This window comes from Neodiprion virginianus, chromosome 3, assembly GCF_021901495.1.
Source record: "Neodiprion virginianus isolate iyNeoVirg1 chromosome 3, iyNeoVirg1.1, whole genome shotgun sequence".
In the NCBI taxonomy this organism is placed as follows: Eukaryota; Metazoa; Arthropoda; class Insecta; order Hymenoptera; family Diprionidae; genus Neodiprion; species Neodiprion virginianus.
In genome coordinates, this window is record NC_060879.1 from 23571115 (window position 1) to 23697429 (window position 126315).

Sequence of the window (126315 nt, forward strand, 5' to 3'; positions counted from 1 at the left end):
ACCATCACCGGTGCGGTGAACAACCTTCGATTTTTAAAAACTTTCTCCGAAGGTTTCTTCGCGGGATCAAGAGGACTCGGGGCCTGACGAACGTTTGTTGCGGCTGTTGGGTCAGCCAAAATCAACTTGGCAAAGGATCGAAAGATCACGACTCAATTATTGATAGCGATTAGCTGAATGAATTTCAGGTCCGCGGGAAACCTAGCGGCTGGATCAAAGTTTTGTGACGACAGCGGTCCGTTTGAATGATATTTTCACCGTAATCCCTTCGCGTCTGATTGTGGGAACATCGCTCGACGCTGGGTCCTTGCTCCTGGAGCCGTAGTCGAGGATACGAAAAAATCACACGTTGTTGCAGCCTATTGTTCTGTTACACGTCTTCATATTTATGTTCTCTGGTTTTTATACCGGTTTTGAAAAAACTGACTCCTCAACGGCATTGAGAACACGGTAATAGTCAGCTGTCAGGCCCTCCGAAGGTTCATCGGCATCGCATTTTTACGACGGATCACATTACCGTATATATAACGATGCGTGTGTAAATCATCCTCCCTCGAAGGCAGGTAGGCCGTTCTGTCCTTCTCTTCCCTTTCCCACCCTACTGCTGCCCTTTTTCCATTCTTTTTCATATAAATTAGACTCTATATCGTAACGTGCCGGTGGTTTTACGGACTCTGAAGCTTTATTCCCGCGTTGCACAGACTAGATGAAAACATAATTATCTCTGTAACGCATCCGCACGTCTGTCGATACACATTTACGGAACCGTTCCACCGCAGCATACCGGGAACATTACGCACCTATTCCACACTCCTATAGGTCCAATTTCAGTGCCCTGCTTCCATGTCACGTTGTCTATTTTCAACCAGCTCCTTTGATTACCCAGAGTTTCCACCCCTCTGACCTTCTTTGCTCAAGCGTCTCTCATCCGAAATATGTGATACAAACGCAAACGCGGGTAATCCTGCTCCTGCTATCATCAGACGTTGGTGTTTTCTTATACCTCCGGTATCAAACGGCGAATGGTCGACTCGGAGGCGCGTTATAGATCGTCGGACTAGCCACCATTCACAGGTCGAAGGGTGGAGGGTGCGGGGATTTGGTGCGGGTTCGGTGAGGCCCCGGTCCGCATTATACTTTACGACGGCGTCCCTTGGCCGCCCTCCGTGTCCCTCCGGGTCCCGAGACCCTCGGAGGGTCGAGAGAGAGGCGAAAGCCTCTTTCGCCCCCCTTTGTCGTCGCACGCATCTCGATGGTCCGGATCGAGGCTAACCCGAGTCCACTCGGCGCCTTTCCCGCACCCAGGCCCAAATCGACCCAGCTACAGCCTGACGGAAATCCTCTCGAGCTCTTACTCGAGTTTCTCGAGGCTACGATACCTTGGCCGTAACGTTCGTAGACTTTATGCACTATCTGATGGTTTGAGATCACACAAGAGTGTCATGAATCGTTTTGAGGTACGGCTAAAGGGGGCTGGAGTACGGACGGATAGCCGGAACTGCGAAAGGACATCCCACAAGTACCTAGTCATTGGACTGGTCCAATAATTCGCATTATTCAATAGTCGATTCAAACTTTGATTATTATGGCACTTCGCTGGGGATGATGTGACACTGCAACGGACTCTTTTTTTTGTCATTCCCAGGTCAGCACACCAGTCTTCTGAAAAATTAAAAAGGTACAATCGCACTTAATGTTCGAATCATTCACGATGCAACCAGCGAATGCAACCTGAATGCCGAGCTTCAGTGCCCTTGAAACAGTACGTTTTGTACTTCAAAACGAATGAAGTACTTTCAACATGTTTCATGCGCTGTATTCCAATCATTTTTTTTTATCATTAGTCTATATAATTAGGTCTGACATCGCAGTTACACCGGAGTTGAAACGGTAACGGAGCATTTTCTTTTCAAGTCATTTAGTCTAATTATCTCGTTAGCGTAATCTGATAAAGTGTCTTTGTAGCACTATTTCTATTTGATATCTAGGTTGAATCGATACCTATTCTACATTTGTATCGATTGGTTGTACCGGTGACAAGAATTCGTTTCCAAACTAGATGAAACGTGGACCTGGTTTCTTTACGCAAGTCGAAAACTTCTCGCCCTGACAAAGAACCTTCCGCTTCCACCCCCTTCGTTACGTCTTCGACTCCACTTCAACCGCTGACTTGCTTCTGCGTCTTCAATTCGTAAGGGACGTCAGTTTCATATCGCGGTTTGCGTTTGTTCGATCGTTCGCAAGCTCGGCGGTGGTTCAGAGCCGTCAGTAGCTGCACCCCTCCTATCTTTCGGAGAGAGTTTCTTCCCGCAAAGCCGTCTCCGGCTTCTGCCTCTGCCTCTGCCTTTGGCTCTGCCTCTACTTCTACCTCCGCCGCTGCTACTGCCTTTGCCTCTGCCTCTGCCTCTGCCTCTGGTACCGGAGGTAGAAAGTACCTTGAACCCCTCGTGTCTCACTCCACCTCCCGCAAGTCCGACTACTACCTCGCTCACCCTCGGGGAGTCGTCTCTCTGTTCCGTAGGTGAGTAAGGTGGGTGAGTGGGTGAGTGGGTGAGCCGGCGGATGGAGGACCGAGGATGGGTGGACGCCTACCTCCGTCAACTCTCCCCCTTGCCCTTCCCTCTCCTTTCCCGCCGCTGTCTTCCCGCAGCAACGTAGCACCGCTCCTCGTCCCTTTGTATAGCAAAACCTAACTTCCACGCTCGAGTCTCAGGCTTGAGTCTAGCTTGAGGCAACCGAGAGCGGGAGATTCGACGCTACTCGATAAAATGACGTGCGCTCCCGTTTAGGATACCCAGAAGTAGATGCTCGCTCTTTGAGCCAGATGAACGGGCGAGGCAGCGATCGCAGGGATCGACGCCCGGCGTCGCGCGGAGCGTATGATGACGGCCTATAATTAATTGGTTTCATTAACGCGAGGCTTTCATTCCCTCGTTACGCCGGCTGCCCACGTGGAGTGGGTCGCATCCGCCCCTATGGGACCCGTCGAAACCCGCAGCGGTGTCTGGATTTTGTCTTCCTTATCCGTTCGATCCCCTCTATACCCTACGGTTCGCCTTTGCACCTTTGCAGGGGTGCGCCGCCCCCCGATAAATGGATTCACGACAGCGTGCAGGAAACAAGTTCCCGCAGAGCCTCGTCGAAACGCCGCCGCGCCGCGGAGGTTTGCTGGTTTTCGCTTTTTCTCAGGTGAACCTGGCGCGGACTTAGCCACGCTATGTCAGCCCCGTTAACGGGAAAAAGGGGGAGGACGGAAAGAATGAGAAGTGCTTTCGAGTCAGGCACGTCCCGATGTGACGCCACGCCCGTGCGTGCCATGGGTGTCATTTATGCGGAACAACGGGGTTCCTACCGCCGGTAAACCGGCACGTGTCGATCCCGGTTCCTGAGAACTAGGTCGTTCTTATCCGATTTTCCGCCCCTTCTTGCCCCCCCCCCCCCCCCGCCCCCTCTTTCGCCGGCTATTCGATTTTCTGTCTTGCATGAAAAAATCAAAGGTTGCAGGGTGCTCTTCCTCTACGATAATTATCTTCTTGTGTTATTAATTTTTCCGAAGGAATCGATTTCGAGGGGAAAGAAAAACCGGTTCAATAAGCTGCGTAGAGTTTTATACGAGACAACCGAAGAACACCTGAAGAACTAATTTTTACTCTTAGTTAAACCGCATGTATCATTTCAATTTTTCGTTACCCATTTTTTTTTTTTTTTTACTAAACAATGTGGAATTTACTAAACCTGTGTCCCAATTCACAGTACGACAAACTGTGAAAAACATTCCGAAAACACATTCGTTCATCGTATCAATTCGTATGCTCCATTTTCGCCATTTAAAACTCTACCATTTCAGAGTCAGTTTCCATAATGCCATATTCCAACAAACCTCAGGATACTTATTCTTGTAAAAATTAGTTTGATGTGTACGAGCAATACATATTAGAACTTCCACGAAAAAAATGCACGATCGACAACCGGTCGTTACTTCGGATGCCGCACTGTGCCGATCCCGGATCGCGGAAAAGGGAGGCTTGAGCACCTCTGGGCTCACCATCTCGGCCGAGAGGCACCACCACCGTGTACCGTGGCACCGTGTGGCTCAGCAGGGATTGTTGGGGCACGGGAGCTGCACGAAAATGGGGTGAGGTGAGAGCGAGAGGCTTCCTGGGGTGGCGTTGGCGGTGGCGGTTGCGAGGCAGGTGTATATCTATACCTCGGACGGGGACTCTCACCCTTGTGGAGCGAGTCCCGCAAGGCCACAGCAGGCAAAATGGCCGCCCTCGCGAGGGGCGAGCTATGCCATCGCGCCATCCTGTCCGTGTCCGTCCGTCCGCGTTGCGGAGGGTTGCGAAGGGCGTTCGATGCCCGAGCACTCCGAACCGGTACCCCGCCATCAGAGAAACTCGCCCGGCCTCCCACACTCGATACGGAGGAACGATACGGAGGTGAAATGCCTCCCGTGGTATCCCGGACTCCACAATGCCCTCCGCAGCAGGCCACGAATTAGGCGAGTATTGTCAGTCTACAAACCGACGCTAATATCACCGTCGTCGGCCACGCGTCCGCAACGACCGCGGAGCACAGGTGACACTGCCTATGCTTGTCGGGACGCCGCGCCGGTTGTATTCGTGTCGTTTGACTAATTAAACCTGGGGCAACGTCAATGGGTGAGGAATTTTACTTCGAATTGGCAGAAAGTTCGCAATTGACGGTAACTATATTCGCCTGGGATATGGCGGTGACCGTCAACGAGCCTGAAGACGAAACTGCGATGATCATGTATTCGCCAATATGATACGTCTTCGAACACATCGAAATCGAGACAAAGTCGAAGCAATAACTAGATATCGCATAGAACTTGCCATAGTGAATGTAATACGATAAACGAAATTGGGCAGTTATCAAAATTTCAGAATTTAGCTTTTGACTATTTTTCAATTACGATAAATCAATTTACAGTCAACAGTGTACTAGCTGTAAATTGACAACTTAGCGGGCGTTTGCTAAGGTTTAGTCTGTCAAATGAATTAAATCATATACCATAAACCTTGACAGCACTAAAAACCATAGAGATTGTATATATGGAGCGAATACGACCGAGTTGTCACGATCCCAATTGAATTGAAAATGAGGATGACATATTCTGTCTCAACTTTCCAGCACACTTCTGATAGGATTGAGAGAGAATGTGATATATTATATATTTGTCTCAACTTTTCAGCGTAAAACGCAATTTAATACAGCAACTGAACGAGCTTGTAAGCTTCTATGCCAAAAAGCATCGATTTAGTTTATCTTCGATCGTGTAAGAATCATATGCACATGACTACCACAATGGAATTGCTCTATCGGTGATGATTATAAATTGAATTTCCCCTCCAATTTCGACGTATCGATGAAGCTAGCATTTCAAGATATTCATGGGCTTTCCAATCATTAAGATTCTATGGTCAGTGCCAGGCAGGTATATCGACCACGTACGAGTTGAGACGAATATATTAAAAGTTATGTGGTCCAGGTAAGTGAAACTGAGTCCTCCGCTAGATATGTGAAATGGCACGCATTCCGGGTGCAGTGAAACGTGTTGCAGCTGGGGATGATTTGCTGTGCCAAGTTAGTCTAGTCGGACTTTATATGCTCGTAGTTAAATGAACGTACAATTTATAGACTTTGCAGGGTGAAGTAAGTGCGATTAATTGGGATCTGCTCCAATTATCGATTGGCAAATCTAGTTTTGTACCTATTATAGAACGCCTCGACGAAGATCAATCGTGTGGATTAATTGGTCCGTGGTCGAGTGCAGGGGAATTAATTCACTTTCTGATGTTATTCTAATCACGTAAAAACTTGGAATTCAATTTTTAGATTTCCAAGGAGGTGCTGAATTGTTACAAAGTTCCAAACTGTGTACATCGAACAATGAACCGTCGATCCCCGGTACACATTCGAGTTGATTGACACTGGGCAGGAGCCCGGATTATCGGCTAACAGATATTGACCATCCCAGACCATAAAATCTTCATTACACGCCAGTGCCCTAATAAAATCATCTTCGCGCTAATTCATCAACCCTCGACTCGATTTGGTCCAATTCGATTGAAGACCCCACCTCTGGCTGGGTTGCACTTTGCCACCCGAGGGTGATGAAGAGTCGCCGTGAGTCGTTGACTGAAACAATCGAGGATCGTAAACCCATAAACTCGGCCTCTCCCTCCTTCATTACTCGGTTTGTTCCCGGTGCTTCGATTCTCTGCAGTCAGAGATGTTGCGCGTAAAGTACATATGTATGCATGTCTGGGATTCTCGGTGCATGGGCAAACGTTTCCCGGGACCGAACACCACGCGTAACGCGTACCCGAAATGAGGGTGGCCTGAATAAGCCCCTGGAGACTGAGGGGTTAACAACGCGGTTAAATTTGAAGTAGTTCCTGGTTTTGATGTAGGTGTCAAAAAGCCCTGGCAGTCGTAGTGCGGCTTCTCCCTCGCTCGTGTAACCCTGGGACATCTTACACCTCACTTTTTACCTGCAGGACGGGTTATACGGATGTCTAATTACCACGTCAATTACACTTTTTCTGTGCTCGTCGACTCGTCGAATCGTCTGTGAACAATTATTACGTTGATCGCTTAGGCGTGCGAAATGAGTATGCCTACCTACAATGCACATTTGCGCTCATTGTCAGCGAAATTTGGATATTGATAAATTGAGACGCGATGAGAAACGAGTTTGTATGCTTTAATTGGGGGAATGGGTGGACGGAAAAGGTGGACAATTGGTGGGATACGTAAGAGCTTTCAAAATGATTATCAATGGAATCTTTCACGATATTTCATTTGAATAAACGAATGTTCAAGCTTAATTTACTTTTCTCAACTCTGCATTATTTTTTTCGTGAAAATATAATTATTCAACTGTCCTTTTCCGTTGACCCCGTTCGATTTCATTAGTTTGCTGAAAGATTGGAATTTTTTGAAAAACGAAAAATTTAATTTTCCCTGGACATTTTTGCTATTGAAATTCTTTGTAAATAGATAATTAAGTAAACTATTGGATCTTCGAACTAGACGCCCAGAAGAACATGCATGAATTTTTTTCGAATTTTTGAAGTACTTAAAAAATGAGGGTAAATCGCGAAATGATCCCATGCGACAGCCAACGTATACTGAAAACTATGTAACAGGGTAAGGGGTTAATTTATTAAGATAACCCGCGTACGAAGGTTACAATTCAAGATACAGTCAGTTTTTCCAACAAGCCTCTTACCTACAGGTGTGCATAACTATCTGAAACTCTGTAAAATCAGGATTCGAAGCCTGTCGGTAAGTTCTTTCAATGTAGCCTAATTAGGGAAAGAAAAAATACGGACATTCAAATGTAGGATTAAAGTGATCCGCCAACATTATTCACATGTCGCGTGCAGTCCATCTTGTTTCGTAATCCTAACGGGGAGAGGTGAACCTTTTGTCTCTAGGTAAGAAAAGGTATTGTCTTGTGTATCCGACAATTCGTCCGAGTCGAATCAATTAGATTCTGTATTCCACGATAAGTACAGGTTCAGTCATTCTCAGCATTACAGGTCGAACAAAGCAGTGTAATTACGCACTGTTATTATTCAAGTATTTACCCGGGTTAATATAAACGCAGGGATGACATAATTTATCGTATTTTGCGTTACCGAGAATTGTGAGTCAATAAAATTCGCTGTCGGGTAGGAAATTTATTTGCGACACGTTATGCAAATCGATTGTTTCAACGCGTCGTTCTAACGGCACGACACACACGAAAACACTGGAACGATCGTTTGCGGATGTTTCGGTCACGTTCACTTCGCCGGGTGTCGTCACGGGGCCCATAACCAAATGATGCGGAAACCGATATGTGAATTAGGGTTCGGTATCTGGGGGCTGCTTATTGCTGGATTTATGGCACGCACTGTTCAGCCCTTCGATCCAAAGGGCACGCGCTCAAACATCGGAATAGAATTAATCGAATAATAGAAAATTAAGCAGACCACACCCGGTGTTTATCCAATACCCGAATAAACCCAGGATTTTTATTTGCTTTCACTTTACACTCCGTCAAGAGCATTATATATGCCTAATTAACTATTGAAAAAATGGGGACAAAAGCCTCGGTCGGTATTATAAAATTAGTGTAATGATTTCAAAGAATTCAGGAAGCTTGTATGAATTTTATCAAAGTTCCGAATTACTGCGTGCTGGCTTTCACGGAGAAATGGCTTTTCTGATTGCAACACAAGTTTCGAACACAATTTCCCTTCAAATACGATTCCCGTGCGAAACCTCGACAATAAATTTTTGTAATTGAGAATAATAACAAAAAAAAAAATCATTTTTAGTTTGCTATTACCGCATTTTTGCTCTAAAACAAATTTTCAGAAAACTGCACCTCACCTATATCAACGTGTGAAAATTATACTGTACGACATCGTAGAGTCAAAGCGCTGCACATGGCGCAATTTCTACCGAGGTGGATATCCGTCGTATTGAAATAACGCCTTCTTTACGTGAGGAACTGATACTGCAGCAGCATCTTTCAGAAAGAAATTCAGGATATTGATACGAGGTATCCAGTGAACAAGGTTTTGAAAAGACTCATGGACCACCTTCGTTGAACGATGGATTTTCCAATCATATTTCGTGATTTCACCTGCCTTAACCAAGTAATCACTCAGGAAATCTGACAATTATGGTAAACGAGTTGTTCCTATCGACTCCATTCGGTAAATTTCGAAAATGCTTCCTCCGCATGTATGCATATGAAATCTGAAGGTACGCAATGTAAGGTATCTGCTAACGTAACGAAAATTTCATTTTAAATGTCTGGAAACCCCCGAAAAGCACAATTTACGAACGAGAGGCTTGACTATTCGCTTTTTCCGCCTCAAGTATCACCCTCGCGTCCCGATGCCTCATATTTGCACAGCGCGCGTAAAATGCCCGAGGAAGAATACTCAAGCCGACGTCGGAGGTGAAAATGTAGGTAACATTTTCATTCACCTCTCCGTCAGACGAGACTGGAGCAAGTCTCGGAGTAATTCAAATTTCCGGTAAAGTATGCCTCGCCCACGTGCCGCGCTTGGTCACATTGGCTGTCGGACTAGTCGTCGGCTGTCTGTGAGTAGAGAGGGTCCGATTACAGGGTGTGTGTCTGAAGTCTTGGGTATCGACACAGGCGATACAACCTGCGTCGTGACCAAGACCGCAAAATCGAAACGTAACCACACGGAGACGCGATACTACCCAAGGATCGTCTACGGAGTCCTGACGCGCTGCAGTGTGCGATCCGCATTCTGTCACCGAGGCGGATTCTCTCTTCTCGCTTCTCTCTGGATGTAGGTAAAGCTTTTTCGCTCCATCCTCACGGTGAGCTTTCGACCTTTACGACCGAAGCGGCGCACCTATAACATGGCGACGCATAAGTGAGAATCAAACCTCACTGTCCTTTCAGCCTTTCAGGACGTTGCTGCTGTATTCTCTGCAAGTTCAAGATGGTAGGAAAGACTGTGACTATTGATCTGAGGTGTGGGAATTAACGACTGTCAACAAGCTTGAAGTTTAAGCCACATCGATTACTCTGTGACCACGAATCTCCTCGAAAACGTCGAGATCAGGACAAAGTCATGACAATATTTAGATATCATATGATGGAACTCGCCATAGCGAATGCAACAGGATGAAGAATATCTGGTAATCATCGAAACTTCGAAGTTTAGCTTGGATATATTTTTTTTTTTCACGTCGCAAGTCAATTTCTCAACAACTAATAAACCGTTTATTGTAAATCAACGACCTAGCGTGCATTCGTCAAGGTCTGACTGACAGGTAGTCTCCGCTATTGGCTTCGAGGACGCCTCTTTTGGTCAGTCCTCGAACAGTTGACTTCATTCTGCTGCCGGCAATAAATCAAATACGAGTCGGTTGTGTGCTACTTGGGTGATTTCCGAAGGACTGTAAAACGGCTATCTGCGAGGATCGAGACGGAAGTCGCTGGCGGTCTGCCGACTCGAGATACAGAACTGGTTCGTCGTCACGAATCCGCACGCGCCCCCCTCGGACCCTTCCTGTTCTCTCTGACCCCCCCGGAGCTAAGTACCGTTAAGTACCCGATTATCTTCGTCCGCAGTCTGGCGTGACTCGCCGCTTATTTTTTCTCTCTCGTTTTTTTCATTCTTCTTTTTAGATTATTCCGTAAAACTTTTACGACTGTCTCAAGAATCGACCCAAACTCCCCGCGTTGAAGGGCTCGTTTTGTTGGCTGCCCTTTCCGCCGTTTTCGATAATGGTCCGATGAACTACCGCGTACACTTTTCCTTGATAAGACTCGAAGCTGGTTCGAGCTTTTCTATCTCGATTAGGTAAATGGACCTTGTCTATCAGAAGTGGTATGTTTTTCCATGGAAGTGAATATATTTTACTAGGCAGCGAAAATACGCGCAGCATGCTCGAGTGTGGCTGTAATTACGGTGGATGTGGGAAGTGACTTTTTCGATTCTCTGGAGATAACGAATAGCTTGGTTTCGTCGCTACTGATTTTACGGTGACCACTCCCTTGAAAATGGTTTTTTCTTCAGCCGTAAAAGTTCCTGAGTTTCTGAAACTAACGCAATGGAATTCGGAAGCCTAACACCGCATGTGCGGTTTGAATAGCGCGGCATTCTCTCCTTGCTGCGTTCTCATATTTTACTGTTTCGCGGAGAATTTACGCTTCACATCGGGCATTTTATTTCTCGTCCGCGGCCTTGGGGGTGAAATTCGTAGCGGTTGAACGAGTGTTCAAACAACGTCCACTGTAAAAGTCTTCAATATAATTGTTTAGTTTCACCTCACCAACGTTCGTTTTTTCCCAAAATGACATGTTTCTGTATAACACCAACCAGTATCGACAGCGGACTGCCTTACCAAGCCCACGGAGAGCGTAATAACCACTTAAATCTATTGTAGAACACGTGAAAATCATCCTTAACTCTGTACGTTCACTCCGGAGCTGGTGATATCAAACCCGTCACATCGATTGAAATTAAAATGACGAATCCTGAATGATAAGCGAGAAATTTTGTTCAAGCGACGGTTGTTTCTATCCTTTACTACGAGCTTCCCATCCTCCTGGCATAGGCATACCTAGCAACTGCGGAGTCGCCAGTGAGTCTGGACCCTAACAAGAAACTACCCCCGACTACCATCGGCACCACCACCAACACCATCGGCACTCGGAGTACCACCACAGACCCACGACTGGGAGGTTATACACCAACGTCAAGGAGGACGATGGGCACCACTACCATCGCGACCAAGACGGCGTCGACCACCCCTCTGGGCCTCTGCGTTGTTACGTTACTTCGTTCGTTTGGGGTTAGAGATGGGGAGGTAGCCCGAGAAGACGCCGAGGGACGACTCGGAGGGGTGGAAGTCCAGGGAGACTGCCACGATAGCATCGGCTAAGAGATGAGTGCTGGATACCGAAGAAAGTATAGAAGCCACGCGAGGAGCGGTAGGAAATGTTGGAAACGTGGGAAGAGGAGGAGGAGGAGGAGGGAGGGAGGATGCGGGTGCCGCGGCAATAAACCGATATTGTAGAAGCCGCCGTGGCCTCGGTAATTAATAGATCAACGAGATACTGCGAAATTGTCGAATTGGACAGCTGGAATAACGTATGAATATGGGAGTCTCTGACGCAGGGTATCGTCTGTCTGCGATCGCGTATAACACGTATGTTCCTTAGGTGGTTCTTAACTCTTCTCAAATGAAATGCCTATAAATGTCTAATATTTCGTAGTGGAATTGTTACGTTTTGGCCCGAGGCAACCGTTCAACTTCCGCTACTGTGCGTACATATGTCCCGGGGATATGAGGTGGCGGGCTCCTAAGTGCCATAGATACCACAGTGTGCTCGTCTTCAAATCCGCGAGACCGAGTCAAGTGCCAAATAATTTTCGATCGTTCCGAGTTACGAGGGCGCCGAGGCCAAGTCTAGGTGGAGTTGAGGTGAGAAGAAAGAACGATAATTTCGAGCCAAGAATTGCTGGGACGAAACGACACTCGGATCAGGTATATCAAACCCTGTACTTATTCGTACTTACAGTATGAAACATTACGAAGCTCCTACTCTCGACGACAAAACGACAGACTTTGGCTCTCGTGAATCAGGCACCGCGTTCTTTATGGATTCTTTTCGTGAATAAACGTTACGCAGTGATTATATTTTTATTCACGAGGTATCGTTACTTTCTACAAGACGGATCGGCATTCGTCTCTGATGTTGAATAGTACATTTTTACGGCAATGCATGATTGACATTTGATAATGCAAATATTCACAGCAAAAAATGGATAACTATCTGATCGTAGATCCGTAGTAGGATTTCTTTGGAATCGCGAAGTACTGAGCATAATGAATCACTAATGAACATTCGTGCACGTCCAAATAATATTCTGATTCCACCTTGCGGTTACCACACTTTATTGGGTCGCTCAATAAAGAGTGTTCTCGATTCTTTTTCACGCCAATGAGTCAAAAAATACAGCTTGGCGGAAAACTAGATACAAGAATTTGGCTTTGTGGCCTAACTAGTTTAAAAATAAAGAAAGAGGGTTTTGGAACTTTCCAACCACGACAAGCGTAGCAATTCTTAAAGTACCGATGATCGTTTCAACAACATAGGAAAGTGGAAAAGCAGTCCAGTCCTTGGACTCGAACGACGCCACGTGTCGTGACGATCGCTTGCTCCTGGAGTCCTGTAGTTGCGTTTTACAAGGCTCGAGTCCTCGCCAAGGTCTTTGAAGTAAGAAAACGCGTAGACTCAGCCTCCTTTTCCAGCCACCCCGTGATGTTTCACCCTTAACGCTTCACGCTACGATTTTACGTATTTACATAATACCTACCGACCCAGTACATACACGAAAAATAATACATAAACCAGTCGCCAGAAAAGGGTTGAAAGTCTATTCAGTCTCCTTTTATCCCCTCTAGTGCAGTATTACTGCCACAGGCTGAGCGTGGCGGCTACAATTGTATGAAAGTACCTAAGCCGATGTGCTGTCAATCCCTCGCTTAATACTGACATGCAATGACAGTGTGCCGACTCAAATCTCATGACGAATTTTCCTGACTCTTCCTGGACTCACACCACGATAATTGTCGGCTTTCCGATCTTTGACCACGATCTATATACATTATACTTGTATACAAAAAATGTGAAATGTCTAGAAAATTCGCAAAATATTGCTACTCGCTGTGCTTTATGTTGCAATTATTGCGAGTTTTATTTGGTGCTCATCCACACATTTTCATGCTTTTTTGCAATATTTTTCGGGTCCAAGTCAATACCCAGATCTGTAAAAAACCTTCACGTACACCTGGCTTTCCTAGAATTAGCAGATCTAAAGCTATCGCGACAGTTTACGATTTATATTATACCGATGCCTGTCCAAATACTCTGGATAGCTTCCGCAGGTGGAGCTTACTCGCAGAAATATTCAGAATCGAGCGGATCGCATTGCAGGGATTCGATACTCATATCATTCTCGCTTTCGTCCAGAGGCGATCTCTCGCCCCCCCCCCCCATCCCTAACCCCCTCCCCCCGCGAACCAACCCCCCTCACCTCCATAGGTGGTCCCCACGGAGGATGTTGGCAGTGTCCTCTTTTCGGGTCCGTAGCTTTACCCTCGTTTCATCCCGACCCGACCCGACCCGGGCTGTCGTCCCTCCCCCACTCCCCCACCTCTCCTCCCGCTGCTCTCCTCTCCTCTCCACCCATCCTCTAGCCTTTGCCGTTCGCTCCGGTCTCCGCTCTCCGGTCTCTTAGGTTGGGTTTTTGCCACCCCGCGGTCCTCCCCCCGATTCTCCCTCGCGCAGGAAACCACCCACACCATCTTGGTTCCTTTCGGCCCGAAATCTCCTGCCCCGGCATCCCCTTGGATCGCTCGAGGCAAAAAAACCTGCTGGCGCTCGCGGCGAGGGGTAAAAGCAGCCGGGGAACCCCCGGACGGTCGTGGCGTGGAGAAAGAGCGAGAGCGAGAGAGAGACAGAGAGGGCGAGGGAGGGGAGGAGAGAGAGAGAGAGAGATATCGAGACGAGGCGGAGTTGGCGGGGGCGGATAGAGGGATATTTTTCAACGTTTCAGCCAAGGCTTTCCGCGCTTCGCGTTGCCGTATTAAAAGCCACCCCCCCACGCCCCGGATCCCGCTGCAGGGTAACCCGGTCGCTCGTCTTCTATCCCCCGCGGATTCACGAACCACCGGCAGTCTCGGTCGATCTCGGTTCTTCGACACAGAAATGAACTTCCGACGACCTTGAGGGCCGGGTGGAACTTCAATCGAGAGACCGAGAGGAGCCGGGGAGAAGAGGACGCTGTCCTGCGGTAGGGCGAAAAATCCCTTCGAGCCATTCAGTTCGAAAATTCGTCAGCGTGACCTGGCCGGAGCAAAGCCGTTTCCTGACCTCCGTCCAGCGGAGCGGTTTCGAAGATATTGCAAACATGTTTATTCGCGGAGTGTTTCGCTCGGCATTAGCCACACGTCACCGAGCATCCGCCTGTGGATCTGAGAAGTGGGGCTCCAGCCGAGGAGGATGAAGGGGAGCGAGGAGCCCGAAGAACTTCTCCTTGCCACTTTCCGCCGCTATTGTGATTTATGTGAGCGTTGAGGACCCGGTGCCGGTGGAGCGGCGTCGAAGGGACGAGGGCTTCCCTTCCCCGCCAGTCCGTGGGTTTGGATGTAGATACGGGTTTAGACCCTGGAATATCCTAAGCAACGGAAGCAGCGGTAGCACCAGCGCCTGCCTGCCGACCTGGGATCATCTTCAACGAGATTACAAAGGATCAACAACTTCGTCCTCCGAATCCCGAATATGCTGCAGGGGAGATCCTGGAGGAAAGCCTCTTCAGCCCGTGACCGAATAGTAGGTTGAAAACCTCCTTCACCCATGGCTACCTAGATTTTCAGAATCACGTCGTTACGCGATGTGGAGCGTATCTTTGGTACCGTTGAACGAGCTCTCGCTTGATTCCGGGACAACTCGCACAGGGAAGGCTTGCAATTGGACAGCTCGATTTCGGCAATAAAAATTTTACACACTCTCGGGCTGAAGTAAAGACTCCTGCGTCTTGGAACTAAGAAATTGTCGAACATACCTTCTGAAAAACGTTCTATTTTCGGGGAATTTTGTCATAGCATGATGGTCGTGTTTTCGTTTCTTTTATTTTCAACTATCCCATATTTTTCAAATATTTCGTATCCAACCTTAACTACATAAGAAGCTGAAACATGACTCTGTAAAAACTACAATTCTTGACCTACAGACTGAGAAATTTTTATTTTTTAATAAAATTGCTTAAACAGAAAAAGCAGAATTATTTCTAAATTAGTTTTTTTCTCTCCTACGAACGCCCATTCGATAAAATGCCGAAAAGCGGCCCTGAAAAGTGTCAAAATGTTTCTATCGAACTTCAAGTTCTCCTAGCTAGTTACAATCGTATTCACTTTACCGTAGCAGAATCAGAAAAGCGAAAATGAGGATGCTGATATGCGTGACGAGGAGGCGCAGTGCTGACCGTTGTCATCAGTTCTTGAAACTTGTTAGCGTTACACTTCCATTGTTGCCTGGGCGAGCCTCGGGGGCAGACGCGGTAATTAGTTTCGAAACGTTAGGAGTAACTTACTATAGACTTCAGAGAGGAGGTGGAAGGCCCCTCCGAGTGGTGCAGGGAGAAATATTTGTGAAAGCCGCACGGTTTTCGGTGATTCTTGGAGGGAGGGGGGCAGAAAAGGAAGTAAAATAAGCAGATAAGATCTCTTGTTTAAAGTTCGAAATTCGAAATGAAAATGCAAGTCCGGGTTTGCTGTACGAAGTGAGACGGAAGACCAAAAGAGATAGTCGCTGTGAGTTGTTTGAATTCGGAGAAGGAAGCGAGGAGAAGCTGCGAGGGAGACGGAAACCGAAAGAGCGCGAGAGGGAGAGAGAGAGAGAGCGAGCGAGAGAGAACGAAAGAGGGGGTGGGAGAGAGGGGGGGGGGGGGGGGGGGGATAGCGGCGGTAGGGTGCGGAAAGCATTAAATTAGGAACAGCTTAGCTCCTCGTCGGCCCTGTTACTTAGAATGTCTTTAGTCAACAAATTTATACACCTACTTGGGTCTGGCGGTTCTTCCATTCGCCACGTACCTCTTGTTAAAGCCAACCGATGGCTACCGTTTTGTACATGCGATCCGCTTGTTGCTTATTGAAGTATGCGTGCAGAGGCGTGAAAATTCGGGAGTTATCAACACCGTAAAAATACTATTGGTATTCATAGAATCGTTCGCAATGTAAGCGGTAAAAATTTGAAAATGATGCCTCATGATATCACCGTGATTTTAAACGTTTTGAATTTTGCCTCATATCGTACTTGATTCGTCTGATTTAATTCAACGTATTACCTTGTTGTACAAACATACCCGAGTTTAAATACTTTCGGGGCTGTAATAACGGCCTGTTTTAAGAGGATGCTATAGTCATTCTTTACCGAGCGTGTTAAACGTCACTTATTTTGATTATCGTCAAAGGCTGCCCGTCACAGACGTAAAAATGTCATAATCAGTGCAGTTCCACATGCAATTCCGAATTGTCAGTTATTGCAAAAATACATTTTCCAGCCTTATTCTCGCATGGAACAAAAACGTTTTTGAACAGTTATTGTAGGCATCGGAATTTTCGCAACAGTGATGCGTGAGCATTGGTAATAACTGACAACCGCATCCTCTAAATTTTCTCGACTCACTTCGAGACCTGATTGTCCTTGACTAGAATTGCAACATTTTGCTAGCCGAATTCGGAAACGTTAATGTAAGCCCGGCTCGAAAAAAGAAGCCCCATAAATTTCTCAATACGTATAGAGGAACTCCGGATGATATCCCAGACTGCAAATTATCATCTCACAAACGAAAATATCCTTTACAAATTATACTAGCCCCCATTACAGGCCGGAAAAATTTGCTTTCAATAATATTAAATTGATACTCGATTAGGGCCTGATCAGCGAATTGCAGAATTTCTTATTGCGGAAGTGACAACTAATCTCAACCAGAACTTTATAACATTATGGGTTTAACCAACGTATCATTTCCGAAAAAAGACACGGAATACGAGGCGCGCTGAGGGGAGCGTAAACTAACAATAAGCGGAGGCCGGGGTATCAAGAGTCCATTCATTTCTCATGTAAAAGTGATTGACTGCAGGCACGCCAACACTGCTTGAGATTAATTGCCTGAGTTCATCTTTTTCCTTTTTATATGCTCGCCACCCGGCGCCGTTCGCGTTCGTCAGGTGGTGTAATTAAACGGTTTAATTAGGTCCAACCTCCAGGCGGAATCGATCGATCGACTCCTTGCTTATCTCGGTCCACCTCGGCCTTTTGTAAATATAGGTGTTGCGCACATTAGAGCTGGATCTCAAGGGGAACGGTGACGATTCCGGCGCCGCAACGATCCTTGCGAGTTACTCCGCGCCGGTGAATAAATTTGTAACAAAAAAATAAAAATAAATAAATAAAAATAAATAAATAAAAAAATAGAAGCAAAAAAAAAAAACAATAAAAGGAAAACCTCAATCGCGCTGGTTCGGCGTGTTTCAACCTTGGGACTTACTCGACAACCCGAAATTCTCAAACTGCGCACAATGCGTGATTTAGCGGTGTTGTTCGTCACGCACATCTTGCTCAAATAAGCAGAAGGCTCGATTTAGCCGCGCTGCTGGAACACACCCAAGTATGCAGCGGACAGGAACGCGGCCGCTCGTCTGCAGCCCAGGTAACCGCAAGTATCTCCTCCTCTTCCTCCTCCTCCTCGTCCTCCTCTACCGCCCCCTTCCCCGTCCCTCCGCCGCCTCTTTCTTCTTCTGCACTCAGCCGACGCACGTGTGTGTTCCAGGAGGGTCAGGAGCAGGGTGATATACTCGCAATCTTTTATTCTCGGACCCCGTCGCCCCCCTTTACAGGTTGGAGCAAACGAAGGTGAAAGAGAACGCTGAACCCGATATTTTCCTCCGAGGTTCCACTAATTGGACAACGATGTGGGCTCAACCACGTCGTTCGCAATTCTGTGACGATGCGGCGTATATGCATGGAGGAGTTACTCTACGTATATCGCCACGCTTGCGCAATTGACCGCTGCACATTGCAGCAAACTTTGAGGAGGTGGCAGCCCCCCTTGTGTGTGAAGTTTAGTGGTTTAATTTAGTTGGTAATATCTTCATTCGGCGAAGCTGCTTTTTTGCATAGACCTTTCGCAAACTTCAAAGTACAATTTTTCCCGATCATCGTAATGTTTTCGTCATCGGATTTGGCTGAATAAGATTATTTTCTATTAGCGAATTATCACTTTTTATGGGGGTTTTTTTTTCAACAGTTGTGAGTATAATCTGTTGATCAATTTCTTACACGGAAAACTACGTCAGATTTTTTTTGGATTTTTTTATAAACAAAATTTCTGTTAGTTTTGTTCGGTATTGTCAAATGAGATGCGAGTTGTTGTTGAAACGAAAATGTGAAAGCAAAGTCACACGCAAAGTATGACAGGGTTGAACAAAACTCCGATGTGTTATGACACCAAAAATCCATGTTACTAGAAAGTGACAAATTTTCAATCGAGGTGGTCTACAATAATTTAAGACACTTGGTTTTTCTAGGATAGCAATGGAAAATTTACTTTCCTGAAAAAACTAGGTGTGCAAAGATTAATGAATTTTGAGCCAGCTTGTTTAAAAGGTAGCTGTAAGAAAATTTTTATAACTCCCAATGTATTTTTTGTGGATGAACTTCTACGACTGGGTCACAATGATCGAGTTTCGAATTTGATTTACATACAAACGAGTTTCCTAAGTGTCTCAAAACACCAACATCAATCTCTTATGTATTACATTATACATATAAATATACATACATACTGATGTACTAAAATTAGTTAACAGGAATTAGATCTTCTTCAAAGGGGTGAAATTTCTCGTTGAGGCTAGAATATTTATCGGAAATTCTGTATTCTTCTGTCCTAAATTAGCGCCACAGGTCTAAATCGAAATTTATTTTTCATACAGCAGAAACGAGAAAAACAGAGGAAAAGTGTAGTCGTATGCTCGTGCAATGCTAATAGCTTGTTGATAAAGGAGCCCGATATGATTTCGGGCCTCGTTCCACATACACACCTACTTTCTGCGATCATAAACCATAATTACAACGACACTATTGACGTGGTTTGTACCGGAAATTGGACGTAAAATGATTTGACCTCTGCTCCATTCTCGCCTTTTATTTCCGAAAATAAAAATTCAGGAAATGCATAAGCATAGAAAAACGGATCATTCGGAACGTGATTGAAAGTTACTTGCAACGTTGGGAGAGTTTTGAACCTTGAAAGTTTCTCGGAACGCATTGTTCTGCAACAATTTTTGAGACAGTCAAGGTTTACTTTACAGGAACAACCATGCGCGTTCAAGTGAATTTGAATAGCCGTCCGTAAATGGCGATGTTTCAAATTCAGGTCCACCGTCTTACACCCTCAGCCCCAACGCAGCACGATGATTCCGGTGAATTTATCGGTCGGATAAAGTTTCCCGTCACGCTGGAACACCCCAGCAGGCTTTCCTCTGTCTCTATACCTGTATCGGCTGGTATACGCGCTACAGGAGGATGTTTTCCAGATTTAAAAATACGCGCTCGGTACCGACAACGGACCGCGGCGCACCGGCGGCAACAGCTTCTTGCCAGCGGCAAGAGATAGATTTATGTTTTATGCGTCGCAGGTCCGAAAGGTGGATAAGAGGCAAACACCTCGCCCGCGCCGGCAAGCCGCGAGAACAGGGCCTTGCGGTTGGCGTAGTTCCGCGCGTTCCGCATCATCCAAAAGGAAGAAACTCATTAGAAACGGGTGCGGGCATCCGGCCTAACCGTGGTCGGAAAAAGGCTCCGCAGGCTGCATCCTAAGACTAGGAACCGTCCGTCCGTCCACTGGGAATCAGGCTGAGCCTTTGTCACCGTTATCCAGACGTCGTCGAACCGCGTCAAGACGACCCATGACCCGCAGCTCGTTGTCGGAGGAACCTGCAGACCCAGCCGAGACCGTTTCACCCGGCAACGGCGCCGCCAGCCCCCATGGTTCTTTTAATATCCAACATCCAGCATCCAGGAGCCGACCGCGTCCAGAGAACCTTAGGAGCAACAGCGCAGGATACATCCAGCATCCGTAAGCCGCGAAGGTCTCGCATCTCTCCTTCACCTCGGTAATGTGGGTCCCCCACCTCTCTTCGCAAGATGAGTCGGGTTCATCCCCCCCCACCCCCCCCCCCCCCCACCCCCCCCCTTATCCTTCTCCTTTCCCAGTTTTTGCTCCTGCCGGCCAATACCCCGTCGTCCCGTCGACCCCCTTAGCCCGAAGATACTATTTCACCCAGCTGCCGCGAACCGCACCGCGGAGACATTTTTCTCTATTCGCGATAACCTTGCCGAACGAAAGGATATATATCTATATATATATGTGCGTGTATACACGTATGTATATTGTATATATACACATATATATATATACACAGCCAGGGCGGAGTCGTGTGTCAGAATCTGACCGTGACCGTGCAGGCCAAGATTTGTCCGGGTACCGAGAGAAGTATGTATAGTAAAAATAACTATATCGTAAACTATACTGGAAGTTTAGTAAGATTTGGTGACAACCTGGTCTAATGTGGTGGACCAAATGTATCGATAATAAATATATACCTTTGCGCTGCATGCAAAGGACGCAAAATCTACCGTAGAAAATGATTCGTTTCAACTGTATACGGTGCTCAAAACTGCAGCACTAGTACACGTTACTCTTATCGTCCGATCAGTCGTGAAGTCACGATATTTTCACCTTTGGGTGAAAAATTAATCTGTTTGTTATGGTTATAACGTTGATACGATATTTTGTAATGGAATGAGTTGTATTGTTGCACGATTATAGACACGCAGCATCCGAAATCATTCTTACAGTCTGCGCAACGCTTCATCGAGTATCATTTGGAACAGTGCTATGATTTGCATTTAAAATGTCTAACGGAGACAAAGATAGCCTTTTGTAAAAAGCGTCCATTTCTCTTTGACCTTTATTGATATTATCGTCCATCACGACGGTGAGAAACAATTGCAGTTAATACTAATTACCATTCCCTCTGATACCACGACGTCCATGTTATACAGTCATAATTATTGTACATGCTCGTGACGATTTGGTTTGGGATCAATTGACTGCACTATTTACACGTTAATACAGTTTTACCAAGTGTTATTTACGTCCAGTATAAGCGCAATCCACTACATTGAGTATATTCCGAAGATGTCCCAACAGTGTTCGGTCAAGTCGGATGAGGATACGTGAATTCGGTTGAAAAAATAGCAAAGTCAACCGTGTCAACGTCTAACCCACGGATTCTCATTCTTGATTAATTCGAAAACTTTGCCTACGTGCAGTCTCTTAGTCATAACCATGAATTAAAACGGTTCAGGAGAATCATTTTGAGTGCCCTTGCACAGTTCTCCTGTATCCACGAAGAAACCATCACGGCACAACTTTTGACAAGTTGAAAACTGACTACTCAACTTTTTTGAGAAAAAAGCACGAAGCAACCTTGCGTGTAGATCATTCTGCGGATAGCTCGAGGTTTAAGTACGGAGTATACAGTTTGTACACGACATTCGGTCAAGTCGCACCTTTCGCAGGAGTTCTTGGGTAATTGAAAATTCTCATTCATTCTAATAAATGGTAAATCAGCAGCTAGCGATATAAAATCCATCATGTTCAAAGGTATGGGAATTTATTTTTGATACGTCGTCACATTCTGCGACGCAGGGCGCGACTAAACTGAATAAACAAACTGTGTAGAGAAAAATGGAAAACAAAGACGGAGTCTTCCGGACGTTTTAGCTCATAGGAGAACGGGTTGGACGAAGAAGTATCCAATATTGAGAAGGCAGGCGTCGCAGGTCGAGGCTACGCCTGGAAAATCTACACCCTAACCCGAAACTGGCGTAGGACGGCTCGACGCATACGGGCAGACGTTATCGCTCCGGCGTCGGTTCGCCCCTCGGAGGAATACTAATACGAAATAAAATACAATTTGTCAACAGCAACGCGTTGACTGGAAGCCCCTGTGCCCCCGAAACGCCCGGGGCAAATCCTGCAGGGTCGGGTGGCTGTAGCATGGCAGGAGCTCTCTCCCTTCGAAATAATTAAACGACGGTCCCGACTCGGCGGCCGGACTCCTCCCTGCACATGCATACATTATACACGCGTATATGGATTCGGTAAAAGGAAGAAGAGAAAAAAAGAACCGCAGAAGAAGAAGAAGAAAAAGAAGAAAAAGGTCCGAAACGAAAAAAAAAAGAAACGCCACTGACGCGAGCCTGAGACTGGATTACCGTGTGGAAAGAGGAGGGGGAGTCGGAGAGGAACGTTAAGAGGGGATCCGGAATAGAGAGAAGGCGAAAGTGTTCCCGAACGAAGAAGTTTGAGTTATAGCCTGACACGGTCGAAGGTTCGTTGCCGTTGAGATTCGAGTCCCGTTCCCCCCCTTCCCGTCTTGCGGGGGAGGATGGCATGGCGGGTACGAGCCGCAGATATGGAAAGGCTTTCAAAGACGTGCCTGTATGCAGTTGGCGGCTCCTTGAGGCTGAAACACCGCTAAATATACAGGACTGGAATGCGCGCGTAACAAAATATCTGTGTCACGGTCATTCGCAATGGCGCAGCCAATCTGGGATACGCACTTGAGTACCTAACGAACCGACCGAGACGCGAAGCGACGCGACGCGATGCTCGGCCACCTTCAATCCCGCCAATTGCCCATATCTCTTGGTACGAAAGCTTCGCCATGTAGGCTCGGCGCTCCGAATTTAACCCAAATCTTTGCTATTATGCCGACAACTCAATGGCCGCTTGGGTAAGGATTGTACTTTGAGGTTCGTTGATTTCACCCTTTTGTTGCGACTCTTTCTTCATCCCTTCGATTCGGGTCGCAGGCGTAAAAGCATATTTGAGGTAAATGTCATACTTGCAGACGAATTATGAACTACTGTAGTGAAGACGATTACCATTTTTTTTTTTTTACAATTTTGTACGAGTCACTTTCTACATCGTACCGTGAGAATGGAGCTAGCCAATAAGGTAGCGAAGTCTGCCAATCGAAATTTTGTGAAATACCTCGAACACCCGGTATTTTTATCTAATTATAAGAATAAAAGTGAACTACATTTTTCTATTTCCAAAAAGTTTAATGCGTTTGGCTGCTAATTGTGGCAGCTAGCTTCAGCTTCATCATCATCGTATCTGCGTTACGAAATATTTCATTTTGTTATCGTTACTACAGGGAATCAGAGTCAATAGGGTACCCTAATAATGACTGTACATTATTCGTTATAGGATTATAATAAAACATTTATGACCATTTGGTCTGATTACATAGTCGTCAAACTAGTTGACCATGCTTTTCCAGTTAAACAAGGTCTTGAGAGTATCGCTATAACCGTAAAAGACTGTGGTATGTGAGTGACGACCATAATTGTAAAGGAGTAACATATTTACCTGTAACACTGCACAATCCAAAAGTACAAGCATCGACAATGAAATGTTCGATTTGGAAACCTCTTAACGTATATTTGAAATAACGTATCATTGTTCGTGGGTGTAAGCATGTATAGGAAAAATTTATCGAAAGGCACCAATTGTGCGATGATTCGATCACCACATGACAGATTTCCTCTCCTGATAACGGGGCACTCGCTTTTATGATGCACAGCTTCTAGAGGCTGATCGTGCGTGCGTCTTATATTTTACACGTTTTGCCTTTTTCGCCGTGGTTCGGCCCTTCGAAATCGTATCCTGACCAATTAGCAAGCTCAAAACTCGGTGGGTATGTTCAAATGCGAGAAATATGAAATACCGCGTTTCAGCGAAATGACATAGATGTGTGGAACAAACGTCGACCGGCAATGAAATATCCAGGCTTTTACCCATTTACTATATCATTCGTAAACCAAAATATATGACATGGCTTCCGCAAACTCCTGACATTCCAGAAAATATGTTCCACTGATCCATCAAAATTGCAAAAGTAGATCATTGTCGCGTTCGCAGCGAGAAGGTAAAGTTACAAGTGACGTACTTACTTAACGTAATCACCAGGTTACTCAATGATTAGAAATTAGCATGATAAAAATCGACCAATTTCTAAAGTGACAGTCGCGTCCCTAAACTCCAAAAGCATCCGTACACATATTCGGCAGTAATTGTCAGGTGCTAATTTCGTCCGTCGATATAGTTTTGTATCGGGTGCAGCCGCTACTAATTGTAGAGCCGGTAGTCTCGGGTCAAAAGTTCAACGGCTGGTTGATCATCGGCCACGGAATGTAGATATCTATCGTTTCAAATTTCTGTGCCGCATGCAGTACGTCCCGGTTACCTTCTCGTTAAGCATTTAAGAACCGCGTCCGGTCATGTGAACCGACTAATGAAGCACGTCTCGACGAATTTGCGTGCGCACCAAAGTGATTCGCGCATATGTTATACCCACCTACATTAGTTTGTCCCACCGCAGGGTGAGCCAAAAGTTGAAATATGCTTTGATTTCTATCTATATAATCTCACTACTCGGGCTTATCGCACTGTCGAATCAAGCGTACGTATGAAAATTTGAAGTTTAAAACCGTGCTCATTGTCAGCTTCGCTCAGTCATAATCTTACGAGTTCACTGTGTATATACTCTTGTTGATAACCATTAAGTCGCTTAATATCGAGTTTCAATCGTATTTCCCTCTCACTAATTGTTACAATACGAGTGTCCACAATGGTTGGACAAAGGTAGCGGAACTCGACCCATCTCAAAGCACGTGAGCGACGGCTCCGCAAGCGACAAAAATCCGTAATGAATTTAAAGCCGTACCCCTCCGTCCCCTAATCTCCGCTTCACCTATCGACAACACGCCTCTCCTCTTTCAAAACGGTCTCTATCTGCATATGTTGTCTTGCCGTAGTCTCGGGGCGCGGAGGGTCTCGATAATAATATCTCCCTCCCCCCGTCCGCCCCCGCCTTTCCTTGCTGCAACGCCACCGCCGCCGCTCTGGTCTCGACGAGGAGGAACCGTCAACGAAAGACGCGGAGGTGAGGGCGTAGGATTCGGGGTGACGTCACTGGGCTTACGGCTGGGTCACGTAGATGAGGTCGCTGCAGGGACGTATACCTATATCGGCGCTGCGGGTGGCGCGGAGCTGGGGGCGGAGGGGGAGGTGGGGGACGTTGACGAGCCCGGAGAACACCGCCGGGTGCAGGAGCGACGGTGAGGCTGACGCTGACGTTGACGGTTACGCCGTCGGAGTGGCGGGGTCGCGGTACAGGTGGAGCTCGGCGGATGTATAAATTGTTGCGCCTATTTTAGGACACCGAAATCGTTCCGTGCTTCGATCGAGAGAGCGAGCTAGTTCGGAGAACTGAGCTCTGGAGAGCTGGCAGAGGTAGAAGTTTGCCTTGCTTGATAATAAAGGAAAAAGAATATTGAAATATCAAGGTGCGGATATTCCGGACCTCCGGAGTGGGAGCTCTGAATTCTTCGAGGGACGGACACTCTCGATCCGACACATGTTAAACCTGTGTTCCCTAATTTACAAGCTGGTCGGATTGTTGTCAAGTGCGACATTTGCCTGCGGCGATTGTCAAACTATCGTGTGGTAATATCAATTCACTGTAATAGGTACCGCGCTACCGATGTGTGGTTATCGTTTCGTTGGTTCGGTATGCAGGGGTATGAAAAGTACCAATGATTAATTTCCGTTCATTTCTCAATTGAACAAGGTTTTTCTTATATTAGTTTTGGCAGTTCCCTTAACGATTCCATTTCTTTATACGTTGAATCACCGATGAAGAGAAGATTTGCGAATTAGTTTCTAAGATGGAGTAAGGACATTCTGTTCTGAATACATATCTGTAACACGTGAATAGGATTTATAAGGAGTACAGAAATCGTACGCCTATTATTTTAAACCTACAAGCTGATACAACAAATATTCATCAAACGTCACGCGCTTATACGTATTAAATAGGTGAACCGATTTTACCACGTCGGAACCGTGGCCAGCTTCGATCGCTGTTGAATTTCGTTTTGATAAGACAATTTAGTATCGAGAAAAACAAAAATTGACGTGTTACATTTGTCGTGGGGTATGTTTTAGTAATTAGTTCGACATTTGAATGGATGTATACTTACAGTGTCGGAAACAATTTGACTAAAGCAGTAAACAAGTTTGGCCAAAAATTATGCGGTGATGGTAAATGGTGCTTCTTTTCTATGTACGGAAATCGATGCCATGCCGCTTCGCCACTGGTCAAGCATAATTTGATCCATCCTATCTTCTTATGTGATTGATAAAATGAAAAGTGAACTTAAAAATAAAAATCGAGAATCAGGATGCGCGATTCTATAAGTGATTTCAAATCCGTTGTTCAACGTTCTAGAAAGCAGCTTACTGCTCAAATTAAGTTTGGTAATTCCTGAAAAAACTGAACGCTGAATCGATTGACAGAGCTGGTCAATTCGGACTGGTACGGTGTGTACGCCGATCGTATAAAAGTGGCATAAGAGTGTTTTTTTTTTCTTCTTCTTTTCGCGCTATCGAGATAAAATGGGCGGAAAAACGTGAGACAACTGCAGACCAGTCAGCCGACTCTCGTTCAGGGCAAAAAAAGCCCACATTTCACAACAGTGAACAAAACGACCTACACTTTCATGCAGGGTTGGTGTTATCAGCACTAATTGCCGAAGCACGTTTCCCCACGTTGGCCAGAGGGAATCGTGTTCGGTGCTACCTAAGAACGAGCACCGGAAGTACCGTGTTTATTTTCTTCCCTTCTCGAAGCGACCCGCGGGATTTCGGGTTAACAATCAGTGGTACACATCAACCCTTCGAGACTACGAATATAAAGGCGTTATTTTCATCGTCAAATTCCGCACGAACGCCGCGATCATGCACGCATCGGTGAGTTCTCTTATCGACAAGCGACTCCTTTCTCTGTCCGTTTGACCCGCGCGTTGACACCTCGGTCTACGAATAACGGCGTCGTATCGACTCGCGTCGACGCGAAACTGGTCCCGAAATAACGCCACCGGTTCGGACCACATGTGCTCGCCAGGTATATCCTGCGAGCATTTCGTGTTAGCCCGAATCAGCCGCACGTTCGAGACCAACGCACGTGCAGAAGTGCGAGGCTGTGCTCAGTTCGGATCTCCGCTGGTGAGAGGTGGAGGTATAGGAATTAGGAAACTGATACACCTACGTATGTATGTTGTATATATAGTTATAGGGTCTGGAGGAAAAAACTTGCCAATTTTAACATCTTACGAACGTCCCGCCGAAGGCCTACTCAGACATATTTATGGCCGTTCACGCCTCTTCCGTTAAGTAACATGTCGATGAGGAGTCGCGTATTCGAACAGATGTGTGGAAATTTAATTAGGGATATTACACCTATAACTTCGCATCGCAGTAAGCGTCAGGTTATTATAAGTTCATCAAACAACGATAAAAATAAAACTGATTCTGAAATTGGAATAATCGACACGGATCAAAGGGACTGTTCGTCAATTACCTGAGGTTTTATGGGGCAGCAGCTGGGTGGACGATTTTTTTGTAAACTTCCGAGGTTGTCTTCAAAATCGATCGTTACTACCAGACTCTGACTATTTTACACGTCGCGCGGAGGAAAGATACGACCAACCCTGGGAAGTTTGGATTACAATTTTAAGTTGAAATTTTGAAAATAATACCAAGAAACGGGGTAATCCGCTTTCGAAGCAAAATTTACAATAACGATATCTAACATCGACGGACAATGGCGAACCACGGTTTAATTAGCGGCGGGAGAGAACTCGATTTTAATATCACCCAGTCTTTGTCTCCCCAGTTTTGTTACACGGCGCGGGCGGACGTTTCGACGTCGGCGTCGCGACGCAGTTGTGTACCAGCGCCACGTGTCCGCAACGTCGTCGGGGCGGAGGTGCTCCGCGGTTATTTCGGTGATTGGTTTTATCGCGTTGGCAACAGTATGTGACCTGAGCCTAGCTCCGTCGGGAGAGGAATGGGGGGAGAGGGGAAGGGTGTCTTTCCGTACCGCACTGTCCGTTTTGATAGCCGTGCGCCCGGACTCCCGTTACACGTACCTATAATAACTAGATAACTGCAAGCCTTGTCATGTTCACTGAAAAGCTATCCCATACAGGTTTTCGGTCGCCGGTTCAGGAGCTTGTAACAGTTTACACGGCGAGCAAAAGGGCAAAGTGTAGAGTCCCAATTGTCAGTTAAACACTGTGTCAATTGTCCTGTCGGAGAAAGGATATCGAAGCCAATGGTTGGTTGAATGTCTCTGGAGTAGTGAGTTCAGACGACGGGCTGCCGGAATTTAATGTAATTGTCCGCTATGTTTGGTACGCAGAACCTAGTCGGTCTTACAAAGTAGTACAAGCTCAGCGCTGGTATATATATATCAAAGAATGATTGATAATTCAAAAGTCCGATCAAAGTGATGTCCGTACTGACTTTGAATTGATTTTATAATCTTTTTTCACTCCCGATTATTCTATTTCAAACGTATGTCAGTTGTCGCGTATTTCACGAAGCGTCTTCTATTCTTCTATTGATTAGAAGACGACGCATTGTCGAGCTAATTGTTTTCCGGATCATTAAACGACCGAAACGTCAATTAGCTACCGCGAGTCCGATATAAGGCACCGAACCTCGAAGTCAAAGGTCTGAACTTCTCGTATCTATACCGTCTTACAGAGGGATGAAAGAGAATAACGTATGCCGGTTCATCGATTAAAATTTGCGAAATATCACGGAAAGCGAACTATCGTACATACGTCGACCAAGATTAGCAGGTTCGCCAGCCGGAGCTTCGTGAAAATTACCCCTCCTAGCCCACGAGTCGAATTAACCAAACTTTGGCTGGTAAAGTTTTCTAATCCCGATACAGCCGAGGCGTTGTCGGAGGCTCCTCGGAAAGTCGGCCGCTCAAAGGCGAGGCTTAAAGACCGAAAGACCGGTATAAGACGACGAGGTCCGGACACGTGGCCGAACGTTTAATCGCGAGATTAGTGATTGCGCACGGTACACAGGCGGGATACTCATTAGCAGTCGTTACGCCAGGATCCGATTCCCTCAGCGGACGGCTCCGGTCGCCTACACAAAGTGCGTCTCTGTCCGTATCTGCCTCGAACCTGCCGCCCCTCGTCGCCCCCGGAGGGAGTTCTGCCGGTTTAAAACTCGGCCGCTGTTTCTTGCCCGATACAATCTCGGCCTGACCTGACCCAACGACTCCGTCGTCTTATTCCGCGGCTGCCGGCTAAGCGCTCCTCGGCGGTGACTCCCGACGCGTTTTGCGGGTCACTCGACGGCGGGAAGTGCGTCGGAGGCGGAACGCCGAGGAGGCGGCAACGTGGCCACCATGTGTGGGGCCGAGGCGAGGCCAGTTTCTTTCTCGGCTTAGCCTCGTCGGCGCATCCTCCGGGCCGCGTAGATCGGCACGTAGAACGGCTTCGGCGACACCGCCGCGTTTCGCGGCACAAGCCGCGAGGGACTCGAAACTTTTCCTCCGGGCACCGCTGCGCGCCTAATTTTTACGCTGGAAACTTTTGCCGCGGCGCTGATCGGCTCGGTTCGCTCTAGAGCGTGACGGAGCGAAATGCGGCCGGGAGGTAGGACGTCCTCTCCTCGTCGACTCGACCTTCGTGTGCAGACTTCGACCGGGGTGTGGCGGCAACGGCCGCCTGGGAAAACCGACCGCCGACTGTCACGCAAACCTCTTGGTCTTTATTTTATTTTCAAACGAGTGCTTTCGGCCAGCCACGCAAACTTTCGAAATTCGAGGGTTATTAACAAATCCTGTGAAGTATACTTAAGCGCGACGAAATAGTCACCCGCAGATTTCCTTACGCAGAATCGCAAATAATCTCTTCCATATCGCACAAAGAAATATCGTACAAGCCCAGACGTGCGAAAATCTGAGCCTTGCTCTTCAGGGTTTTGCGCCGTATTTATATTCAACGCGCAGGTTGAAGGAAAGTCGAGAAGAGTTTCGGTTCTGATCGTTTCTCATCTAATTCTCACTTTTTTTTCCATTTACTTATGGTTTCGAGTATGCTCGGGAAGTTTTCGAATAGGACGTGTTCTTAACGATCCTTATTCGTCTTCCTTCCTTCTTTCCGATCCTATGACTTGTCAAGTTTCGAACCGCAATGAAAATGCTAAGAGATATTGGGTTTGATAACTGTTTTACGACCTAGCGAAGAATTGAGGAGTTACTTGTTGCTCGGGAAAACCATCTACCGCAATACTCTGCTCGGCGAGTATCATAATTTAGTCGTTTCCTCGTCGTATAAATCGGATATGCGTGTCTTTGTCTAGACACATCGTTATCGTTGACGGAGATCAGGACCCCGAAATAGGTATATTGTTCCACCGAGCGAGAAATCCAACAGCAACCACCTCGTGATCAGTTTTATAGACCATCAATCATCCGGGCCGGAACCGGGCAGTTTGCAGTCATTTTCTGTTCACCCTGCCTCTTTATATCGATTTGTTATGACACATTTTTCACAAAATCTTCTCAATTCCCTTGAATTGAGATTGTAGAAATAGGTAGCTAGTATTTACTCGTCAGATCGTTTCATCGAGGCGAAATTTTCACAAAAGTAGAAGCGATACCTACAGGTGGGTTGTTAGTTAATTGAGTGGATTTGTTACGGCGAAGAGTGCAAGTTGTTGCTCAACGATTTCCTCGACTCCGAATTACCGTACAAAAATGCTACGTTGATCTGTGAGCGAATTTCACATCTTCCCTAAACGTGAGTACACATCGAACTACATCTTTTAACAGCAATAGGAGAGTTTCGAATATGTGACGAAAGTTGGCATTGTTCATTAATAGAGATTTTCGTTATGAATACATGATCTCACCGCTGACGAAAAGGTTGATCATCGGAAGATTTAAAATCTGAACACACTCCGTTGAAAATCGACCGTTGGAGTGCAATAGATCAAGGAACGATCCCGTTAACCAAATAAAAAACGCATTGATCAAACAAACAGGTTTTACTCAAACGTCCATTCACCAATCAAGCAATTCATATATTCCGTTCTTACGAAGCTGCAAAAAATCGTACAGAACGCAAAACGACAGTTTGTCGATCTATACGTTACACCGTGTTGGCACAAATCAGCAATAATCGCTACAAAGCACACCATTCGTACACAACATCTTCCAATGTACGACATACGCGAAAGCTCCTCATCAAAACCACGGCCAAAATCATCGACTCGTCGAATCATTCGAGTTCTATAATCACGTAGTAAGTGTACGAATTACACAATTGGCGAAGCGCCAGAGGAGAACAGAGTGATTACAATGCTTGGTAAGAAGCGTTATAAGTCTGGTCTTGTTCCCCGCTGCGCTTATTCCGGTAGACCCAAGCGATCGCCGTCTCACCCATCACAAAGCTCCTCCGAACCTCGAAATGGAGGATCCTCCGGAGTACGCGAAAGTCGGGGTGGTGTAGGTCTACCATGACCACAGTTAGCAGCCCAACTGACTCACACACGTTCCGTCACGCGATACGGTGTCCTACGTGCAAAGACTAGCGCCACAAGTGTGCGTGCGCGCGCTTCTAGATATATGCGAGACACAGAGCAGGGGCTGCGCCCACAGTGGGCTACGGGGTTTTCTCTTTCGCCTCTTTTTTCTCTCTTTTTATTAATTTTTCTTTTTTTTTTTTCTTTTTTTTTCGTCTTCTTCTTCTTCTTCTCCTTCCTACTCCCTCTTCGTCTTCGACCTCTCTGCCGCCTGAACCGAGGGAACGACCGAGGGGGAGAGAACTGTCGGCTCGGTCGAGCCGAGCTCTTTTGCCGAAGACTCAGGGAACGGCCGAAGGAGCGTCAAGGGGGAATGGGCGGATAGAGAGAGAGAGCGGCGGGGGGTGGGGAGGAGGAAGGATTCATAGGGGTACCGGGCACCCGGTATATAGTGGCCCTCTTGGCGAGAGGAAGGGTCAGAAGAGGTGAGGGATGGCAAGGGGAAGAGGGGGAGGAGGAATGACGTGACCCGAGACCCAAGGCTGAAGCCACGGGCATCTAACCTCCTTCTCCTCCTCCTCCTCCTCCTCCCGGGCGTATAACTGTCTGCCATCAGTGAAGGAGCTGCTCGCTCTGTCCGCGACGCCGTTCGGTCTAGGCTCTGGTCGAACTTTTCGAATATTCGAAAAGAGTTATCGTGCCGCGGTTTGAATTATCCGAATTTTTTAGAGCTTTGAGGTCAATCGAGATCTAGATTGACATTGCAGTGGATACGTGATTGGAGAAAAGGCGTTCAATGCGAGGACGATTATTCTACTTATATGATTTGAGAAAGGAATTTTACGGCGGTATTTCTTTCCTGTGAGATCTTTTCTGTTGAAATGTTTCACTTTAATGCAGAGTAGTTGGATTGTCTAAATTCTTTGAAACTCAGAAACAATTGAATAGAAAATTATATCTGGTTACTTTCCTCAATTACAAAATTTCCAAATTACAAAATTTTTTGCTCTTTGCTTCTAAGTTCCCTCGTCAAGAAAATCATACATCGAATCAGTTATTAAATTTCGAGTGAAAAATCTAGAATCGTTGTATCCTTGCCGTATTTTTCATTCTGCGAAATGGCCAAACTGTCGTTCAACTCTCCTGGACACTGCAATCATTTTGACTAGCCTTCAAATGTAATACTCGCATATTGTGTACGATTAGTTGTGTAATGACTCAACGGTAGTTGACATACATTTTTAACCGTAGACCAAGAATTACGACATCCGCATCATTTTCTCGAAAAAAACAGTTTCCACAGGATGATCGCTACTCGGATTGAAGGGCCGAAGGCGTGGACGCGGCGTTGTGGCACGCTTTGATAATTTGTAGCCAAGTTGTAAGTGGTCGGGATTGTTACCCGAAATAACGCATCCCCTCTATCCCTCATACCTACAAACACAGTGCTCAGAATGCTTTTTCCGTTTTTCGCTGTTTCGTTTCACGTCTTACGCGCAGCCATTTTCAATAGCTGGATGGACGGATGGATGGATAAATGGTTGGATGAACAGATAAATATAGACAGACGAATAGATGAATAGCGAGATAGATAAATAAATGTATAGATGGATGGACGGATAGACAGATCAATCTTCGACAGATAGACGAATAAGTGGATAGATGGACACGTAGTTAAATAGATATGTATAGATAGATCTCACAAGACAACTATTAAGGCCTTCAGATCATGGGTTCCGCTGAACCTCTTAAGGGATGTTTTTTTTGGCTGAAAATATGGAGATCTTGATGTGCAACAGTTTCGTCTAACGGGCCATCGCTGAATGTGCAATAAATTAGGTTCGTAGTCACTTCACGTTTGAGTTCAGGAGATCCTATAGTTCGAACATTATCAGAAAACACTGAAAGTTTATATCTGTGGATGTTATGGGTTTTCACTCATGAAACTGCTAACTATTTAATAAATTTTAAGCAGAGTAAAGACTGTTCTGTTAAATCAAACTACGTACCACAGACTTCATATTTCAGGCCAAGGAAGAGACCCCAAGAATTTGAGAAGATTCCTTGATCTCTTTGTTAGTCTAAACTCATTTTAATCGTAATTCGAGTAGCACTGTGCGGATGACGTTTCAATCGCTTATCGTCAGGTTATTCCGTCAAGCCTCTCTTTTTATCAAACGATAGTACTATTTGATTTCGAACTGACGGAACAGTGGTAAAAGAGAGGAACTCTCATGCGTCATACTGTCGGTAAGATCGTTGGAACCGGACTTACGCAGGGCGACGCGTACGAATGATCTGCAATTACTCGAAGCATCGACGATTCGCGGAGGTTTAATGCCGGCGATTTTTTCCATGCTTCTGATTACGGACCTCGAACAACCGCGGCGATCATCCGTTATCATCGCTGAGGCCGAGTCGAGCGGAGCCCGAGCCTTGCGCAATTTCGCGAGTCCTTGAACGCTTGGCTACACTCTTCTCAACGACGGCTGTCCTCTCCGCCTTTCTCGGGAAAAAATTCATCGAGAATTTCAACGGCGCCGCGGTTCTCCGATCTTTTACGAAATTCTGGTCCAGGCGCTGCGAGCGGGGCGAGAGGCCTCCTGATTATTTCGAGTTTTATTATACAGTAAACGGTGAATTCTATCGATACGTTAAGTTGTCGTTCATCGACAGACGTTACGTAAGCCTGCGTCAAAATCACGCCGATCTTTGACTACATGTACATATGTCCGGCACAGAACCGGACATGTTCCCGTACCCTGTTTTGGGTGAATTTCAATCACTGAAAGAATAAACGACGTGTCATTGTACAAACTTACGTACTGAAAAAATGAGCGAAATTCGATTATTTAATCGAAGTGCATCGAGAATTTGAATCGAGTGACCGATGGCGGATTCTAGAATGGCGCGGTACTAAACGAACCGTGGATCGCGAAAAACGACTTTCGGAATGTTCAAATTGCACACAAGCAAGTGCACCTAGTGCACTTTTTCCATACGGTGAATAACGCTTAATTGAAAATTAAAAAGTGAACATGTTTAATTGAAAATTTATTGCTTTAAATTTCAGTTTCACTACGACACGCAGCTTCTCCACCCCCTTGTGTCCCTTTCCTAATTGTGCGGCAATACTCGACCGGCGCATCGCAGTATTCAATGTCAGATAATTAAAAGACATATACATGTAGCGAACAGAAGTGGATGAATTATACGATGCAGGAAATCCAGAAGAAGCATCGGTAGATGTTGGAAGGAATCAGCTCGACGTTACAACGCGTGGCGCAACTACTCTTTCTCTCTTCTTCTCGACCGTTACATTCCAAATTTTGAGTATCTGTTCCGGAGATCTGAAGAGTCGGTCGGTTCCGCTCCTCCATTACTTACCCGTTTAGCATACAGCACCGCGCGGTAATCGACGCTATCCGCATGCATCTGTCTATCCGATCAACCGATCCATCTTTCCATCCACCTTGACTGGACCTCCGTACCTACGCAGCTCAGCGACTCTTACGCAATGCAACCGGCCGGTCCATCCGCGCACAGAGAGCAGCCTCCGCACAGAAATGCACACAATTGAAGGAGACTCGACCTCACGAAGAGGGTTTCTCGGTTCCACCTTGTTCCACGGTTAGAAACGACCGCATCGGGAGAGCCTCCTGCCTCCTTACCTCCTTTCCGAGACCCGACAAGGCAAGGCAAGGATGTGCCCAAGGATGTGTGCGCGTCCGCCACACACACGTACGCGGATTCAGAAATGTCTCCGCACACCCGTTACACGCTCCACGTGCGTTCAACGTGTAACGCGTCTGTGTGTTTGCGTGTGTGCGCGTGTGTGTGTAGGTGGTTCTCTCCTATACCCGTCATAATATCACAGTGCTTCGCCAGGCTTGGGTAACCCTCCTCTCTCCTATCCTAAGCAGGCCTAACTCCTCACACCCATCGCGGCCCCCACAGCCGGCGGCGGGAGCGGCGGCGACGCCGGCGACGTCGACGGTAGGACGGGTGTGTTGGCGCCCCTCGGCTCTCGCTCATTCCCTCTCCCTCTCCCTCCCTCTCTATCTCTATCTCGCCGCTGTCCCACTCTCCCCAGAGGCCCCCGGCCCGTTGCGCCGCTCCTACGCCCCCTTCCCCCTTTCCGCCCCCACCTCCTACCACCCCCTCGTCCTCGCCGTCATACCGGCGGCCCCTCGTAGTGTTCTGACGGTGACAGACCCTACCTTACCGCCGCCGCCGTCGCCTCCGCCTCCAACGCCGCGGGGGTCCGATGGGGGAGAGTGACGCTCGGCCTGAGGGAATGGGAAGGGGGAAACGCGGTGGCGGCGGCAGGGGGGGAGGGGAGGGACCGCGGTGCGGCAGGAGAACTAAAGGGGGCGAGTGGTGAGGAGAGGAGCGAAGCGCGGAGAGGAGAGGAGAGGAGAGGAGAGTAACAGGGAGGGGGATTCTCGTCGTCGCGTCGCCAGCCGACAGTTTGCCGCGAGCGCTCTGAACGTGAGGACGTTCTGCGACGCTCCCGAGAGACACGTACATACATATATATATATACACGTATATGTATAGATATACATATACATATATACACACGAAAAGAGAGAAGAGAGAGAGAGAGAGAGATATACAAAGAAGATAGAGAAACTACGACACATCGACGAGTACGAGAAATACGAGAGCATCGTTGTATTACATTCGAAAAACATACCCTTGTGAATTGTCGGTTACTTCTTGTTTGTGGTTTTTTTTTTTTCTTTGGTTGTTACTTGCGAACATCTTTCGTTATCGCATCCTCGTGTCTGTACGAACGTAAATATACACACGGACACTCGATCGTACACGTATACAGATATATGCGAAGAGACGCAGAAGGTGTACGGAACAGAGGATTTTGACCGATTGCAGAGCGCTGCTTCGCGAAATATTACGCGTACAATCGGCGATATTAATTTATAGTGCTGATCGGTTTTTAATATTTTTCACCTTTGAAAAGTGTCGATTGAAATATATTATTACCGTGAAGGTGTGCTTGTTTGACTTTGAAACTGAAGAACAAAGTGAGTCGCGTTTCGATTGATACGTAATTACGACCGTTCACGTGGACGAAACGCGAGGATGACGCGTGCGACCGAATTCAGGGTGCAAGGCTTCTGAGACTACGAATGCAAGTGCTGGAGGAGTATTTTCTTATCGAGATAAACGTACGTTAAGTACTTTGTATGTATATTGTATATAATTGTGTTGATTACATTTTAAAAGTGACGAGACGGTGATACGTTGAAGAAAATTGAACAAAAAAAAACAAACTATGACAAATTGAAAGATATTTTGTTTGACGGTTGTTTGTTCGTTGTGATAATCGAGAAATAATATAACCGCGTAACTTGATGGATGCGGAAAAAAAGTGCGGGAGGTAAAATCGCATCGAATCGCCGATTAAATTTTTCAACTTTTTTTTCTAATCAAACTTTGTCGAAAGTGAAAAACAATTCGAAGGAATAATTCGATGATAATAACAGCAGCGACGGATATTCGGAGTCAAGAAAAGGAAGCCCCTCAATTTTAAAAAACCGAGCTCACGTCGCGGGCTCAAAAACTGGCGCAACAATTGTGTGAGGCACGCCGGTTTAAAACCATGTGCTAAGACGGCTGACGTTTGTTTTGCTCCTGACACGAGAGAGACGGACGTACAGAGAGGAAGAGAGAGAGAGAGAGAGAGACAGAGAGGGAGATATATATATATATATATATACAGAAAGAGAGGAACGGGGAGATCAACAAAAAGAGAAAGAGAAAAAGAGGGAGAGAGAGAGAGAGAGAAGCGAGGCACGCGAAGCCGCGATTGGCTCTGAGCTAGAATTACGCGCAGCACGGTTTATCAAATTATAACGATTTGAAAAATGTCCGCGAAACGGAAGGCGACAGCTATAATGCAGCATCATAAGGTAAGAAAAACTTGCATTCCTACATTTTATCCCTATTTATATATATCGTTTTCTCGTCACGTCGATGCAGTAATTCCCAATTATCGCAAATGGCAGTCTTTTGGGATTTACTTGCAATTTTCGAAGTGAATATTTCTACGAAAAAACGTGATCGTCGAAAAAGTAGATGGAAATTCGTAATTTTCAAATGTTTCAACCCAACGTTATTTGTCTTCTGTGAGATGATTAATTTCACTTTCATTGGATGGTATTATTCGATCATTACAAAGTTTCGATTCAATCACGCTTGATCAAAGGCTCGGATTTTCACTTCCCCCGATTTCTGATTATATGAAAAGAAAGGAATGCACAGATCGGTGCAATATTCAGTCTTACATTCGTCATTTCCTGCTCTTGGATACCTCGCAAAGTTTCATTTACTCTTCAAGATCTTACTATCACAGGTTGCGATAAATCTTGATCGATCGAAGCTCTGGTTGAATATTACTTGTGTACACATATGCACTTATTATACACGGAGTGAAAATATACCGTCAATTTAAGGCTGCAAGAGCGCCCCGTCTGCAATACGAATGTAAACTTTTGACTCGTGATTTTTGATCTGACGTTGCTTTATATACCAGCCAGATACAGTAGCAGTTAACGGATTTACGTACATACGTGACATACGTAAAACGTATGATTAAACGCAGTTCGGAATGAACGAGTTTCGAAACTTCAGTTTAAATATCAGGATCCATCGTAGGATCGTCCGGATGCAAATATAAGCCTTTGACACGCGTACGTCTCGGCAATGTGACAAACTCGGGTGTTTTTCTAATACGTAAACGATGCGTGCACTTTTTTAATAATTTATACATACTTATATACGTATATATATACATGTGTGTACATATACGCATATTACGTGCACCTGCCGAGTCGGACGGCTGCCGGTGCAGGCGAACCTTTTAATCTTCCAGGCAAACAAACAGCTGACTTTAAAGCGTGCGGTTTGCGTGTGGTGGGGAAAGAATCGCGTTCCACGGATCGAAGGGGCAGAGAAAGGAGTGGAATATAAAGAGAGCGCGAGGAAGGGAGGGAGGGACACTCACGCGACGAAGATAATCGTCGCCGGTTTATTTCAAAAATTGAAAAGTTTTTGGGATTTTTAACAAGAAGAAAGAACGGAAAATAGGTGGATACCTGTAGAATAAAGAAACTGGGAACGAATATCGCGTATACATGTAACGTAACATTTTACATGTATTATAAATATAGGTACATAATTTTTGCAAGGATGAATGAGGAAAAAAAAAGTCCGAAGCTATCTGTTTCATGCAATCCAAGTAACTTCCTTTGACTCTTGTAATTATTTTATTTATGTACGAGGCTTGGAATCTTATGTAAAGTTACTCGTAATCAGTTTGATTCGAATATCGTTCGAGGAAAAATAATAACATCGCGATGCATCGTTACGCGTCATTGAGATTGGCAATAATTATCTACAATGGTTTTCAAAAAGAACTACTGATACTACGAATGAAATGAATATTTTTAGATAGAAAACACGAAAAAAAATAAATGAATAAAAATCTCAAATGCGCACACATCCGATACTGGACTTTTTAAAACTCATCGTTAATTTGACAATTCATTGCAATTACCTTACAAGAAATTTCCCTACCGTCTATATTGTCGGAAATTTATATTTATTTTGAAGTTGTTATCTGCGGTTTGAATCTCTGTACGGATTTGTATCCAATTTTTCATACTGGCAATAATTATTCACAGATTCGTTAGCATCGGATCTAGTTGTAAGGTGAAAGGTAAAGCTGCTCTACGATCGGTTGTTCGACATATATGATCTATGTGATGTCATCGGGTGGCTCAGACTCTCCGCCTTCGATAATGAGTTTGGAAAATTTACTTATTTACTCAGTCGCAACCATTTATACACACTATCGTAAACATGCTGCGTATCCCACAAGGCACTTCCCCACTGATTAAAGCGATTTTCAGTGACTTTTCAATAAATTACAACTACTTTTCTTTCTTTCTTCAACGTTTATCACATGTCCATAATTATCAGTGATCAGAAGTGATTTACAATTCTTCCAATTTCGGTCATCCCGATTGATTTCTCGTTACTACCAAGAACATTCCAGTTATCGTCAATTTCTTCTCGATTTACAATTTCTTTTAAAGCTGTTGAAATTTATGACTTCCTCGAGTGAATCGTCCCTCGAATTTGAAAATTTTTCGTCTTCCTCCTTTCTCTTCGCACGTTTTTATCGCTCGATCCAGCGGCAGCCGTCAGATAAGGAGAGAAAGAAATGGACCCAACTATCCGTCTGTCGGCCGGTCATTCGTTGGTGCAGTTCCTGCTGTAAAATTTAGGGGACGGTTACCTGATTTTTCTATTTATACAAACCGGCCCGATTCTACCACGTTAATCCTGACTGCAGAGTAGGCGTCGTAGCAGGCCAACAATTCTCGGATGGCTGTCTCCCAAGACTGTTCAATCATCGCCGAAGTGTCGAAGGTGCGAACTCTTTGAACCATTGTCCGATTTAGCACGCGCACTCTACAGCGTTTATTATTTCTTCGTTTTTTCGAAACTTTATCACTTGTCACGCAGCGAAATGACGACGGAAGTAATTGGGTACAATGTTTTTGGGTTAGGTAAATATTCTGAATATTAGGAAAACCGAAACGAGCAAATAATTAATGTAACGTACGATAAAGTGATTTATTAGTCTGTTTTACGGACTGATAAAAAAAATAGTCCATAGAACAGACCGATCGCTGAAATCTGACGCTATGAAACATGCAACGAGGCTGAAGTTAGTAACGTTAACTTTCAAGGATTTGGCTTTTAGCAATATGAATACGTTTTGTTTATCATGGTTCATCAAACTTCAGACGATCCTAAAGGTGCGAAGTACCAAAAAAATTACCAGTCCCAAAAAACACGGAGCTCCAACTCTTACACCGCTGTTTCACTGTAACGCAAACTATAGAAAATATCAGAGCAAGTCCTCAGACCGCGTTAGAAGAACGTGGGAAAAAAATCGACTTATCGTCTTTAAGATTGTAACGAACTGTATGAGTGTATAACAATAGTCAGAGTGTGAGGAAAATTAATTAGACGACTGCGAAGCTGGCAGTGCTTTGTCGACTCACAGCTGTTCCGGTCAAGATTAATCGTCTCAGCTCGCGTTTCTTCCGTTCGTACGTGTCATCCGGTCAACGTGCACTTATAGGACATTCCGTGCCGGCTGGATGCCTTATACCTCCGATCCTTTCTTCGGGGTGGCCGTTCAAGTGGTTGGAATTTTCCGGTAAACTTGGAAATTACGGGAAATTTTTAAATAACGAATAAAGCAGGGACGTTTTAGGAAATTTTAGTTACTTAGGAGAGGCGAAGAATGTTCTGAGAGTTTTTGTAAAGTCTTAAGAGAGACGTATACGCTGATGCATGCTGGTCTAATCAAACTGAATACTATGATTTTTTTTAAATAGGGAGAAAATATTTGAATCTTCGTTTTGGAATATCTGGTAAATTATAACAGGAATATTGAATAAAAATTGATATTCACGTCTATAAAACGAAACTTTTTTCGCAAAAAATCAATCCATCCTTATAGTTTACATTTAATTTCAGGTTACGATTACAATCAATTCAATACTCAATACTTCAGATTCTTATAAACGCTGTAGATTCTTAACAGATTTGAGAATAAATTGAGTAATATTTTCAAAAAACTTCCGAAATTGACTTCGACATTGGGTAATTTAAAAGATTGATCATTTTTGCCCACAGCACAATTCGCCGTATGGTTGTGCATTGGTACGTCAATAAAATACTTACATGCAGCAAAAATACATCTACACCGTAATAAATTCGCTTTTCACCGCGATTTTTTTTTTCATGCCTATTCATCTCTCCACCTTCGGCTACCTACGTATGAAATTTGTAAATTTGTTTAATCCGTTCTCGTTGCAGACCGAGTTAGAAAAAATAATTTACGAGTATCCCGCTCTCCGTATGCATACATGTACATATGACCGTGTTGTATACAACGGATCTGACGTTAATTACATTCTTACGAGTATTAAATCGTCCCGATAACGGTCCCCGGATCTCCACTTCTCTCTCTTCCTCTCCGCGCCTCCGTGTCGAAAGCTCGCGTTAGATTTGAATCGATCTAATCGGATTCGAACCGCGAAAGTTGATGCCGAAGTTGAGGTAGGTCTGGGTTAGAGTTTATACGTGCTCCGTTCGGCCCCCTGCCCTCGTTCATCGCGGCTGCGTCTCTCGATCTCCCTTTCTCTCTCTCTCTCTCCCTCTCTCTCGCTCTTTCGCATCGACGTTTGTCCGTCCTTTTCCACCTTTCGCACCGTGCTTGCGCTCCCGCGAACTCTGTCAACAGGTTACATTTTTCCCTGCATCCTTTGCTCCTTCGTTCTCGTCTCATTTTTCTTCCTCCTCGTCTTTATTCGTACACCTGATTTACGGGGGGGATTCAACGGTCGGAATTTAAACTATACTATATCAACGAATTATTCGTAGGGTTAACCCTAGAACGGTAACGGCGGGGTGAAAAAACAACTCACGCAAATTTAAATTTTCCGCTGCAAGAGGACAGCTTACGTTTTCGCGTTTCGCTTCGTAATTTTTTACGACTTTTTTTGAACTTGTGCAAAAAGTTTTTCGACCCGCGTGATTCTTTATTAAAAAAACGAAAAAAATTTTGCATTCGCTGTACGCAATATCGTTAACCGAGTTTTTCATCGAGCTTGGATCGATCAAAAATGCACTCCAGTTCGACTCGTAACTGTATCTTTCATGATTTTTGTCACGTTTTTTTTTTTCCCAATCAGGTGGCGTAAAATTACTAATCTACAGCGTGTTCTTATTTGAAAAATTGCAAAACGACAGTTGTCTTCAATTTTTATTGTTACGTTACTATTACGATCAACTGCAAAAATCACTCGCGTGTGTCAAAGTGTCGCAATACAAAAATTTTCACCAAGCCTATAATACAACTTGTACAATGCTAAACAAAATGAAAGTGTTCCAAAGTTTACAAACGCACACACAAACACACACACACACACACCCAATATCTACCAAAAAACCAGTCATTCGGCTCGCAGTTCCCAAACGAGTTCGCGATAAAACGAGGGTGGCTTTGTGAGGAATACAAACCAACGCACGTTAAAGAGGGGGTGGGGGAGGGGCAAGGCGATGCGACGAGGTCTGGGGTGGACAGCGTCGAGGGTTCGGGAACACCACCCTAGCCCACAACGACCGACCGTTTTCCTGGACTAAACTAAGGCCTAGTATGGATTTCCCATAAGGCCGCAGGTATACTCCTCTGTCTGAAACTACGGGGTGTAATGGCCGATCCGCGTGCGCCGGATGACCAGTCGCTACTGCTAAGGTTTGTACCTGAACCAGGCTCGGGAATATATGTATACGATATGTAGTTATATAGGTGTATGTACCTAATACGTGACGCATCTGAACGCTACCGTGTACTATACACAGTTCTGACTATCTTTTGTGCGCGCGTATTAAAGTGGAAAATTGACCGTGGAGAGAGAGATGATGTACGTTGAAAAAAAGAGCTGAAAAGTGATTCTTTTTTTAATGTATGTTGAAAAAAAAATCAATTTTTCAGCTCTTTTTTCCAATTGTAATTGGCGATGCGTTGGTGTGGAGCGTGGAATATATTGGGAACTATAGCGCTCGAAATCTGAGCATCAGCTGACTTGGACTGTATAATTGTTTACGTGCAAATTTACAAATTTCTCGCAATGAAAGTGTCATTTTATATTTTTGATATGACAAAATAAAAAAAATGAATTCTTATAAAAATACACTTGTCTACATTTGTTTATGTAAAGCGTTACCTACTCACGCTAATTCATGTTTTCACCGCTAGGTTTTCACCGATCACTTATCGAAGTATGCATTGTAACGCGTAGGATAATAGAAATCATCGAAATCTCAAAATCGATCTTTTGTATCGATTTTCCAAACTTCGATTTTCAAGAGAATCGATTTCCATAGGCTGGAAACGATTCTTTGACTTGCTTCCGAGTTGCGGGTTTCGGGTTCTGAGACAACAACGCAATGAAAAATTTTATTATACCGAGGTGCGTGAAAATATTCAAGCGCGAGAACGCCCAACTTAAATCGGCCAAAATTTGCGACAAGACCAAGACTATTATAATTTTAGATTTAACATTTGCACCTTACATACTTAATGACGATAATCCGAAAAATCATTGTACTACTGATTGTGAGAAAGACTCGAGATAGAAAACAATGTTGCAGGGTGATTTCGCAAAGTGGATTCGATGAATTCAATTAAAAGAAAACCAAATTCACATGTCTGTTAGATCACCGAGATAAATAAACGTTATTAGTTTATGTGGACGGCATTTACCTCACACATGTGTTATTTCGCTCTATCCATACATAATAGTTATTATTGGATTAAATAGATGATCCAGGGCGCTGGGAAATCGCGCATCAGTTCCCTGCGATAACATCGCGTTATCACCTGTTGCGATGATAAAAGACATTATTGGAAGACGATACCTTCGTCGAAGCTATGTATCATAGTTTTAAACTTCATTAAGACTCGTATTTCCCTGCAGTGTGTAATATACAATGTATGGATGTATGTCCCTCATTTACTTTCGCCTGACTAATTTTTCTTCCACGTTATCTCGACGACGACGATTCTGTTGTTATTCGCGTTGACAAAAAAAAAAAAAAAATCATTTACGAGACAGTAATTATTATTCATGAAATAAATATAACACGATTCAACGATTGTAAATAATTACACGTATTACCGAATATACTGGAAAATGTATGATTGAAAGAAATATCAGCTGATTAAAGGAATTCGAAGGCATAGATCAAATGATTTACACAATTCCATGTAATTGGTGAAAAGTAGCTTAAATGAAATTGATGAAAAATCGTCCGGAGGAATTAGTCAAATCAAAAAGTGAAATGAATCGGTGAAAAAAATATTGGCGCGTAAGTAGCGTGAAACGGGTTGCTTTGGAGCCGGTCTTCCTCCCGCGCATTAGATTTATCTATATCGTGACTGTATCTAGACAGGCGTGTGTGCGTTTGTATGCCAAAAAGGAGGCGTATGTGCGGCTATCTGGCATCGTCATTACGGGACGAATGGACGGATGGACGGACGGACATGCGAGAGGAACAACGGATACGGACGAAACGAACGAAGGCTGCTGCAACCGATGATTCAGGGAGACATCCGTGTCAAGGTAGAACACGAGAGGCAGCGATCCACGAGGCTTGATCCTTTTGTCGCTGTGGAACGTGCATTCCACCTTTCTGTCGACACGGCATCAACGCCAGAGGCACTCGGGATTTTTTTCATTTTCTTGAGATTTATTTCTAGAAATTAATTTTGCTCGTTTTTGGAGTTTCTTCAGAGATGGAGTCACAAGTGACCTGCATACGTATAGGATAGAGGAAAGAAGGATTTATGAAAAGTCTGTATTGAAACAACATGATTTTTCGCAATTTTATACGGGATGGCTTGAAATTCGGTAGATCGTTGTGAAACGAAACTTATTCTTATGGATTTTATGAAAATTCAATACCTTGTTAAGTCATAGTCATCATAGAATTGAGAGCACTTGAATTGATTTTTTTTTTTTTTGTAGATAAAGTACAAGAAAATGCAAGCGATGATGACTTAAAATTCCTTCTCGTTCAAACTCACCTAGGGAAACAAACGTTGCATTCGAAGTTAAAGTCTTGAACCCTGCGATGTTGTGGGTATGAAACTTTTATCTCCGATCGCACATGGAATAGTGCGCATGAATACTGTGGAAAGAGTCGGATAGAAAAACAATTCCAAGGGGATACCAAATACTTAACTAGCAAGCATAATTACGCTTCGCATTTCTGGCAATGCGACGTGTCACTTTAGTGGAGAGCACAAAGTTCATGGATTTATTATCTTTCACGTTTACCTCGAGTGTCTGTCTACATGTATGGGCTCGACGCAATTTACCTGGCTAATCGTAAAGCACACACTTTGTAGGAATGTCGATGCACTAGCTGACAGAAGTGAGAGTTTAAACCTTATCGATTCCTTTGAATATTCTATAAAAATTAATCAGTTCTGAGCAATATACTTGATCAATATTACGTGTAACTGTAATTTGATTTGTAAGAATTAAATCGAATTTTCACTATTGACTGATCGAAAGGAGTCTGATATTTATAATAATTTTAATTGCAATTAAATTTCAATAAGGCTAAATTTTTTTTTAAATACTTGAGCAAGTCTGAGGCGAAAGATCTGAGCGGCCGAGCAGGAAACCAGCAACGTATCGCGATTGAGGCAAACTCGATTAATTAATCAAAAGTGACAGAATTACACCTGCTAACGCGCGGAGAGCCAGACTGATCAAATAATTTTCTTGAATGACGCAAATTCCGCCCACGTGCAAGCGTGTACGTACCTATATATTTGATTTTATACGAAAGTATGTAAAGAGGCTCGTCCCAGACCTCGGGTAACATTATTCCTTCGCACCTGCATCGAGACGAATCGATATTCAATTACATCATATCGTAATGACGATGTTTAAAAATTTACTGGTGCAAGTTACTCTCAAAGATGAATTACCCACGTGACGGCTGGTGGTTGAATCCGTCTCTGAATTACAGCGCGTAACTCGATCAAGCATGTTTGAAATTATTCAAGTAATTTCACGGAGAATTTTACTCAAACCCGTACAAGTAACGATTATTACACACTTTACTTGGCAGTAATTCTTCTTTTTTCTTTCCTATTTCCCACGTGACACAAAAACTCGGATGGACCAATTCTGTCGTGTTTTATTTTAGTTGCAATCGCTTTGCAATTTTTTTATCATACAATACATTTATAAATGAAAATTTTCCCGCGACTTTCTATCTGCGTTTTCGCAACGATTCTATGAAAATCGCTAAAAACAAATATGTTTGCTTAGATTGTAAAGCGTGTTTAATTTTTTTAAATATAAAGCTTGAATTCGGAAAGCGTCCGAATCGAGGTGCAAAAAATGTCCCACAATTGGTTTTCGTAATACAACAAACGGCGTTTAAGAATACGGTGAAACCTTGTTCTCGTCAACTCCGACCATATTTTATCACACGCATGCCGATACACATATTGACAAGGGTAAATTCTATGACGTTGTTGAAATTGAATCAATTCCTGACTCGACGACAGGCACGTGTGTGGCTTTATACCTATGCGAGTGTGTAGCAGATACAGAGATGCGCAGCGCATACCGAGATGACAGTGGCAGGGCAGCCACGCCGAGGCTTGCGGTGTCAATAATATATCGAGCTGTTAGTAGCATATAGAGGCCTCTCACCGTCAGCGACGAATACGAATCTTTCTCATACCGCATGCCGCATAGCGTGCTCGAGAGATAAAGAAAAAGATTTTTCTTTTAAACGCGCACCAAAGTTTCCGTAGAGCATCTCAAATACCTCACTAAAATATGAACTTTTAATATCGATATTTAGAGGTAGCTATTTTATTTATTCCATTTTCCATTTAAATAACACGTCAAAAAAATTGACAAATTTTTTAATTTTATTTTCTCGCTAACGGCTTGACTTGTAAACTATCTAAATACGGATTCTTATCGGAAATTTTACGGTCTATGAAAAAGTACTGAGATAGAATTTTCCTAACTCTAACCGATTAAGAGATATTCAACATAAATCAATGTTTATAGGCGAATTTGAGATGCTCTGCCGAAATTTTGATGCCCGTTTAAAACAGAAAAATATTTTTGTTTAGAACACCCTAACCCTGCGCCACTTTCGTTTACTCGGAACTTGCAAAAATCATTTTAATCGGTCAGTTTGTTAAATGATCGTTGTGTCTTGTACGTGCCTGTTATTGTACATTTAATTTCCTTCCACACGTCGCATCGTCGTTGAGTATTATTTATTTATTTTATTGGAGAATGTGAAATCACTCGGTGTTTTGAAGAAATTTTCTTTACATCCAGTTTATCATAAAGTAAAGATCGTATTTTAAGGTATCCACAAATCTTTAACCTCGCTGTTTCAAAGTGCGTGTCGAAACTTATTTGGGTTATAAAAATATTCCGAAAAGTTAGATTTGTTTAATTGACTAAAAAATTTCGACATACCAAGTGTTGACCTGTAAATATTAATTATATTCTCTGTGACAATAATTCTAAGATCGGTACCGTGATGCAAAAATTTTTTTATTCCGTCAAATTGAACGCGAGTGAAAAATTGAAACGATTTGAAGACTTGAGGGGAAAAAAAAACAGAATTTAACAAAACTCCTTCTCCGCAAGATTCTTTACAGGAGCATATTCAAGTGCGTCTTAAGTGAAAAACTGACGGGTTTTAACCACCGGTCTACAGGTTGATTGATATTGTTTGAAAATTTGAAAACCAGTTGTTTGTTTACAGCCATCGCTGAACTCCTCTCTCTCTCTCTCACCCTCTCACCCTCTCCCTTTCTCTCTCTCTCTCTACGATGACTGGACGAACGTATGATGTACGCGCGTGTATATCTGTATATCTGCGAACGGTGGTCGAGCGTACCTCTGGTGGGCGAGCGGTCGGGTCGGTCGGTTGGGCGGATGGACGATAGTTTATTCAGCGGATTATTGACGGGTGTTACCAGTCCTACGGTCTGCACGGCGGTAAACTCGAAATAGCCCAGTCAACTCCGGCCAGTTTCAAAATCTATAAACCGCGGGTACCCAAATACAAGTCCGCGTTCATACCTGCCCGCCTGTCTTTGCCTCCTGCGCGTCTATCTAACGGGCCGATAGCAAATTATGATTTATTTACACGGAATTGGATGTACATTCGCTGTGATCGTGAAATTACTCGGAGCGTCATTAGCGGCGTGAAAATCTAGCGACTCCTTCGACAGATTCGTACAGCGATGCGACAGTTGTTTCGAAACTCTTCGAGTCAAATCACTCGTGCGGAAACTTCGCCCAGAGGATAGGAAGTTACGTAGAGTCTGTTTAGAAACGGTGAAAAGGTTGGAATTTTTTACTCTCTTTATCGCAAGTATCGTATCGGTGTAACTTTTGGATTGAAAAATTTGCGGTAACTGATCTTCGTAGCTGTTAAAATCGAGGATGCATTCACTTGGACGTGAAATCAGTGATTTCAGTTTAATAAAATTGATTTCCAATCATTTCTATTCGTGTCTACCGTATCGTGCGGGGTCGGCGTACATATCCGACATTACCCCTGATTCCTAATGATTTTCGAGTCTTCCAAGCGATCTTCACTGATTTATCGATCATACGGAATGTCGGGAAATCATGCTTGAATATAAGTACACGTAAAGAAGGAAAAAATTTCACATCCTACGGGTGTCGGGACAAAAAGAGAGGTTTATTCAAGTGAACACGTCGCCTAAAAGGAGGAGGATAACCGGCCAGCCAACCACGTTGACGCGTTATATACAAACTTGATAGGATTGAGCCTGTGTGGGTTCTTATAATTGCCGGCGAGCAGTCGCGGTGCAGCAGACCACTTCCGGTGCGCGTATCCGCCGCTGTAGATACCTTTTGCTAACTCAACGTGTAGATGCGTCCGTGTTTTCCACATGCATACACACCGACACGCGTAGTACTATATATAATATATATATATACGCGCGAACCTGGTATGAAATTATGATTATTATCATCGTCCTTTCAATGCAGAGAAATCAAATTGCTCGTACGTACATCTAATTGCAAGTGTAAAGCTCGCGAATCGTGTTCGAGGATTGCTGAATTACTTTGGATAAATATTCATTCCGAATTTTGTAGTGACTGGGAAAATGTTTGGAGAAGAAAGAAAATGATTTAGAAAATAGAAACGAAAACAAAAATGTATTCAAATGTGCAAAATACCGTGATTGACTTTTATTTCGGAGTTTATCGCTACGCCAGGTTTAGAAGCGAGCCAAAAGAATGTAAGAATAAAAGACCGGAAATTTTGTGGCCTGAAATAAAAATTATCTGTGGACTCTGTGGGTGAAAATGGCAAGGCGTGGCTGTTTGCTAAATTGAAAATCATCGGTGCAATGAGGATTTTTGCGCACAATTGCCCAACGAATAGAATCACAACGCATAGATATTTAATCACGCTACTTCCATTTATTCGACATATTAATTTAACCTAATAACTCTATAATTATTTTGTAACTGCGTCTTGTTGCAGCTATTGCATCGACTGATTGAACAGAGATCGATTGCCCCACATTCGTTGTTTTTTCTTCCTCGTTTGCATATAAGTGAGTTGAACAATAAGTTGATACGAAGTGCTAAATTCACCTGAACAAACATTACAAAACCGCGGTCACAGTCCGCACGTCGTTCCGATGTACACGCGCAATGTTCATATCCTACACCGCACGTGTTCCATGTTCGCGAGATAGGGAGAAAGAGTATGTAAAATCGCAGCGAAATCGTACGCAGGTGCAACCCTTGTTTTCTTACTTTGTCGCACCCTTCAAATCGAAAGTTAAGAAAAGAGATAATACCGTTTAAAAATCTCCAGCAAATTTTCCTCCGCGGGAATAATTGTAAACGCGAGTGAAACAACATTTTCACCGTGGTCGTCAAAATGAAATTGAAAAAATCAAAATAGGGTCGCAGGTTTGTAATGTAATTAAAATTTTGCGCCGAACAATATATATAAATTATTGTCATCTATTTGTCATTCTGTCAGAATTATATTTATCAACGCGGTATGGTGTACGGAAAAACTACTCTGCGCAATCGAGAATATTTTTATCTCCTTTGGCACCGGGATTAAAAGAAGAAAAAAAAGAAAAAATTGGCGCGTCCGAAATTAGCAAAAATACTTTAAACATATCATTTCCGCGATTTTTCATCCCCAGTGATGAATTTGGGTTCATTATATTAGTTTTTCCATGTCTCTGTAATATTTATAGTTTTTTTTTACGAATTCTCGTGGGTTCCATAATACACGTGGATATTTCATCGGGAACACGATGAAAGTGAATTTAGAATTGTAGAAAAATTGCGGAATTTTCAACAGATCGTTCTACATTACACGTGAGAAGCTTGCAAATGATTGCGAGTGCGTAAACCGAGTTCTGATATTATAACTAAATTCCCTGCGGAGTCGTACGTTATGTAAACGTACATCGGGAAACAATGCTGCGTGTTGCCCGTAGTTTCGCAGAGAATCAATGCTTAATAGGTTCGCCATTGTCATTAATGCAACAAGTACTACTCGGCTTGGATAACACTTGTTCGTCTTTACTGTGCCGGTTCTCCACGATGCCATTTATACGAACTTATTTCTACACGTTACATAGGTATATATGTTTCTTAATGTATGGATGCGGCGTGGAAAAAGTGTGCAAATTGAACGCAGTCGGTACCTACTTCTTATTTATGGATTTCCAGATGCTCGTTCAACGCTTTCGGTGTAATTGAGTCACTACGTGATAATTTTATTGCGTTAAACATACACATTTGTTTCAATTCCGTAATGTTCAGACCTTTCTTTACCGCTTTTTTTTTTCTCGGAAAGCATAATATTATTAGCTCGTAGAGAATGAACAAAATATCGATGCTACGTCAACGAATAGCTTTTCACGTCAATGAAGCTTGCTCAGGTCGTGTTAGTTAATTCATCGTCTAACCGGAATGAAAAATTTTTGTTGATAATTCAACGTTTAACCATATTTCTTCTGACGAAATTTCACCTATGATGTAACTGAAAAAAATATCAATAATTATAGCATTGTTTTCATCGCGGGTTTAATATTGCTTGAACTACAAGAAAATTTGGTACAAGTAGATGTTTAGCGAGATTAAAGTCAATGGTGATACGTTTTGCGGTTATAGCAACACCGCATCCATTTTTTTGGTTATAACATTTTTTTACCGCTAGAACTCTTCCTGCATTTACGACTTAACCCGTTCGCTTTTTTACGATTTTCACGAGTCACACTGCACATTAAATAATTGTCAAATACATGAAAAAGGGGTAACATTTTGCCCCTTGATTGCCCCTATTTATTTTGTAGAATTATTTTCACATTGCGAGAAAAATGCAAATTTCGAAGAAACATGTACAAAACATCTTAAAATTGTCCAAAAAGCGTGTCTGTTTTTTCTACACAAATAAAGGTATTTTGAGTAAAACTTTAGCTGACACCTTCACCTGATATAACATTGCTTTCACCTTGGGATCGCTGAAGAACCCAACCGAAAATCTACTTGCTATAACGAAGAAATATAATATTTTTGCTTGAATTTTTTTTTTTTTTTTGGGGCAATCACTCGAGTGTTTTTTACAAGATAAAAAAGGTTGCAACAATAATTTTTAATTTTAATCGATCCCAAGGTACCAGCTAAATGTTAAATTGAACGGGTTAACGTAGCTGCATGTTTGCATCGGTCCTCACTTTTTCTCGGACAAGATTTCGAGACCACGTGTCTCTGTACGAGCTTATTTAAAATTTTAATAACATTTGACCTCCAGCATGGCGTTTTAACCTGTAGGAAGGGTTGGATTTGAAATTCAAGCTGCGGTGCTGCATGCGACGAAAGAAGTGTCCGAGGCTAGGCTTCGTATCTGAATTATACCGCTGTACACGACGTTAGAAAAGTAGATAGTTTATGCAAGCTAGTTTCAGGCAGGTATATATCAGGCCGGATAAACTTTGATTTTATTTCTCCATTTCTTTTTCTTCATTGTTTCGTCCAACGGCAGCTTGTGAAGTCCGTATAATGAACAACCGTTTGAGTTTTGCACGTATATTGTCTGATGACTTTATAGTCTCGCACTTCTTATCGCCTAATTCGATTTCATTCAGTCAAGAAATTCTCACCGAAACTTCAAGCTTTGTTTGTCAGTAGCAGAAGCTTCTCTCCTGATGATTCTAATTGAAATCTGGATTGATGAGCTCTCTAACTTTGAACGCTTAGAACCCGATCTCTCTCTCTCTCCCTCTCTCGTCGACGAATGATCCGGAAACGAGTTACAAAACCACCGAACCTTCGCTCACGCTGGGTCAAGAATGGCGGAGGTCCCAAGCTTGGAATAAAAGCAGACAAGGGTTGGGTAAAAAGGAAGTTTAACAATAAGTCAGGACGTAGGTACAAGATAATCTAGGACTTGGCAACCGCACTTTTGCTCGCTGTGTCTCCTCGTTCCCGTTCAGTTGCTGCCTGCGCCTGCCTGCCCGCCTAGCAACCAAAAACTTGAAACCTTCCGCCTGCCAATTCTCCACTAACCGGACTCCCGCCATCGCGTGGTTATTAAGCTCCAAGGAGTCTTACTCGCGCGGTGCAGCGAGTCCTTACGGCGGTTGGGGCGAAGAGGGCTTGCGGAAAAAGAACGCCGGCGAGCAAATGGGACTTACGAAAAGTTTCTGGCAGAGAAATTTCTCCGCTGCTTTTACTCCTCTTCTTGCAGCGACCTCTGCCCGAAGGGAGAAACTGGATCCTCTCGCATCCTCCGCGGTTCGTTTATAGATGTAACTCGGGTGCATGTGTGTGTGTGTGTGTGTGTGGGTATGTATATTGTACACGGTATAATAACAACTTCTCTCGAAAGATGCCAGACAAGTCGCAAGTGCGCGAGCGGGAACGGTGGCAAAATAATTACCGTTAATTGAAATCTTAGTGGCGCTCGTCCAACGCGCCATGGCCTCTCGACTACGTCGACGACGACGTCGACGATGCTAACCGCTCGACGTCTACTTGCGCACTCACCGGCTCGGCTTAATGGAACTACAGATTGTTACACAACTTTCCAGGACCCCGGGTTCAGCCTTTGCCGGTAACGCGACTGCCCTCGATGATATACTAGAATTCGGCTTAACGGATCTTTTCACCGACTATCTTTGGTCCCGTTACCCATCTTTCGCTCGGACACGGACAGGACCTGCATCGTCTGCCATGCGGGAACCACTTCGAGATCAACGTTGGAATGGTGGACATTTTATATTTTTTTTTTTGACGTATTAAACTCTTGACCCTCATTTAGATTTGCAGAATTGTTTTCATGATATCCGAAAGCTTGGGTATACAATCACTCGGGACGTTCAAAAATTTGGTGAAAGTCAGTTCCGAAGCACTCATTTTAACAATACACGAAATTTCTTTTGCCGAAATGACTTGATTTGGTGATTTAAAGGCCCAAATTCATCGTCAAGATTGAAGACAAAAATATTGAGTGAACGTTACTACGGTGTTATAAATTGAGGCACCCAAATTTTCTTGACGACCTCGATGAAAATTTGCTGGTCATTAACTTACAAGAAATCTGTGAGAAAATTTTTGACAGCGAAAGATCTAAGAACATTCTATTGCGTCACGTTATTCGTGTCACAGATTTTCCCCAATCAGAGAGCCAATTTTGATGTATAATTTTGTCAAATTTTTATTTGAGATCGCGGTTTGAAACGGGGGATGCGTGCTCTCCTAATCCAGCGGTGTTTCGAGAGGGTCGCAAAGATAGAAAAATAGAAGAGGGGGCGTAAAATTGTCCCGGGGGCGTCATATCTTAGGCAGAATTAATTTCCTCCCGTCGAGAGAGCGTCGCGTCGCGTTTCATCGACCGCGAGGAGATGCGAGAGGCCTTCGAGCTGTGCTCCAATATCGGTTGGGTCAGATCGTCCCGCGTCCCACTTCGAGCAAGGATACGGTCCAACCTGCCAGCGGACTTTCTATCGCGGTTTCGACGCAAAAGGAAAAATTCATTTTCGCGCAATCCTTAACTTCTAGACTAAACAGCCTCGTCGCATCGCACGATTATTCCAAGTAACTCAAACTTTCGAATACGACGTTACAGTTGAATGGCAATTTGAACAATTCGCTATCAGCAGCTTATTTTTCCCTCGTAAAGACCTTCCAAAAGAGAGCATAGAATTAATTTCAATGTTTGCCGTAACGTGCAAGAAATATTGCCGTCTTGTAAGTAAAAAATATTACGGCCGAAGAGCAAAATTGGCTAGATTTCAAAGTGGCATGATTGAGCTAAAAAAAAATGGTTGTAGGATATTGAAAATAAGAAGAAGAAAATACCCTCAAGCTCGTAACCTGTTATATACTTTCGAATCAGCATAAGCTCATCATTCCACAACTTTTCATTGCTGTTTGGAAAAGCGCTTTAGGTACAGAAATGCTTTTGAAACATAGCGATGAGCGATAAATCGCCGCACTTTTCAAGAGATTGACAGATCGAAAATATGCAATGGAAAGTTTCTCTCCTTAGTCTTAAATCGATTTTGCGTATAAATAACACAGTAATTACTTTTTTTTTTTTATTACTTTGCAACGTTACCAGATTTGAAAATTGAGTTGTGATAATCACGAATTTCCGGACTATATTTTAACTCGCCTATATCATGATAGAAGCGTGTCTATCCGCGTCGATTTAACCTTTCCAGTTCTGTGAAATCGCAACTTTTATCATAGGGTCGATTTCACCGCTCGCTATGTAGGTATAATTATCACCGACGCGTTAATTCACGAGTCCGTGAATGCCCGATCCTCGGGGTAATTAGTAATCGCTAATCACTCGAGCAGGTGTCCATTTGGTATTAGCTCGTCAACTACAGACGCAAATGGGGCTCAAACCCACGGCTATTCAACGATAGTAGGACGAACCGCGACGATGCCATTTTCTCCATTACTCCCTCAGGCCTGTATCTCGTCCCTTTTCCATATACCGTGTCACTATCATTTCGGCCCGCAACACCCTGGCAAATTACTAACCACGCATGAAAGTGCTTCGTTATCGCAACGGCATCCCGTCGTCTGCCCCGCAACATGCATACCTATACGTTCTGCCGCACGAGCACGTGTAGTCTTAAAGATCGCGTAGGACATGACTTCGTTATCAAACCTACGAAATTAGGAATTTGGTTCCTTCGTCCATCAAGTTCGTTACTCCGTAAACACTCTGACACGATTTTCTTACTCGTATCACCGCGTGTTTGTACCGCGATCGAGAATATCCGAACCTTTTTTCTACCGAGGTTCCTCTTCGGGGACTTTTGCAGCCGGAAAATGGCTGCATCTTCACACGATCTTCGAGTTTCGGTCCCGTCTGGAAGCCGTGGCAAATGGGATCGATAGCTAGCAGCAGGCTTCGAGTCAGCCTGTATCATGGATATCACGAGGGACGAACGAACGGAGGGTCACGTGACCGAGCGTACGGCCAACACTATCACGCCGTTGGATGGTGGTCAGAGGGCCCTGTGCGTTCCGCGCTATCATAGCTATTGGAACTTCGGACCGAATGTAAGCGACTTGCACACCACGTCGCTATTTGTGTAGGTACTCGTGTGACGCTCGCCGCGTACGACGCACGACGACCTCGCCTCGTGACGCAGACACGGTATACTTAACGGATGGAAACGGGCGTGGAGACCACCGCGATGATAGTCCAGGTTAGGAACGAATCCGCGCAGGCGTTGGTGTTGAAATAAACGAGTTTTGCGAATCGCGAATTTTTCACGTCTTGGATAGTCTTGGAGAGATATTCGGTGGCACTTTTTGCATTTGGGTTCAATCTGGAGTTAATGTCGACTAATTGCTCTAAGTCGATGCATTCTCTGAAGCAGTACAGTCAGGTGACGACGGTTATTATAATTCACAGTTTCACGTATCGATGTTTGTAATTTTCCATCGAAATCATGCCTCTAGTGACCGAGAAACATGAAACATGATACGAACGAGAATAGAAAAGAGCAAATGAAGATTTCCAAATTTATCAAAATCTGGATTACTTGAAAGTTTAGTTCAACGAATTCCCAGACTACGCTATTTACTCTTGAACGTTCGGTCTCACTTCGTGAAAACTTTCATACCGTTTCATGTAAAGGTGGTAATATTCTTTTAAATGTAACTTTGAGTACATTATACTAATTTTCGTTAATTATGTTAGAAATTACGAGTGTGTTTTACTTGTTTCGAGCGGGCGTCTTACTCTAGACGCGTATGAAATATCTACCAATCCATAGAATATATTTGAAAATGCTCCAATGAATTTTAACCGTAGTATCGATGGTTTTAGAAATCGCAATTTTTCCGTCGGACTTGCCAGGGAATTTGGTGTAGATTTCTCAACGGACCTCTGCGATAATTATAAAATCATGATGTTCTTGCACGTAGTATACGTAGGTGATTGCACAACCATTATGAATAAAAACAAGATTCAAGTATATTTTTGCAAAAAGTCCTAACAATGGTCGGAACTTTCTTCTTGTCCCCCATGGGAATGCGCTGAGCTCACGTCAGTGGCAGCGAAGAGATTAGTCTAGCCCGTTCGCGTTCCCAGCCTCCCGCAGGGAGAGGCGGCGGGGTGGGTTTCATTCATTTTCACCCGTCCCTCTAACCCGCAGGCACAGTTCTTTAGTCTTTGCCTCGCCCTCTGGCGCCCTTCGCAATTTTCACCCATGAACCTACGCCGAGTCGACGCGCGTAACCCGCGAGTATACCTATAATGCATAAAGCACGCGCGCGCACACATCGGGTAGTCGTGGGGTAGGGCATGGCTGTTAAAGAATGTTTGACACGTAGAGCGAACGACGGCTGAAAAACAGGCCGAAGTAAACTTAGGAATCTCTGCGTAGTACGAAGATTCCCTTCGCGATCTTATTCAGGGGCTTCGAAATCTCGCCGTTTTCATCTTCTTATCTGTTCAGGAATCGCGAGGTTCCCGATAAAAAACTGGAAAGCTCGTGGCTTGGTCTTTAATGGCGATGATTGACGGTTCTACTGACCTGACCTTCCTCGTACATTGTGATCGATTCGTTGTAGTAAGGCGAAACGGCAATAACACAGAAATTGAAGTTAAATCCTCATCGGGAATCCTGATTATTCGGTCAACGAGAAATCCCGAGCCTCTCGTACCTTCAGGATGAATGGAAACCACGGAATCCGAAATGGAAGTTATTTGGTTACTTGATCCTCAAGTTATTTGGTGCAAATGAGACATTGCTGGAGATTTTTTCACCAGTTTTTTCTCCCAGCCTGATTGGGCATCTGATTTGTGTACAGTATCGTCGAGAACCGAAGGTATTATTCTTGAAATTGAGTAACAGCGCGAAACAAATTTTTTACAATCGTGTCATCTTGAGGTATACTCACAATCGAATAATCAAGAGTTTCAGATTTCACTTCCACACACGTCCTACAACCTCGAGTAGTCTTTCGAACTCCCGTTAGCAGAGGTTTGGGTAAAAACACCTGTATCTGTTCGAAGCGTAATTGCCTTTCGATACCGTCACCGTGACGATAATAATTATTGTATATCGTAGACGCATTCCAGAGAATACTTCACTACTATACATGACGTGAGGTGCATCGTACACGGGGTACGGATACCCAAGTGTTGTAGGGAAAATGATATTCGTCACAAATATGTGTACGCTTATATATACATACACACGCGTTATATTGCTCACCCCGAGAGCGTTTTATCCGTAAAGTAATATTGACGAAGCCATATGAGCAAACATCAGCTTTATGGATAGGGGAATGGCGAGAGTTTGGGAGAGGGTGGGAAACCCGTTGGCACCCCTCGTCGCCAATCTAGTATCTATACCCTCGATGCGTTTAATCATCTTCGTTATTTGCCGGGGTGGGGGGGTGGTGGTTGAAAGCTGGATATTCCTGCTTGACATATTGGCCTGATGAACAACACTCGGTTTTCTCCAATTCCAGCGTACAGCTCATTACGCAGTGATATGTTAGTCAGCTACCGAGTCTGAGCGTCTAACAATAAATATACATATATTACAGTAAAGTGAAATTGCAATGCAATTTTATTGCGATGTAGGTGTAGGTACCTACACGTTTCGGTTGCAAGATTCTTCGGCTTACGTATTTCATAATACCTGATTGTAAAGTTGAATGTAATTATAAACATTTTTTTGAAAATGGTGAATAATTTTTTGTTACGTGCACGGCTGAAATGTCGCGAGGATTGAATTAATGTTTCTTTTTGAACACGTAGGCGCGAAAATCCTGTTGTTCGCAAAAGCTTTGGCGAGTGTGAAAGTCGACGAAGACTGAATTGTCCCAAAAAATTCTTCGCAGCTATCGGGGAAAAGTGTATTTGTAAATTTTCGATGACGCTTTGAACGTGTTTCAACGCAACTGGTTTCTCAACGAGCACTGAGTGCAAATCACACAGCCAACCCAACCTGATATAACCTGTCTTAGCATCGCACAATGGCAAAATAACGCCCACGTACACTCGTGAAGATGAATCGAAATAGCAAAGTTCTCGCAACACGTGCCAAGGTGCAACGTCGAGGATTTGCACAACGATTTCAAATTTGAACCGGGGATCACTCGGAGGTTTTTGGCGGGCGGTGACGGCAATTGCAAAACCTTCGAGTGGCGAAGCGACGTAGAATCGAAACCACCTGTCCGCCGTCTTTCCGGTCCATCGTGATCGCGTCTGCGGTAGAAAACCCGTCTATAGATGATCAAATCCACATATCGCAACTGCGGAAAATTAGGACGACCCCTCGGGCTTGGCGGCCGTGTCGGAGCTTATGTTTTTTTATCACTCTCTTGTTATTGCGTCTCTCCTCTCTCTCGCTCTTTCTAGAAACGCTCTCCCTACTGTAAACGCTTCTAATTATATTCCTTTGTTCGAGTCCAACGCACCTTTTCCTCGGTCTCCCTCCGCAACTGTTTCGTCGTTCGTCCACCCGTACTTTCGTTCGTTCATTCGTTCGTTCTCTTTAACTCGCCCCGCGAGGCTCCTTAGCGCGGTGGGGCCTGGCAGACGTCCAAATCGTCCAATTGCTTGTTAAATTAAATCTCAAATTAGTTAAATTTCCTGCCACTCGGTCGCCCCTCATCCCACCTTCGTCGATCAGCCACGTTGCTGGTCGTCGATGCCGGGAGGCCGTTCGGCTAGAAATTAAATAAATAATTACGATTCGTTAACATTGCATTGATTTCGAGCGATCTCTATCGATTTCTACCTTATTGTATATGAGATTTTAGTCGATTTCTTACTGTTACAAGTGTGTTGACTTATTTTTTGACACGATTGTAGGAAATTATTGGAAATCAACTAAAACAGATGATAAGACAGACGACAATTGAACGTTAATGAATCGAAACAATTTACATTTTACCGCAACTCTTGCAAGTATTTCCATGACTCTAGCAACGTTTGCCGTGCGATTCTCAATGATTTCAGTAATCTCGATGGATTCCTCGTGATATCTCAAAGAATATTTCAGTCACTCAAGTTCCTTTGTAATTTTCAATTGTTCTGCGAGTGTTGAATTTTTATCAAGTCCTTGAGCGAATGTCTCCTCGGTCGATTCGGAAGCTCGTTAATCCGGATGCGAAATTGGGTATCTTTTTTCTCCGCCTTTTATATCGCCACCACATTCGTATTATCTCAGCTCAGTGCAGCTGCACAGACTCGTCTCGTCGCGCGTTGTTCAAGGGGAGCAAAACGATCGACGAACTACAATCGATAGAAGTTCATTGAGTCTTGGCCTCAACGGTACGATATAAATCCGCTCATACTTATACGAAATTATCGCACGCGCGCTTCGAGATCACCCTGGGTTATCTCTCTCCACGGTTCTCCTTCCCGCGGCCTCGGAGACGTCAGCTCATTCGCTTAACCCCTTTGCCCCGCTTCACGTGTGCCAGCGGTGCGTGACTTCGGCCCTTTGATCGGCGTCGTGGTCTCTCCTCGGGGTCGACATCTGCAGAGACGAGAAACCACCGAGAAGAGCAAGTAGGCGTCCCTGCTCTCACGTAGATCGCGCAGCCTGATTCCTCGTTGAAAGAGTTTGCGAGGACCCGCGGATCTTTGTACCTCTTTGTTCGTCTGTCGTACCAATAAACTTCAAGATTTGTTCACTTGCTACGCTGCTAGAATCGTGAAAATGTAAAATTTGTAATTCAGAATAGTAAGGGTGGTATAAATTTCAGAAGTAAGGAATGATTTCATAGAGATTTTCGTTGAAATGAATCGATGAACATTTGCTCATCGTAACCGAATAAGAAATTGTTACTTATTTACTCAAAAAAAGTTTTTCCTTTTGAATGAATATAGATATATGTATAAAAAAAAAAAAAAAAAAAAACTGATTGAACTATCGTTGCGGTGTAAATTGAACATACTTGAGCAATCTTTGCGTGAAGAAATATAACGTACTTGCCCACGTAAAGTACGAAAAGAAGATTTGCAACACGTATTTTTGCCAACTTGGCTTTGTAAATCTGACATTCGGTAGTCGAAACTAAGAATCTTGAACAGGTATACATTACAGAAGGTGATGACAATATTCTTGAAGACTCATCGAAACGTCGAACGCTACGAGAGGAGATTAATTGATTTGTCGGAGAAAAATTGGTAGTCAGTCAACCCTCTTGCAAGGGACCCCCTGGTGATTCGCATCTTCATCTAATTTTAGAATCCGGTTATTGCAGCGTGCAGGGAGGGTAAAGAAAAGCAGTTTGCGCGTCACCATCCTCGAACTCTTTCGCTAGCGGAAGTTAAACTTCTGTATAAAATCTAACTGCCGGTTTGGGGGGAGGCTGGAATCCCTGCATCCAGGGGCTGCACGACCCCTCCGCCAGACTTGGGCAGGGCGGCCGGTTTCCCCGCACTTCTTTCCTCGTCAAATCTTCGGATGCTGCAGTGCTTTCGGAGCAGACGATGCTACGGCCGCAGTCTGCGAAGCGAGGGGGAGGCGAAGAATTCCGAAAATGAACGAAAAGGTAGCCTCTGCAGCAGACGCCAAAACTCTTGAAGCACTTAAATTTAATATCTTTCTCGTATAAACTCGAGTTAGTCGTTGACGCTCCGGAAGCTTACATCCAGCGGACTGCCGATGATCATCTTGTACTAACTCCTGCAATTCGCGATCTCGGATTTACGACCCTGAAGCACTTGGTTTATTTCTAACTCCTTTGTTACTAAGCTCAGCGCCATTTTGCGATGCACTAGCCGACTGATCAAGCCGCAAGGTGATCAGGTTGCTGACTTCGCGAAGTTAAACACTTTTTAATCCAAGTGATTAAGTTCGCGTCCAAAATGTATACGAAATTTTGATTGACCAAGCTTTATCGAAAACCGTAATAATAAGGTCTTCAAGTTTGCAAAATTACAACTTAACAACCTGTATTAAAAATTAAAATGTCCGAGAGTTTTCGGCGAAAATTTCAGACACCTCGTCCGAACCTATCGTGAATTGTACGGAACTTGTACCGAGGAATGAATTCGGTTGTAAGCGAATGAACATCTCGCCGAGTCAATCTCCAGGGAAGTTGTCTTTACAGCCAATGGCGCGTTTCCTTAAATGGTCATTCGGATATTGGAATTCATCCCGAGCCTCGAGTATCGAAAAAATGGGATACCTAGGTACGGATTGAAGTGAGGTTAGCCTGGCGTGGTCCGGGGCAACAGGCCCAGATGCGGCATGTTGGTACAAAGTGGTGTGGATACGTGTCTATATAGGGTAACGAGCGTCTTGACGCAACAAATTTTTTCCGTCTCATTGGAATCCCGAGTTGCTAAGTGAGAGCGTCCCGTAGTCGAGCAACGCGAGTCAACGTCGCGCGATGCCTGGTGCCTGTTAGGAATAAGCTCTTAATTCCTTGTAGGGTTCTCGACTCCCGCCTCCGTCGTCTTTCTCCGTCTTATTCTCTCTCGCACACTCTTTCTATATCTACTCGTCTCTCTCTCCCCCCATCTCTCTCGGGACTCGCCTCCAAGTCCTGACTCCTTAAACTCTCCTTCGCTGTTTTGCTCTATACACAAAAGCCGCCGTGGGCTGTATTGCCTGTACAGCTAGCGAAAGATTCGAACGGATGAATGTTCATTCGCAATAAAAATCTTATATTCAAGATTATCTTCCGATCGACAATCAACAGCTGATGTAGTGTCATGTAGATAGAAGGGTCGAAAAGCTACAAGGATTAGTTATTCTTTGGTTCTGTTTTCACCGTCTCTAGCTATCTGAACGATTGATATCATAAAACAGAGTTTCGGAATCGACGTTTTTGCAATTCAATGATGTAGAATTCGTATTTTTAATCGAACTTAATCTTTGTTGGATATCCCGACAGATCTACCGCAAAATTAATTCTGATTAAACACACCGTGACAAGTTGTTCGCAATTCTACGAGTTGTGTTGATACTTCGATGAAAGTTGGAGTGTATCGAAAAGAAGAAATCACTTGGCCGAAATGAATTAAAGCGACTGTTTATTTAACTGTTGGTAGGTATGTGTAATGTATGCCCGATGAAGCAAGTTGTATAACGATTTTTATACCGGGTTTAAAAGTGTTCCCAACTCAACACAAAATGAATAATTATCAGCGAAATTTTACTGGATACTAAATGGCACTGGCACTAAATATACGTTAAATTACTCAATGCAAAGCAGGTGCTGGACGATATTCAAAGTATCGTAGTTCCCAATAACTACCATCTCGCGGGAGCGTTAAGCGCCACTGACATATGTCCAGAGATTATTGAACCGGTATATAAGCTGGTGCATTGATACATACGTGTCATTCAAACGAAGTAACAACTCGCGAACAAATCGTCTAAAAATAAGTAAACGTCCGTAGCCGCCCAACGCTCCGTCTCAGAGGATCAATGACGAGGCTGAAGATAGCAACGTCAACGTAACGAAATGTCAGGGAAAAAATCAGTATTGCGCAATTTTAAAATGACTATCAAGGAGTTGGCTATGTAAAATATGAGTATATTTTGTTTATCGTGGTTTGTTAAATTTTAGTAATTCCTAAAGGTGCGAAGTAACAATTTTTCCTAATCATGCCTCGTTGCGGTAACGTTACCAACATCATCCTCATTACGAAACATGTCCTCTTCTCGAATGATCTCGTAGCCTTGTTCGCTCACAGCTGGGGTTAGATTTGCTCGTTCCCATCGCTGTCTCGGGTGGTGTAGGTACAATGTGTACGTATATCTTCCTCTATAGAGCGTAAGTAAAGCAAAGCTGCACAGAGTGACTGGAGCGTGTATCGACCTTAGTCTGTGGCCGTCAGACGGTGTTGGTATAAGTCGGTTTTCCACCTCGGAGATGTTTTCGTGTGCAAGTAGGTCTGCGTCGAATAGACGCCAGTGGGACCGGAACGGAAAGGGAGGGTGGAGGGTCGTCGTTGCTAGGAGGAGAGGATATCGGTGGAGCCGCGCTACACGTTGCCTCAACGCCTCCACGGGGCCTGAAGACAGGATGGGGAGGGATCCCTGCAAGGGCTGGAAAACATTCCCATTTTCTTCCTGGACGGTGCAGCAGTGGAGGAGGGGGGGTTGCGGAATTTGGGACCGCTGCTGCTGGGACTAACGATTGGGCTGACTGCGGCGAGAGAAGAACGTCCAAGGGAACCGTTACAGCGGCCCTCGACTTCATGCCCCGAGTAGGCATGCGACTACCGGTATGAGAGGAAAACTGGCGAGGCGTAACGCAATTGCATGGATCACGTGCCCGCGACGTTTTATGGGAAACGGAACGGCGCGTTTTAGCGATGGCTTTCGCACGGTGTTGAGGTGATCAATGGGAGTTTTTTTTTTCTCGTCTGTAGGTTCGCGACGACTGGTCGCGTGATTCTGTAATGCAGCGCACATATGAGGTTGAAGCAATTCCAAGGAGTTTGTTGTAATCGTTTTTGGACGGGCTCGTGAGGAATTTTACACCCGTCAAACCCTTATGGTATTTATTTTCCAAGAAAATATTACGGTTTTTGTAATTCACAGATAGATATATACATGATAATCTGGTTTCGAATCTTGTACAAATTGAATAGAATTCGTTATTTTATGCAGTATATGCTCATGTATTATATCCGTATCTGCACTGACATGTGATTACGGTGAACGAATACGTGGCGCAAGGCTTGTATGGTGTACGAGCCGATGCTGAAGTGAAAGACGTATAATTTTGTCGCAAATATTGATTAGAAATATTAAGAAAATTTTTTTACACTCGATGCCGTAGGGAAAAATGATCCTAAAAGTTTTCGCTGTTGAGCCTTCGAACTTTTATTTTCAATCTTCTTGAATTTCGTTTTAAATCCAATAATTACTTCCAATTTAATTTCTAATACACACCAACGCACGTAAAGCATCTTCTAAGTTGTTTAAAATAAACTGAATCGTGCAAGTATAAATACGGAATGACATAATAAAAATAATAATAAAACGTCTCGAATGAATATTTCCTTAATTCCAATGTTTAAATATACCTGTAAAAAGGAATTGATTACCTGCCGAGTACCGTTCACCCCTTTATCCAACCCTTTCTTGGGACGCGTTCAGTGGTAATAATTAGACCCGTATGTTTATTTGAACACGCTGCATACACACACACACATATGTGGAGAATACCTACGGTTTGCGAGTGTGTATGTAGGTATTTACATTAGCACGATGTTATATAGGATACAGACGAGCATAACGTTGAACGTTAACCGGTGACAGATGACACGAGTCACTGAGGAGCGGTTGTCCGAGTTACGCGAACTACGTCTTCGATCCCGTATTCATGTAAAACTACATATCGCGTCGTGTATAGGTGTAACATACGCGTGCGTGCAGCAAGTAGTTGTATAAAATATCGAAGAAATAAGATGACAAAAAGGCAAGCCATCGCGAGATGTGTTGGAAAAAAAAAATACATGGTAATAAACCTACCGAAGACCAAATGGTGTTTTTTTTGTTTCTTTGAACACACGGAATCTTTGCTGACCGCCGAAGGGCGCATGCGAACCGTATGAGATAAAATGACTTGCTTCGTCAAACTGCGCTGCCGACGATGAGAGGTCCCGGCGGTTCGTTGTTGGCGGTAAAGCGCGGCGATTGATAAGCTGTGAAGGAAAAATTGCGGGTCGAGATGAAGAGTCTCGGGGGGCGGGAGGGGTATTTTACCGCAATTGCTGCCACGTGTTCCCTGATACTGATAATCCGGGGTACGTATCTTTGCTCCAATTGAACTCGTGCTCTTCGTCCCAGACGCACACGAACTGTTTGTATTACGTTGGTGGGAAGAATTTGCGATTATTTGTATACGCAAATCGTCGCATGATCTCCGTGTGAGGCGCTGAGCGAGAAAAAATAAAATAAAACAAAAACCGAGTATAAGGAGTAAATTAAACGCGCAAAAGTTATTCCGAGTTCTACTTAATTCCTCCGTTGTTTTTTTCATTGAAAATTGGATGAATTATGAAAACCTTCAGTTATTTATACAGTTTAGGCTGTTTGCAGCGGGAATTAAGGAAGTGTCGAGCAGCGAAAGTTTCTTCGTTCGCTTGGGGTGTAGGTAAAATTAACTTCTTAACTCGAAATATTCGTATCGTTGTTCGAGATAAAAGCTTATGTATGTGTGCCGAAAGAAGATACTCTAATTGCCGTTGTAACTTTACAAGTGTGAACGATACCAAAGAAAACGTATTATTCAGCGTGTGAAACTGTACCGCAAAATTTATTTACGCTCGTTCAATTTCTTCGTGCCATTGAAAATGAACAATGATTATCGTCAAATGTTGCGCTATGTCATACTGATAATATTCATAGGTTGAACTGTGAAGATGGTTTGACGTCGTTAACTGATTTTCGGGTAGGTCGTGATGAACGTGACGTATCTTGCGAATGCACATTAAGACCAGATATTTTTAGTCAAATTCTGGTTTCGATCAGAACAACGACGAATTATTCGGAGTAACCGTATGGAATCGTAGGTTCGTTTCCAAAGAAAATAATAGGTCGGAGATCAGGGACGCGTAACACTGAGAAGAAATTCCGTCTGAGCAACAGCAGCCCCAGCATTGCTTTCAGCAAAGTGCAGAACGTAGAGTGAACACTGTAGGAGCTACAAGTATAAGTATACGTGTAAACATGTGAGTAGTAGTGGGAGAAGGAGGAATCGAAAGTCAAGAATTGGAGTTTGTCCAAAGCGACCGTGAGTAAAACGGAGTTAGACATTGTGATGAGAAGATGCAGCGTAATGTGTGTGTTTGTGTGAGTTTGTGTGTGTGTGCGCGCGTTCAGACGGGTGCAGCGGAACAAATTGAACGGTTCGGAATGTTCAGAATTCATCAGCCTTACACCCCCCGCCCCTCACTTGCGACTCTTTGCTTAACGATGGACACGCCGGCAATACCTCCATCCCTTTTTCGTATTGTGCGCGGTGGATGCACGGAACAAATACGCCTTATGGTACCGACTGGGACTAGCAGACAATATCACCTGATTGGCTAGTAGCCAAGGACTTTATTCGATTTCATTTCGATTCCTCCGTACGGGTACGATCATACCCTTGTACGGACTACTCTTCTCTTACATCCTATTTCACGGCCATCCTTGGATTCTTTGTTACGTATTGTGGTATTCGTGCGGTACCGCTTGTGTCGATATGTTGCCGCAGCGGACTGTCATCACATTTTCATTGGGGTTTTACGGGATTTTAGAACTCTTTGCCTGTACTTATAAAGAGAGTATCAGGCCTTTGGATCATCGATTCTGTTTAGATTTTTAGGGCTGGTTCCTAATGTGCGGTTTTATGTATCAGATCGTATTGTAAAGAAAATGTACACCCGTTACGTTACGTTACGTTCGGTGTCGCGAATCGACAAGAACAATTTTGTTTTTAACAGAAAAAGGCTAGGCACTTGCTGTGGATTTTATAATCCTGCCATAAAATCTCTGGCAAGTCTAGTTCTTTGAATTCACTTTCATTATCGTCAAATTTAATCAACATTCACTATTTGCGGAATGGAACGTGTCGCGAAGCTGAAACAAAGTCAAATAATAGCTGAATCTTTAAACTCACCAGGATCATTAACTCTTTGTGATAAACTCGGAGCTCCAACTCTCCGGTTTAGAATTTCGTTTTTTACACGCAGGTAGTAAAAGTGTTTATATCCCGACTGCTGTTTGCCATGGATATGGGCTCTACACACAATTTCGAGGCAATTGACGATGTTGGTTTGAAAATCGGTGAAGGAGTAAGGGGGCCACGTGTAGGTGCGGATATAGGCAAGTCATACGAGAGCCCACATGTGTCTATAAAAGACCGCCCCTTCCGCCCCTATACGTGAAAAGTTTCATTTCGTACCGGGAGTTAAAGTTAAACTCAGCGTGCGAGCAGACCTAACTCTTCACAAAAAGGCTACAATTGAATAATCCCAGGGGACGTGTTGTCTCGGTACAATACAAAAACCGATATACATACACATAGGCGCACAGGCATACACAGAGGCATTGCGTGAGGGTCCAGCTTCCCCCTCGGGGATCGGGATACTTTTCGTCTGTAATATACCTATATCGTCGGCTATAACCGAGCAAAGAATTTATCGACTCAAACGAGCAATAAAGACTTAATTTCGTCACATTTCTCTCTATTGTTATTACTATTATTATTATTATTATTCTCGCAAAGAAAAAAGAAGTAAAATTGCTTAGATATGTAACAATCACAAGCGTCGAAACGCAAGAGAATTTCAGATTCTATTTGATGAATCGCAGGTTTTGGTGGGATGTAAGAATTTTATTTGTTTTCTTGTTGAAAGCACGGCGAGCTAATTACAAAAAAAAAATTGGATAAGTATCTGATTTCTTCTAAACTATAAACTGTATTTACATATATACAGATGTATACACAACTTGACATTTTTATGGTATTTTTATTTATCATTCTTCACCTTCTGTGCGGGCTATGGATAAAATCTATTAAGGAACCTTCAACGCCTGTAATAGTGAAGATGAGTTATTAGAAAATTATACCCCATTAATCCTTAGCCAGTCGATCGGAAGCCGATACATGAATTTCCGTTTCTTACATTGGAAATTATCCAACTGATTTCTGTCAAGTTCGATATCGAGATATTTTCGAGGTCGTTGAATCCGATTCCGCGATCCAGATTGCGAAGTTCGAAACCGATTCAGCACAGCACATCGAGTGAATGACAAAAAATAATCTATTCCCGACCAAAAGTCATGAACCGATAGCTGTGCAAATTGGATTAAACTTTTTTGTGCTTTCACTGATAATATAGCTTACATCCACATGTATTGCAAGTACTTATCGTTAGCGAAACAATAAAATCGGTGTACTGAAATATTTTTTACCAATCTCGAGGCAATAATTATGAAAAAATTCTGCGTAGGTACTCGTGCCGATGGTCAATTCGATAATTCGTTGAATGGTATATTCATTGCCAATCATGGATCGTGATCGTCGGTTCACTTCTCATACCTGACAAAACAAATACACCCAGTTTTATAATAGACGCACCGTTCTGCCGGGTTGAAAAAAATAGCACACATTTATACATGCGTACGTATAACAGATCTCGACGGGGTAGGCAGATGGTACGCACTGATTAAACCACGGCTTCCATACTGCACTGAATGTGTTCCACCGTTGCGATACGTGTATTTATACGTACGAGTATACATACAGACGCACACACGTGGACAAGCGGACACCTCGATCCGAGACTCTCTTCTTACGGTGCCGGCTACGTCATCGCCAAGTATACTTTATAATATCCCCCCGGTCCCGACTACCTACCATGTCGGTCACGTGGGGGGGACTCCCCTTGGCCGTACATCAAGGAGTGGAACTGCCGCCCGCGTCGAAAAGGATCTGTTGATTTACTCTTTAAAGAAGAAGAAGAAGAAGAAGAAGAAGAAGAAGAAACCGAGGACATCGGTCAAAGCTGCATAAAAACAAAGTTTACTGCGTACCTATAGGTGTAGGTACCTGTAAAGACCAACGCGCGATGCATGGATTCGAGAGCCTCTCGATTTCTTTTGGCAAGTCTATGTATATACGCGACGATGACGAGCCCGGGGATCGCGTCTCATCCATTAGCGAGTTTTTCCGTCACGTCGGTCCGTCCGACGTATACATACACGGTGTACGTTACGTCCGCACACGTATCGCACAGCGAATCGTACCCTGCACCAGCGGAGTAAGATGATCAAGCGAAAACAGGACAGAGTTTACGAACGCGAGAGAGAGAGAGAGAGAGGGGAACGAGTTTATCCGTTCGTTGGCCTGGGAGAAGAGAGTCGCTGCGGCGGCGGCGGCGGCGACCACGGCTGCGATCCAACGACGACGAACCGTAGCCAGGAGAGGAACGGAACACACTCGATGAGGAACACAACGAACGCGGGAGGTGGCAACGCGAAGCGGCTAAGTAAGCGGCGGAGGGAAAAAGAACGGCCCGGGGGTGGGGAGGGGGGCGGGAGGGGGAGGGAGAAGTGACGAGGAGGCCTGCACGAGGGAGAGGGGCCACATGTGTTCGCCTCGTCTAGCGTCTTATGGTCCCCCCCCCCCATCCCCCTCGACCTCCCCCTCACCCCAACACCGCCTCACACGGGCGACCGGGGCGACGCGAAGTAACCTCGCGATGCCCTCGCTTTGCCTCGCCTCGCATCGCGTCGCATTGCATCGCTCGCGCACATGCGCACTGCTACACGTGACAGGCATAATGGACAGCGCGCAGCGTTGCACACGAAGACGAGAGGAGCTGTGCGATCTGGTATAACGTACGTATGTGTGCGTGCGTGTGCGCTAGAGTTTACGGGTGGACGGATGGACGGATGGACGGATGGGAGAGAGAGAGGAGACTGTTACACCCAATTGTCCCTCGTTGCGAAGGGGTCAACTAAGGTAGTCGGGCAAGTCGGAGCAACGGGGCAGCAGACGCACCGCGTCGCACCGTTCGTCGTTTCTCGTGCCGGTTCCCATGTTATACCCCGTGTTCCCAGAATAAAAGGGGGCTCTCTCTTTACAAGCGTGTATCTTCGTTTTGTCTTTCTGTAAGTCGACTTCTCGGTGTTGTTTTTTTTTTTTTTTTTATTATTTTTTTTTATTTCAAGTTAATTTTTTATACTTTATTTTTTCTTGTTATCCCTCAAGGGACCGACCGAACGACCGACCGACCGACTTCCCGGAAGTTAAACGTGTGGGCGCCCCTTCACCCATTCTTCGACCCGTTACACGTTGGCTTTGATTTGGCGCCGCGGTTAACAGAGCCGGTATAAGATAGACGAAGAGGGGGAAAGAGGAGAAGGAGGTGGAGGTGGAAAGGTGGATAAGGCTGATTTTTAGATCGTAGAAGGCGATATACCTACTGCAGCTTACAACACGACCGCGATGCCGACGACGATCACTGCTGCATTACCGCCTCTTCGTTACCCTTGCGTGTTTCGACATGCGGCACACGGACGCGAGTTCGCGTTCTCCTCCGTTCCATGGTGTCTTTTTTCGTCCCTTCTTTTCCTCTTCCTTTTTTTTTAGTGCCCACACGTGCGTGTCCGGATCCCCATCGCGACTACCCACGTACGCCCCTTCGAACGAAACGCAACGAGTTCCCCCCGTGGCGATACTCTCACGGTTCTCCCCGAAACCCTCCCCCACAATATGCGATCCCGGCCACGTCACGTAACCCTCGCACTTTGACTACCCCCTCGATGGGGGCTAGAGAATCGTTCGTGTGCAGACTTTGATCGGGGGGAGAAATTTTATGACACTTATGTGCCTACATCTCACCTAGATGAATAGTGCTAACGCACTAGCTGTGAAAACCTATCCTCGTGCTGGTAATGTCAGAATCTCTAGCGATATACATAGGTCCAGGGAAAACGCGGGAACGGGTCATCGTGATCACTTTGGTCAAAGTCCACTCGACTTTAAGACGTTGCCGCCTTGGTACGCTTCATCGAAATCCGATCCACACCGAGTAATGAAGCGGCTAATTGACGAGAGAAAATTTTATCGTTTGAGAGATTCTCGGAGGCTTTTTTTTTTTATTTTTCTTTTATTTTCAATTGCCATCGGTATCAAGCAATAAATAAAAGGGAATCATTCTGGATCCCTCTCTGATTCAAAATTTTCACAAACTTCGTACTTGGTTGAAGTAAGTATTATACTATGCCGGTACAAGTATGTGATCGTTGGGATTAGAATGCCGAAGTTTGCCAAATGACGTTTGTGTAATCTTTACCCTTATTTATCGGTCGCAGGCCACTTCTCACAGAGGAAAGATTACAAACTCTCTGGCTTTCTTCCGTTAAAATTTGATTACACCGAATCGATCACCGCTAGAGCTAATCGGAGAGCTATGCGAAACCGAAGCATTAGTGTTAAATTTGAAAAAAGCCCGAAACCGCGTGTGACATGGCGTGACAGAGGATTGGAGAACTGCAATCAGTAAGTGAGAGAGAGAGAGGCGACCGACATTTGCCTGCAGTCATTTCTTCGTTAAGAACGTATTCGAGGCCAAAGTAGACAAAAAATAAGCCGAGGTCGGTTCTCGGTTTTCCTGTGGTACCTCTTCGTCGACCTGGCCGAGAAGCCTGGCTCTTAGGTTTCACCTTCTCCACGTGCAGCGCATTGCCTGCTGCAGAAAGGCTGAGGCTGTTACGGGTCTGAGAAAGCGACTCGCCCTCGGTTCAGATGAGAGCCGAAAGACACTTGGTCCCCGGGAGTTTCTTCGTCCTCCTCCCGGTGCCCCTTGTCTTAGTCCAAAGCCCGAGGCGCCGATTGGCTGAGGCACGGTCAGCTACTGGGGAAGTTGAACTTTAACCCCGACAACTCGTTCGCCTTTATCGCCTCGATTGTTGTGTGTCGGCCGCTTCTCTTCTTCTTCGCTATCTCTTTCTCTCTCCTTCTCCCGTCGTACTCTGGCCGAAGAGTCGCTGTATACTCGTAACGCCGCTACGCGACATGACGCGACGCCGCGCGCGGTGGGAGCGGAATTCTTTGCTGAGCGACAAACAATTGCCACCAAGTGGCTTAATTGCTACCAACTAAACAAATGTTCTCCGTTTCTCCCCTGCGTCTCCTCCTCGTTCTCCCACCTCCCCTAACCATCGAACTCCTCTGTAACCTGCCTGGAGCTACGCTTCTTTGGTCTCGTCGCTTTTATCCTCGCACCTTCGTGATAACCTGCACCGTTCGTCACGTTACTTGTTTACTCGACCTCAACGGTAATTGGTATATTTTTGCACTTTCCTGAAGCATAGCTCACTACCGAAAACATACTAAACCGACGAATGTAACAGGAATTCTCTAGTCGGGTTCTACTCTGTTTTGTATCGGATAAAACATTGGTCAGTATCAATACCGGGAAAGGTGTTCTTCTATGTATCTAAACTTTTGATCGATCAAGTTTGACCGCAAACTCAAGTTGCCACTTGTAGGTATCAAGTTCTATTAATTTATGATTGGTTGGAGTTAAATAGCAACAAGTGGTGGAATCACGGCTGCAAGCAATCATAATGAACCGCTTGTTTAGAAACGGAACTTAGCGATCAATGGCAAAACTTCATGGTTTTTTTCCTGATCCAGTTCGATGTACCCGGAAAATAGTGGTTATTCTCTGTTAACGAGTAAAAAAGCAACATTGAGAATAAGTTTGGTCTGAAACTCTGGAAAAGAGTTTGAATTTAGAGCAGAGTTGTGACATTTTTCATCATGTGTATTGAGTTTAAATTTTGCGGTGTCGTATTAGGGTGTGAAATTGACTGCTGAAATCTTCTTGATACATTCCGTCCCCATAAAATTTATTTACACTAACCACTGAAACCGACCTTTTCAAATATTTTTCCGTGAAACAGCTATCAAGGTTTGCAGACTGGCGAGTATGGCCTGTGTTTAACCATAGCTAATTTCCATGTACTGATGACGATACTACGCGGCTTGTCAATATCGAAAAGACACTCGTACAGTCAGTTTATCGTCGAGCACGGTTTCAAATGAAACCAAGCAACTTCGGTGTAAGACTTTCGGTGTATTGTAATTTGACTCGATTTTCGAAACTTCTTATCGACGTTAATAACGGTGGTTATTTTTCAGGGTAAAAATATATTGTGGAATAATCCCAACTTCCGATCTATCATCAGCTTACGGAAGGATTCCAATCATGGAACTCTTTCTTAGCCAATCAGTGATACGAAACTTCGTGGAAGCATATAAACTTGGTGAAAGTGAAAGGCGTTTAAATAGGCGACAACGTTCGTAGCGCCAAAACCGAAAATCAGTTGCGTTTAAAAGTACGGCGTGGTGTGAACCAAGCTTTCGAGATTATTTCCTTAGATCCTCGACCCTCCGGCTCTTACTTTCTCACGTGACGGTTTCTTTCGCGACACACACACCACGTTGCTCTGACCAATAAGTGAAGGATGCGTTGCAATCGAGCAAAGGATGACAAGCAGCGTCCGATTGTGTCGTGATTTGTAGGTGTATATTACAGAAGGGGGAGGGGAGGGGGAGCTGCGCGCGTGTACCGAGAGATTCTCGCTTATCATGGGACTTCCGGCGGACGTGGGGCTGCTGCTGCTGCTGTCTCTGCGTAGGTGAGAGCGTCGGGTGTTCAGCTCGTTACACGCGCTTGAATTCTTATCATGGTGGCCAGGTCGCCGCTTGCACATATGCCTGGATATGATGACGTCCGTTGAGTCCCCGAGTCCAAAGAGTGCCGCGCTCGGGACGCGCCGTCCTTTTGTCCAGATTAGGTATTTTACATGTAATGCCTAGTGCTACGGGCTCCCGTTTTACGCTGTATTATGTAGGTGTGTAGAAACGGCTAAGGGTGAAAATTGGGCGGCAGGCAAACGAGCGGTAAATACCAATTATTCCTCTTCCATGTCATTCGAGGTTTCGAATCGAGATCCGAAAATCTGATTTGTTGAATTTCAAAATGAAGAAGGGTAATGATTCAAAATTTTCATGTTCAGCGGTATGTTCATACCTGAATTTCTATATTTTTATATATTTTTTGCGTAGGTAGGTATACTCAATTTTGTAAATTGGCGAACGTGAATAAAGACGTATCTGTCTGGCTATAGCAAATCGAGTAATGATTCGTTCAGTGTGCAATGATAGTCGAATGAACTTCACCCAATTTTACTCAATTTTGGTGAACATGTGGATTTTCAATCTAATGTTTATCTGAAATCGTTCTAACGTAGTTGGCTGTAAGCCAATTTAATAGAGCTGTATTCTAACCAAACCGGATCATGCGAAATATTACATTTTACCAATTACCTTCTCCGTTTTTCTTTATATTGGAAACCAGCAAAGGCAGCGTGTAGCCAGCCAAACCTAAGGATTGCGATGGACTTTCGTATATCCTAGTTTGCACCGCCACACATCGTTAATGGGTACATATTGACAGTCGTTAGCGCACGAAAAGTTTAAGACATGGGAGAGCACCGACGTTTTGGATTCCATCAGGCTAATTAGGCGACCTTTCTCTGGGTACCGCCATTAGCATAATTACTTTGTTGGTACGAGGTAGTTACGTATAACGCGGATACGGCGTAACGTGATATATAAATTCAAAATTCTCGGTAAAACAATTGTGCAAAACGAAAAAATTTAAGCGTAAATAAAGGGAGAAAATAAGGCCACGGAATTTTTTAATTCCTAAACCTAATATTCGCTATGGCTACATTTATTTGCTCACTATACGGACTTTGCTGTTAGAAGCTCAACCTTGTGTGCGGCGGGGAAAATCTTTACAAGCAAGAATTCACTCAATAAATTCCTTACCGCTTATTAAACAAATTTTCCCGTCTCTCCCGCGGGTTTTTCTTAAGACGATAATACGCGCGGGCAGCCTGCACTCAAGATTCCTGATTTCTCAGCATAACATCGACGGCAAGATTGCATCTTGAGAGTCAAGAATCGTCAAAAACGGTCGCACTTCATCCGTCGTGTATTCGAATGAACATTTTCAGATCAAGTGAACAAAGTTCTGCCTGTACAACGTACGCATGCACAGATACATGTGATGCGGTTCGGGATGAGGTCGTATATGGATGTAGCAGGAGTAATCACGTGTGAAATACTTGCGTCCGTTTGCGCCTCGTAGGTGTGTCTGTAGTACGTGTGTCTATATCGTACCAGTCGACCTTCTGAAGTTGCAACACGAGACCTGACACAGATACAAAGACTGCGTCCCGTCCGCCTGCAGTTCGACCGCACAACTTGGGTGCGTTACGAAACAGTCCGCAGGTTCTACTGCCATGCATTTTAACCGGACACCCGTTAACCGCTGGCCATCCGAGGCTCGGTTCGTTTCACCGAGTGTTACAAGGGTCGAAGGTCCTAAGTAATCCCCGCCCTGGTATGCGTAAACCATTTAGGTGCAGGTGCTGACTGGTCGCGAATTGAATTTTGGTTACGACGACGCAGCGCGATGATTTTTTCGAATTTTCGAAAGATATTCAGCGACAGAAATGTCGAGGTTTTGCATAAATTTAAAAGAACTTCGCTTTGGATCTATTGACACGTCAATTGTTACAGCGCAGTCTCTGATTTTGGATTTCGACATGAATTTTTATATGTGCGTGCACTATTATTTTCACTTCCTCTTTTCTCGATGTTTTTTGTTTGGTATAATATAAAACTGGTGACATTTGATGCGATTGATGAACGAAGAGGCGGAAAATTTGTCAGACGGAAACGTTACGCGGAAGCTTTGAATGGATTTTGTCTTCTGTAGAACCGATTAACCACGAATCTTCATCTGCGATCGATAATCAAAGACTTACTCTTTCTGGTTACAGGAGAATATTTCCACCCCAGAACCATCAGACATCTCCGAGGATGACCATTACTCGAGTGAGTGAAAATTTCTATTGGCAATTTTAGTATTACACTGTCTGTTACGATAATCTAAGTCAGAATTTTGATATTCCGAATACTTGTACACGTGATCAACGGCTTTCGAATGACTCTTCAGCCTCGAAACTGTCCCACTGCGGTTATTCGAACTGAGTTGGTTAATTTTTTTCAACCCATTTTGAGGAATCGGCTGTTGTAACCATGATATTGTAACTGAAAAAACTTGACCTTCTTCAGACTTAAAAGCCTTTCGAAAAGCATATCTTCTCAAGGCGGATGTTCTGTGCCACACTAATCACCTCATTGTCAGGCTCAGCGTTTCATTGACTCTTGCACTGATTTAAATTAAAAAAATATCATTTGAAATCTATTTCTCATTTTTCGCGCTGAACATATTATTTGCTCACAATAATCATTAGCATTACTCATTCATCACACACGATACTTGTACAATATAAATGCATTAAGCTAGCTTCGGTTAGTGTTGGTTAGATGTCACACGATCTGCAAATTCACTATTCGAGGTCTGGAGGTAATTGTGAAAAAAACACTCTTCGATCCGGAAAATAAAATCACTTTTTTTTCGCCCCACTTCGCAATTCACAATCAGAGAGCCAGATGCCTGTCTATCGGCCGTTTATTGTTAGCCATGAAATTCAATCCAATGTTTTATAAATACGTGTAGAAATTACACGCGTGTGTGATTAATTGCATATATTGCCCTTGTATACATGTATATTTATATTTACCAAAGATCAGGGGCTGTCGTTGATTGCGTTATATCGTTGCAGTTAATATTATTTCACGAATTAATCGACACCCGGCAGTTTGTAACATAGGATTTAATTAGTGAATATTAACGTAGTTATGCCTATGTATTTGGTAACACGGTAAATCATCGTACGGTAACGTAACACCGAGAATACATCTTATCCATAAACATATCCCTGAATTTCAATGAGCTTGCCTGCACCCAAATTATATTTCTATCAAAAAGCTGAAACTAATTATTAGTTTAAGTTGACGTGAGGATACCAAGTATCTCTTACAATATGTAACTTGAAGTCTTTACTCGTACGAACCCTGAAAAATCTGCTCCGACACGACGTGTTTTACATATAGTTGAAATTCGTCGAGTCATAATTTGCGCACAGGTTATAGAATTTTAATTTGTTCGGTTTTTCAATTTTTCAACTTGACTCTATTTTTTAATTTTTGCCTTTATAGGATTCCGATCGTGTAAAAGTTCAGCACCGTTATTTATATTTCTTCCTTAAAAATTAGCGGCATCGGTCTTTACCGTTATTAACTTTGTTTTCATTCTTTTTTTTTTTACTGTCAGTTACCGTAAAAAGCGATCAATTGTTTCGATCGAAAGTTTCCTGGGGAGATATTAAATCGGTATTGAAAAATCGGAAGACTCGGTTCAACCCTAGAGACAGACCACGCTGCATAATGCAGTGTTATTCAATTATCGTACGAGCAAGGACTTCTCGGTGTGTGAAGAAGTCGTTAATCCAGTAACTCGCAGTTCTATAATAAATTGTAAACTTTTATTGTTGATGAACACCCTGAAAACCAATCGGCACTTTTAATTTCGGCAGGCGCGCTCATGAAAGACGCGGACAAGCTGAAGCTGATGCTGCTCGCGTGGAATTATAATCTCCAACAACAGGCGCAGGCACAGGCGGCAACGGCTGCCCTATCGCCAAATAACTCTTCAACAACGACTGCCTCCACAATTGGCTGTCCCACAACAGTCACCAGCCAATCGGTCATTTCCACGGCAAACAACACGATTAACAACTCCACACTTACAGGTAACACGCCTTAATTCTCCGGTGATCGTTTTCCTAATTTTTTTCATTCACATTATTCTCATTCTTATTCTTGGCTTCTTCAACATATACAGATTTATTCTCCAGTTCCCGTTTACAGCGCGTTTTTTCATTTTCTTTTCGATTTTTTTCTATTCCTACGTATATCTTAAGGGGAAACGACAGAGTCGTACGTATCTCCAAATATCCAATTTCACGTAACTCAAACGCGAAAAAGGACTTGACAGCCCCGTTTTACAGGCAATTGCAAACAAAGACACTCGAAGACATTTTCATTTTATGCACAAATAAAGAAATGGCATGCATTCTACGAATTTTTTATTGCGATTTTGGAGAATCCGTGCCATTTCTTTATGCCTGCGTTAAATTGAAAATGTATCGGAGTGTTTCTGTTCGGAATTGCATATAGAACAGGGTTGTTCGACGATTTTTTGATTTTGATATTCGCCGACTTCGATATTTGGAGGTACACTACTACGGCACCCCCTTAACGAACGCGGTTGATGAGTCGAAATTTGATACCTTTTCATTAAATTGATTGCAAGGTGTATAGTTGATGTTTGAAAATTTGGCAACTTTATATGTTCGTAAGTTTGGATGATCCTCTTGAAAATTCAAAGAAAAATAGAGGTGAAATATAGATTTCAAATAGTTAAAGATCTAATAGATCTTTCGGTTCGACTCAACCATGGCTTGTTTCGTTGCGTAAACTATTCTTCATGAATTGACTGACAATGAAACAAATTTTCCTTTCAAGGGCAAATTTAATACAGGTGGTTTTACTTTGAATCTAAATCAATATCAGTGCAATTTTAAACAAAAAAACTTAAATATTCATCGATATCAGCGTAATGAAAAAAAGTTTCTCACCGGGATTCTCAAGAAAATAAGCCATCGTAAAATGAAATCTCACGAATCTATCAAATTTTTGAACTAATGTTAATGAAAACGTCGCTATCCAACCTCGATATTACAATTTAACCATCCATTTTTGTCATGCATTTTTAGGATGATCTTCGCAGCTTACGATCATGTCAATCTTATACATCTAAAATGCGTGACTGTCTTAATGAAACAAACTAGAAGGTATTCCTGACTCACCGGCGTCCCTAATTCTCTCTTTCCCAAAACATGATGTCAAAAGTGAAGCTACTGTGCGAACGAACGTGCAATACCGAATTTTTTCTATCGACAAAGAACAACCGCCGAAATCAGCATGAAATTTTTCATGCCGCGAATATTCGCCACCGTTTGTATCCCGTCGCGTATAATGGACGTTGATGATTTCAAGCCGTTGTTGTGTGTAGCACTTGTGACGCACTCGACACTCGTGTTTTCTTCGCTATTTCCCTCTCTCTCTCTCTCTCTGTCATATCTTGGTGCCGTTCCGTCCTGTTCCGCTCCTCTGCTCTCCCTTGGGTGTGAAAAAGGCAGATCGTGTCGCGCTGCTTGGCTTGGAACCCTCGCCTTCCCCCTTTACGGTGGGGGCGGAGGGGGAGGCGTATCCACATCCACACACTTTTGCAGATTTACATGCGCGTTATGCGCTTGTGCAAGCGAGCAAGGTATATTGCGACGGCATGGCGCGAGCCTTGAAAACATCTTCCCTGCGGAGTCGAAGATTATTATAATATGAGTCACGAGGAGAGGAGATTCGACGCACCTCTTCTTCTCTCGTCGTCAGCTGCCTTTTGGTGCCACACCGACGCGGCGCGTCCCGGCGCAGCCAACGACTTGTCGCTCTGACCTACCAGTCATTTGTTTCCCCCGCCTGCGCCGACTCTTTCTTTTTCTTCTTCTTCTTATTCTTATTCTTATTCTTATTCTTATTCCATATGCATTATGTATCTACACCATCGAGGTATTAACCTGTATGTGTATGTATATGTTTCCCGTCTTGTTTCTCCACGACCGATGCGTAGGATGTAATCGTAACAGCCTACAGAACGACCGTTTTCCTTGTACACTTTTCTGTCGCGTTAGGTAGAGATCAAGATTTGCGATTTATGCCCATTTGAAATGATTTTCATCTTTGCTCTTACCACATCGAGCGGATGAAATCAGGCCTTTTTTCATCTCGGCAGACATCTTTCCTGGAAAGCGAATTCTCGGTTCTCCATCTTCAGAATCTGAGCTTTGTATTATTGCTTTTTGCGATGTATGAATTCAACTCGGAACGTTTTATTGTTAGTGCGCGATTATCGAGTTGCTGAGTTGATAACTGTTTACTGGAAACCTTACGACTTGAATGATCCTTAATCAGGTGGTGATATACGATAGTAAAATCTTATTACAATTGCAGAATTGAAATTTGTAAAAAGTTGATTTTCTCACTACTATATAATAATTCGAAAACCCTCATCAAGGCGTGAATTCAAGGGGCTTTTCACCGAAGCGATTTGGGTCTCAATGTCATTCGAAATCATTTTGTAATCTCCGAAATTACACCGATATCCGTAATATTACACTAAAATTCTGGAATTATAATCATCAAGATAATCCATTGGTAGTTGTGAGAAATCATTTACGATTACGGGAATCTTGTTGCAATCTTAAGAAATCGTATGAAATATTAGAATTCATGAGGTATCGTGAAAAATCACAAATCACGCAAGTAAAATTTATTTGTCGAGTAATCGCTCGTAATCACTCTATAAAATGTAAGTAATCACGAAATACGTAATGACGGTGTCAATTTTTGCTCCAGTGAAAACCCCGCGGCGTTAATTCGATTTCATGCACAAGAGCATCCTTCAATCATTCCACCGGATCTCACATCTTTTCAGCTATCTACCTGTATCCGTGATTTCAAACCCGGCATTCTAAACTTCGTAACCCATTTTAAGGGAGTCCAATACCTGAACGGTCTTTTCCTTATACTATACCCCGTAGCATAATCGGCATACAGCTGGAAGGGATGTAAAGTGTCCAATGCTAGGACTCCAGATCCCGACTCGCTACGTGCACACTTTACGGTTACAAACGAACACAGCCACGCGGCACTCGATCCGGTCAGGCCAAGAAGGAAGAGGAGGACCTTGCACAGCTACGAGAAGCAAGTCGAAAGATACGTGCACCTAACTGTCGGTGCGCACCTAGTCGTAGATGATAGGAGAGTGAGCCAGACGCCGACGAGAGAGAGAGGGGCCGCATCCGGGGCGAGGAAGACGGGGAAGGCGGGGTTCACGGTGCCGGGTTGCGTGCTCGATTTCAGGCTCAACTTGCCCCGGAGATACCGGACTGGAATTGGCAACCGGCTTTCTAGCCGTGGTGCGGAGGACGGCTCCGTTCGATCCGGTCGTTCGACATTCAGCAGCGCGGTCAGAGAGCGGACCGAGAGAAGATCTCGGGGCGGGGCTCCCCGAGTCCCGGAGGAGCCAAGGGGGTCGAATTCCTCAAGCTTCTCTCTCAAAATTACGCGGCAGCAGCGGTTCCGTCTCGACTGCGAATGAATTACGAGCTTCGAGGCGAGGATCCGCTGCCTGGCTAACTCGGCGAAGCAGCAAAGTGCCGCTGCCGTTGTCGAGACCTTTGCTGCCGGGTTTGCGGGTAGTTGGGCACCGAGTTGCCGGATCATTCGATCAAGGAAGTCGCGGACTTGAAACAGTTGGGAGTCATATTTTGAACCAACGTAACTCGAGTGGCGGGCGCGTCTTGTGGAACGACGAGAAGTCGATCGAGATAACTGTAGAAGTCATTGGAAATCATTGGCCAATGATCGCCTAAAATCACAACGGAAAGTTGTGCTAGAAATCATGAGAATCGCGTTGTAAGTCTTGAATTAAACGACAAATGGTTTCAATTCGTCTATATCGCCTTCGTTGGTTTACAGTGATCTCTTACGATCTCCAGCGATTCCGTCCAATCCGGAAGACGAGACTGAAGCTAGCAGCCAGAATTAGTAGTCACACGATCTAATATCCCATCTAATAAGGTAGTGAAGTACGAAGATCAAAATTTTCTGAAATCCCTTGAACTTGATACTTGTTACTTTTACAGAATTACGAGGACAAAACTGAAGGGCGTTTTCCTATTTTCAAAAAGTTTAACACGTTTGGCTGGGAACTCGGCTGCTAGAGTTTCAGCTTCGTATCTGGAAATCTCTGAAAATTGCTTACAGAACTCTGTGGGAAATCATTGCGAATCAGTAAGGATCATGCGATATTGTAGAAGCGACACGAAATCATTGGTTTGGTATCCAAGCGAATGGCCTCATCGGCGAAGCTGCCGTTATCGAGACGTTTCGCGGGGCGTTACGCAAACGAGAATACATGCGCGTTCCGTGTAGCCTTGATAGCGCGACGCGATTTCCACCGATCCTCTCTCGGAACAGGTTATTCCTGCATGCATCGCCCGTATGGCTACGGTCAGAGCCGTTCAGCAGCCTCCTTCATGCCGCACTGCGGCCCGGCGGTACCGCATTTTTCTGCCGGCGCGTTAACGGAACGCGACCTCCGAGTTCCTTGTCCAGGACTTGGGGGCCAGGCCGCGACGCGACTTGGTGACGGGCAGAGCGAAGCCTCGACGAGACCGGCGAGTATCCTCGTTAGGATTTCTCTCGGTCCCCGTTTCCCCCTGTACGGTACGTATAAAACACGCTCCCCTCGTTCCTGTTTCGCTCGCAGATATGCCGCCCCTTTTTCCCATCCCCCTTTTCCCCCTTTCCGTCTTCCCCCAAGGATAATATTACCGCGGCACTCTCTCCCTCTCTCTCTCTCTTTCTCTCTGCATCCTGCTGCAGGACTCGGAACGAAGGGGAGATTTTTTCCCCTTCGAACGCTACGCGAGCTCCTTCGATAATGTTACGGAGAACTTGTTCGCTGCTCTGGAAAATGAAGACAAACATCAAAAATACGGAAATATGGTATGCCGCGTTTGTAAATCATTGCTTATATATATTGGCGATTCAAGGCTTCCAATCACTTTGATCGTGCTACCGGTGCAAAAATTTCGGCTTAATTTCAACAGCTGTACATACTTCTAGATTCTCGGGACATCTCTTGACGTACAATAGTAATATATGCTACATAATATATTAATATAATTATATATATAATATAATCTATTGTTTGAGCTCGATCTGAAAAATACAAGAGTAGCATCAGTGTTTCCCCCTAAATAAATTCTGGACCCATTTAATGAACGCTTTACCGTCCTAGAAGAATAATTGACCGAAAATCTAAATTACGTCCTTACGGATTGCCGTATGATTGAGACATCGGTGGAACGTATTCTTATTAGGTTGCGTTACGGAGATTCCGATGTAACCCCTCCGGAGTCCAATCCGCACGAATCGCCACCAGACCTTTCCCGCCGAAGCCAGCGACACAGATTTTCCAGTGTGCCGTTTTCGCGTTCGGCTTATACGGCCGGTCCGAACGCTAAAACAATCGGACTACAATTAGTAAAGCCGAATACGGCACGCCGCGTGGAAAATCTGTGTCTCCGGTTTAAATCCGCAGGGGAAAGCTAGATTTTTTAGTATTGGAAAGGTTTTCCGCGACGCGACGATTGCGGCCGAGTGATAGGTGTAACAGTTTCCTCCATGTTTCAGCAGTCACGGCTCCGTTCTTTCGAGCCTGTCGCGACCGATGGCACCATAAAGTTACCGCCAACTGAGAATCAGACGGAGAACTGCGACGCTGGTAAAGGGCATCGCTAAGAAAAGGGGGACAACGAGGGGGGGATACCGAAACGCTTGCGAAACGATCTGATCCCCGGAGATCGCGATCCTCTCTTCTCGTTCGCTTTGCCTCTCGGCTCGCTCGCTCGAGATGTACTCTCCTACAAGAGCGTGGAGCGCGGGGACTGTTCTTTAATCAATTGCGTCACGCAAGGCGATCGACCATTAAAATTGTTATTATTATCACGTGTATAAATATATCCGCTACGCCTGGCCCCGCACAATTGTTAAGGTGTAACCTCAACGTGCGGCACTGCGACGCTTCGATCAAGGTATAATAAGGAGATGTATGAGTTCCAGGAATCATCCAAGGTCCGATTAGGTTATGCAAGCAAAGCGCTACTATTTATCAGGATTATAGTCTCGGCTCTTTCAATCTGTACTGTATACCTGGTGTAGCTGCATAGACGTTTTCAGTTATACGTATCTATGGTAATCAACTTCTTTCAAACTAAACATGACGCGCCACTATTGATGAGTTCCAAGTCAGAATAGGTCTTCCAAAACTTCTACGAAGTGGTATAGACTCGAATTTTGGATCTGAACAGCTGTTTCTTCTTCGTTAATTAAGGGCCTGATCACGGACCCGCATTGTATCGATCGGAAAAAAGAGAGGTAGTCCAGCTAGAATCAAGCGGCCAATGGTAACCGTCTTGTACGAACTTTAAAGACTCTTGTCTTGACTGCATTGCCGAGGGTAAACGAAACTGTAATGCAATAATTAGTGCTCGATGATTGGTCCAAGAGTCAAGCTTCCAGTCCCTGATCTCATTGCTTTACAGTCACATGACCAGCGGCTAGTTATCGTCCCCGCCGTCTTCCACGGCCTGATCCTGATATCGGAATCTGCTTTTGCGTGATTTCAGATTCTCGAAATGGCGGCTGTGAGATTGGTGAGTTGGGGTCGGGGACCGTGCCAAGCCTCGGATCGGTCGCCGGAGTCGGGGGCGAGGACATGGCCTCTCTCTGGGCCTCGTACGCGATGGGATTGAAGAAGACGCCGCCGCCAGCGCCGTCAGCGACGCTCTCGCGCCTCGACCGCGACCGAGAATCGAGCCCCGCTGGGGGTGAGGGTACCGGGAGTGCTCACGACGAGACCAGCAGCAGTGGAAACAAGGAGGACGAGGACGACGACGACGAGGACGGCGACGAGAGGCTAGACCCCAGACATCACGATCCGGAGCGTCTCAAAGCGTTCAACGTGAGTCAGAACTGGAGAACATAATGAGAAAACATCTATTTTACATATCTTAAGTATTCACTCGCACAGCTGATGAAAGTATTGCTGCACCGAGGGATAGATAACCGCTTTGCTGAAGTCGTGTGAAATCATTCGAAACATGAGGAAATCGTTAAATTTTCACACGCAATCTTTCCAAGTCGATAAAATCTCGTCATACGATCTCCTACATGGAATTCATTGACAGACCTTTGATATTTTATTTAGAGTCTTGTACAACATTTTAAATCTGACAAATTGTTATGAAATTACGTTCGTGAACTTTTTTTTTTATTTGAAATCTTTGCAGTCTTGATCCTTATAAAGTCCGATATTCGTCATATCGGTTGTCGTCAGTTATCGAGGTCAAAACACGTCAGCATGGATGTCAAATGATGTTGACCGACAATTTCAGTTCGGTTCACGCGCAATGTCTACTCGGTACCGCGTCATATCCAGTAGTTAGTAAAGTCTAGGGAATACCATCAGTGCCCGGTACTTTCCGTAGGTGAATAAAGACACCATTCTACCCGGAGGACACAAAGTCTTTAGCTGCTGTCGCCTTTTACTCGTGAAGCTGAAACTCCGGCAGCCTGAGTTAGGAGCCAAACATGCTGAGGCTGGTTAAAATAAGGCATTGAAAATGGAAAATCAAATGCCATTATTTACACTTCTACATTTCTACTGATTTATATTTCTACGTTCTACAATTCTACACTCGTATCAAATCACAAAAAGAGAAAGTTTGTACGTTTTTCCGAAGTAATCTTAGAAACTGCTCCACCGATTTGAGTGATTTTTTCATCGTTCGAAAATATATCTTCCTGGAGGACATTCGAGTAAACCTCAAATAATCCGTGTACCATTAGTGGCCGTAACCTTAGAATGTACGCGATACGTATTGGCAACAACTAGATCAGACCATGCCCACAACTGGGACGAAGGTGATCAAAACTGGTATATTTAGCTTACTTCTTCTAATCATTCGGAGCAACTGATTAGTCTCGAGTCAATTTGAAGCACAATCTACAAGATTTTGGCGTGCCTTCCGCAGGTGGAAGAGGATCTCGGCAGTCTGGCTGGTCATGACGAATGCACCGTGGAACGGATTCTCTGTACTTCTGTTTCTCTGTCCTTATCTTTCTTTGTACCTCTCCCGTTCGTCCCCTCGCCACTTTCCCGTCGTCCTGCGGCAGTCGTTCGTAACGGCTGCTTCTTAATTAATTACAATTAGTTTAATAGACCCCTCGAGCCCACCTCCTGGACCTCCTCTGTCTTCCACCTCCCCTCCTGCCTGCTGCTTAATTCTTAATTCCTTAAGCACCGTGGCTAACTTCCACTTGTTCATCGCCGGCTCGTTTCACTCATTCCAGATGTTCGTGCGACTATTCGTCGACGAGAACCTGGACCGTATAGTACCGATCTCCAAACAGCCAAAGGAGAAGATTCAGGCCATCATCGACAGCTGCACCAGGCAGTTTCCAGAGTTCGCTGAAAGGGCGCGCAAAAGGATCAGGACCTACCTAAAGAGTTGTAGGCGTAACAAACGAGGCCGAGAGGGTGCGCCCTGGGATCCCGTGAGTATTCTTGACTCTTCTTATCCCCGGAACTCTCGTAATTTCTCTTTAGGCTAGTTTACGCCGTAAAAAAGTGAAAGATCCAGTACGGGAAGTGCCAATTAAATCGACACTACCTACAGAACCTCACTGCAGTAGTCGTGTTAGTCGAATCAAGTATGCGGTCTTGTTTTGCTCTTGTCTGAAATTTGTATTGCGGGAAACGGACAGCGAGTATTATACGTGACCAGTATTGCTCTTCACCTTTCCGTTCAGCATTCGACCCTTTGGCATGAGCGTAATCGCAGTCGTCATTAGCATTATTTTTTTTTTCTCTCCTAACATGCGGGATTAATGGCTAGCCAAGTGCAACGCGGCTACTTGAGGTGTCACTCTATGTATTCTGGACAATATCCAAGTGTCGGGACCACTTGACTCGTTATATACGCGAGTGGCACGCGGACTGGTCCAGCGTGACACACGCTCAGTTTGTGTTATTAATTGGCGTGTAATTGTCTGAGAGGGTGGAAACGAGTCGGAGAGCGATAATTCCGTGAGTCGGTTCAGGATATAGAACGTTTGATTTTTGGAAAATTAATCAATCGGTTATAATCGCAACAGGTTTTCGAATCTGAATCTAAAGGTAACTCGCGAAGCAGATCGCACGCCAACTGCAAAATGTTTAAACAAACGTTTTGTGTCTTATTTTCACGAAGGCTTCCGAATCACCAGTTGATCAAAGAAAACAGATTTTTCCAGTTTGCGAATAATACTTAAAAATTGGGTAACCAATTGATTTAGAGGGCACTAGGTGCATATCATAAGATTGGTATTAGAACGAGAAAAGAAGAATCAAAGTCAACAGTTGATGGCGTCGATTTATCGGGTTTATCTCACAATTTTTCACATACTAATATTAGTAAACGATGAAGCGATACTACGAGTGTGGCGATGTTCTCTTCATCCTCCCGAAAGTCGACCAGCTCTATTAGTTTTCCGTTTCATTATCAGGCTCGACCGACACCAGCCCATCTGACTTCAGTACAGGCGGAACAGATATTGGCAACTGCCTGCGAGAATGAAAGCGACAACGCTAAACGGATGAGAGTCGGATTGGAGCCAGTTTCTCAACCTATGCCTACGCTGCCCGCAGCTACGGTGAGTTTCTACGACCACGACTATCATCTCTCATCAATTTCATTAATGCGGATCGCTTGGTAATTGGATTAAAGATTTCGACCAGATCACAGACCGCGGATCATTTGTTACTCCGTCCTCCTTCCCACCCTCATCCTGCAAGATTTCTACTAAGGTTGTCCGCAATTTGCCACTTTGTGAACCATGGGTCAAAATTCAGGATGTAAGAAGTTTAATTCTCTGTAAAACTCTGTGTAATTTCATTTATTATTCTGCCCTTTGTTTTGTCAAACGGTTATTCTCGAGTCTGTCCATAGATGATCACAGCACCTCCATGCAATTTCGATATGGCAATGCAGGAGTTAAGAGAAACGTACTGATCGTATATCTTACGGGTTGTAATTTTTACTCGGAGAAAAATGAAAGAATTTCACTTTAGTCGTTCAAGTAATATCTTCTCTCGAAAGAAATATAGAATTCATCTGAACGATTTCGATTGAGAAGTGTAGTTGGCAATTTTGCGGCACGTTGGGCGGTCTGCTACTACTTTGTACCCATTCCCTATTGCAGTACATATGTGTAACACGTACACCGATATACATGCGACATGCGTTGCACCGAAGCGAGCGCGCTTAAAGATAACCGAAAGAGATATCGTTTTGCGAGGATTCAACATCGAGGGTTGAGATTGCGTATGAAAACGAAGACTCCCACCGTTCCGATCGCGTTGCGTATGACCCGTGTTAGCTAATCTGACGACAAAATGAAATAGCGTGAGAATAAAAAAAAAAAGTCAATCAAAAATCGAAAAATAAATATGTAGGTATACGCGTAGCGAGCGTCGCAGTACAAACGAGAGTGTTTAAAAAGTCGTCTCATATAAGTAGAACTCCAAAGTGTAATAAAAGCGGCGCGAGAAGTAAGCTAGGATTGATAGGTACGGAGGCTGTGATAACCCGGGGTCGCGCACCTCTCCCACCGTAAAGCTGCGTCCACACGAAACGGGGATTTCAGAGCGAGGCCTCCGACTCTATTCGTGTGGTAAATGCACGCCAAACGTATCTCGTCGTTCGAGTGACACGCGCGTCTTTCATATTATATATATATATATTACACACTGGACCGTATTTCTCGAGTAACCGCTTGCGAGTGATTGTAAAAAATTCCAACGATCTGTGTTATACAAAGTGGTGTGAAAACATTGCGATTTGGGCAGGCGTCGTATTCCGTACTTCGTTGAGTTTTGCAACACTGTGTTAACGTCCTCGTGTTTATCCCCCAATTCTTATTATTCGTCGTTTCATCCTAGATGCGGGGAGTCGAGTTTTATCTACTTTGAAAATCCCTCTGAAATAGGAAGATAACCCCACTTTGACCCAAACGTAACCCATTAAAAAGATCTCCGTTTTAACTCGTCTACGCAGTCGAAGGCAGCAGCGGCAGAAGCAGTGCCGGCTATCTCTCCCGTGGCACCTATATAATTGACGTCAACACACACTGGCTGCCTTTCATAAAAACACCTCCTTGCATCCGCTCCAAGATTTTATCCCTCTCCTCCCCTTTCGTATATCCCTCCCTCCCTCCCTCTCTCCCCTCACCCACGTTTGCTCTGAATTCTCGATAGTCTTACTCACGCTTCGGCTGTACACGGTTATAATATACACATCTGGCAACGCGACGGCGGTGATGCGCTGTGTAAGATACAAGAAAAGAATATAAAAAAAAAAAAAATAAAATTAAACTAAAATATGAAATAAAACCTAATAATAAATAAACAAATTAAAAAAAAAAACGAACGAGGAAAAAGAGGGAAAGAACTCGAGAAAGAAATAATTAAACAAGGAGAAAAAGAAACAAAAAAAAAAAAGAAACAACAAAACGACACAGGCAAACTTGAGCCGCTCTACGCGCTTCTCCTCGTCACCCTCATCCCTGCCACCGCGTGCTGCAGCGCCTAAGTCGACGATGCAATTCTCCTTCTCCTCCTGTTCGAGGCGCCACTCCCGTACGCGAACCTCGAAAAATCTATCCGTGAGACGATAAATTAAGCTGCAACATTCGGGTTCCCGGTTATAACAACGAGCGGTAGAAGGGTTCCGAATTTTTCCATGAATCGACAAGTGATTGTTATATCTACATTCCCGGGTTAGGGAAAAGTTTTTCGAAGGTTTTTCCGAAGAATCCCAAGATGAGAAAGAAGAACCTCAGAGTCATTCACAAGCAGGTCTATGAACACGCGCAGATTCAACAGGTACCTCTTTCTTTCTCTCCCCCGTCACTCACTCTCTCTCTCTCTCTCTCTCTCTCTCTCTCTCTCTCTCTCTCTCTCTCTCTCTCTCTCTCTCTCTCTCTCTCTCTCTCTCTCTCTCTCTCTCTCTCTCTCTCTGACTCCCGCTCACTTACTTGCATGTGAAATCAGTTATTCATACACATACCCAACGCAGGCACGTGCTTCATCCAAATTCACACAATACACCTACGCACAAGGAGGAATTCTCCCTTTCCGGTGTTATATCCTGTTACCTTATTTTAAAGTCGTGCATCATCGCCGCACGCGGAGGCGTTGGCGGCGGCGCGGGCGTCCGGATGCAGGAAAAACGCTAATTTAAATTGACACAAAAAGTGCGAGCAACGTAAACGCGTTTATTATCGGCGAATGCAGATAACTGATTGCGCATTCCTAGTGACGTTTTTTCTTGTCCGGATTGTTGAAAAATACGAGGCGTTCGTGTGACTCGAGTAGATCGACTTAGGGGATCTTGTATATATAAATTGAAACATACACATATGTATGTACAGTATGTTCTACGTGTTACGGATAAATCAGAGACCCCGTATGGATCAAAAGTTTGGGAAAGGGAAAAACCCGTGACAATCTCCAGCGCTGTTGTTTGCGCCGATTATGATAACATCGGATGAAACCACATCCGTACTAGGTATGTAATAGAAATGAGTCTGAGAAATTTTGAGAAATTTAGAATAAAACAAACTAAAATGTCAACAATTTGGGAAAAGCTTCTACAATCGGAACGTTCGAAACGATCAAACTCTGGTTTTTTTTTTTTTTTTTTGTATTATTAAAATTATTGATATCTGATCAAAACTGTCAGAGTACGAGCGTTTCGAAAATTTTAATTATAAAATCTTTTCTGAAATTTTTAATATTATAGCTTGTACTGTTCAAACTCGATTCGATTCATTTCTGTTAGATGCTACGGATTTTGTTTCGTGGCTGTTCACTGTCATTGGTGCAAATATCATTGTAGCAGATTTATTTTAAACGGTTACTTCTTCTTCTTTAAGTCTTGATCCAGGCAAGAATTGTTCCAAGGTCTAAATTATCTGCCCTCGGATCCATATGCTGCAACGCTTAACCGCCCACCCTCCACCTCTTCGTACCGGATTATTGCTCACTGTCGAATATTTACAAGACGTGAATGGTCTACCAATTTGGGGTCTACGGATGGTCCTTCTGAGAAGCCACTTCATACCCGTCGCCTCATTATTACATCTCTCCACACACAGCCTGTAAGAGTGACCTTTTAACTCACAATCGCGTGCGTTCTAGCAAACCGACGTCCGTGCCAGTCTGGACCATTTCTCGAGCACGCCGGTCAAGTCGCTACCCGGTAAACGAGAAGACACGCCGCCGGCACCGTTGACATCCTTGGCGCCGCTCACCAGTCTAGCCAACCTGCCAAACAGCACCGCGTCGACACCCTTGTCTCTCACACCCGCGTCGAAGCTCCTCAATCCCCCGGAAAACAAGGGCCTCATGAGGTAAGTCCGGAATCGGTAAAGTTTTTTTCCATTTTTTCTTTAAATTCACTGGCTATAAGCATTGAGGACAGTCAATTTCATTCGTTACGGTTTTTAGAAAATTCGAGTACACCTGGCCGCAGTGATTCTGAGTTGGCTAATTTCTCCGACGATTCGGTTACGTTGGCAATGAAGAATCAGCCCGCAGCCTCAGCGCCGGTTGACCGCGAAACAGGTTCAATCTTTGTAAACGTCACGTAATCCATGGCCATTAATTTTTCATTTTTGGGTCAGATTCGACGGTCATGGATTGTCTACATGTTACGTTTTCGAAAGATTGAGTCTGCTTCACGGCAGGCCGATAATGGCGCTGCGAGCTCATTCTTCATTGCCAACGTAACCGACTCGTCGAAAAAATCAGTTTTCTCAGAATCACAGTTATTATTACAACAACTGTTTAGTGCGATTAAAGTTGGCAATACTACATTTGCTGATCATTGCAACGTCGGATATGTTTGTTTAGTTTGATACTTTTTTACAGTTGAACGACTCAATTATTTTTATCATGCCGGCGTGCGATAAGTATAATTTAAATGATTTTCAGCCAAGCAACAATAGTCAGTTCGTCGGTGGTGAACGGAGTCGCGAGTGGAGGTGCACCGACGGCAATGTACAGGCCTAATTTCACTCAGGCCTTCCAACGTACTGGCCCAACGACAGTTCCACCAACCCTTTCGGCGGGCCTTTATCCCACTCAGAGCTTCACCTCGGGGCTCCTCAGCAACGGTACACCAAGTAATAATCGTTATTGGTGTTTTTTTTTTGTATAAGAGAACAAAGCTTATTTCATACAAACTACACGTATTTCTTCACTCACAATCCCACTTTGCTATCTCGACTTATATCAACACCCTATAGGAATCGCATTTCCAACTGAAACTTGAAAGAGATTGCAGTAGAAAACAAAACATGAAGTTGGAATTATTAACTATATTGAAAAACAAAGAAAAAAAAATAAAACACAAAGTAAAACGATTGGGCAGTTACAGTTACTTTTCACAGCGCAAATTTCATTCCGATTGTACAAATTAACGCAAGTTTGTTGTAACGTAAGTCGAAATGATAACCCAGCTTATCACTAGATTATGGCAAATGTCTTTGCCAATAATATTTCCGCTTGTGTACAGTATTTAGTCATGGTAAATAATTTTGTGTCCCGATATTATTGAGGAAGGATTTTATCGTAAGCAACATTTTCTACAGTCGATTTTGTATCATATGTATGATTCGGGAACTGTGAAGAAGAACGGCGAGAGATTTTATTTAAAGAAGTCTAAAACACAACACATGTACTTACATATTTTTTTACCTCTACAGTGGGCTGTTTTTCAAAATGTCTACTTCACTGTTCATTTTTAAATTGATGCTTACGACTGAGTTTAATCTCGAGTAATACACGAGGAAAATATTTGTCAATTCATCTTTTTGTCGAATTCAATTTTGAATTATTGAGGATGGCTCAAAATATCATGTGGTTTGCCCTGAAAATCATCAAACTCGATAACTAAAACTGAAACTGAAAAAATTTTCTTTCGTTTTCGCTAACTTTTGTTTAACCTTATTGGATTTCTCGTGAGATTAAAATTTAACGTTTTCTCTGTCAAGTTTTAAAACCCCAGCTCGAAGCCGAAACATTATTCAGGCCAAAATCACTACATGAATCGATGATTTCGGTGTTCTGATTTCTTTGAATTCACATTTTTGAATATTGGTGAAGATCTACTAGACCATAATGTCACAAGTACCTGTATGTACGACCTCCCACTGTGAATAAGCTTTCTTGCATGCCAGTAAATTCACCCACGCCTTCCACTTGGCATTCGATTTTAATTCAAGTCTTTTCTATTTTAGGACCAACAGACTTGAGTATGAAGAATACCAAACCATTGCTTAGCCACAAACTGAACGCTACGGAAATGACCGCAGTGAGACAGCTGATAACAGGATATCGAGAATCGGCAGCGTTCCTCCTGAGATCTGCGGACGAATTAGAACAACTGTTACTCCAGCAGCCCTAGAACTACATCATTCACGTAGCGTCAATGCGACAGCTAGGTTTGCTACCGGAGCATCCCTGAAATTACGTTGTATTACGTCAAGACGGACCGCTATGCAGCACAGACACGATGAGCGCGATTAGTGGCTAAACACGGTACATGCGACCACGAGAATTCCTCGGGATACTCTTTTTTTTTTTTTTTTGTATATTCTTTTACTTTAACCCATTTGGTGGCAATTAATTTTTTCGGACAAGTATATGCGTAATGCTACGCCGCTGAAACCGTAAAGGAAATCTGGCAAGAAAGAGAGGGCGAGTGGGATCGAAAGTGAATAAAACGATGCTACTAATTTGGAACTTGAGAGTACGGGTAACCAGCAATAAGGAACCCCATAGAATCCTTACGGGAATTGGCTGAAATTTTATTGCTCTGTAGTATATACCCTACCGATCAAAAGTTTTCTCGAGCAGAAGAGTCAAAAGTCAGTAGTTTCCAAAATACAGGCCTCGGAAGGGGGGCGCGCGGATTTTTCGTTATCTCTGGATTATACGATTTATACGAATTACAAAGCTTCAAGGGGGACTTGAAATCAAAAGTATTACTCAAAAACACACGTGTGAAAAATAGGACAAGTCGATTATTGCAAGAGTCGGAGGGTCAGGTTTTTCACGCGAAATCTGACGTTGCACCTCCTTTCAGTAAACCAACGAGTTCATTGATGGAATCAATCGCAGCTTCCTGCCTATCTTCGAGAATCGACCGTGCGGTTTTTTGAGTGTTTTGTTTTATTTCAAGTTCCCTCGAAGCTTTGTAATTCATCAAAATCGCGGAATACAGAGATATCAAAAAATCCGCGCGCTACCCTTCTGAGGCCTGTATCTCGGAAACTACTCAGTTTTGACACTTTTGACCTAGAGGGTATGTAGTACAATATACTAAAATTTTAACCAATTCGACAGAGAGCCAATTCCCATAAGGGTTCTGCGGGGTCCTTTGCGGTCGGTGTTCGAATCGGAAACAAGAAAGCCTTGTAATCTCGGCTGATTTTACAGAACCTTGGTTGAAATAAAACATTTTATTATTCCTTTACGTTGCTCTGTTTCTTCGGGAAAAACCTGTTAGTTTTATTTCGACAAAGAAAGGGGTAGATAACGGGCCGGTGATAAAAGGCGCTCGTCAAGGAATTCATTTCACTTTCATGGCAACAAGAGTATTCTTTCGCAAATAAGGGTTTTTATCGATCTTCGTTAATCGCAAGACACAGTGATGGGACATTTTAGTTCTTATATACATTCATTTACATTTGGCTGTTTATTTATGAACCAAGATGAAAGGGAGTGGTAAGGCAAGCTGGCGGGGGGAAAAAAAACAAAAGAAATAGAGGAACATAAAGAACTGCCGATGAGTTGAACGGTTGTAAATATTACCGCCTCTGCAAAACGGTTGTGTAATTTTGTGCAACTGGGTTGTATATTCTATAACAATTTTTCATTTTACGATGGTAAAGTTTTTCTCTTATTACCGTATAACTCGCTGTACGTGATTGGTGAAAATATTTGAGGAAAGAAATGCCTAGATCCTCGTTCCCCCCCAAATTGAATCTATCTACCTGCATCGAGAATTAATTCATTATTATTATTATTTTTTTTATTATCGATATTATTATTGCAACTATTATTATTGTAATAATTATATTACTATTATAAAATTGTTGTAAATTTGTTTACAAGCGTAATATAGATTAGCATACTAAGGACAATTATATATGTCATGTATATGATAATTTACTAAAATTAAATAAAAGAGTTCCGCGCATAAGGTAGAAATTATTATATTATATAATATTGCAAATGATATTATCGAAGAATATATTAGTATGAAATCATAAGAATTACTATCATTATTATTGCTATTATTATTATTATTATTATTATTATTATTATTATTATTATTATTATTATTAATATCATTATTTTCAATATTATTAGCGATTGATTAAGAAAACTATCAAAACAGGGTGTATATAAAGAGGAATTATGAATATTTACTTAATTAATAAGTTAAGAAGGAAAACGTGAAAAAGAGGTCGAATGAAAGAGAGGTAGAGTAAGAGAGAAACGAGAGAGTGTAAGAATGTAAGAAAGAAAAAAACGAGAGAGTGAGGCGAATCATACAAAATTATTAATGTTCGAAAGTACTAGTATTTTTCAAAACGATTCTAAGGAACTATAATAATAGATTAACTGTAGAAATGGTGAAATAACGAATTATCGAATGTAAAGGTTTATTTACTGAATGAAAGTAACGTGTCTGAATTTATTTGCGCGCGGTGCAACGTGAAATCCGAGGAAATGTGTTTCACACGATACGTATTTGAGAAAAAAGATTAAGATCGCGCGGCGAAAATTGTAACTATCGTCATTTCATTCGTTTATTAAGAAATTTCCGATTACTACGAAATTGTTTTTAATTGAGATATATACTAGCGTAAGTGCACATATTTGTCGAGAAAAAAAGATTGAGAGCGAAGTGAAAGGTACAGCGAAGTCGAAGGAATATGAATCTTCGTTCGAAGCGACGGGCGTACGAATTCTGTATTTGAGCTATACATGCATATGTATATGAATTGCATACATATAAATACAAGAAAGAAAATATATGATAGCATTATGTATATTATATGTATATATGCATGTATGTATGTAAGCTTTGGTTGCCAGATTCTGACCTTCTCTCGAACGGGAAACGTTTTAAACGAGGATGTACGCAATCCGACAACCCAAGTATATTCATATGTATATGGGCTCACCGCAACAGAAAAACAAAGACAAGAGAAGAGAAAAAAGAAAAGACGAACATTCAAGTACATGTTAGACAGGCTGGCTGAAATTCGGTAATCTATGAGATGAAATTAACTGCAATGTTTCCGAGTCACATTGTACATAGAATATAGCTAACAATAAGATAAAGATTACGATTATTATTATTATTATTATTATTATTATTATTATTTTTATTATCATTAACACTATGATTATTATGTAGATTTTGTAGTGCCACGATGTGTAAAAAAAACGGTTTCCTTACTCGACGAAACGCTCCATTGTAAACCAAAATAAATATGAGTGAGAAGTCGCACAGATGAGAATAAAAGATTATATAATACGTGTGTCTAAGAGTAAATGAAAACAGTGGAAATGTTTCGTCATGACCGGATTGTGTAGAGTCTTCAATGTAGCATCACCAAGTTACCAAAGAATAATAATTATATAGACTTGATCGTCAATTGTCCCATTACAGCTTCTTTGAATCTCTTAGTATTCGCCGACTTTCTTCTTTTACACACTTCGATGTTATACATACCTATAATATTATATAATACGTACGTCTTTACAGCTGAGTTTTTTATCTTTGGATTTTTTTTCACCCCGAACATATTAAGGATGATGAATGGTGCTCTGAAACCGAGTAAAAAATATAATTACATAAACGAACGGTCTGGGAAGATTGGAAGAGAAAAAAAAAATATATAAATAAATTATAAACACCATCGCACCGACACTTAATGTAAAAAAAAAAACATCGACCCACACTGCAATTATTATTTTTTTTTCCATAAAATTTGCATATTAGTTTTATGATATACTGACTTTTTTTGTAAATAGATTATGTCTTAAAGTATACATACATGCGTACGTACGCATGTATATATATATATATATATATTTCTATCAAATATATGTTGCTTACTGAATGAAAAAATATATAAATATACACATACATATTTGATTATAAATTTTCGCCACAGAGGACATACCACATTCCATCTTTGGAAAGAAGCGATGAGATTTCCAAAATATTTCGAAAATTAACTTTGATTCTGTTCAGACGCTCTGTTATTATTATTGTTTTTCTTTTCACCTTTTCGTTCAAAAACTATGAACTCTGCTCTCACCTAATTGAGAAACAGACAGTATCGATTTAATATTTGTACGTATTTCTTTTCGATAATCAATTACAAAAAAATATACCACACTCGACATGCAATTCCATCAACTTTCAGTGATCGATCATTAAGAAATTTCATAAGCACTGTCTAATCGCCAATCTTGACACGTAATAAGTAATACACCCTGCACAGCTAAATCTCTTTGGTACGCAAGATTCGGACCGACTATAAAGAATGGATCATACGCTCTAAAATTCAATTTTTATTCTACATTACGAATACCTACATCTTCATATTGTTATTGATTGGCTTGCTTAAAAGCACAACACAGATAGAGATGGGCTTTGAATTCCCCTGAACGATGTTAGTTTCTCATGTCTGGGCTGATGAATTTTGTTTTATTTGTGGAAATAATTACTTGTATTATTATTATTATTATTATTATTATTATTACTATTTTAATTGTTTTAATTATTAGCGTTATTATCGTTATAATTATTGCTGTTATTATTATTATGTTCCACAAGTCATATACCTTCGATTAAATGAGATCCGTCGTACATTGAGATTTCAATGGAAAAAGAAGTGCTAATCCAAAAGTAAATATTGTTAAATGTGCATGCTACGCTATTATAATGAATGAAAATATAAAGAAGAGCGATGGGAATTGGAAAAAATTATGAAATTCAAAGTCCACTCTGGATTGCTGACACTTTTCTTACCATCCGATGAGAATTGTAACATAAGTATACACAATGATACCTAATAATAATGATAAAAAAAATAATATAAAATACAAAAACAAAAAATAAAAAAAATAAAAAAAAAAAAAAAAACGCGAAAGAAGTACATTCTACCTAATAACTATAATGCTTTTCATCAAGTTTACCAACAGCCTCGACTAGTAACATACACTTAATTAAGCATAAAAGAAATATGATATAGAATTGCACGACGTTTGTACGGACTCGGCGGCAACTAAAGATTTCGGTGCAATCCGACCGATTTCTTTGCAAGTGAAATTATTTATATATTTTCTGTTCATTTCAATTTTCTCCTACCGCTCCTCATGGTATTTGAGTATATGAATATAATACTTGCGAATTGATGTATATTAATAATGAAAATAAAATAAGGATAAAGGTAAATGAATAAAAATAAACGTTGATAATTGAAAAGAGTAAAAAAAAAAAAAAAAAAATGTATTCGTTCCTGAGAAATAATAATAATGGTAATGATAATTCGATGGTACGTTATATAAATATTAATATTGTAATATTATAATTATTATTATTATAAAGTTGGTACGGTCTTTGACGATGCCTTGCCTGTAAATGTAACAAAAACGTTGAATGGAGAAAAAAAACCTACAAAATGAATTTAAAAAAACCTCTTACTACCTTGTAAATGTTTTACCAAATATAATCAACTATTCAACTTATAAATCACATGTCGTGAATTTGTCCTGTAACAAGCATAAATCTGTTGTATTGTACATTACATACCTATATGTTCAGATAGTATGGTATACTAGTAAATAAGAAGTGACAATATGCATTAAAAATAATAGTAATAATAATGCTAAAAAGAATATGTCAGTTGCCTTAAGTATCCGTTTTCGTCTTCAAAAATATTACGGTTGAATTTTGTTTATACGATTATGAGAATGTTGTACATCGCACATTCGGGGAAGTCAAGATTAATTTCCTCCGAAACTGGTTGTGTTTAAAACTAGATTATTTCCATAGTGAATCCATATCATTTTCTATGTTTTAATTTTTTCTCCCGGCATTGAGCTTTTGGAACCGCTTTACCAAATTGAACAAACTTAATTCACCAGATCTGTAAGAGCCAAGTCTACGTTTCAATGAATCAATTGGATTCATGAAGACTATGTGATCGACAAGAAGGAACATAGCTACGGGTAAAGTTCGAATATGTGTAGGTCCTGAGAAAAATTGATAAATTTTCTAGAAAATAACTTCAACGTTTCGACAACGAATCGGACCGAATTTCAAAACTTGCCGAAAAAAATTACGCCATCAGAAAAAGATAAAATTCAGTAATCGGTACAATTCAATCAAGAAATTCGCAATAACGATTCGAGCCACGTTGAAAGAGATTGATGCAAAGATCCAGAATATTGAAGTATTTTTTAAAAAATATACTACAAATGAAGAAAGATATACAGATTTTAACGAAAGAAATATGTTGAAAATTTAAGTCTAGTTTTTTTTTTTTTTGTATTTCGTACCCAGCTGGCTATCAAAATCACCGGTAGATTATTTCACCACAAAAGCTTGTCGCGCATTTCGGCGTGCGCGAAGTAGAATTTTCAAGAGTGACAGAAAGTAACGCTCAACTTGTTTGTGTGCACAAAAGTGCTCAAGTCAGTCCACGCCTTAAGGATAATCGGTGCGTGCCTTGTGTTCTCGTTACTGTGGCCAATTGCAATGGTAATAACTACAGCAGGAAATAACAAGTAATGAGAGTTCGAGCCCTAGAGCTCACAGAAAAGAGACTAAGAGAGGTTTGATTGGTTTCATTTTCCCGTGATTAGAATTACTGATGGTGCGGATTGGGGATAGCGATATCATCTTCAGCTTGTTACCTAACGGCAAAGAGCATGAAGGATAATCCCGAGTATAAAATCAGACCATTCTGAAAATAATCTTCCACAAATTGCAAAGTACCGGTAATACTGCAAGTATTATTGCTGAACGAGTGCTTGGGGTAAAATTTCAAGTTTTTTATCACCGGTGTATCGACCTCATTCTGAAATTTTATCTCTTCTGTTGTATGAAACGATGGTATAAGTCATAGAGCTAATGTTTTTGAGATAGTCGGTATCTTTTGACGTTTACGGCATCTTTCAAGCTGCCCGTAGCTTCGAAATTATATTTTTAGTGTTATAAATACAGAAACTATATCACAATAGTTTTTCAAATATGAGTTAACTTTTTTTTATGATACCTATCAGGTATCCTATCGTACCACTTGAAACTTTTAACCGTACATGAATGGTTTATTTATTTATGTCAAATTTCAGCGATGACGTTATCATGTAAACGATTTTTCATCAGTCCACGGAATAGACTGATTTTGATATCCAATCCAAAGAGATTGAGCTATGTCGCTTGTGGCATCGTCTCATTGCAAGAGAAGTGACGAAATTTCAGATTTGATTGGAGAATTTGTACGCTCGAACCACTCAAACACGCAAAAATGCTAAACACCCCAAATAGCACACTAGTCGAGTCATGTTCGACCGATTGCTTGAAAAAATTGGGCCCACTTATTTGAAAAATACGAAAAAATACGTATGCGAAACCTGCAGCTGACCGTATCACAACCGTAAGATCACAAATGTCCGTTAGATCGTCAATTCGCAGTCGATAAAACATGAAAGGTTGTCTGTAAATTGTCTTGATGTCGCTGAAAAAAATTCGAGAGAAACTTCAAAATTTTATTATCCATCAGATTTTATTGATCCTATAGTACGTCAATTCCACTTTGATCGCGAGACTCTGCAGGTAAGGTACGACCAGAAAACGAGGAGTTTTACTGTGAATTCAACTGATGAATAATAGCCTGCATAAATTAACTAAATCTGGCAATTAGTACTTTCATAATTTGCTCTCCTCGCGTTCCCACGTTATTCATCCGCGTAACATGTATATGTGATTCTTGGCACTATACGGACGTGTGTTGGTTGGTGGAAGCTGATATTTTAGAGTCGGTATACGAAGATATGCACAAGAACTTTAACACCGCAAACGGTAGAGAACGATATTCCACCTCTGCATCTTGGTTAATTGTAACGCTGCTTTTTTATCGCTCAACACCTGCCAATGGTATGAAATCCCGTAGGAAAATACCGCCTTACACGATACACAGCTGCAGAGAGCGACAGAGTCTTAATTGTAACCCGCGCGCACGAAGTTGCACGAGCCTTTTTGTCTTCCGGCGGATATGTTCTCAGTTCGGAATTTTAACAGTTCGAAATTACCGCGTGGGTAATGTTGGAGAAAATGGTACATATACGTAAAACCGTACGATTCCTCAACCTTTATCTCGGTTAAACATTTATTTTATATTCTCGGGTACTCCATGAATTTAAAGAACAATCAAAAATTACCGTATGTATGGATTTTGAAAACAGTCAGACTTGAGCGATTTACAAGAATTGTTCCAGATGTTGACGAAAAAACTGTACGCGATACGAACGTCCGGTTCAACTTTATTAAAACTATGTACACCTTTAATCTGTCAACTTCTTAGTGGGTCTAATCGGACATATAATATGCGTACGTGTCCAATTTAAGACATTACGTGTGATGTTACATTTCCGATTCATATTCTTACGTAGTTTCTCGGTCTGTCAATCAAGTTTTGGCAACTGACAGCCCGCCGGTGATCCGTATAAAAGAAAAAGTACGTAATAGGCGTAGATTTCACCACTCATGGGTCAGAAATTTTCTACCTACATAGCGACGCTCCATGCTCTATACCTGTGTTAGACTGCAAAGTGAATTGTAGAAATTTCGGTGGAATTTCTTACGGCGTTTGAAAGACCGATTGGCGATTGTCGATCTGACAAACCGTCAGCCCGCTATTTCTATGACGAACAGGCTTTGTTGTTTGCTTGACAAATACAAACACAACTTTCATTGTACAATCACTTGTAAGCATTTGATGATCTTTGACACTTGACAGTTGAGCTGCGATTATATTATAGGTAGAAATCCTCTCATTGTCCGGTACAAATCACTGGACGGGTTCTACTCTTGACGCTACTAGTATCGGATGATGCATTATTTTTTTCATGCCTAGTTTTTGACGTTAGTAGAGACGGCAATACGGCGATACGATTTCCGTAAAAATGCAGTTGCTGGTTTTTTCGTCCAGTTAAAATTAGCAACGTTTTTCTAAACGGTAAAGTTTAAATGCTTGTAAATGAGTTGCTTCTAGTGTTATTTTCGATCTCGAATTGTGTCAGTCCGCTGTACGCTGACAGACAGCAATAAATCCAACAGTAGTGTTCCGTGTATGCGGTTTGATCGATGATAGAACACTTATAACGCTGTTACGACCGTGCAGGGTTATCTAATCTGCGACGTACGAGGAGGTGTCATAGTAAACACGCGAGCGTGCAAAATGCATATACCGAAACATCTCACATTAAAACACAATGGAAAGTCAAACGACGTCCTTTCGCGATCTAGTTCTGATATCATTGCGAAATGAAACCAGTTTATTCGTGTTGTTCAACAATCTACATCTACACGTGCGTATATATACAGGTAGTCGACACGTCTCGCATACTGTTACCATTCGCGGGTTGTAAGTGCCTCCGGAAAAAAATTAATGAGATATCACAACAAGAAGAAATATTTCCTTGTGACTATGATTCTTTTTTCGTTCACGCTTACGCTTCACATTTTACAGATATCTTTAACCCGTTGCGCTGTAACCACCGAAGCAAATTCATCCATTCGCGCATTTTGGATGGATACTTCGTACGATTCATCCTGTTCAAGGACGGGGCACCAAGTCAGAGTTGGATCACGGTACGGATCATAAATATTTACGATGGTAACGCAGTCAGTGGTTACCCGCTTGGCTGTACGATGTATCCAGCCACTTCATCTACACATAAACAACACTCACTATCGCATACGGGAACGTGCGTCTGAGGTACGTGAATTTATTTCTTCAGGCTTGTGCCATGGAAAATTCAGGTACTTTGAATTACCGGTATCAGGGGTTCGAAGTATTCTGTTAGATTCATAAATTTTCCAAAATTACGGGACGTTTAAGAAATCCCCACATTGCAACTCTAATGAATCGAATAGCCCGTCACTCTCGATTGCTACTATGAATTACCTCAATTAATCTGGAAAAGGGGAATATATTTATTACCAGTAGATTTTACCAAGAAGCGTCTCATTCCACAGCCATTCTATTTCTAATGGATGTTGTGTACTGAAATCCATAAAGTATGAATTTTGTTACTAGCTAGTGCGAATAATGAGCGACCGGAGACGTCGCCTCAAACTTGAAGTTTTCAACGCCGAGATATCGAACAAGTAGAAGGGTTCTATCGTGCAGTGAACTCTGCGCCAGAACGACGAATGGTTTTTGTCGTGATTTGGTAGACTAAATGGGGTCGTAAACGTTAACCTATGTAGAGTTGCAAGGCAACCGAAAAAGTCGAATCGTTCTTTTTCGGTGTGCGCAGAGCACACCAGCACGAGCGGCAGATGCTTACGTGTAGAAAAACAGCAGCGGTATTGACCAAGGGAACTGAAACCGACTTTCCGTAAGAAGGCTGCAGCATTTTACTCGATAGCAAAACGCGTTTACCTGTTTCACTCACGCCATAGCTGCTCGGGAATCGGATGGGCGAGCAGTTCCGCGCTCAGAGAGTTCCTCCCAAAGTCGTAAAACTGTTCCCCTTGTCATTCCGTGGCAGTTCTGTTCGACTCGACGTTCGCTTATGGGTGAGCAGCTACGGTGGAAGTTTATGAGGGACTTTGCATTTCAATGGTCCTCACTTCGGCCAGCGGCCAAGTGAGTGAACAGAGCCAGCTTAGGCCAATCCAGTCCCAGCTAGGGTTTATAATGGACGTCTTTGTGGTGATAATTCCTTTCTTGCTTCTAGCCTCCTCGACTTGACCGGAGTTTATTTGTATCCCCCCCCTCTCTCCCTTCGGCTGATGGTTGAAGGTACTTTTCTCGGTGTATTCGCGTATCTTGAAGCCTCGACGTCTGATATTCGTTACGATTTACGGACGAGTTCTTTGGACTTGGTCGTTCAGCTCTTGTAGGAGGGTTGCACGGGTTGAAACTGGAATGTCAGGACATTTTCCAAGTTCGTATATGTGAATAGATGCCAGTTAAACAAATCCTCACCGAAGTTGAAGCGGGTATTTTTGAATTGATTCAATAGTATTCAACGGCACGGTTGTAAAAAATATGTATTGCAAGATATGCTGTTGTTGAATACTTGTCTGCGCTGCCGATATAAACGGGACGTTATAAACTGAATTTGTCGAAAAGAATAAGAATGGAGTTTTGGAGTTGGGTTCTGCAAATTGTATCTGGTTCCAAAAATTCTGAGCAGCTACCGTCCAGCTGCCTCAAGGCATGGGCTTGGAGGATTAATCGGTACAGGTATACTTAGAGGCCAGTTAAGCTCCCTTTGTGTCCGGGAGCGGAAAGATTTTATAATTTGCATTTTAATACCATCCGTAATCACTATAATCATAGTCTTCACGCTGAGATCGGTTGGATTCGGGGGCCAGTAGCAGAAAAACGCACAGGATCTTAGGTGGGTACGGTTAAAACAGAATACTGTTGGTAAATTAGCTTCCATGATTTGTGAAAGAATATTGACGTAGGTTGAAACCGTGACCACGGTTCACCGGTCCGAATCATCAACAGGATCTTTCATAACCGTTTTACTTTACCGTTCTTTTCCTTTGCTTTCACCATCCCCTGCGGATAGATTGCACATTGCGTGTCATGGGGAACCTGAACATATTTCTAGTACTCGCTTCGTTGTACGATTCCTAAGAAAAAAATTTAACTTAACGAGCACTTTACTCGACCAAATAATACTCACAATGAACCGCGTGCGAGATATTGACGACGGGCTATCGAGGAGCCCATTACGAGGCCCAATCAGTGTATATCACGTTAACCGAACGCAAACTCTTCGTTAAATCCTGCTTTATGCTTTATTGCCTTAGAGTACCTGCACTCCCGCCAACCCCATCGTTCTTGTCCCACTGCCACACCAACGATAGAAACGACTCCTGGCGCCTGCACCGAAGCAGCTTGTCGAGTCAGCGGAATGTCATCCGGTCGGCTCCGTGGATGATTCGTGTTGCTGATCACGCTGATCGACCACTTGACCGGAACGCATCGCAAACTCTTAAGTGGAACACCCTGGCTGTAAGTATTTTGCACCAATTTGATAAATTAGAATGGCTGCGCGGTAGCTCGTCGAGCAAATAATTTGAAGCCCTCAATTATTGAGTTCTGTTTTCTTAGCCAGGGAAACGATTGGCAGCGCAAATATTTCGCGCAGTCGATGGTTATTTATTGTTGGGGTTCGCTAATCCCTCGAAGCGTGTATTCACATGTACCGTCTGTGAAATGAAGTCACTGGAAGAATTTCCTGTTATCGACCTTTTTGAGATGTTGTCTGCTGTACTGTTCGCGTTTACCGTAATCCCAACGAAACTAATGCCATTGAAGTTTCTAAACTTCATGACGTTATGGTGACATTTACGGAGAACCTATAAAAAAAATCTACCAAAGTATCCATAAATTGCTGGTAGCTTACACGGTTAAACAATTTGATTTTGTCTTGAAACTCGACGGTTGGGATAAAAATTAAAAAAAAAATTAAAAAAAAAAACAGACCAGTATAAGTGAGTAATTTTTAACAGACTTCTTTCTATTTCGAAGAGACAGTGATCCTGTTATTCTGAGGTTGAATCCAATTGCAAGTGTTGGATTTCGAGATTAATTATTCACGTGTGCATCATTATAAAGAAACCTATAACCCATGCACATGAATCGTTGATTAATTGGTGTTTCTATCGTTGTCCGAATTCGCCCGACAATCCGTTCCAGTTCAATTTTGACATTTAGAAGATTTAAGCCCAGCGATAAGCCCGGGGTACCGATTGCAAATAAATTCCTTGCATAGCCGTCAGCTTTCACACGTGCTTCTCTTTTCGACGGTTCAAAACCGCGTCGGCACCCTTCGAGTCCCCTAATTTGCTGTAAGAATCTCGACATCCCACGTCCTACCTCTTTTTGTGCGATAAGAAAATTTACATATCGATAACTACGATTAACGCTTCTGTAGTTTTTATTGGAGCGCTTCTTAGCGTGCAGAGGGATCCGAGCCTGTCAGTCCGCATAAGCCCTGCGACTTGCCGAGAAGATCCCGTGTTTCTTCAAGCGTGTTTTAAGCCCGCATAATGTATTCATCGTGACACACATACCCACATGTGCTAGCCCACTTAATGGCGTGGAAGGGTTTCTAAGAGCCGGGAAATCCCCGAGGGTTGCCCGAACACGACGTCCCTACTCCGTGAAGCGGATCTCGTGTTCTCCGACCCACCCTGTCTTTTTGGAGCAGCGCGGGCTGCCGAGCTAAAAGGACTGCAGGATGGCCGGGTCCTGTGGTCGTAATATATGTACGCAGCGAGGCGGGTACCGCGGCTGTATAATCATTTTTTTTCTCCCTTTCTGCGGGGCCAGCGACCGTCTGACAGCCTACAGACTCTCGGTAGACTTTTGATCGTTATGACCCCCGGTACCTCTGTGGTAGAAACCCTTGGCCTTGAAACATGAACGCGAGGGGGCGAAAACCTTGCTCACGCTGTTCAGCCTGAGCTGAGTGGGATCGATTCACCTTTCGCTGAATTTTGTCTGAGATTATGGTATCCGATAAACCTTCGGGCTTTTGAGTGGTTTCTCCGAAGGATGGCGGGGCCGGGGGGCAGAGAGTGGCCCGGAGATGCACGGCGAAGGGTTGTGTTTGGTCGGAAACTCGATTATCAGGCGCAATAAATATGAGCCCAACTGGCCCATATTCGGGGAGAAAATCCCTAAACACATGTCGCAGTTTGAACCTTACGATGCGATCAGACTGATATTCCGCGAAAAACAATCGACCGTTTTTATATTAGAAGTTAAATGAATTGATATTCGGGTCGGTCGTTGGTCTGACTTACGAAACTTGTTTTTATACTGACTATGCATCGGTTGTACGTATATTTTTCCGAGTCCACGTGAGATGTGGTATGGATTCGACTTAATTAGAGGCGTAATCGCACTGGGATTCGTTCAACGTACTTGGAGTAACTGTGCTCAGCTATCCAATTGTAAGCTCACTTTCACACTCGCATAGCCCGCTGAATGAATTGTAGAACCAGGATATCGTGTACCATATATCTCGAATGGGATTATTTACCTACGGTTTATTGCTTCGGCTTTAATTATAAATTCAACGGACAAACCATATTCGGTTACGCCATTTACGTCATCGGGTGAAAGACCCTGTGATTTCCTGATTTTACCACGCGAATAGAAATTCATAACACACGCTATAATTACCCTTCATATATATTTTCATCAGATCCCGAAATAACCAGGTGCTGAAGTTTTGCAGAAAATTTTAATCTTGGCAAGTGGTATTTAGAACGACTCGGGTTCGTCGGTATATCCTTTTATTTGCTTCCTTATTTTTTTTTTTTGGCAAATCAATCATAACCGCCTTGGGGTATTTCATCGGTCTGCAACACGACAATAATGGGTTTTATGGTTATGATCAGTTATCGAAACTTATAAAACCATTAGTGAAATGTGGCTGATGTCGAATATGACCCTGTCGCATTTTGATTCGCAATGAATATAACTCGCGGCCTGATCGGCCGTCGGGCTAATTTATACAATCGCAATGCGTGATTCGAAAATACAATTTAAACTCCGAACGATCGCGTTCAACGGTGTGTTTATTTGTTGGCTAAAAAATAGTCGTATATCAAAACAGAAATAATTTTCTCATTCGAGAACGAATGCCGATCAGGTTTTGATGGATGGAATGAATCAAGATTTCCGGAAGAGAATTGCTGCGGGTTTTGAGAAGTTAACAATTTTATTTCCAATTCAATGTCACGATACACACGGGTAAGAATCGACTGCAGTTCCAAATTTTCCGTGTTGACGAGCACGGAACAATGTAGAAGTCGAGATGGTTATACGTCTTACGATACTCAGAGTGGTTTTATATTAGCCGAGGTTTATCGGAAACGCCACGCACACTTGCAGCCCAACTTGCGGGAGCAATAAACCACACAGATATAATATCGAATGTATTCCTCTACTGATCCTGATAAGAAGACGTCATTTTTTCCTATACGAAAAAAAAATTTGGAGACGGGAATGTTCAATGGTGAATAATTCTATCGAGAATCACTACGGGATTATTAAAACATACAATTAGAGAAAAGATATTGTTCAGCATTCGCTAGAAAAGTTACATCAGTTTCCGATCATCCAATGGTACATTTCGTAACGGGCTGCGTAATGCGAACTGGGACTGTTGTGGCATGTTATATTGACGTGAATTCTTTCTCACGCAACTTTCCAACGAAGTTACTTTGCCGAGTAGCTGTGTATCTCTGAATGATTTGCCAGTATTAATAAACGATACATCAAGACAGTTTAGAATGTAGTTTGAATTATTTATTGTACCATACGAATTAATCCGTGCTATTAATTTATATCAAATACGCACATTTTATTCAATTTTATTCTTATAATGATGATGCAATTTTTATATCGTACGCGTTTTTGAAAGTTGTGATATTGAGTCATATAGGAAGGGTTCAAGATTGTCTGGGATAATGCTTCTCACAAATAACAACTCTTTTTACTCTTAGTGAATCACTGTAACGAATTCGTACAATGTTCACGGTTCCTGTAAATACTCCCCCATGTTCGCTAGTACCTCGCATTACAACGTTTTTTGAAGTTGATCGTATTTGCATGCATGGTGGAGTGAAAATACGACAAAATTCGTGCACTTCTATGTGTCCGTACTCGTAGCTCGTCAGCAAAATTTGAGAGTGGGATCAAGATTTACCGCGGCACAATCGTTAGCCACGATCTAGACACGTCGAACACGTATATTTCGAAAGTGTGTTATGAAATTGGAGCTTTCCTCCGAATCCCTAAACCCCGCAGGTATCCCGAATGACACGCACGTCCGAAGACTGACATACCCGGGGCTAACCTTCGATTAAATCAAACACGAGTGATTCGCGTGCGCACGCGTGTACGATGTGTGCGAAACTGGTGAAATAACGAGAGGAAAAAAAACTTGGGAGTAAAACAGTCTAAGCAAGAATAATATGCGGGAAAAGAAATTTGACTCGAGAGGTCTCGAGGCTGAACGAACAGCGACAGGCTCGCAATTAAAATCAAGATTTTGCACGGCATCGGTTGATGAGGAATGTGAAATTAACCCGGCGCGTGACGTGTCAAAGACAAGACGCAGGGCTCATAAACTCAAGACCAGAGGGCAACACGCTCTGCTCATTATCCTCCGCAGTCTTCCTAACTGTACAATGCATCCACCCCGCCCAAGGGGCCCCGGGATGCGGGCGAGACTCTCCGCGCTGCGGAAAGGCATTGCGGGCGTAGAACTCACGTGCAACCATCCTCCGCAAATAAACATATAACCCGCAGCCTGCTGCCTACTATTCAAGCCTCGAGTCCTACGAACCATCGCTGTTCAGCTGGCGTGTAGATGCCCCATTGCTTTTCCCGTTGTTCTCTCCTCAGTCCTATTCGTATGCGCTGCATTTTTCTCCATTTCCTCCCCTCTTCTTCTTCTTCCTCATCATCTTCTTCTTCTTCTTCTTTCTCTTCCTTTTCTTCTTCTGCAGCCGAGGCATCGACGCTAAGTGACGCGGTTAGTTCGTTCGGAATTTCTTACAGTGTTCACTTCACGGGTAGAATCGTGGAGTTGGTCATCCAATCGATAGCAGGTGGGACGATTTTCATTCTTTGACGTAACTTCGTTAAGGGACAGTCGAAACCGAACTGATCACTGTTCACTGCAGTCATTCCCAAAGCTATGCGATCGCTTCCCAATGCACATGTAATGTAACGAAGGACGAACAACCAGAGCGTTGAAAACGGCAGATGAATCCTGTAACATATAAACGAGATGAGCGGTTCGGAAGTCGGGATATTTCGATGGTGAACGTCTCGTCATACCGGTACAATCTAAGACTCCCAAATTTGAAACGGGGCCACTGTGTTCCAAATCGCACATCAAAGATCGCAGGTCGGTAGTAGAAAGCGAAATTTTTTGTTGGAGTTAATTCGAATATGCAACGACGATAGGCGAAGCGATGCAGTTCCGTGCGTCGGCGGCATAATGCGTTTGCCTGTTACGAAGACCAAATGTGTCAGGAGCGACCCTGACCAGATCAATCACTGCCAGTCGTAGGAAATTTACCGCAAGTATGCGGCGTACGAGGTGGATGCAGGTACCGAGCCACGCGAAGCATCGAGTAACCACAACCTTGAGTGCGTCTCCGGTGAATAGACTCGAACATTTCTCAGCCGAGACAGACAAATGCCCTCGGAATTGAAGAAACTGATCTAACAAATGGTCGGGTGACGTTGCGCCGGGTAATCTATACGGCCGAGTCGAGCGTCAGACGCGGCGGAATTCCGAGCAGATTCTAGACGAATGAATTATGATAAAATAAATTCCGTTCTGCGAGTGCGGTGATTACGTATCCTCGAAGAACCCACACGCCTGGTTTTTGCTCTAGGCCATTTTTTCACCCCATTACTTGACGCGCCATGCGAAACCTATTCAATAACGGTCCGTTTGAAAGATTAGGAAGTGTGCAGCGTGATTGCAACGAGAGACAAATTGTACCAGAAGAGTTATCTTGTTTTTATGCGTCTACAAAAGTCGGGACACCGAGGCTCGTTGCATGGCAATTTTCAACGAGGTCGTTGGTGTCGAGGTAAGCGAATACGAGGACGGGAGACACCTGTTTTCATATTTCAGTTTCTACCGGGCAAGCGTGACCCAGTCTCGACTCGAACAATTGTGTTATGTTGTGCACCGTGAAAACTTGAAACGAATGATAATTATCGTTCGTAATAAAGCGACGCAATAATTGGGCAGGCGTCTTGCATAACCCGCAAATCCCATGGACAAAGAGGCCTTCGTTCGCTCGGCTTGTATACACACGCAAAGATAATCCCACGATTAGACAACAACGACGCAGCTAAATTACGAAATACCGATTATATGGAAAAATGTTTCGCCACGTACTCATTGTTGACAGCGATGCTTCCGCGTGAGAAACGCGCCACGTTCTTACAGCAGCACTTCGACGTTTCACGTGCTTTAATATCGCTTACAGTGCGGCCTTCCGGGGCACGGACCTTTCCAACAATTGAAGGACGATCGCTTATTACGGGACGGATGTGACGCTTCTTGGTCCAATTCCACCCGGCACGTCCAAGTCAACCGTCGAATCATCCATGGCTCGTTTCGCGAGAGTTCGACTCGGGTAGTAGCTGTGTTAAGTGGCATGCTTGACCCTCGCATGAAATTGTAGCTTCGCTGTCTGTATCAAACATCATCTCGTTTGGTACACGCCACGCGGGATATGGAGCACTTAGACGGGGTAACGGCCGCCCACTTAGCCAAGGTAACAAGCGTGTGCTCTTCAACGACCTAGCCCCACGTCCCAGGGGCTCCTAGCATGGCTGCCGCGAAGAAGAGGCCGGTTGGTGACCTTTGCGCCACGGCGAACTCCGGCGTTCCGTTTGCTCGGGTACCACCGAAACGCGTGAATCAGGACTCGTTCTCCGCCGCAATGGTTAACTCTCACTTTGATATGCTAATTGCGTAACTGCATGGCTGCGATGTGATCGTGATTAATTTTCTGTTAAATGTGCCTGTAAGTTATATCAATATCGGCTGTTCATGCCTCGGGGGAGACCAGGTTATTCTTTAACGCACGGCGCGGTGGCCTTTTGCGCGTGCAGGCTGTGTCGATAGTGTTTCTTCGAGTACCTGAGCCGACATATTATACCCGCTTGCCTGTGAATTGAATATAGATCCGACCGAACTCGCTTCGGTATTCCGATACGTGTAAGTGAGAATGGGCCGGACGACTTGCAGAGGGAAGCGTGGAACACGTGGCAACCTCAGTAATGGCGCTACGAGTTGGCAAAGTCATGATGTATCACGCCTGCATGTGCAGATGCCATGACGCCTCGGATGCCTAAGTACTAAGTACTCGTTCCAAGGATGAATTACAATAAAGATTAGCCCATGGAGCAATCCAATTATGGCTCGAGGCGATTTTTACGATCTTGACAGAATCATTATCATTTTTATCGATTCCTAATGAACTTCAGGCGCATGTAGTTTCATCGGCGCTGCAGATGCTGGGAACTCTTATGTCGGGTCAATTTTTATATGGCTAACGATTGAAATCTCGTTCAAGATAATTGAAGTCGATTCTCTCGAGGCCGCTACATCACGAAAAAAAACCTCCAACGTTTTATGGGAATTGCTTAGTAGATGTACCGGTTTCCGTCACTTTAGTACAACCAGTCGTGGTCGTCGTTTGATCAAGCTGCGGGCATATTCGTTTCAAATTCACCACGTGATTGCTAATTTTCAAACAATAGAGTATACCAAACATTAAAAACCTGCCGGAGGTCAGATTTCACTCTTGAATCGAGTAATCGGAGAGACTAAGAGGAAAGTGAATAAATACAGAATATTACAAGGGTGGCCAGAAATGGTACATCCACCCCATTAGACCTCGGACTGTCCGTTCTTGAATCTCGTCAATTTCAAGGGAAATTGGCAGCAATCGTTGTAAAAAATCTGTGTGGCTCGAGATAACGACGTGCGGGTGATTATTGCAGATCGCGACGTACAACGACGCTGAAAAACCTTGGGCAACGGAACACCGGGGCTGGGATGCTCCATTCCCAGTATTCTACTCACGAGGATGAAGACGTCTCCCCACGTATAGGATTAAGTGTGAGTAATTTGTTGGACTGGCTAGACTGTTTGTTTTGCTGGTTACTCTACCGAGGCATCTGGCTATCCTCTACCGTGTCTCGGTACCATTGCACAGGGCAGAAAATCCCTTTAGATGTAAGAAAATCCACGATTACGGAGCAGTGTAGGTAACCGGTTCTTTAGGCGACGCGATCTGCTCTTGGAATTGCGCTCGGATCCGGAGGGCTTCCTCTCATCTCCCACGAGCAAAAGTAATGTCCACCGATGGCCAAGGCGTACACTGCCGGCGAAGAAGATTTCACGGTTTAAAATTTCGTTACAGAGAAAATATCTGCGAAGTATGCTTATTTCCCGGCTGGAAATTTTTTTACCTTCAACACACCGAAACTGTTCTTTGATTGGATTTTTTGCACGGAATCGTATCCTTGTAGGAGTTGAAAAAATTCCCATTATTCAGATACCCGTTATCACCGTTGTATAGCGATCAACAATGCAAGTCAAAAGTGAATTCTGTAGATCGGCTGTACGTTATTGGTAATTGAATGATGAATTGAACCGATTCGCAACAGAGTATCGTACTCGCGTCAACAATGAGACGCGAGGTACTTATCCTACGGTTATTCTGATCTCTGCTCAATTATGAATTGCCAAAAGACTGGATTCTGAAAATTTGTTCAAACGGAAGGATCCTACGCGATTACGATGCGAATTCATTGGATTTCCCGTTAATAGCACGGCTAGAGATGAGCTCTAACAAAAATCGTGTGCCAAGTACTCGGAACATTCCAAATGAGATATGAGTGCAATGATGAATCTGACGTGGTCTAGTAATTCATTCCTACTCTTGAAGCACTGCTCGATTTTATTATTCTATGTCCCAACATTGGAGGTAAAAGATGTGCGTGTACAAAGAAACCATTTTTTTCCATACGTTCGGTAATCGTATTACTTTCTGTTCCATACAATTCAACATTATATTTCATAACGTACTACGCAATGCTAAGTGTGGCTGTTATGCAGTATTATATGTTAAGGACTTGAATTCTTTCCCACGAAACTTTCCAGTAGAAGTATGTTTGTTTACAAAAGTTCACTTGTTTTATGGTGAGCCAAATGGCGGGAATATACGGAAGGTGCGGTTTTCAAATTAATTATCGTTACATTTGGAGTATACGTTCCTCAAGGGACGATTCATAATTGACTTAATTACTTTGTATTTTCAGTTCCACAAGATGCATGACGTGCCAAAATTTCTCATAACGAATAGCTCATCACATTTAACATACTTCCAACCAATTTGCGAAGATTTTTTTTTTTTTTATGGGCGGGGAACTTCGATACGTTCACTGAACTTTTACGCAACGCATCGTTTCATCTTTTTGCCGACGTTCAAGCCTAATTGGATTTGTTGCCCGAGAGAAACTGTGATTAAATTCATTCATGAATACTGCAGGATTCGAGCCATAGCTCATTGCTGAAACACGAGAATGACAACAAAATCAACCGCTACACACGGTATCCATAATTCAGTTTTACTCTAGATATTATATATTTTTTTTTAAAACAAACATTCTGACAAACGTCTATCGATTATTATAATACTCCAGTAAAACATATACCTAATATTTAAATTATTTGAATTTTTCTATGTCGTTACTCTGTGAATGTTCATGACAACAGAAGTTTCATCGGGCAGATGCGAATTTACAATGCGTAATTTTGACGTCTTATAGTTTCACTTAAAATTGAGCGATTGTCACTTCATATTATTAAAATTTAGAGCAGGACGGAGGTTTGAAAAATTTCGTAAAATGTAGTACGACAAAGGAAAAAAAAAATTCCTTTAAACGAGCCAGCGCAAATTTACCCCTGTTTATAATTAAAGGGTTGACGTTTTATGGGGGAATAATAGTCATTTAAAATTAATGAAAAATATTTCACGCACAATCGTCGATTGTTGAACGATCCCTCAATGTTCGATGAGTCGTGAAATGGGGCGTTCGCAATTCATTGAGCAAAGATCGTCTGTTCCAATTAGCAGAAATAAGTGGCTTCCATCAGTGTTGTTGCAAAGCACGTGTTCTAGTTTCGAAGAGAACGACGCTCGTGGTAAATCACCTCGCTTATGATCTACAAGCTGCATATAAACACAACGTTCGCATGGACTTTACTCGAAGCAGCACTAGCTTATGAGGAGCTTATGAGGTTGTAAAATTTAAAGTGGTGTTTTTAGATTCATTCCCTCCGAAGGAGAGCCGAGGGGGATTAATCCGTCAGTCTCTTCCCCGGTTTAAATCTCAGGGATATTATTACGGTGGCCTCTACAGACTTTATTATATATCCTCAAAGAACTCCTCGATCAACTACGCGCGCCTGTACGAGTGGTATGTGAAACAGCTCAGGGGCATTCTGGGCGCATGGCACCCTCTCCCAGGAGGAAGTCACCTCGGTGATCTTCGACGCATCAGCGATCCTCGGTATCTCCGGCTGCAGTACCATCTTCCGTCCTGCAGGGCCTCCCACTACATTGGCTCTTTGCCTTCTCCCCGGGTTCCGTAAGACTTCTCACGTATGCCTGAACGCATCTATCAGCTGGTATGTAGATTTCTTTATTAACTGGGCGGATTTTTTATGACACTAAAAAATTCGATTATTTGAGCTTCAAATACATGGGAAAATTGATACTTCGTAAATTTTTTTACCTCATGAATTTTTATTGATTTCACATACATTTTTTCAATCATTTGTTAAGATTTATAGAAACATTAGACGTAAAGAATCGGATGAAAGACAATATCATCCAGGCATTACTGACAATGAGTAGTTGAAAACGATCAATCCGTGCATCGTTGATGAAATTACCGTTACCTAGATTCGTTTGAAACATACTATACCGATGTACAAAGGAATGCGCTGCCGTTCAATAGTTTGGTCGAAAAATTTGAGAAGAACACATTGCTAAAGTGATTCAGGAAACGATGAATCAGGTCACAGAGAAATGCTCGCGGACACCATTAAGAAGAGACAATTTCCCCCTTGATACCATAGGCGTCGGTGTCGGTATCACAGAGGGTCGTTTGCATAGTCTAATCGTGAGCAATAAGACCATTCTAATTCAACCTTCGTAGCGGTACAAAGCGAGCGTTAATTACGTTGATTGATTTAAGCTTCGTCGTGGGGGACTGAGAAGTCCTGAAGCCTCACCTATCTGGTACAAAGCCACGCCGCTATCGTGAGCCAAACGAAGCTACATATACTCCTTTATGCATGCGGCAGCGATCAATGTATGCACGGCGGAAGATCTCGGACTGATCAAGATGCTTTTGCACTACCTGATATCCGGTCAGCAATCAGGCCCAATCACTGTTCGATCAATACTCATCGGGCCAAGGCTCGGGGCCCGATACCTGGCGCACATTTAATTACCGTATCATGCTGTTACAATTAGAACCCCGTCATATCGCTAGAAATCTGACCACTTTCGAATCTGCGATTGTGTACGTGCGTATGGTTAATATCGCTTTGTAAAATAACGATTCATACCTTTCATCGGAGTTATTACGAATCAATTACACTCCAGAAAATTTTTCGTTGCTACGATACGCCGATTCGATTGGCATTTCATTCGCGGCACGTACCGCGTACGCCTTTCATTGGGAACTCAAATCTGCCACATCATTTGCTCATTCGGCAGCGGTCAAGGAATATTAAACCATACGATATTAGCGGATCATTTTATGTCGAGAAAGCCGACACGCAGTTAGATCAGACCAGATGCGAATTTTAGCCTCTGGTTCCGTAGCACCGAAGGCTGATACGAAAAGTTACACCGCTATCTTTCTCGATTGATGCAGTATACGGTCGAAACGGATGCAGGTGCTTTACTCCTTCCGGGTGACACGAAGACTCTGTACCGTTACTTTGTCGTCTTATTGTCTTAACTCATGCAAGTGCCGATGTCACACGTGTCAACCGTATGAAGTTTGATCACGGCTTTCGTTCAGTCACTGATTGCATTCCACTTGTCCCAAAAATTTCATCAACTTTAGGAAAAAATTTATACTTACAGTGGACGTGTTTTTTTAATCATTACTTAGACCAAGCTTTTGGTGATTTGGATTATTGATATAACACAGAGGAATTTAACTTATGATCATGAGATTTGAATATTTTTAAATGCTTCCGTTTAACTCTTTGTCCAAACATCAGAATCACGAGTGAGAGCCGTGGTATTTACACGTATGACCAACCTTGCCGTGGATTATGAGCCCGCCCGATCGGAACTTAAATCGTAGGCCAAGGGGTTAAGTTATAACTTAACTTGTAATATTGGACGAATAATGTGAGGAGCTGGTCAATTACGAGTAAAATCGAAGGAAATGGAAATTTTGATAAGTATCTTCTTTAATACTTGAAAATGGGTAATAAAGTGAATTGGCCAGTGATCGCAGATCAGGTGTAAGGTGAAAAATGATTAAGTATCATTAGGTATTTATTATTTTAAAATACTCGTATAATATTTACAGCAGCGCGCAGTTGACTGTCTGCGATCAGCCAAGAGCAAGGATACAATTATGGTCATTAACTTTGAAAATAGACTGTGTTTCCATGGAAACATGTATTATTACCCCACTCGTCGAATAAAGTTGGGTATATTACAGTCGGACGTTGCTCGTAAATATACCTACTTACGAGAAAATATTTGAATAAAGCATCTTCATAACTCGAACGGTTCTAAAAAATTCAGTAGGTTATGCTTAGAAGGTCTAGGCTGGTCGTTGATCCTACGCAATCTTGGCGTTAGTCGGTGTCTCGTGCATTAATTTTCATTAATCTTGAAACAATTTCCGATCAAAATACCATACTCCAACTGACTGAATATTATATATTTTTGTTGGATTTAGGAACGCATCTCTACCGCTATCGAAAGAAAAGATGTGGTCAAGATCAGTCTTCAAGCGGAACGCAGAAAATGACTGAACTAATGGCCAAAACCACATCAAGCGATACAAAGTACCATGAGCCGCCTTGGATACATGTGCGTGCAGTTTCTTTTTGCAAGGCAAGTTTTGGAATTTTTTTCAATTACTTTGTAACGGTGAGGAGAATTACGATAACATTTTAGATTCTGAACTACTAAACTTTCAATTTGAAATTGTGTCGTATTGCTTAAGCTTCAGCAAAACGACAGAGTGTGCCACCGGTGCTTCACTATGTGCACAACTGAATAGCGCAGGTCGAATGGTATGGCCATTGAGCGTTACCACTATACGGCGTTTGTTGGTATTTCTTATCATTGCACCACTATCCTTGTCTTTATGACGTGAATATACTCGTGTGTTCTAAGACTCTTCACTCGTCATTCGTATGCTCCGTCTCTCAATACGAATCCAACATAAAGCAACGTTGTCAAAAAACTGTATTAGAGGATCAAGTCACAAAGAAACAAGTCCTAATTTGTCACAAATCGACCAAAGGATATTCTATGCCTTTATATAGCATTCAATATCTTATGTCAGAATGCGGTCTCCCCAAAGTGGTTAATATAGCTGAATTTTCGCGGTTTAAAATCGTTATTGTTACTCTAATCTCGTTCCGTGATGGGCTGTTCTTTAATGGAAAGTCATGAAAGAAATTTCAGTTTGACTTTTTAAACAGCCGTTTCAATATTTCTTTGATTCGGCATGCTTTTATCGCGACTTGACGATACTGATTAAGAAGATTCCGCGGTGGTTTGAAAGTGAATATCTTTACTAGTCGACTATTCCGCACGATCCGTATCGTATAATTCATAGTGCCTGTTGCCTGCATGGGTCATTATCTTGCCCTGCGAATCTTTAAGCCTGTATAGAACATTCTGCATTGCTAGACAGTAAAGTACAGCGGGTCCGTAAGGCACCAAGAATCATTAACGGCACGTTTGTCACGGATCGATCACGGATATGCATACACATACCGACCTGTAGAGATAATTTGCCATTTTATACGAGTTTATTATGTTGCCCCAACGAAGTCGAGCCTGGGCTACTGGTCACGGATAGACGGAGATCAGGTATGATTGTACCGCCGTCTGGTCACCAGACGGACCGAGCACGCGGAACAAGTCTCCCCATTTTGTTATAACTGCTTCACCGGGAACATTTGCATCCGCAGGAAGCCTGGTGCAAAGACAACCAATTCCTAACTTGTGGTGAACATTCGCTACGTCCGGGAACTGAAAAACTCCTTTCAGTTTCCTCACTGGTCAAGGCTATTGGAATGACGAAGTAAATCAGTATTTTTCAGGTCTTCTTTTTACACTGTGTATATATCGAGGTATATATTAATTTTTCCGAGCCCCCCTCCCCTTCAATTTCGTCCTGGACTTACCTAATCTAAAGGTTATGCGCGGAACCCATAATCCTCGCGAATGTCGTAACCCGGGAACTCGGGGTACAAAATGAATGGTTTGAGTTACCAGTGTGATTAATACCCCATTGCTGAATGGGACAATTATGGGAACTTTGAATACGTAACTCCGTAGCCGCCATAACAGAGGGCTCGTGCGATTGTGCCGAGTCCAAGTCACTACACCAGGTTCATGTTCGTACCTCCGCTATAATTTTCTAGAAACCTACAGCCATGAGACGTGCAATTGTCACTTTACAACGTTGAACTGAGCAGAGAAGTTGTACACGTTTGTGCGTCTCGGCAGGTACAACGTTTGAATTGGAGAACTTGGTGCTTTTTAGATTCCTCTACGGCATTTGTCTTGCAATAATTGCTTGATTGATCAGCGTTCGCCGAAGCGCAAGACCATCAGAACTCGTGACTTCCGAAATTCTTCGACGTAAAGCAGGTCGATTCGTCATCCTGTCACCCAACCGGAGGGGACAAACGAGAATGCGATCAAACCGAGTATCAGTGAGAGGTATCTTGAAACGCCGATCAAAATACTCAATCAAAAGGAAGCACTGACGATTGTACGAACCAGTTCCCGTTACGAAATTGAACGACGATCTCATTTCACTGCGTTACGACACACGACGGGTGTAAAGACTTGAACGAGTATAGCGGTTGATGATCCTTTTCTGTAGTCGATAATCCAGTCTTTGTTGGTAGAAATCAGCAACTTAACTCGTAACCATTTGAAATATCCATTCAGTTGACGAACGCGTGGAAGATTTTTGAGGCTCACCGGTCTGCGATGTGGTCAAACAATCTTTCTGCCTTGCGTTACACAGTTATTGCACAAAACAACAGAAGTCAAGATACGTTTTTATTTTTTGCTTTCCACAATTTATCTCCTCACGTCTTTTGTTCAAGATCTGAAAGTGAAGTAGAGTCACCACTTGTATATTGTGTACTTAAGCAGCCGTGCTTACTATCTTTGACACTGAGCTAGAGAGCTCTTGTTCATCTTTACTCGAGGCTAATTTATTCTTGAGTCAAGCCCACCTCTCGCTGCATGTATATTGCTGTGCTTAAGTGGCCAAGGTAGAAGAGTAACGTCAAATAGCAAGCGGATGATAATGGCGAATGCTCGGATTATAATAACGGAAAAGAAGAAAATGCATTTCAGAATATCAATACCAAAATGAGGAGTTGGGGCGAGGAGAGAAGCAAGGATTAAAATGGTAGTCGATAAAGGACGAGCCAAAGACGACGTGGTCCATACGCTGAAAACATGAACACGCGCGGTCCGATGCACTTGACTCAACTGCGGTTGCCCAACGATCCGAACATGGACGGTGCAGCAACAGACGCGAAGAGAAATTGGGAGCTAAATATTTATGAAGACTTAAAAGGGGCAAGTCGGTGCAAGACTCTATTTTATTGTTGATAAACACGCGTCTCGAGTTCGCGCCTCATATGGTCAAGATTCGGTGGAATAATTTAACCAGTAAAATACTTTCGGGGGGCGATGAAAGGGTCGCCTTCTGCAGTGTGACGGAAGCTCTGGTCGAGCTTGAAAATGATCCGGATCGGCGAATAACTCAGCAATTCGAACCACCCGGGTGGCACGGACGTTGGCCGCAGCAATAAAAGGAGGAGATTCTTTACGGCGACTGTATAATTACCCACCCACAGACGGTGCGATTGTTCCCTTAGGTCTGCGGACGTCGGGATATTCAAAGCAGTCGACGTTTTGAATGCAACTACGCCGCAACGTCGTTCCCGAGATGCAAATATCGGGACATCAGAGCCCAAGGAATAACGAACCTGCACGCTCAGCGTCTTTGGAGTAGTTTATTCTTGTATTTTCCATTGTTTTTCCATCCACGTAACAACGCGATTCGTTCCGTTCTTTATTTTCCTTCCACTATACCATAAGCGATTTCCGAGTGGCGTTACGAAGGGGTTTCCTTTTGCCATAAATTCAAAGATTAATGTCCAATGAAAACAAGCCTCCGTGGTACCGGTAAAAATTCATTCGTTCGAAAGCGAGACGCTCTGTCGAAACTCTGTGACTCGCTACCATCGTTCGCTTGCGAAATCGACTGCTAGTGTCTCGAGATTTTACGAGATGCAGCATTGTTACCTGCTTACGAAGGTTGCAGTGGTATGGCTGTACGAGCAGGGTCGAATAACTCGCAAGAGGCTACTCCCCTCTTTTCTCTCTTTCTCCTTGCCAGTCGACTTTGGTTAAGGATGAATGGGCTGGATCGTCTGAATCAAAAGTTTGGAAAGGAGAAAAAAACCGTTTGAAAAATTGCTAGCAATCTTATTTCTGCCAAAAATGGTCAACGCGAATGAAACGACGTTCCCACCGAGTAATAGAAATGGATCCGAGTAACACTATCTAAGATATCAACAACTTGAGAAAGGTTTTAGAATAAGAACTTTCAACGCGACAAAACTCTCTGGTTTTTTTTTCTATCCAATCCTAATGTTTTGAAGGTTATTATTCCCCGTGACATTTGTTGTACCGTACCTGCACAGATATATTTTTAACCAATACGGAGACAACTATTTGCATAAAAAATGTTTTAATCAATCTTCAGAGATCTCTACGGTAAGGAATGTGATCCTAAAATCATTATAATCGTATCGAAAGCACCAAAGCTTAATCATTTTGAACTTTCTATTTGTAAATCCTTTTCTCGAATCGTTGTTATCTTTGGCTTGTCTTGTTCAAAATTGCTAAATTCACCTTCATTACTTAGCAGAGATGTTCTTACATTTGTGTCCACTATCGTCGGCGTAAATAATATCGTTGTAAAATTTTTGTACGTTTTTTTATTTTCCCTAACTTTTGATTCAGACGATGGAGCCCATTTATCCTTAAAAGAGCACATTAAAGACACAAAAGTTATACGTACCCGGTCGTTTGTATGAAGTTTTCGCAATTTTTAAATCATTTTCGCCATGTTCGGAGGCTCCGTTACAGACTATGACCGAGTGCTCTGCGCTCGCTCATTTAAATATACATCATACCTTATATTTTATTTCCAATCGTTGTCATGTAATAACCCCAGTAAATTTATGCACATGTGTAAACCAGTCGACGGGACTCGAATCCTTGTACGACGCATCGATTTCGTTCAATAATTTCAGTCAGATTTCCACAGGGAACCATTTAATAATATTTAACCAGCTGAGCTCTGTTACGTTGTTAGTATTTTCCAAAGAAGTGAGAGGATTGACAGAACTTTCTACAATCACCACGTTCAATGTCCAGGCATCATATCGTGTTCACCTGTTTTAAACTTGACTTCGGCAAAGTTTTTTACGTCACATTGAGAGTTAAACTAGTCAAAACCATTCGATTTGTAAGGTTATGTATGGGACAAGCTTAACGAATCTCAGTGTCCAAGATCCTTTTTTCACGTATTTTCTTTTCCTATATATTCAACCGTCTCTTTTATATTATTTTATTACTTCCTGTTTCTTTTTTGACTCCACACAGTAACCGTAGAGTGTCGAATGCGTAGTTGGACAGCTCTGGACTCCATTGCCGCTTAAATAAAAATTACCGCACTTGTCCAACAAAAAAGCGTGTTACAGTTTCTTATCCATTCCTGTTGAATGTCTCGAGACATATTCACAGTATTCGCGTATTTACAGCGACGATGCGAAGAGAGTAAAACCCGTCTGAATTTTTCCGCCGGGATGAAACTTTCTTTTTCGAGTTCTTACAGCCTCTCCGCGAAGCAGCGTCATTGATCGACACGACGCGCGTGTCCACCTGAGCTTTACCTTTCCAAGGAAGGTAAGCTTCGCGAGCTGATTGCCACACAAGGGACCTGGGCGATGATTGCCCGCTGCCCACGCTTCTGTCGATCGAGGAGTTGGGTCGATCGAAAAAGTCCTGGTGGCTGCTGTCATTGCGGTCTCTCAAGGCCATTTCCTTGTCTTCGAGCGTCCAATCAAGCACCCGTTGATAAGATCACCGATTAAAGTACTCTCATTGTTGCCATTTCCACTCGCGTGGTCGGCTCGTCAACGATTGTTATTAATACACTCCCACGTGATGAGATATACCCGGGATACACAGGCGAATGGCCACTGTGTCATCGAGGTGGAGACTGTTGGCTTTGGAACCCGCAGACCTTTTTTAAATCGCACTGGGATTTAATTGGGATCGCGGAATCATCAGAAGCAATTAATGAACTCCGTTAATGACCACTCTCCGTAACGCGGAAGTCGGATAAATCATTTATTCATTATATCTGTTCCGTGTCGCTCCATGCGGTATTGCTCCCGCTTCACCTTGCACGTAACACGATCATGCGTTCAAGTTTAGAAACGTGCGGTATGCCAGCCGACGTGTGTATCAGTTCCATGGATGGGTGAGCTGTGCGAGTCTTTCAATGCTATCTCGAAATTCTTTTTTCTACGAGAAATCTGGAAACGTGTGTAACGAATTACTTCCTTCACAACTCGAATGCCGAATAGGAAAAATGAGAACGATTTCCAAAAGATGTCGAGATCTTCGTACAACGCGCACTTTGACGCATACTAATCGGCGGCGAACGACTGACAGCGGCTATACAAAATCGTAATTTGAAAAATGCAGCATATTCCTTCACTGGAGCGTGCGAACAATTTAGAGGTTCGTCTCACATCGAGGTCGAACAGTGTGGTTAGGGTAGATTTTACCGGTTATGGTCACTTTAGCGCTAGTTGTGGTCATATTCATTAAGTGTGATCTGCAGCTACGGTTGCAAATGGTACAGAAACGCTTCGAGATCTAGGTAAATGCTAATTTTCAAACAACATGGTGCACCAAGTATCAAAAGTAAAAACTTGCTCAGATTCAGGCTTTCAGTCACGAATCGAGCGATCGGAAAGATCTAAAAGTGAAATTAGTACAGTGACCACCATAGGTTTATCTTCCCTCGTCGTCGGCCGGGTCTTTTGATTCTCTCGGATGATTTGATCTTCGGCCCAGGAAGACGCGAGCGCATGATCGCACGAATTCTTGAGTCCAGATTCTGGATGCTGATGAACCTGCACCGCGAACCGTTCGACGCAGAGATTCCGCGTTCACGGTTGATTATGGTAAATATTGAAATGCTACGCGTAGCGTGAATCGCATACCCGGGGGCTTTTGCTTCAGCACATGCACAACGTACAGCCTCATACATACTACATACGTTTCTAGTTGCCCGCTAAGACTCGCCGGGATCACGGTACGGTTATACATACTTAAATGCATACGTATATTCGTACGAACGGCATACGCTTATCTCAAAGCATTCGCATTCATGGCTACGATGCACTGCCAGATTGCGGAATTTTTTTTTCAAATAAACATTACAACTTAATTAAGTTTCACTTAGGCAGCTGGCATTCACTTTAACCTCTGACTAGTTGCGTGCAAATTAAGCTTCTAACGCTCGGATGCGGTACTTTTTAAAAATCGCTAATCATTCCATGAGTTCGTCTGATGGCTCATGCATCTTTCGTCACGTATGTGAACTTATGATCGTTTGGAATAGACTATTTTGTAGCGATTGGATGTCACGTAGCGTTTATTCTCGATAAAATCCCGCTTTTGGTATACTGTAGGGGGAATAAATTCACGCAATGTTGCTTTATGGTGAGGTAATATTTGGCAAAATCCATCTTTCACCGTATCTATGCAAAAGAAATTATTCTTGAAATATAATAAAAAACCACCTACATATCAAGGTTCTAAGGTAGGTTTGCTCGATCGATCAAAACTTCAGCCAAACGATCCTGTACCGGATATGTCACTGAATTTCACGATGCTACTCGCAACATTATGCCTTAAGCCTTACACTTCTGCCTACTAAATACAATGAATAAAAGTAAGAAGCAGGAGTCTGTGTACGGTTTTCTCGCACCAAGTATCGCGAAGCACGCTCGCGATCGTCATAAAGCACTTTTTGCTGCGCAATTAGCTGTAAAACAGAACGCTATTATAATACCTCTCAACACATTACAGGGTGGCTATTATGCCAGGAACGTACATAAAACTTAACCAAGTACAACACCGTACGTAGTTTTGTCCACCATATGTCGTAGCCGACGACAGGTGCCGCGCCACTTCGATATATGTACATATATATGAGCAAGACTTAAGTTGGCGCAAGGTGATGCGAGTTCTGCACTCATATGCATTGTACATTTGTTTGGAAGCAGCGTTGCTTACCTTTTCCATGACGTTTTTTCGCTGTCGACGGTCGGATGAATGAAAAAATTACGAATTGACGTTTCGATGATAATGAGTGGGGGGGGGGCTCAGAAATTGAAATGCATAGAAAACGGCAATGGTGTCGAAGAATTATACACTGTGTACATTTGTGATCTGGAGACGTAAGTCAAGGCGAAAGCCGAGTGGTCGTTAAGTTTGTTGGAAGAAGCGGGGTTGAAGTTCTGAAAACGCCTAATTCCCAATTATTTTGCGGCGAAACTTGAAGTAAAGAAGTCAAACTTTCACGATACAATCGAGTTTCGAATGGTTGGAAATCCGACGGCTCAAAGTTCCGAAATGCAAGCTTTCAAAAATTCAAATTACGATAAAGCAGAATTTCGAAAAATAAAATGTCGATAGAGTATAATTCCGAAAGTTAAATTATGCTCATAAGTCATTATTTATACCCAATGAGTGGGTATAAAAGGTCAGAAAACCCAATTTCATTCATTCATTCACTCGTCAAGCCCTCGACACCAAAAAACTCCGTTTATACTTTTAACATGATCAAGAAAAATCCTCTTCAGATTGTTCATTTTTTTTCTTACCTACACAAAATAAAATTGTTTCACCTAACCAGCAAAAAATCAATTTTTGGTAACGATATATATT

The 126315-nt window shown here is 43.2% G+C and overlaps 1 protein-coding gene and 2 long non-coding RNA genes across 4 annotated transcripts; 2 read left to right on the plus strand and 1 right to left on the minus strand.

Annotated features, from left to right (window-relative positions):
• Positions 1-36105: 36105 nt before the first annotated feature.
• On the plus strand, positions 36106-98898 carry LOC124300101 (nucleolar protein 4-like). 2 transcript variants are annotated; one of them, XM_046753784.1, is made up of 9 exons: positions 36106-37558; positions 76195-76249; positions 77857-78072; positions 84640-84974; positions 86366-86569; positions 87560-87706; positions 91254-91465; positions 92049-92239; positions 93356-98898. In XM_046753784.1, the coding sequence occupies exons 1-9, from the start codon at positions 37514-37516 to the stop codon at positions 93520-93522; spliced, it is 1572 nt and encodes a 523-aa protein (XP_046609740.1). In that variant the 5' UTR covers positions 36106-37513; the 3' UTR covers positions 93523-98898. The 2 variants fall into 2 exon arrangements, with proteins under 2 accessions (XP_046609740.1, XP_046609741.1); XM_046753785.1 differs by having other exon boundaries at positions 92049-92230.
• LOC124300102 (uncharacterized) lies at positions 68296-69760 on the minus strand. Its single transcript, XR_006907150.1, has 3 exons — positions 69358-69760; positions 68949-69269; positions 68296-68863 (listed from the first exon to the last, which is right to left on the minus strand). It is a non-coding gene; the product is annotated as an uncharacterized LOC124300102 (long non-coding RNA).
• Positions 98899-102907: 4009 nt separating the features above from the next.
• LOC124300145 (uncharacterized) lies at positions 102908-118116 on the plus strand. The gene is made up of 5 exons (XR_006907159.1): positions 102908-103150; positions 105208-105412; positions 112961-113078; positions 115294-115655; positions 117965-118116. It is a non-coding gene; the product is annotated as an uncharacterized LOC124300145 (long non-coding RNA).
• The last annotated feature ends 8199 nt before the right edge of the window (positions 118117-126315 follow it).

What these genes read in the sequence shown, in the direction of transcription:
- LOC124300101 (XM_046753784.1), top strand. Translation starts at nt 37,514, where the DNA reads ATGTCCGCGAAACGGAAGGCGACAGCTATAATGCAGCATCATAAG. An exon ending in CTATAATGCAGCATCATAAG is followed by an intron (nt 37,559 to 76,194) that starts GTAAGAAAAACT and finishes TTCTGGTTACAG; the next exon opens with GAGAATATTTCCACCCCAGA. An exon ending in CGAGGATGACCATTACTCGA is followed by an intron (nt 76,250 to 77,856) that starts GTGAGTGAAAAT and finishes TAATTTCGGCAG; the next exon opens with GCGCGCTCATGAAAGACGCG.